The following is a 133103-nucleotide window of genomic DNA, read 5'->3' as shown; positions in this document are numbered from 1 at the left end:
TGATTCAGTGGAACTTAATGGAAACTACCATTTTTATAACTAATATTACTATATGCTCGAGACTTCGCTCGCGTAGTAATAGAAAAGTAGCCGATGAATAAATCTATCATGAGACTAAATTACATCCTAATCGGTACATCCCATGTTTAAAAATTACAATATTTGGGATTCGAACTTGCAACCACTGTATTTATAACTACAAAAAGTTATTTGCTTGAAAATATGATATTACAAATAATACTTAAATATTATTTCAAGCATCGTGCTAGGATAATCAAAAGACATGCTACTAAGACTGGCAACATTACTTCTAAAATTGCCAGAATAAAAAATGTTGTAAATGGTAGTTTCTTTAAAGTTGCCATTGATAAATAATATATTGGATAAGCAAAGTTTAACATCCAAGTTGGATAGGTAAGGTCTATCTGTCACGAGGTGACGCTTTCGCGATTTTACGCATGCGATTTGCGATTTTATATGTACGATTATTAATCGCAAGGAACTGTTTTTTGGAGAAAATACGATGTTTTACGCAGTATTAGTTGATAGAGTCGTAAATTTTGCGTGATTGAGTCATGTCTTTTACTAAATTGAGTCATGATTTGTAATAAGTGATGGCTCGATCTAGTAAAATTTGTCAACACTGATCGACGACTTGGTTTCGATGAATTTTTCCTCGATCGAGTCGTGACTTTTGCTAAGTGATGGCTTAATCGAGAATAATTTGCTGACACAGGTCGATGACTAACCAAAAGTCAAAATATAATCTTTTCAAGCAAGCGGTCACACTTATAACACATTCATTTTTCGCCTGAAGTCTAAAATAACTTTAATAATAGCCAAATAAATAACAATTTTCACCAAATAAAACAATATTTCTTGCGTTTTATAATCATATCATGTAAAGTCGCCTACTCGCACTGCAATAACGCTCACACATCGTAAGATACTAAGCCCATGTTTCACAGAAGTACCAGTTAGCCTAACCGCCAGGTCCTATCTCCCAGGTAGCTTATCCATGAGATCTATCTCAAAGTTAGGTTATCCATGAGATCTATCTCCTAGATAGCTTACCCGTGAGACCTATCTTAGTTAGGTTATCCATGAGATCTAACTCAAAGTTAGCTTATCCATGAGATCTATCTCAAAGTTAGCTTATCCATGAGATCTATCTCAAAGTTAGCTTATCCATGAGATCTATCTCAAAGTTAGCGTATCCATGAGATCTATCTCAAAGTTAGGTTATCCATGAAAGCTATCTGCTAGTTAGGTTATCCATGAGATCTATCTCAAAGTTAGCTTATCCATGAGATCTATCTCAAAGTTAGCTTATCCATGAGATCTATCTCAGTTAGGTTATCCATGAAATCTTTTTCAAAGTTAGCTTATCTATGAGATATATCTCGCAGTAACTTATCCGTGAAAACTATCTGCTAGTTAGGTTAACCGGCACTAATCTGGAACTGGTTAAGCGTAAGACATAAGTGGGATGTCTGATTTTTGAAAAACAATTATTGTACCTGTGTAGTTAGTGACAATTTCTCCTTTTAACATATGTTCCTTAATTTGTTAAGACTTGGTATCGAATTGACACTTGCTTGCGCGTTAAATAGACTATATTTTAATATACTAATATAAACTAAGAAACAGACTAACCCTCGGATTCTGAGGTACATTTAACGGTAGTTTATCTATTCAATAGCGATTAGACTCAAACGCTATTGAATAGATAAACTATTGCTAAATGTACCTCAGAAACCGGGGGTAAGACTGCCTCCGTGGCGCAGTGGTTTAGGTCGCCACGGCGCTACCATTGCGTCGGGAGTTCGATTCCCACACGGAACAATTTGTAAGATCCACAATTTTGGGTCTGGTTTGTACTTTGTGTCCGTTGTTTGTATGTTTGTAAAAGTCCCCGCGACACAAGAGCAGTTCTTAGTGCGGGAGTTGCCTTTAAAAAAAATTAAGACACTCATAGCTCATTGGTAAACGAACGGTTAAGCAACTCTGGACACTAAATAGAAAAAGACCCATTTTTCATACAAAAAGGTTTTTAAAACTGTGTTTTTTAGTCAATATTAGTATATTAATATAAAGTTTAGAGCAGTGGTTCAGATGCAAGTTCCATATGCCCTCCGATCATTCCCTGTTTGTTCTCCTGTTAAATGTATATCTATATGGAACTTGTTGATGCGTTGCGGACGTAGCCGAGGCTTGGAATGGGATGGGTGACCGAAAACATCTTAAAAAATTGAGTACATCTTAGAGAAAAAGTGTCGTAAGATACTAAGTCCATGTTTCAACACAAAAAGTATTGGTTAGTCTATTCGTCAAACATTGACAGCATTATTAATCTACTAGATAGGTTAACCGAGACTTATCTGAAAGGTTTTTAAGTAATAAAACGTGAATTTCACCACCGGTTAGATGTCAGGTGAAATTTAGACAGCTGTTTTCATATATTTGCTGTCTATCTATAAGATACGGTATCAGGCACTTAACTGTGAGCCGTAAAACTGGCCCTAGACCTGACTTATATCAATAATCTACAACTTTTGAAGTATTAAACTATAAAAAAGCTACTTTTTCAGTAGTCTCTAATTCCCACCTCGGCTAGGTCCGTCAGACCGCTGCTGAAACGTGCACAGCAAGACGGGCTCGTAATAATTTCGACAAGGGAGGCGGTAGGGTACGGCGTTAGTACAAAATAAAAAACGGTTACCAATTTGGCTGTAGTCTTGCAAGTGGGGATGTTAGTAGCGACCGAACGGTGGTTTAAAATAACCCGAAAGTAAGAAAAATTCGCGGTCTGATAGACTCTTTCGACTACAGTTTGGGTCTTGTAGACAAATGGTAGAAATAAATTGAAGAAAATGTCGAAAAAATCTGCGGAATGACAGACCCGTATGACTAAAGTTTCAGTCTAGTAGACAAACGGTAGAAATGACTAAGAAAATGTCGAAAAAATCTGGGGTCTGATAGATCCGTTTGACTAAAGTTTCGGTCTAGTAGACAAACGTTAGAAATAACTTGAAGAAATTGTCGAAAAAACGGTCTGACAGACCAGTTGCACTAAAGTTTCGGTCTCGTAGACCATACTTTAGTTATGCAATTTTGGGATGAGACCGGTCACATAGACCTATTACATTAGCGTTGGTGTGACATCGTTTTTGTATAGTCCAGTTTGGGTCTCGTGAACCATACTTTGGGTGTACAGATTTGTAGACCGACAGTCTCGTAGACCTCTTAAATTAGCGTTGCTGTGAGATCCTTTTTGTATAGTCAAGTTTGGGTCTAGTAGACCATACTTTGGTTATACAGATTTGGCATGGAACGGTCTCACAGACTTCTTACATTATTTTGGTGTGTTGTTGAGTCTATTAGATCCGTGAATTGAGATCTTTTTTTGTAAAATGGTGGTATGTATTCACAATTGAGATAGTCAGGTGTCTATAAATATAAAAAGATAATTGCTGTAACGATCTTCAAAGCGGTAAAGTTACTATAGTCTGAAAAACTTTGTAGAGTGCCTTTGGGTGCATACACTAGGTGGACTATACGAACGAATAACCCCCGGTTTCTGAGTACATTTAGCGGTAGTTTATCTATTCAATAGCGTTTTTTCTGTATGAGTTTTAACGCTATTAAATAGATAAACTACCGCTAAATGTACTCAGAAACCGGGGGTAAATTTCATATTTATAGATGCCAAAATGGCAGCTTTTGCATACCACTACACGAAACCACCGTTTGGTTAAAGCGAAGCGTCCCCACACGATTTATTTTTAGCGTTAAAAAAGTAATATATTAAAAAAAACTATTTTTTTGAATTTGCCGGGGTAGTGCAATAGAAGGTAGAATAGTATCTAACTTTAGGGACCCACTGGAGGTGGACATTTTGAAAATTGGCGTCGAAACGTGCTTTTTGAGGGCACGTGAAGTCCTCGCACTTTGGAGGGTACGTAAAACCTTCGTACTTTAAGTGTCGAGTCGGTTTCGCTAGTTCGTTTTCAAAAATGGTCGTATAGTCGTCCAATTTCGTAAATGGTCGTTTAGTCGTTCACTTTTGAAAATAGGGTCGTTTGTCGTTTAAAAACCTGAGTGTACCATTCTTGGAATTTGAAGGTCGTTTCGTGTACAAAAAGCGTTTTAGTCGTAGTTTTTGAAAATGTGACCGTTAGCGGGTCCCAAACTATTTAAGATATATTAACCTTATTAAACATAGTGTGTACATAGGGAAGGTTTCACAAGCGCTCGCGCTCTTTCACTTGGGATAATACTAAATTATAGCGAGAAATTAACACTATTGGTTTGTTGCGGAAGGGTAGGATTTGAGGCTATTTCGAAGGTAATATCATGTCTCTTTTATAAAGGAGGACTTTACATAAGCCTACGAAAGACGATTTTAACCTTCAAGAGACTACCATAATACAAATTAATTGATTTTCTTACACGACGCGTCGCCGTCCCACGACCTGATTTGTACCTCGAATTGTCGCTTGAAAACTAAAATCGTTGAGAATAGACTTGCGTAGGTCTTAGAGCCCTGCCTCACTAAGACGCCATGGCGGCGTCGCTTGCTACGTATACAAGCAGTTATTGAAATGTCACGTTGCCACACCGTCGCCACGCGAGTTAGGTGGCTTACATTTCAATATTAACTGCTTGGATACGCAGCCAGCGACGTCGCCATGGCGTCTTAGTGAGGCAGGGCTCTTAGTTGACCACAAAGCAATATTTAACCAAAGAACCTAATCGTCGTTTTAGTTTTATCATCACGTAAGTTATTTTTAACAACTTTTCAGGACGCAAATTTCAATTTCGTCTTTTAATTCTTTAGCCAATGACATCAGAATGTCAAAACTGCCAAAGAATTACTTACCCCCGGTTTCTGAGTCCATTCAGCGGTAGTTTAACTATTCAATAGCGTTTTTTTATATGAATTTAAACGCTATAGAATAGATAAACAACCGCTAAATATACGATAGAACTAAGATGACGAAATTTACCTTTACGAAAAGATATGATATTATAACAAATTTTATTCACTTTTGTGTACAAACCAATAGTTTTGACTTCAAAAGAACACCGATGTTTTAATTTGTAACGTTCGTCCGCGTTTGGACCAGTCGCGCGTCTTTGATGCCTTTAAAATAATTGGTGAGAGGAGACGCGTTGAAAATCGCTTAGCTTTGATATTGAATAGGTGTAAAAGGGTCCGACAGATCTGTTGTTACTTTACCACACCCTTAATATCTTAATATGAAAAGTGGATATAAATGTTGGGGTCTATTAGACCTCTAGTCACTTGCTAGTAGCACACTTAATATTATGGGAAGTGAATGAAAATGTTGGGGTCTAATAGACCTCTACTCGCTTTTACCATACTTTAAAATCTTGACATAGCAAATTAATATAAAGTTTGGGGTTGAACAGACCCCTTGACACATCTACCATTGATAAAATCTCGATATGGCACTTGAATATGAAAGTTAGGGTCTGACAGACCCCATTTATGGGCTCATGTCTAATAACCAATGTATTCAAATACAAAGCTTGCGATAATCAGCGCGTCAAATCAATTTGAGATTTCATCCATTGGTTTTGGGCTGCATTTCGTAACTATACTCTCAATTACTATATATTATCTTAAAGCCTTAAATGCCAGTTTAAAACCATTAAGAAATCTCAAAACAAAACAAACAATTTGGATGGTTTTTTCATTATATTTAATTGTACTTAAAATCTCGAGTAATGACAGCGGAGTTAGATAGCGTATCCCGAATGACCACGGAATATAATAGAGACTGTAGTAAAGACTTGCGCGGATTTTTTGATATTTTTTTTCATTATTTCGATGCGGTTTTTTCGTGTTGTGTGTAAAACCTTTTTTCGGTAAATTAATATGAGGCTTGATAGTGCCTTGTCGCGGCGTATGAGTTTGGTGTACCCCTCCCCATGTAGCTCGAATATTAGGGGTCCCACAAACCCCCAAGATAATTAGGTCGTTTCTGTTCCTCGTGAGCCAGTTTGGTCATTCCCTTACGGCTCTTAAAAGGTCATATTGAAGTTTTAACTTATCAGTTTTGACAAATACACGAGAATTGATTAGTTTCCATCTTCAAGATGCTCTAGAATCAAATATGGTCCTTTCACCCCATTTGACTCTCATTATAAGGGTCGTTTTTGTCTAAATTCCCCTATTTTTGAATGTTCACAATTGCGGCCGGGGTATAATAGTCCCGCACTAACGGATAAGTAGGTACAATTTGTAATAATAGTAGAAAGCGTTTTAGTAAAATTTGCCATTTTCGCGCCGCGGGACCTTTCCGCGTCGAGTTGTTCAAGTATTAACCAATTAATGTAGACAAAATATTGAAGTGAAATAATTATTATATTATATTTTTCTTAGTATTTAGATATGTATGTATAGTATTTGGCGCGGGGAGGGTCTCGAGGCGCGCTCAAGAGTCTAAGTGAATCTTAAATCGGTCCGATTTCTATTACTACTACTAGGCATTCGTACAAGCGAGCACACGTAATCAGTTTGTAAGATGCAATTTATATTTCTCTGATAATAACATTTAGATCTATTTAAATACGTTTGTCACCAATCTCTAGTAGGCTCGGATCGACTAGTAAATTAAATAGTTTCAGTATAATAGCAAATGCGAATACGATTTCTCTAATAAAATAGAAGTTTCCTAGAAAAATATTTTTAAAAACACACGCCTTGATCGCCCCGAACACCTTATAATAGGAACCATTTCACTTGCACATGTTATCATTGATGAATTCATTTTATTGTCGACTGATTTTCCGTTTTTTTACTGCATTTTCAAATTTGGTAGTTTTTTGGAATATTTAATATGGCTACACTTAGAAATTAGTTTGTAGCGTTTTGTTTCTGCGTCGGTGCAACGAGTTGTTTTAATATGAAATTTATTTTTACGTTTTATTATTAGTTTGTGAATTTCGTACACTCGTTCGTGTTTTTTGGTGGTTCTTTTTCATGAAATTGCTCAATGGGTTTTTGTAAATTGTTTAGTATTCCCTACCCCCCTAGTTGAAATTAGTATGGCGGGCGATAGTTGAATGTATGGTCGCACTGTCCCATTTTGTATTTTTGTATTTTTATAATAAAAAAAACGTAAATAATGTGAATTCGGATGTGATTTTTTTACTTTACGCGCAACGTTGTAGTGAAACGCTTGGGTGTTTTTATAAAATTGAAAAACGGATCTTCAAGTGACCTTTTTTAAATTGATTAACTTTTGAACGCTAAATATGAAGAAAAACGATCAGTATTATAAATATAAATGGGTGTGTTTGTAGTTTAAACTTAAGAAATCAGCAATACATTTTTGAGAAAGAAAATCTGCTGAATTGACTACAAGAATTGCGTTCAAAATTCTATTCTTGAAGATCTGTTAGCCCAGCGATTAAAAAAGTTAAATAAATTGGTGTTAGAGATTAAATGCCGAGGTGTGTTTGGGATATGTGGTCTGATGCGAGCGGTAGGCTAGACTTGCACTATGCCTAGCTTTGAGTGACGTTAGTACCGTCATGTGATGCTGGTCACGAGGAGAAGACGCTTGTAGGCGCGTACATACTAAATATCACACTAAAAAAAGCTTTATAGCAGATCTACTCTAGGTATCTCGGTACTTTTAGGGCAGAAATGCACCGATGTGTCTCGTGTTTTGTTAATTTTATGCTCTAAATATCGCACGCTCATAAACTGACCGATTACGGTTTAACTCCAAAATGAGTTAAAAAGGAACTCGTTTCAACGCCATCTATCTTTGTATCTCGGATATTTTCCGATATCTCGTTCCTAGACCGAGTTACTACTATATCGGTCTCTTTCACTCTCATGCGGTTTCCTACAAATCTAGATTTTTGAATTACGCCAGTGTCTTATTAAGCGTGCGATATGAGCGGACAAAGTTCAAGCAACATAAGCCACATAGGTGCATTTCTGCTCAAAAGCTCTGAGAAACCCGGAGCAGATTTGTTCTAAATCATACCAAAGGTTTAAATACCTATAGCAACATTTAGGCCAAGCCTAAAGCCTATTATTTCAATTCGTGCGATACAATTGTTTGGATCCAGTGTGGCCAGCGTAACGCTTTTCTACCGAAATGGTAGTTCGTGAAAGGATTTTTAGTAATTTTGCTATTTAGTTGTTTATTGTCGCACGGGGGAAAGTTTCAATTCGTCCTCCTACTGAAGGTTTTTTCGCGCTCTGTAGCAGACTACTAACACGGCAAACTGAAGTTTTGCTCTACGAGTTAAAATCTAGGACGAAATATCGAGTATTTTACTTGTAGTTCACAAATTATTACATTTCTTTGTGAAAAAGTGTTGAGTAGTCTCTCGCAGGGCTTGAGTTGATACCTTTATTCTTTATATTATTTTCTCTTGAGGTTTTTGTGACCTGTTTTCGCTTGTCTGTTGTAATTCTTGATGTCGCCTCGCATTATTTTAGTTTTGACTATCGTTTAGTTTCTTATTCCGTGGCGGCGCGGCGCAGTGACGCGGCTCGGTCGCCATTGTGCCGACCTCGCCACTGCGCCGCACCGCCACGCTGATCGTCTACGTTTTGATGGCATGTAGCGTTTGAAAATGAAAATATTTTGTTGTTGATTTAGAGCGCGGTTTAGTTTGTTGAGGCGGGGCGGCCGTATTCTCTCGCACGTACGATTAGTCGCTAGTTTGTAGGTTGTTTTGTCGGCGCCGTCGTTCAGCGGCCCTCGTTCACGTTTGTACGTTGTCTGTTTTTTCTATGGACGGGTGTGCTGTTCTCATTAATTTTAGATCGTAATTTTGTCGTCGTTTGCATATCACTGCGTGCGGTCACAGGCGGGGGGCGTCGCGGTGTCGTTCTTATACATTTTTTGACGTGAAATTTGTATCTTTATAAATGAATTGTTGTTGTTGATCGGTGTATCGTCCCCCACGTTGCTCCCGAGTGAGTTTCGCACTTCACATGCATGTACATAGGAGTTAGGAAAACAAAATTTTTAAAAAATCCGCAAAAAAAGAAAGGTTTTTTACGATTATGTCGGTGGCGGAACGGAGTTAGTAAAAATTTTTTCGTCTTAGCGTCGCCCGTGTCGCCCGGGCGGGTTTTGTAAATTCTTGTGCTAGAGTTTTTAGTGAAATTAAAAATAGCAAAGAGTAGCGCAATTTAACTAACCTAGTTGAGTCTAAATAATGTACCTAATACCTTGTACCGTTGCTAGGACAATATTATTGTGTTTTTTAATATAAACAAAATGATTGCACCGTTTTATCTTCAGGTGTTTTTTCACTGTTTGTATCATTTGAACTATATAGAAAGTTGCGGTGAATCTAAATTTATTTTTTTAAAATAGTATTTCGAAGTTCAGTGGACTCTGGCGAGATGTAATTTAAAATATTGAAACAATCGAGTTGAGCAAACGATTAGAAGCTTTATCTAAACAAATATTTATTAATATTGATAAATAACACGACTTGCGGTCGTTAAATTGTCATATTAAGTCTTAGGAAATAATTATACCTTACATACTCGTTTGAGCTCCTTGGTTGTTTCAGCATTCCGTGTGCACGCTTCAAAAAAGCCTAAACATAGCAGAATTACCACACTAAAAAAATAAACTACCATTTAGTAGAATTTATTTCGCGGCCATTTTGAATCGCGCACACGTTTAAAAGAGTCCACATTATAGTTTAAATTGATTTGAAATAAGATTTATATATTTTTATATGCAGTTGATTCATTCATTGTTATATGAGATCAATTTTGTTAACTGTCTCTAATGAAATTGTATCTGAATTAGTTTGAAGCGTGTCGGCTCGCTCGTTGCGGCTAACCTTTCTGTAAGAGTTCTTTCAAACTAGTGACAGCTTTAGTGAGAAATAATTAAGGTTAATTTGTAAGCTTTCTTTTAGTGTTAAGTACATTTGAATTTTGAGTACAGTTGACGTTTTATGGGAATATGGGCAATATGTAGTCACAAAACTTATAGGTAACTGCTCCCTATTGTAAAATTAAATGGCGAAATGTAGGTGTTTTATACATCTGTCTACACCTTCAGTTACAGGTGTGATGATTTAAATAATAAAAAATTGTGTACTTTTCAAAAATAAATGATATTTAAGTATCTATAAGACAAAATGAGATGCTAAACTTAAAAACCTAGACTGGCGGATCTATATGATATGATGTAAGTTCAAATGTTTAAAACCTTTATTCACGAATTAATACTATTTAACATCAAATGACTAATTCATTGCCAGCACTTTTAAAAGTGATAGGATAAAACTGTATTCAACTTATATCTATGTGAAAACTTGTAATTGTCTGTAATTGTGAGGAAAATAGATCTTTTTTAATAGGCCTCTAGGATCCGCTAGTCTTTTAATAATGTAATAGTTGCGCGTCTATTGCGTCGGAGTATAGATTTATTCCTCTGTATTAATTTCTATGGTACTGCGTCCAACTGGACATTTCATCACCATAGAAATGAATACAAAGTGATCCTTACGGGTCCGTATTTCGACGCAGTGGACGCAAGGTTTAAAGCACCGTATTTACAATTGTTTAGCAACAGTTGATCAACGTTGTTGATGAGGGTTCCATTATGGAACTACTGGGATACACCCATTGATGAAGGGCTAGAATGTCGCTGGAAACTTTGTTTGCACATGCAGTTTTCAACTCTGCAACACGTTGATTCATCTTGTTAAACAAATGTTTACTAATTGAATACGGGACTTAAGCTTAACAGACGGAAATTTGACAGTTGTTTTCAATACATCTGTCGCTATCTATCGAATTTTGTTCCGCGGTGTATTGCGTTAGCGACGAATACGACGCGACGCGACGCTATACGCGACAAGTGTCCTACGTGATTTTGGTCATTATTTCTCGAATCTTCGAGAGGTATAGGACAATTGTCGATGCAAGTCGGCGTTACGTCGCGTCCCGTCGCAGAGTGTCACATAGGCCCTCAAATAGGGTATGCCGTTGAATTGAGCGTGTTCGTCGCTTTCGCAGCATCGCGTCGTATCCGTCGCTCACGCAGAAAACGCGTTATCCATAAGCCAAACTATCGCATAGGTATGTTACCTTTTGTGAGATTGCCCATATTTCCATGTATCGCAACTGAATGTCAGCCGCAACGCGTCGAGCCGCCGCCCAGCCGCAGTCGGCCACGACTAGCTTAGTCTTGGTTCACGCCCGTGACTTACTTTACTATTGTGAGATATTAAAATGAATTTGAAACTTTCTCTTTGTGTTTGTATTGTAGATTGCTTTCGGGGTAGTGCAATGTAGCCTTTGTTGGTGGGCTCGCGGTGTGGTTTGCAGGCGAATGGAGACTTGAACCTGCTAGGACCTTCTAGAGCCTTCTAGGCGTTTCTAGAGATGATTTCTCTTTCAGTACCAATAGAAATATGGTGCTGTAACCTGAGAAATTGGTGCTGAAAGAAGAATATTTCGATATTAAAAGCTTTCATGTATATTTTTTTTATTAAGAATGGGGGGGGGGGAGGGTGGTTAAATTTTGGAGTTGTTTTTAATCAAAATTAGTTTAACAGTGCTTAATTATGTTTTTTTTTGTTTACGAATGTTATAACGTTGATCTGCAAACCACATTTCCGCTGTTAGCTCTATTGTGTCACAGTTTACTTTAGTAAGTACATAATTTAGCTATTTCCTTTCTAGTTTCGACCAAAGACATGTCATGCGGCCCAAAGTTACCTACCAAAAGACATATTTGATTCCTATTTTTTACTTAATTCCCAGATGAAGGAAAACCCACACGAGTTTTTTTGTATACATTTTTTTTTCATCACCCGCTTGTTTTGATGTATTTTTGATGTTATTTCCTATTTATTTTTTACCAATTTTTGTATAACTTTTTTATCGATTAGTAGTTTTATTCACTAGTAGTTTAGTGTTAAATTTTTTCAGTATTTTTTTCGAGTTTTTTTTTTCTATTATTATTATTATAGGTAATTTTACACAGATTAGTATAAGCTTTCAGCGAATATAAAGTTTTTGCACGTTGGCCGTAAAATAAGGTATATTTATGTATATTTAAAACTTGAAAATAAATAGAAAAAATGTAAAAAAATCTGTTTGAATATTGCAAATTAGATTCAAATTTCTAAAGAACGGAGCTTTATTGGTTATATTTTCTTTTTATTATAAAAGTAAAAATGTATTACGATTTTTTATATATTTGTATTTATGTAAAAACTAAATAATTATTGTAGATAAGTAGTTTTGGATTTACCTGCGTTTTTCCTTATTTTAAGAGTGATTTTTTTTATTTTATTTTGACGTTTGAATAGTATTACTTAGTGTTACGCTTATTGGGGGTTTAAAAGGGGGTAAAACCTTTTTTATACCTGTCTGCAGTTCACATAACACGACTGTAATGTTCCTAAAACATGTATTTATTTAATTATATTTATAAGTATAGAAATATAATATATTTTGTTTGAAAAATCGAAAAGTTTGTTAATATATAAGTATTATATTAATTATATTAGTATAGTAGGTACTTAATATTTTTGTTTGTATGTAAAATCTGTAATTTCGTGTGTCAATTGCAGACAGATACAGGAATATATTTAAATGTATCGCAATACGCCTCTTATCCCCAATGAGTTTGTAGGTATTGTTTAAAAACTGAAATACTTGAATTTTTATATGAATTTTATTAATATAATATGGTATTTTACTAAATATTAGTCCAATATTAAATCTTTATATGTTGGTTTTATTTTGAAACCCACCTATTACACAAAAAGGATCACCGATCGGTTGATCGTCAATCGCAGATCCCCCGGTTTCTGAGATACATTTAGCGGTAATTTATCTATTCAATAGTGTTGAAACTCATATAAAAAACGCTAAATGGCTGACCCCCGGTTTCTGAGGTACATTTAGCGGTAGTTTATCTATTCAATAGTGTTTAAACTCATATAAAAAAACGCTAAATGCCTGACCCCCGGTTTCTGGGGTACATTTAGCGGTAGTTTATCTATTCAATAGCGTTTTAACTCATATAGAACGCTATTGAAGAGATAAACTACCGCTAAATGTACCTCAGAAACCGAGCATTAATACAATTATCACTAACGTAGATTTGAAGACCAACTCTTTCGTTGAGTGACGATCAATCGATTGGAAATATATAATCACCTTATAATTATCACAAAATGTAAAAAGCTTAGGAGTCTTAGGAACTACTGAAGCTGAAAAACCAAAAGGATTATAGGTAAGGTCTGGGTTAAAAGACAGTATGATAGGAGATACCCAATTAATTCATTTGAAGTAGAGTACGTTCATAGCAGTGTTGGGCAAAATTTAGTTTGATTGATGATTGATGATTAAGATTAAATTATTTATTCATGACTAATGAAGACAACCCGCACTTGGCCAGCGTGGTGGACTCAAGGCCTAACCCCTCCCTCATTACGGGAGGAGACCCTTGCCCAGCAGTGGGATCACAGTAATGGGTTACATGTAATTTTTTTTTTAATTTTAATAATAAAAAAATTCAATCATGAGTCGTGATGATTAATTAGTGTTAGTGTTAGTTATTCAATCATCACTAAAATATTTACTGACTGACTAAATTAGTCATGAATAATTAATTGATTGAAAAAAATAGTTGATTGACCCAACACTGCTTCATAGTTATGTAGTAGTAAGAACTCAAGTTTTTATAGTTAACTATTGTGTCCGTCAAAATGGCGGGTGGAAAGTCATGAAATCGAATGAAACGTGCTCTATTATTTTGTAGTGTTTTGGTAGTATTTAGTAGCTAAGCAAAAATATTTAGTAGTATTACCAATACGATATGAAACGAAAAACAAAATCCGCCGCCAAGCTGATGTCTGGTTGGCGGGTGGTAATTGAACGGCGTGAAATGCTTTACATTTTTATATGTCAGATTTTAGTAGTCTATTGGTAGGTAAATAAAATAACATTAATCTTATCTACGTGCTAATAGTTTACAAATTAAAGGCATCACACACACTACATCGAGTACGCCTACGCATATTATCACAGCAATGTTACTTACGAGTGTCATTGTTATTAGTCTGGAGGAGTATTTTTTATAATTTATGTTACCGTTGTTTTACACTAATAAAAAACGAATATATTAAATTATATAATAATGTTAAATAAAAAAAATAGTACCTACATTGAATGAACGAGCTTTAAATTTGAAATCTCTTATAAACCTGTTAAGTAAACATTGCTGTGATAATATGCGTAGGCGTACTCGATGTAGTGTGTGTGATGCCTTTAATTTGTAAACTATTAGCACGTAGATAAGATTAATGTTATTTTATTTACCTACCAATAGACTACTAAAATCTGACATATAAAAATGTAAAGCATTTCACGCCGTTCAATTACCACCCGCCAACCAGACATCAGCTTGGCGGCGGATTTTGTTTTTCGTTTCATATCGTATTGGTAATACTACTAAATATTTTTGCTTAGCTACTAAATACTACCAAAACACTACAAAATAATAGAGCACGTTTCATTCGATTTCATGACTTTCCACCCGCCATTTTGACGGACACTTAACTATTTAGTAGACAGAGAGCCTTGCATGCAAGTTTCGCGGCTGATGGAGGTATAAATTAATAATTCAGTAGGTACCTACCTACATCAGTGACCCACAAAATTATACAGCTGACCATGGATTGCCGAATACAGCTAGGTGCACCTATAAATAAATACAAAATAATTTGATCGTATTTATGCAAAACAGTAGCTCTACCATGAGTTGGCATAGTTAAATAATCTATTTAACTAGAGTAGTTAACGTGAGAACGCAACTACAACTGTGGGCTTGAAGCACAAGATAATTGTTAAATTTTCACTTTTTATCGGGATTCTAATTTAACAGTGGTTGAAAACTTTATACAAAAAAGAGCCACAAGATTTTCGTCTCAGGAATAGGGTGTACAAAATGTAGAACCAACTGCAACTGATAGAATTGCACATGCTTTTGTAAAACCTTTGATACCGTATCTCAAAAGTACGTATTTGCTGTGTGATTCCTATTTGCATAAATACGAACAATAATAGTGTATGACAAGGCTCTCTACTGAGTTGTCCGACTACAGGTTGAGTCAATAAGTGAAAGGAATACCTTCGAACGACTATTTCAAATCTGTTGTCTGATTAGAACATGCCTAAGAGGGTTGGTTGGATAAATGACTTGTTAAATAAGTATTTATATTGGAACCTGTCGATAGGACGTACAGACCTATCTAGGTTCCTACGTGTAAGTAAATAAGCGTAGTACCTAGCCTATGTTCTTGATTGTTTACTATCATCCTTCCAGATTTTATCAAAATTGGTACAGTCGTTTTGACTCGAAAAAAAAAACAAATATTTCCGTCTATGATATTCCTATTGATGACACCTACTGAAATAAAAGTGTAGGGTTATTTGGATGGGCGTTTGTTTCGATAGAGATACAGGCAGTAACTACTAAATTGATTCTCATGGAACTTATCACAGTAAGTCGCTAACTGACATGACTGGAGGCAAGACCCCGACGGTTTAACGTGTTTTGAATGGCCTACTTGTATTCTTTCTTCGTCCACGGGGAAAAAAATGTTCCGCTGGGATGACGTAGTCCCAGCGGAAACCGTTTTCATTGAATAGCTCTGCAGTGGGTGGATACAAAAAGGGTGTACTATAGATACACATTTACACGATATCACACACTAATTCCCTGTTAAACTCAAATTACGATTTTCCACATTTTTCCGCTGGGCATACGCACACGGGCAATCGCTGCAATTTTCAACAAAAATATTTTTTTGGTCCGGGTTAAGATTTTAGGTATTTTTTAATTGTCAACACTAGCTTTAGTCATTTTCGAAATTATTTCGTAGCAACACAACTCGTAGCTGTCAATGTCAGATGCATTGATTGTTTACGCGTTCCGTGCCTGGCTCTACTTTACTTTTATACATTAGAAAAAGACAACCAAATACAATTTCATTAAGAGCGAAGAGCACCGCCTGCAATGAATTGTCAAAATAAAAACATTTTTGTAGTGTAACTGTGAAACGCGCCTTCTGAGTGTTTATTGCGAGGGCGTTCATTTTAGTAACAAAATACTGCAAAAACAAACAATTATAAACAATGGTGGACAATAACAAACCGGATTACTTTCAAACACCAATATTCGAAGGGACGAACGGCACAAAATACGCTCTAAACCCTTTCGCAACGATGGACAACAAACTACAAGGCAACACAACAAAAGATACAGAAAACGAAGAAATACAATTATTTTGCGAACATTGCGACTTAACATTCGTAGATACAGTCGAATATGAGCATCACAACGTGGAATTACATGGAAAAAAGAAACTATACACGTGCAATCTGTGTAATGCGACGTTTCGGCGCCTCGACCACTTGAAACGACATGTACGGAGTTTGCACAACAATCAGAAGTTTTGCATGTGCCCTGTATGCGAGAAAGACTGTAAACGTCAGGATATTCTTCTAAAACACATTAAAAAGAAACATTCGACCACGGCTGAGGTATTTCGATGTCGGGAGTGCGATTTTCAATGCGATAGTTTGCAGTTGCTAGAAAAACATGAATTTACTCATTTAAATCAAGATAGACATGTCTGTCCTCATTGTAAAACTACTTTTAAGCGTCGCGATCATATGTTAAGACATGTGAAATCGCAACATTTGAATCATTTTGTTGTATGTCCGTTGTGCGGCCAGTCTTATAAGCGAAAAGATCATGTTGTCAGACATGTCAGAGAGAAACATAGAATGGGCTTGCTTAACGGAAAATTGGTTACTTCTAATGATATGTTGTAGAATAAGTATATGTATTATTGCTAGTGTATGATAGGGTATGCCAAACAATTCAATTTTGCAGATTTTATACATATATAAAGACTTAAAAGGGTGTTTTATAAAGCTGCAACTGTAACAGACTGGACAGTAATTATCATCAGTTTTCTTCTTATCGTATGGTTAGTGGTCAGCCTAGTGTCAAAGTTGTTCAAGCTGCCCGAAGGCCTTTGACATGGCTTAACGACTGTTACCTTAGTGGATAACAGCCGGGACCGACTTTTTACGTGCCCTCCGAAGCACGGAGACGCCCAGCTCAAATACCACTATGTGGTCACCCATCTATGGAATGACCGCGCCAACGGTTGCTTAACCCACAGATCGTTTACCGACCGGTGAGCACAACTAGCTATGGGCGTTATATATATAATAATATATGAGTTATCATCAGTCTAGCCTTTCTTCTGACTATGTTGGAGTCAGCTTCCAGTCTCACCGTGTGCAGCTGAATACCAGTATTTTAAATGGAGCTAAAACTGCTTTCAAGACTTTCAAATTTCTGACTACTGGTAATGGCTGTCCATGTGTTGATGAATTGGAAATTTATTTATATTTAAAGTTAGTTAAAAATTTGTAATGGAGATTGCCTGATAAATATGTGTAACAAGTAAATAATTTTGTTGGCATACCCTATTATAAACTAACACACCAGTGGTTGTTTATATAATGTAAAATTGCAATATAATTGGTCCAATAACACAAAATGTTTTTAAAATGCACATAATAATCTACAAAGTATGAATATTTGTCATTTTGCTATTAAAATACCCGTTTTCACAACACTAAACAAACTACACCACAGTTGACTGGTTTCAATGAAATTGACAGCTGTAGCAGATATAGCATAGAAGAACATTATACAGGGTGTAAACGACAGCCTACCGAAAACGAAAAAAAATGACTTTAGACACGATTCTGGTGCTTATGGCGTTGAAAATTTTCATCGGTTTTTTCTTGATTTTTCCGATTTTTTATGCGTTTTTTTTTATTTTTTCTGGTATTATTTCGTTAATACTACACAATGCAACATGAATATGAAAAAAAAAACCGTCATATTACTGTTTTTCACAAAAAACAGCAATGGATTAAAACAACGTATAAATTCGCTATCAGCTGTTCGGCCAACGACACCGCCCCGGCGGCGGCCGGCCGCGACGGTCGACGTCACGCCGCTTACCTACGCACGCCACACAGACACGATTACGCACACAGCTGTCAACCTCACACTCACTAGTATGCAGCGTTACTTAGTATTTGTTCTATGTTAAAAATGAAAATTACATAATTATCCCGCTCTCCGATAAAAGGTAAATTCATAAGATTTAAAATGTGTGATATCTTATTATTACACGTACAAATACATACAAAACAACTAAAAATCCTATTGATATTCTTTAGCGCTATAAAAATCTCTAATAAACAATTTAACATGTATTGTCGCTTTGTTCCATTTGTTCTTGCAAAATTCTATTCGATATTTACACGCTCATTCATACTTCATACAAGCGCGGTGCGACTCGAAAAGTGATGGCCGTAGTGACGCGTGACGCCGCGACCGCGCGTGGATGTTACATAGATGGGATGCGACAAAATGGATGCTAAGTAATTCTCCGGAGATTATGAATTATGATAAGTTAGTTTCTCTGATAAGAATATTAATGGATATTGATTGTTATCATTGTTATGTACCTACATTTTTTATGGTTTAATTAAATAAACGTTTCGTGTTTATTTTATTTACTTTAAGCTGATTTTATGTTATAAATATCAAAGTTTTTTAAACTTACATCAATAATGTTTGTAATGTTATTTGGTATTTGAATAAAACTACAATGCAACCAGTAACAACTGTGACAAGTAAAAATAGTAATGCCACATCAATATTTTATTGAATCTAATCTCTCGCTGGGATCCTAACTCGTCGCTCGTCACCAAATCGGCGGCGCGCGCGCGGCGGCGGCGCGGAGGGAGCGGGTGGCGCGGGCGAGGGGCGGCGCGAGTGAGCGGAGAGGCGCCCGCGCCGGCGGCTCTCTTTGATCGATAGTTCGAGCAATTCGCTCGCGGAAGACGGAAGCTCTTCACCTGTGTCGTTCGTTATGTCCTATTTGTCGTGTCGTGTGTGAACTGCTGTTTATTATTACTTGTTATTGTTCCGGTTTTGAGTTGTTAGTGTTTTTATTGTTATTATTTTTGTTGTTATTGTTTTCAAAGTGCAGTTGTGTTCGTAAATAGGAAGAAATGTTGATGTGTTATGTATGGTGAAGCACGTGGAAGTGCACGGCGTGCTCTGCACCTGTACGTCCGGATCCAAAGGTACTCAAACTCTCGCCATACACCAGGTATTTGCGTGTTGATAGACATTGATAACAATTTGTTTTAGCACTTCGTTATTATTGGTTACGTTTTGCTATTATTGTTTGATTTCACGTAAGCCAAGTAGGTACCTACCTACTTACAATTTTACTATGAGCTATTGTAACATACGGGCCTACTTACGATACCATAAACGATACATAAGATTGTTATCTAATGATAGCGTTGCATACTAGTGAGCGCATAGACGTGGTGGTACGCGTATGTACCTACGACGCGTCGCGACATGTCGTCGATCAGCGCGCCGCCGCCGCGCCGCCAGAAATCTCGTAGGCATGCGCGGAGATACATCGCGTTGTTCACTATACATTGAACGCTCAAAAATGACTAACTCGGGAACCAATCATTTCCGAGAAATATCGTTGGAGTAAATTTCGCGCATACAGTGTCACAAACTTACCAGTAAAGTTTTCGGTTAGCTGTCATTTACACCCTGTATAAAGTAATTAGTCTGCCTTAAAGTCAGTCTTGATTTCAGTCTAGGCTAAACTTCTAACCCCTGATTTCTGAGTACATTTAGCAGTAATTTATCTATTCAAAAGTGTTTTTTAAACGCTATTGAATAGATAAACTACCACTAAATGTACCTCAGAAACCAGGGGTTAGTGTCATGTCAAATGACACTTTTATACATCAAGGCTTGGCTAAATCTAACAATTTTTTTAATTCAAAGTTCTGTCACTAATATGACTTCAGGAAGGCACTGAAACTGCCTTTTCAGACCAGCTAATGTTATGTAACACAAAAATATATATTAGTACTGGTTTACCTATAAAGGGATACTAATCTTTGACTGAAAAAGTTGTTTAAAAATTATTTTATTATTTGCTAGTAAAGTATGTGTTTCTTACTTATTTGTACCGCCTATTACAAAAGTATTGATGAGTCTCATATATTATAAAATTTTAGTTTATTTTCGAACTTATAAAATATTATTTTAGTAATATATAATTTTATACAGCGTATATGGAGAGGGGTTCAAATATCATGAAATTCGTATGACGTAATTTGAATGGAATGGATGACCCCTTATTTATGGGATAGCTTATCTCACACTTATCCGTCGTGAAAGTGGTTGTTAATATTAGGTCGGGGAAAAAGTCTTTTCGCATTATAGTATGTATGAACTTGTAATGAAATCTTTTCTCAACACAAAAAAGCTCGATATTTGGGTACCTCACGAGCTCACTGAAAGAAACTTAATGAACCGTGTACTCATTTGTGATTCTTGAAGCCAAAGAGATTTTATTACAAGTTCTTACATACTATAATGCGAAAAGACTTTTTCCCCGACCTAATATTATTTGCGATATAAAAATTTGTATGAATCTCATTCCATTGATTTGTGTTATAAATGAATGAAAGACAATTTTATATGTAAGAACCAAAATTGTATTATTTGAGAATTATATGGTTTTCAGCACTGAATGACTTCTTTTTTTACTCCTGTTACGCCTGAAGGGGTATGAAAAACACCTAGGTACATTTCGATATTTACAATGTCAGTCCTATGTAATAAGGGGCGAACTTATTGTCATATACCATACACGTTATCTAACTTTGGGCTACTATATTTCTTGGGATAAAAGTACTCCTTGTGCTAATCCAGGTACCTAATAAATAATGCATGTGTCTGTGTAGGTACTATATTTCGTCACAAACTGTTCAGTAGTTTTGGCGCAAAAAGTAATAAACTCACATGGATCTTTATTTTCGCATTCGAAAAAGTAGAATTAATAAATATCATTCACATCCAAACTATGAGAGCTTGTACCTACTGTAACCAGATAAGTGTTAAACATACTTATATACTTCTAAATACATACTTATATAGATACATTAACAACAGTAAAATAAAATACCAGTTAAATATATCTAAACCATATTTATTAATAAATTATTTTACAATATTACAAATCTCATGTAAGGGTTTTTATTCTTATAAATAATGGACAACCTAGCAGTTTGTAAATAATAGAAAATAACAATATTTTTTTACTTTTGTTGTGGCTATATACAAACAAGTTAATTATATTTAGACAAAACATTCGTAATACAGTCAGCTCCAAAAGTAGCTGATCATACTCAATCTTTTGAAACCCTATATACTGAAGTGTGCACATTTTTCCATGGAAAAAATATTTGCCATTGATTGAAATGTTTAATTCTAACTCATTCTACCTGATTTTGATCAGTTATATTATTAAAGTTACGTAACACAGAGGTTTTGAAAATATGAAGTTGTTAAACTACTTTCGGAGCTGACATTTTGAACTGCAAAAAAAATATTAGTGATCCATAACTTGTCATTTCATGACTTTGTTAGTACTGTTCTTTAGCGCTAGATGGAGCTACAATCACTAAATTTTTTTTATATTTCAACAAGTTGTGTTAGAATTTGATGAATTAAGTTCAAAAATAAAGTATTTGTGTGTTAAGTTAAACAAATAATTTTTATTTACATAAAATAATACATAATTAAGTTTCTAGGCGCTGCCTAATAATAATACATTACATTACTGTCTTACTAATGCCCGGTTTCTGAGGTACATTTAGCGGTAGTTTATCTATTCAATAACGTTTTTTATATGAGTTTAAACGCTATTGAATATATAAACTACCGCTAAATGTACCTCAGAAAGCGGGGGTGGTAAAAGTCGTGTAATCTCTGATTAGTTATAGTGTTTTGTCTTCACTCATAAATAGTTTTAAAATTGTAAGAGACAAAACACTAAATAACTATCAGAGCTTAAACAACGTTTATTTATAAGACCAGTAATAAACAAGTAACAGAAATTATATAAACAAATTAAGTATTTAAGAAAGTTACAATAATAACTCTCCTGCCCCCGGTTTCTGAGGCACATTTAGCGGTAGTTTATCTATTCAATAATGTCAAATGAATGTATAAACTACCGTTAAAACTCAGTAACCTGGGCTAGCTTATCTACAGCGGCTATTTATTCGAAGTCTTCATAAAAAAACCAGTCGAAATGAGAACCTCCTCCTTTTTTGAAGTCGGTTAAATAAAAGTACAATTTGAACTAAATACTAGTTTAATACAGATCTGCCTAATCGAGGAAGAATGCTTGTTTCAGTCAAAAATATTGGAGTAAGGTATATATTTTCAGCCAATTTCAGTACAAATTTTGATTCTTACTTAAAAACAGGACAAAATATAGGTATAGAAAATAATTTAAAGTTTCTGTATATAGCAACTATTTGCTGTATACAAAATATAAATAAAAACGACGTATAAAAGGAGTGCGTGTGACGGAGACGTAACAACATCATCAGTCTAGTCTTTCTTCCAACTATGTTAGAGTCGGCTTCCAGTCTCACCGGATGCAGCTGAATACCAGTGTTTTACATAGAACGACTATCAGACCTCCACAACACAGTTACCTGGGTTATAACACGATAGACCTCAGTAAGACTGGTTGTCAGACTTTCAAGCCTCTGACTACCGTGAAAATCTTTGAAAATGGCAGCCGGGAGCCTCAAACAGGTCTCTTGTATTTATATACTCCTTGATTTTTTCTAAAGAAACGCTGGTTGCTATATACAAACAGAATTATTCAGCGCGCTTTATATACTCGCAGTGCAAAGCGCGGTGCGGGATTATCAAGTTAGAATCGCTGCCACAAGATGGCATTACTATCTTCGCATTTTAACTGATATTGCAAAACATAGTCTATTTCACGACTTACAAATAAGTCTTGGATAATCTATCTAGGAGATAAAGCGACAGATTGTGAAACAGTCTGTCAATCATTTACCATTGAAAGATTTTCATAAGTGAAATCATTGTTTTTCTAAAAATAAATTAAAGTACGTATAAATTTACAAATAACAAAGATATTGTATAGATACATTTAAATATTATTTCATATGATACAAAATAGTTAATAATTAACTACAACTTTTTATTTATTGGCATTGAAACCCAACCCGCACTTGGTCAGCGTGGTGGACTCAAGGTCTAACCCCTCCCTCATTACGGGAGGAGACCCTTGGCCAGCAGTGGGACATTAATGGGTTAATTTCATTTATTTATTTATTTTTTATTGAAAATACTTTTTACTGCCATACATACATAAAATCTCGCCTTTTTTTCGAAGACGTAATTTCGATTCATTCATCCATACATCTTGTCATACAGGACCGCCGGTTACGAGTAGAACATGACGTTTTTAATGCCAATAAATAAAAAATCTTTAACAATAACTTATCTACAATATTTACATTAAATAATGTACTATTGGTAAACTGTGATAAAGTAAACTTTAATTCATAATTAATAATAATTTAAGTACAAAAAAATATATAATAAAGTACACACAGTCAACTTGGGTAACTTTGAATCATTTGGGTAACATTGACAGTGGGAATTTGAACTAGTTTCGATTTTTTTTTCATATGAAACCAACACAATTGATAAAAGTTTGTATAACTAAAATGAATCTTTATCAATTGTGTTGGTTTCATATGAAAAAATAATCGAAACTTATTCAAATTCCTATGTTCAATGTTACCCAAATGATTCAAAGTTACCCAAGTTGACTGTACTTATCCTACTAATAAACATTGTGTAAGCAGTTATACAGTGTTTTGTCTTCACTCATATATAGTTTCAAAATAGATTTTGTGTGATAAATTATTGTATAACTAATCATAGCTTACACAACATCTATTAGTTAGATAGTTAAAATATACAAGAAAATTACAATAGCTTTTAAATGAAATATTTGACTGAGATTTTCTTAATTCATCTTTTATAAAAATCATTAAGAAATGATTTCTATTAATTTTATATAATTGAGAAGTAATTCTGAAGATTTTAACAAATTATTCAAGACAAGACAAGACTTCCGAAAATTCGGCCATAGCATTCAATACTAATCAAATTCAAAAACAGAATTAACAAGTTTACCACTAAATTAAAAAAAATACAAGCTCATAGTCTGTGGGTCTCTGTTCTTATAAAAAAAAAATACATTATGGACATTATATACAGAAAAAACAAGAGGTTTTTAAATGATATCCTATTTGCCTAAGAATTTAAAGAAAAGGTCTAAATCTCATAAAGCTGAATACTGAAATATCACTCAAACTTAAGAAGCACTTTAAACACAGCAATTTGCTTAACCTGGGATACAAACTCAGCACCTCAGTTGCAGACACTAGCTCCCAATTTTTAAATATTATATGCAAGAAAATCAAACTTTTTCAAGGAAAATATGTAGTAAACAATAAGTCAGAAGCATTTTGAAAATCCCTATTAGTCATAATATTATGCTATGATTTTACATGTAGTAGAGTATGTGTTTGCCACACACATATCTCAGGTTTAAACCCATGGTTGTTAAAGTCATTCCTGTGTCTTTTTATAGAGAATTCTCAACTATGACACAGGGGTCTAGGGTTTGAATCCCAGCTTGTGTTATTTTCTGAGCTTTTGTACAGAAAACTGCCTTAAGTCGCCAGTGCTTACTTAAAAATGGAAGTATCAATAAAAAAAATGAGTTCTATTTCAGTTTTCAGCTATTAAATACACAATTAAGATGCTAAGAAAATCGTAAACAATGTTTAGCAGTCAAATATAACAGAAAACAACCGACATTTATCAAAAATACATTCATAACTCGTAAAACATTTAAATCTAAGTCGAACAAAAATTTACTAAAAAATCATAACTTTTTATGTATACGAGCGAGATGACTTCTCAAAGACTCCTCAGCTTTGAACTTTAACGAGCATAAATCGCATTGAAACGTCGTATTTTTAAATGTATGTTTATTTTTCACATGCTTAGCTAAACCCTCTTTGTTAACAAACTTTTTTTGGCATTTAAAACATGAATTCTCTTGCAAAAGCTGCTTCAACTTCAGATGACGGCGTAAACAATACCTGGATTTAAAAGTTATCGCGCAAGACTCGCATTTAGACTTGCTTTTCAGTTGATGATGAGTTTGACAATGGATGTCTAAATTACTCTTCTTGTTAAACACTATTTGGCAGTCATTACACTCGAATGTAGCTGCTTTCTGCTGCAATTCGTGATTCGAAGTCATGTGGCGGAAATACTGGCTGTTTTGTGTAAATTTCAAACGACAATACTGACAAGAGTAGATATATTTTCTATCGTCAATAATTCCCGTTGGGTCGTCCGGTTTCTTGATTTTTAACGCTGGTCGTGTTATTCTGATCCTGGGACCGGTCCTCACTGGCTTTTTATTCATAACTGAGCCGATTATTAAGCTTTCATAATAAATTTTCGACGCTTATTCACAATTTTTTCGATCAACACGTAGGCAACTACTTGTTGTTGTAAATCCACTTATTGCACTTTTCACACAGTTTTTGTTAAATAATACTCAAGTAGAACAAACTAGAGTTACTTTTGTTTGTTAATTTGTCTAAAACAATTGAATATTTGCGTTAAAAATATATTATTTCTTGAATTTCGTTGTAACCACAATTTTGGACGTCAAAGCCGAAGTTTGGTTTGCGTTTTGAAACTCCATGTTGGTAAACTTTCACTTTGTTAATCAAACAAAATGTCATGACATCTTTGACAACGATCGTGTTATTTACTTAAAATAATCATTCAATTGTTTCCTTACGTTAATATATTATTGTTTTTATTTAATTCAATGTATTAAATACGATACTATTAATATTTATCTCCAAAATTAATTTCTCATGTTTTTCGAAAACTATTTTATTAATACTCGTGTTAGTTTCAGAACGCCTTTTCGTACGGTATATTTTCGCGTAAAATTCTCAGTTTTATAATTTAAGTGGCTTTTAATTGTATTATTCTCACAATTTAAACTAAATGAATTACAGAAAGACACTCTGAAACAGATAGTTAATTATTGCTCCAAACTTGTTCTAAAGAAATTTCTAACGAGTGATAAAAATTGTAAAAAAATGTATAGTGATTAAATAATTTTTGCTAAAAAATGATTTATTAAGTAATTTGTCTCAATAGTTCTTGATTGTATATCGATAACATAGCAGTTTCATTTATAATTTGCAATTTTGCAAAAATAATCTAAATGTATCCTTAAACTTTTAACTTTACTCAATAGATGGTAGCACTATCGCACGAATAAAATCTCTAGGCATGTTTTTTTTTACTTTTTTATGATTTTTCTGTCTAAAAGCAGAAAAATACGCGTTTAAAGCTTTTTCATTTTAGGAATTCATTAAAAACGGTTAAAGTTTCTTGACGAAATTGTCGGTAGCAGTCCAAAGCAGGTACCCACCTGTTTCGTTTCGACAACCGTCAGCACAAACAATATAAAAGATAATTAAATAATGAATTCATTCACGATAATAATTACATAACTATGAAATAATTAATTATCAAGATGATCTCAGATAATATAATTTGTATGATGACACGTTCGGTTTAGAGATCCCTAAGAAATTGTAAATGCTTATTCTCGTTCAATTTCAAATACTTAAACTTAACTGAGGCCTTAATAAAATCACGAAAATGACAGTATTCTCCTTAAAATGATGTACATTGTTTTCTCTAATACTTAGCAAAATTAATGTTTTGTCATCTTATAGATACGATTAGGAAATAAAGATATAAAACTTACCCATTTGTCGGCAATTATAATGAGCAGGATTTGCGACAATTCCTTTACTGTAATTAAACTTTCACTGAGAAGAAATAATACAATCATTAGTTTTACAAATAACGTTATAACTATAAATTTGGAGGTAGAAATTATTTTTATGATCTTAGAAATGTTGACGGGCTAGTTCGATAGATGGCAGTAGTCTCTTAAAATTTCGCAACAATAAATTATACGAAACCGCAACAATTCTTTATAATTTCTCACTTGACGATAAGCTATCGAAAATTTCATACGAATTAACGTGAAATTGTCGCAATATAACAAATTACGTAAATAATGACTATAAAACCCGCCATTTTAAAATTACAGACAATTAATTTTAAGTTTTAATTTCGGAGCAAAGGAAATGGGTGTGAACAGCCTAGTCTTGTGTAGCCTTGTTATATTATTATTTGTTTTTAACGAAATTTACTGTAACGATAAGAGTAAAATTGTTGAAACTAAACAGGGAAAAGTGGAAGGATTTTTGGCTACAAACGGCTATTATTACGAATTTTGCGGAATTAGATATGGCGTCGTAAAAGACAGATATCGGGTAAGTTTCTTTTTTTATATCCATGACGTTTAGATAATAATTTGAGATAAAATATCTTTTACGTGATCTTTGACAAATGAAGATCGTTCTTTGATAATTTTATTTTATAAATTGATTGTTATGATATGAATAAAGTCTATTATCGCGAATTATATAAATATGTGCATAATATCACACCTGTTATACCTGAAGGTGTAACCAGAGGTGTATAAAATACAACCACATTTAGTCCTTAACAATGTTAGTCCCATGTAATAGAGAGCGAGCCTATTGCCTACCGGGCACGTTACCAAACTCCGGACAAATATTGAGGAATATTCTATTATTAATCAGAAAAGACCAGTACCACTTTGCTAGACCCGAGAATTATCCCTCATAACCAGATACACTGCCGATTGCGCCAAAGAGGCACCATAACAACTTTTTTTTTATTTCAGGCTCCAGAACCACCCCCATCTTTCGATGGGGTCTACACAGCTGACAATAGAGCAGTCCTTTGCCCACAATTCCCTGCAAACGATCCTTTAGGAGCTCCCAGCGAGAACGAAGACTGCCTTATTTTAAACGTATACGTTCCAAATTTCCTTAACACTACTCTGCCTGTTATAACCTTTATTCACGGAGGAGATTTCGGCATTGGCAGCAGTTCCCCCCACTTTTATGGACCCCATTTCTTACTGTCACAAGGGGTCATAGTCGTTTCAGTCAATTACAGATTAAATGCTCTAGGATTCTTAAATTTAGGTGTTAAAGAAGCACCTGGGAATGCTGGCTTGAAAGACATTAGAGCAGCGTTGAGATGGATTAAAGAAAATATAGATAAATTCGGTGGAGATGCAGAAAATGTGACAGTTTTCGGCCATGGCAGTGGCGGGACGGCGGCCATATTGTTAACAATGTCGGAATCGTGTCAAGGACTTTTCAAAAGGATAATTTGTGATAGTGGAACTCTGTTTTCGTCGAAATCTTTTGACGCTAATCCTATAGCTACAGCATCCCAAGTTGCTAAATCTCTTGGCGTCAATACCTTAGATACGGAAGAATTATTAAACATATATACAGACGTGCCTATAGACAAACTAGAGCAAGCTATAGGCAATCAAATGCACGCGAAATCGGTCTTTTTACCTTCCGTCGAAGAATATTTAGACGATGATCCGTTTTTGACAGATACTCCTTTTAATATCCTTGAATCTCAGTCTTTTGATCCCGTTCCCGCCATTTTTGGACTCAACACCGTAGAAGGGCTAGCGAGTACATTAGATTATTACTCAATAACAAGCCAAATGGATCGAATTAAGAATGAAGATTTTACTGTATTAGATCAGAGAGGTTTTAACGTAACTAAAGAAGAAAAAGAAGAAATTAGGACGATTTTAAAAGATACTTATTTTACTAATATTACTAATGACGAAACTGTGATAGGTGGTTTGATCAATTTAAATACGGATTTCGATTTTGTGGGACCAATGTCGCTTTTTGTTGAAATGTATGCAAACAGCACAGATGCTGATGTTTTTCAGTATATATTCAATCATATAGGGAACAGGAATTTAGGAAGAATTTTGACTAATACAAGCTTACCAGCCACTACTTATATGGATGAATTATTTTATATATTTGAATTGGAGAGACTGCCGCTGCCGATGAACGAAGACGATGCGAGAATAGTCACTTTCATGACAATGATGTGGACTAATTTCGCTAAATATGGGTAAGTTTCATACATGGATATTATCACGTCTGATATAATCGATGGTGTAGGCTGTGGTGTATGAAATACACCCAGGTTTCGACAATAGCAATGCCTCCGTGGCGCAGTAGTTTAGGTCACCACGCCGCTACTACCATTGCGTTAGGAGGTCGTAGGCTCGATTCCCATACAGAACAATTATTTGTGCGATTCACAAATAATTGTAGGGTCTGGTTGTACTTTGTGTCCGTTGTTTGTATGTGTGTAAAAGTCTTCGCGACGCAAGAGCAATAATCTCAGTGCGGTACTTAGTTGTATTTATTATAAGAAAAGATAGAAAAATAAGTCTAACGTAATAGGAGGCGAGCCTACTGCCATATTATTATACCGGGCACGTTACCAAATCGGCTACCACTGAGAATATTTTGATAAATTATATTAGAAAAGACTAATAACACAAATTAACGACCCGGGAATCGAACCTAAGGCATCGTGACCACATATTTTTCTTTTCTTCGCAAAGATATTTAATAAAAATTTGTTAGTATGTTATACAAATGCACATCGTCGTATTTGTTCTATCACCACATAAGTAAGTTTTAGAAGCTTTTCAGGAGAGGCTTTCAATATCGTCATTCGATTCTGCCCAAAAATGACTTTTGCGAAATTATAAGTGAAAATTTTTTTTTTATAAATCTCTTTCCAGAACTCCTACTCCTGATGCTGACAATGGAGAATGGCTGCCATATCCTCACCAGTTAGCCATAACATTAGAACCTCAATACGTAGCGCCATTAACACCAGAGAGAGCTTACTTCTGGAGGACATTGTACAGCAAATATGGCGCCGAAATTGCGCGGGAAAATAATGACATTGATGACACTAATGACAGTTGAGAGTTTGTAGTCTATGGTTTGTTTAAAAAGTATTTATTGGTGGGTAATTTATTTGGAGAATAAAATGTTGGTAACTTTTAAAGTTTTCTTTTTCTTTCATAATATTATTCTAGAAGGACGTTTCATACAAATAATACTAAACGGCTCGAGTTTATACGGTAAAGATTCCCTTCCGATACAATACGTCTGCTATGAGCCTAAGAGCGGAATTCCAGCATATTTTTAGGTTTACCAATTTAAAGAAGAATACTTAGGTACATTTCATCAAACATTTTTATTAAAAAAGCTACGAAATTGTAATTAAAGTTACATATTTGTTTCGTTGTGCGATTCTTAATACATAATTGTCTACAAATTTAGAAAAAATAACATTACATTTTATAATAACAATTTTCAAAATGGCCGCCTCTTCGCATAGGTAACTTTTCGACCTTATAACAACACATATAGATACATACATACATAATATGAAACCTGTTATACTTGAAGATGTAGGCAGAAGTATATGAAACACCCACGTTTCGCCATTAACAATGTTAGTCTCATGTACCTAATAGGGGGCGAGCCTATTGCCATATACCGGGCACGTTACCAAACTCCGGGCTACTATGGAGAAGCATTTAAAAAGACAAATTTAAAACCTCAAAGCACTTTGCCTGTCTCGAGAATCGAACCCATTGACAGTGGCATGCACAACCAGACAATAGAAGCAGTTAAAAGAAAAAGTATCATCGTAAATACATACATACATAAAATCATGTTTTTTTCCTATAGCAGTAGACAGAGATCAAAAAACGTCACTTGGTACGATCCTTACAAACTTCCCTTGCTTCATTCACATACATACATGTTGTCATATACGATTATAATTTTAAAAGGCACTTGTAATAGGCACATAACAATTATATTACTGCAAATACATATTATTATATACCATCACGCCTATTATACGTTAAAGTGTAGGCAGAGTTAAAAAGAACACTCACGTTTCGCCTCTAACAATGTACTTTTAAGGCACTTTTTACGATCATACATAATATAAAGCCTGTAATACACGCAACTGCAGGAAGTCACCTTTGAGTTCACAAGTGTCTGAAATACATCCACGTTTCGCCGTCGACAATGTAAGTCCCATGTAATTTGAAACGGGCAGGTTACTAAACTGCGGGAAATATTCTAAACTCTAGTTATGAAGGTTTAAAAATACGACGAACCGCTTCGAGAAAAGGTAGGTAGTGCCCTTGCGCTTGCGCTTCGCTTGGCTCGTCTTGGCGGGGGCACTACCGTGCCCCCAGATAGATACATTAACTAAAAGAAAAGACCAATAGTACCTACATTACCCGACACGGGAACCCCTCCCTCATTACGGGAGGAGACCCTTGCCCAACAGTGAGACATTATTGGGTTAAAATTATTATTTATTATATTTTATTTTACTTTACCCGAACCGGGAATTGAACCCGGGACATTACGATCAGCAGTCGGACATAATAGCAACCGCACAAAAGTATACTCGTATAATTATATAGGTACTACAAAAATTTACATGAAATAAAGAATAATTCTCTCGAAGGAATCGAACCCACGCCAAAGGGCTCACATCCCATCATACATATTATAGACTAAAAGTCAAGACAATATTCTAAAAAGCCATTAACTTTACATTAGCAAAAACGTTTTTTTATAAAATTCTCTACAATTTTTAAACAATATCTATTATCGATATAAAATCTTATATTTAACATGATTTCTATAAATTTTTATTTCAATTTTTTACAATAATTTCGAAACTTTCGAATTGCTTATTAATAATATTATATAGATTTAAACGCAATCAGACAACACCAACCACAGGCCAAAACGTCCAGAAACCTAGGCTTAAAAGGCACCATTTAACATTGTCCCTCTTATTCATAAACACACTATAAGCCTATTTCAGTTAAAAAACTACTATAGTATGTTTCCTCTTTTTCATTTCGCTAAGGAGTGAAAGTAACAAAACTCTTTATAAGCCTTTCATAACTTCATATATTTTTATGAATAAGAGGGTGTGTTTAAATATAGCAACAAGAATACGAAATTCAGTACTTCAAAACATATTTAAGTAATGTTTAATAACAATTAACTCCATATAATATTATCAAAAAAAATCCACACCATTTTTACAAAATTTAGAAGAGTTTACCCAACAGGCTTAAGTAGCCAACAACTTCTCAAAAGCCCGAGACTCCATTTCAAACCATAGACAATTTAACGCAAAGACAATATATTTTTTCTTTCAACTCGAGCTGTCAGTGTCACTGTCACTAGTGTCATGTTTTTTCTTCTTTTTCTTTTCTTTATGTCTGTCGTCTTTCTTCTCTCTTCTAGGGCTCCGCTTAGGGCTCTCCCTACGGACCCGGTGATGTCAAATACCCGAGTCGTCTGTAGTATGGTGCACGTTGTTCAAAGATTCTTCGGAGCTTTCAGATTTCTGTTTTTTCTTACTGCGGGTAGAAAGATATTGTTTGAAATAAGTTAAATTTTTAATCTTAAAATTAATCGTTTTGCTATTCAACGTGGCAATGCTGCCAGCCTTGCTGCTGGGCACGTTACCCGAGGACGGCGATGCGGAGATATTTTATGATGCTTAAATTTATTTTAATTATATTTATTTTTTCGTTTGTACATAAATAGTATTCATGTAATAATAAATTATAAAAAGTAATCAATAAATAGATCGCTAGTAAAAATTTTATAGCGCGCGCTACATTACTTTAACACTATTAAATACATATTTTCGTGGACCCCATATATTACTCAGTGACCCCTGGGGTCTACAAACTACAGATTAAGAAACACTGGTTTAGAACTCTAGATACTAATGAATTTACCTTTCAACATATAAATATAATATTTATTATATGTTATTTATTTTTCTTTATATAAATGTAAATTAATCATCAAAATGTATGTACATACGGGCATAACTTTAGGTCACATACACAAAATTAAGTATTTTTTTAACATGTCTTAGAACGACATTTGTTTGGGATCGCCGGGATCAAAATTCCCACGGGAATGGGATCAATGGGATATAACTGTACTATCTGTTACCTGGACAAAGTTGGTAAGAGCTGCTAGTAGTAATAAAATAATACTTACCCTTTCTTCTTTTCATTTTCAACGGAAATCTGATCTTTAAATATTTTATTCAGCTCCAATTCTTTAATTTCATCCGAATTCGTCAATATTATTGCTCTGAAACAAAATAATTAACTTTAACAACAACCGTGCGATCTCTGAGGTTAAGCTACGCTTGCCGAGGTTGGTCTGTGGATGGGTGACCATCTTATACATATCGAGTTCCTCCGTGTTTCGGATGGCACGTTAAATTGTGGGTTCATGAAATTTTGTGTGCATATTGAGTAGATCTGGCCCACCCATAATATTTTAAATATTACAAAAATAAATAACGTTTGCCAGGTCTGTTAGTACTTATATCACAATCATCCATGCTAAAGTTCTTCTAAGTTATAAGACTTTTTTTTTGTCGTATAGTTAGTGGTCAACCTAGTGTCAAAGTTGTTCAAGCCCGAAGGCCTTTGACATGGCTTAACGACTGTTATCTTATTGATAACAACCGGGACCGACTTTTTACGTGCCCTCCGAAGCACGGAGACGCTCAGTTCAAATACTACTATGCGGCCACCCATCTATGGTATGTCCGCGCCAAGGTTGCTTAACCCACTGATCGTTTACCGACCGGTGAGTGCAACTATCCACGAGCGCCTCGTTGTAAGATGTTATAAGACTAAAGACCGACCACTAACCATACGATTTAGATTTGTATAAACCACTAACCTGAGTAGAAATACTGGTGGAATCAAAGGGTAGTACGAACTATATACAAATATGTATACAAAAGATCATTTGCCGCGCCCTCGAGGGATGGGGTTGTAACATCGATATATTAAACTAACAGCCCGTCGCGTCTTAGCTCGTATAAACACTTATTTTTCGAAAAAACCTTTACCAAGTTTACTTTTTATGAAAAAAAAAAGACAACTCCCGCACTTACCCCCGGTTACTGAGTAAATTTAACGGTAGTTTATCTATTCAATAGCGTTTTTTTATGAGTTTTTGCACTATTGAATAGATAAACTACCGCTTACGGCTCAATGTACCTCAGAAACCGGGGGTTAGAATTGCTCTTGTGTCGCGGGGACTTTTACTAACATACAAACAACGGACACAAAGTACAACCAGACCCGAAACAATTATTTGTGGATTGCACAAATATTTTTTCCGTGTGGGAATCGAACCTACTCCCGACGCAATGGTAGCTGCGTGATGATCTTAACCACTGCGCCACAGAGGCAGTCAAAATTGTTTGTACTATCCACAAATATTAGGGTCTCGTTATATTTTGTGTCCGTTGTTTGTATGTTTGTAAAAGTCCCTGCGACACAAGAGGAAATCTTAGTGCGGGAGTTGTATATTTAACAACAAAAATATTTGATTAAAAATATTTTTTTTTATTTACTTCATATCGGGCTATGGGCTGGTACGAACTTTGTATGAGATTATTATTCATTAATTAATAAGTTGATATTAATTAATAGTTTTAAGGTAAGGTCTAATAGGACTGACATGTTCTTATAGAACAAAAAAAAAGAAAACAAGAAAATTCAAGAACCCTTTTATCGACACAACCCCGTCTCTAAAACCCGGCGGTGTCAAGGTTCAAACCTTACGATATATATACGGGTTATAGCGAGGCTATCTAAAGGGTCAAGCCTTTGTTACAGGCTTGAAGCTTTAGTTTCAAAGCGTAATGAAAGAATAGTGTTAGTTAGTAGCTGTTGTTATAAGTTTTGTAGGTATAAAAATTAGTTGATCTATACTAATATTATAAAGCTGAAGAGTTTGTTTGTTTGAACGCGCTAATCACAGGAACTACTGGTTCGAATTGAAAAAATATTTTTGTGTTGAATAGACCATTTCTCGAGGAAGGGTTTAGGCTATATAACATCACGCTACGGCCATTAGGAGCGGAGTAGCAACGAAAAATGTTACAAAAAACGTGGAAAATTGGCGTTGGCGCGGTCATTCCATAGATGGGTGACCGCATATTTGAACTGGGCGTCTCCGTGCTTCGGAGGGCACGTAAAAAGTCGGTCCCGGTTGTTGTCGATTAAGATAACAGTCGTTAAGCCACGTCAAAGACCTTCGGGCTTGAACAACTTTGACACTAGGTTGACCACTAACCATACGATAAGAAGAAAATTTATTTATTCACATACCTTATTCTTCCACCATCAGCTCGATCATGTCTTCTGTCACTAATCACTGATATGGAAGTCTCGCCGATGCCGTGCTTTTTCTTGTGGCGCTTTGATTTATGTTTACTGCAAGTAAATAAAATTAAATGATTATACGTTCGTACGCAAGGCAACACACCAATGACTTTTGAAATTATGTGTGTGTTAGAAAAAATTATCACTTGTTCCAATGGTGAAGGAAAACATCGTGATGAAACCTTGCATTTCTGAGAGTTCTTTAGAACAGTTCTTGAAGGTATGCAAAGTTCCCAACCCGCAATTGGTCGGCGTGGTGGACTCAAGGCCTAATCCTTCCTTCATTACAGGAGGAGACCCTTGCCCACCAATGGGACAGTAATGGGTTAAATTTATTATTTTATTACCATTACCATTTATCGAGGAAGGCTTTAGAGTATATAACATCACGCTACGACCATTAGGAGCGGATTATTAACGAAAAATGTAAAAAAAACTCGAGAAATGTATGGTTCTCTCTTATGTCACGCTAGCGAAGTTGCAGGGTCAGCAACATAACATACATAAAATCATTTGATGATCACTTCTTCCATCTCACTCCCTCTCATACATCTCTCTATATCTATCTCTTTCTCACCTATGTTTCTTCTCCTTCCGTTCGCTGGACTTGTGACTCCTAGTCTTACGTACAAACATTTGATGATCAGTTCTTTCATCTCACTCACTCTCACACATCTCTCTATATCTATCTCTTTCTCACCTATGTTTCTTCTCCTTCCGTTCGCTGGACTTGTGTCAACTAGTCTTACGTACAAACATTTGATGATCAGTTCTTCCATCTCACTCACTCTCACACATCTCTCTATAGCTATCTCTTTCTCACCTATGTTTCTTCTCCTTCCGTTCGCTGGACTTATGTCTCCTAGTCTTCCGGTACACTGAACCTCCGTTCCCTTCGTCTACCGTCTCCAAGTGTAACACGTAGAGACGGTATATTTGTAGTAGAATTACCTGAAAGAGAACAGTAATTAGACTGAAAAATGTTGAACAGTGATAGCCGAGTGGTATAAGTTGGTATGTCCAATGCAAGTAACACTACAATCTATATATATATACTAGCTGACCCGGCAAACGTTGTTTTGCCATAAAAATTAAATAAAAAAACATTGTCCAGTCGTTTAAGAGAAGTTCAGTGACATACACACTTACAGAAGAATTATATATATAAAGAAATGAATTGCTGTTCGTTAGTCTCGCAAAAACTCGTAAACGGCTGGACCGATTTGGCTAATATCGGTCTTGAATTATTTGTGGAAGTCCAGAGAAGGTGTAAAAGGTGAATAAATTTGTAATTGCGCGGTATTAAATAAAAACAAGAAAGCGCGAGCGGAGCTGCGCGGGTCAGCTAGTACTACTATAAATATGAACACTAATTACTAGTTATTTGTTCATATTATACTTATATATGGCTTAGTCAACAACAGCCGCGCGGATCGATCTCTGAGGTTAAGCTACACTTGCCGAGGTTGTTCTATGGATGGGTGACCATCTCATACATATCGAGTTCCTCCGTGTTTCAGAAGGCACGTTAAATTGTGGGTCCCGGCTGTCAATTTCGAAGATCTTTGACAGTCGTTAACAGTAGTCAGAAGCTTGAAAGTCTGACAACCAGTCTTACTAGGTATCGTGTTATAACTCAGGTAACTGTGTTGTGGAGGTCAGATAGACAGTCGCTTCATGTAAAACACTGGTATTCAGCTGCATCCGGTGAGACTGTAAGCCGACTCCAACTTAATTGGAAGAAAGGCTAAGCGATGATGGTACATATTATAAGTACTTACCAATGTATTTTTACAAGTGAAGAAAATATTCATATAATTGATAATCTTGTAGTGACAAATAATTAGCAGTCTGAAGGCTAAGAACGGCGCATCTTGCAGTGCTATGTTCATGATTATAGCGCAAACTTCGATGGTGCAGCAACAAGCACGGCTGTTCCTGTGAACAAAGGTTTATTTAGGGTCTAAGGTCATAATTAGAACATAATATTGCACTAAATTGGAGCTAGAATGTTGTGAAATTCTATTGCTCAATAGAATTTCAGTTCCCAAACGTCTCAACTTCTAATGGCATAATGCCCCTAGAGCTCCAGATTCTATAATATAATTGGCAAAATATAAACAACTAGAGGCCGCCCGTGACTTCGTCCGCGTGGAAACCCTTCCCGTGTAAATCCCGATCCCTCGAGAACTTCGGGATAAAAAGTAGTAACTCTTTCACGCAAATACTGCCAAACCGATTACGATGAAATTTGCTATGTAGGTGGCTGAAGACCCAGAATAACACATAGGCTACTTTTTATCCCGGAGTTCCCGAGGGTTTGAGATTAACACGGGAAGGGTTTCCACGCGGACGAAGTCGCGGGCGGCCTTTAGTTTCAAATAAACATGCACAAAATTACGTTTATTTTTATGTAGGCTAAGAGAGACCAAAGAACAACACTTGCTGTGAATCCTACAAACTTCTGTTTTATACACATCCATACATTTTACCCAGTTTATCCTTTTTGAGGACGGCTGTAGAGCATTTTTTATCTCCGTGTGTTTGAATACAACAGCACGCCGCTGCCCAGAAGACGAAACATAAAAGGACATATTACCGATATTCGGCGGCCAGTTTCATTGAGACCAGCCAATTGTGGTGTAGTTAGTTTATAGTGTCGTGTGTACAATACACAGGTACACTCTCTATTACATCACTCTCATAGCGCGGTGGGACGACCACACGACCTGTGAGAGGTGACTTTTTACCTCCGGGAAATTCAAAAAAAAATTTAACTGAAAAAATCAAAAACGACTTTTTCCCCGACCTATTTGAACCCGAGACCACTTCTTGGTAGTCGCATGCACTTCTGAATGCGCCAAGAGGCAGTGTCAGCAATACATAAAAAAAATATCAAAAATTTAAGTTTTTAAAATTATTGATTACCCCCGACCAAAACTTAATTTCCATTTAAAAAGTAAAAAATAATCAAAGAAGCTTCATCTTGCAAAATGTATGTAGGTTAGTTATTTTAAGATATGTGTTGCTGATCTGCCTCTTGGCACATTTAGAAGTGTATTTTTTTGTAATGTTTTATTTCATACTTTTTATAGGTAGTTTAGGATAGGTGAAGCCATTCAAATTGTCCCACCACCAACTTTCTCATCATACGTAGCTATTTGAGACCCCATCCGAGTATATTTGCAGACATTCCGTTAATCTCCCCACTCTCACCTTTAATGCCAAAAAAACTAAATTGAAATCGCCGCATCCGTTCGGGAGTTATTACAGACAGACAGACACACACACAGACACAGAGAGACAGAGAGACAAACAGACAGACAAACACGACAAACTTATAACACCCCTCTTTTTGCATCGAGGGTTAAAAAGACGTATTTAAGGAGAACGAGTGACGGAGACGGAACGACGATGATTGGTTCTTTCATTCGCTCTATTGTATTTATGTTTCGTCTATTGCGCAGCGGTTTGTTGCTATATTCAGACACATAAAGTTATATGGCGTGTTATATACCTGAAAGAAATACACAGAAAAGCCACAAAGCATGTTTTCATGAGCTTGTGTTATATTCAATATTGGATTAAATATATGAAAATATATTTTATGACAGAAATATATTTATATAATAAATTATTTATAGATTATGTATACAAGTATTAGCCGTTAGTTGAGAAAAGGGAATTTATTTAGTGTTTTTTGGTTTGCGGTTTTTTGAACAACCTGTATATGATTGAATGTGGCGTAGTAACATTATTTGATGAAAAAATTTAAATTAAGAGCAATTATTGCAAAATAATTAAAATAAATTTAATTAGTTAATACATTTCTAAGAAAAAACAAAATATTATTTAAAAATATTATTTCTAAATGATAAGGGTGTGTTGATTTCTAGGTTTGAATTAGAAATATTGTATTAAAATTGAAATCAAAGCAAAAGGGTTTCGTACAAAACAACAATGTCAAAGGTGTTTTGAAAACAATAAAAACAGAATGTCCCAAAAAACTAATATACATGATGTCCCAGAAAACCGAAAATATACAGGATGTCCCAAAAAAAACACAAAATATAGGGTGTGTAAAAAAATAAAAATATACAGGTTGACCCAAAAAACAATAACAATACAGGCTGTTCACAAAAAACACAAAATATACAGCATGTTCAAAAAATTTTTTTTTTATTTTTTTAAATTCCCTTTTCCCCCCAAACAATAAGTGCAGTCAGTGTAGATGGGCGGGCGTGCGTCGTGTGTATACCTACATGTCTGACCTATTTGCTGCCCCCCGAGACTTGCGGCTTTTCGTTGCAGTCAGCACGACCGTGAACTGCATGAGGGACCACGACCAGATGGCTAGCGTGAGGAGGACTAGGACTTTTTCTGTAGCCACTTTCTCATCTTTGAACGAGTCGAAGAATTCTATTATGTCTGCTGCTGTACCTGATAGAAGAATAATCATAATTTTATTTAGATAAATAAATAAATATTATTGGACAACTCACACACGGTCATTTGATTCCAAACTAAGTAGAGCTTGTACTGTAACCAAATAACTGATAAACATACTTATATACTTCTAAATACATACTTATATAGATAAATTGACAACCAGGCTCAGAACAAATACTCGTGCTCATCACACAAAGATTTGTCCCTACACTAGGCTTTGACACTAGGTTGACCACTAACCATACGATAATAAAATTCATTTGATTTTTTTTAACAGAAAAATCCCGCGTTAACATTTGCTCTTGTGTCGCGGGGACTTTTACAAACATACAAATAACCGACACAAAGTACAACCAGACCCGAAACATTTGTTCGTGGTTCGTACAAATAATTGTTCCGTGTGGGAATCGAACCTACGACCTTCCGACGCAATGATAGCAACATGGTGACCTAAACCATTGCGCCACGGAGGCAGCATTACGCCGAGTGGTTCGATTCCCACACAGAACAATTAATTGTGCTCTGCAAACAATTGTTTCGGGTTTGTTTGTATGTTTGCAAAGTCCCCGCGACACAAGAGCAATTCTTAGCGCGGGAGTTGTCTTTTTAAGGGAAAACTAGAAAAAATATATTTTCGAAATTCATTTACCAATATAAACCAGCAACAACTGGCTGAGCTGGTCCCTCGTCAGGTCTCCTTTAGGCAGCAACCACCTTCCTACTATGAGGGTCAGCATGAGGAACTGTTCTATAAGAGTCACCCACATGTCTGTGGGGATTTTCGTCGCTCCAGGGATCGGGATCTCCGTCTGTGGACAAATAAAATTTGATAATAATAATTGGTCGGCGAAAAAGTCTTTTCGTATTATAGTTTTAAGAACTTGTAATAAAATCTTTTCTCTACACAATAAAGCTCGATATATGGGTACCTCACGAGCTCACTGAAAGAAACCTAATGAACCGTGTACTCATTTGTGATTCTTGAAGCCAAAGAGATTTTATTACAAGTTCATACATAATATAATGCGAAAAGACTTTTTCCCGGACTAAATATGATTCTAACGGCCTCTGGGTTAAAGTGGTCACCTCGTCAATCGTCAATACCAGTGCGTTGGTGGTTCGATTCCCATAGGAACCATAGGAACAGAATATTTGTTTTGAAAAGTTCCCGCGACACAAGAGATTTTTGGTGTGGGAGTTGTCAAAAAACCTCTTTTAGAATGATAGCTTTCTCTCTCTGGTCTAAGAGGAATCGAGATGGGAAACTGTAGTGCGAAAAGACATGATTGAGTATGGGGTTTCCTAATTTCTGGAGATAGTTAGAAATTTCAGTGAAAATACTAGTATTTCAGGAATCATCTAGAATTATGAGTAAGTGAGTTAATGATTGAATGAGGGAGTTTTGGGATGGGTGAATGAGTGAATGATTCAATGAGGGTGTTTTGGGATGAGTAAATGAGTGAGTGAGTGAACGAGACGATGAGTTAGTGCATTATTGAAAATTGCAAGCTAAGTGCTAAAAATATTTATTTCATTTTAATGAACTAGTTGTGCTTACCCAACTTATTGTAGTAAAAGGTTAAACAGAGGTCACTTACTTCTACCACGGTATGGTTCATCTTCTTCTGGAGACGGAGGTCCACTTTGTGTAGTTCTAGCAGCCATATCGCTGGTACCACCAGTCCGAGGTACAGGAAGACTGATGGACAGAACCTGGGGACAATATGAGTTTATTAACTTAGAGCTTTTTTATTTTATCTATACTAATATTATAAAGCTGAAGAGTTTGTTTGTTTGTTTGATTGTTTGTTTGTTTGTTTGTTTGAACGCGCTAATCTCGGAAACTACTGGTCCGATTTGAAAAATTATTTCGGTGTTAGATAGCCCATTTATCGAGGAAGGCTATAGGCTATATATCTACGCTACGATCAATAGGACCTGAGTACCAATACAAAATGTTACACAAACGGGGAAAATTATGACTCATTCTCTCTTATGTGACGAAAGCGAAGTTGCTTGGGTCAGCTAGTTTTTCAATAAAGTAGAGAAAAGATTTAATTACAAGTTCATACATACTACTAAGAGCTGTATATACTAATGACTGTTTCAAGTCTATCTATCGTATGGTTAGTGGTCAACCTAGTGTCAAAGTTGTTCAAGCCCGAAAGACATTTGACGTGACTTAACGACTGTTATCTTAATCGACTACAACCGGGACCGACTATTTACGTGCCCTCCGAAGCACGGAGACACCCTGTTCAAATACCATTATGCGGTCACCCATCTATGGAATGACCGCGCCAACGGTTGCTTAAACCGTTTACCGACCGCGCTCGAACACTGCACCTACATCTATGTAATGTCCGCGTTAACACACTGATCGTTTACCGACCGGTGAAAAAAAGAGGTATATCTATAAACAGGTAAGATGCTTAAAGGAGGGTCAAACTCGGTCGATAAGCCTGTATGAATGACAACGGCGTCAGTCGACGGTGAAACTGAAAGGTGGGGCCGGTCAATGAGCCAACATCGTCGCAACATTGGCGACAATGTTGCATATGCTGCAAAGTATCGAAGTGCGTATAGACGTTGCCACGAGGCAACACACCAATCACTGTTCCAAACTTCCAAGGGATGTGTGTATTAACAACAATGATCACTTGTTATAACGGTGAAAGAAAACATGGTGATGAATGACATGTCTGACAGTTGTTTATTACAGTTCTTGAAGAAATGAAGATCATAAGTTGCAATATAAAATCTTTGCCTTTGCATAGGATTTTCATACAAACTATAATCCCCTTTTTTATCCCCTTGGCGGTAGAATTGTCAATGTCAATCAAAATTCTTTCTTAGTGGATGTCTACGTCATAACATCTACCTGCATGTCAAATTTCAGCTCGATCCGTCCAGTGGTTTGGACTGTGCGTTGATAGATCACTATGTCAGTCAGTCACCATTGAGTTTTATAGAATACTAGCTGACCCGCGCAACTTCGCTTGCGTCACCGAAGAGAGAATGGGACATAATTTTCCCCGTTTTTGTAAAATTTTTCGTTGCTACTTCGCTCCTAATGGCCGTAGCGTGATGTTATATAAGTATAAGTATAAGTATAAGTACATAAGTATATAAGTATAAGTATAAGTATAGATGTAAAGTTATAGCGAAATGATATTGATACATACATACAAAATATAAATCTGCAATTGTTATTTTCCTGATGACTTAATACGCAATAGTCCAATACAATGTAAAACCCCGCTTGTTTGGCGATGAGTAAGGAACATTAGCAGACATGACAGCTGCTTCCTGGCTCGCCTTAATGACAGGCCTAATACACTCGTTAACGTTTAACTTTACTTTCATAGAAACTACCTAATTTATTGTACACTAGCTGACCCGGCGAACTTCGTCCGCCAACTGAATATTCCCATTGGAATGCGTCAATTTCCCGGGGTAAAAAGTAGCCTATGTCCTGTCTCGGGTATCTAAATACCTTCATGCCAAATTTCATGCAAATTGGTTCAGTAGTTTAGGCGTGATTGAGTAACAGACAGATAGAGTTACTTTCGCATTTATATAATATTAAAATTATGAAGAATAAGTATGATACAAACAACACGCTTGCCGAGGTTGTTCCGTGGATGGGCTACCATATTAAACATCCCGAATACCTCCGTGTTTCGGTAGTTGACAGTCGTTAACAGTAGTCAGAAGCTTGAAAGTCTGACAACCAGTCTTACCGAAGGGTATCGTGTTATAACCCAGGTAACTGTGTTGTGGAGGTCAGATAGACAGTCGCTGCATGTAAAATACTGGTATTCAGCTGCATCCGGTGAGACTGCAGGAAGCCGACTACAACATAGTTTGAAGAAAGGCTAGACTGATTTAGGTCATTCACATATTAAAATTCTGGGATTTGAGAATTCTATTAGTCCTGCTAATATTATAAAAACGATTTTAAATACTAATATTTATAATGTAAGCAGATGCTCCCATCATACTTCCAAGACTATTTGATATTTTATTTATTAGCACCACAATATTTTATGTTATGACCTGTGTGTTCGGTAGTGTTGGTAGCAGCTCCTTACATCATCAACGATTTATACAGAAACTAGCTGACCCGCGCAACTTCGCTTGCGTCCAATAAGAGAGAATGGGTGAAATTTTTTTCCCCGTTTTTGTAACATTAATTACTGGTACTCTGCTCCTTTTAGTCGTAGCGTGATGATATATAGCCTATGTCCTTTCTCGGGTATCAAAATATCTCCATACCTAATTTCATGCAAATTGGTTCAGTAGTTTAGGCGTGATTGAGTAGCAGACCGACAGACAGACAGACTGAGTTACCTTTGCATTTATAATATTAGTATGGATATGGATGAACTATCGATAAATCAATGATTATAAATATTTGTCAATTTCTATTAACTATTATATTGTATTTTATCATTTTCTTCATATATTAAATCTATATTTATTCAATAATACTGATAATCGTTTCCTAAAATTAAAAAATTATTAAAGTAGAAACTTAAATCATATTATAAGTATATTTCTATTTACACATATATTTATAGGGACGCTGCCCCCGCCGCCGCGGCCGGCCCGTACCGTGCCGCAATACTAATATCGTGATATCTCCTAAACTATATGTCTAAATAACACACTGTAAACTGCAAAAATAATCTAAATTAAATGCTCGTGATGATGAACTTACTTATTTTGATAAGGATATATGTATTATTGGTTATATCACCAGTTAAACATCACCCAACGAATTAAATGTTTTTTTAATACAGAAAAGTAGTTTTTGTGACTTAAATAAAAAAGCTGGATATATGTCATCGCGGACTTTTTTGTAGAACTAATAAAGACCAATGTTTTTGCTATACATTGTTCTTACTTGTATCCAACGGTATAAGCGGCGCACGCACAAATGCAATCTTCAATTAGATTTTTTTCCTGACTTCTTGGACATAAATCGCTATAACTCAGCTAATATAGTTTCAATGTATTTCAATTATATATAAAAACCTGTCGGAGAAAATACTCTTTCTATTAGTGAAAACCGCATCAAAATCCGTTGCGTAGTTTTAAAGTTTTATGCATACGAAGGGACTACAGACAAAATGGGCGACTTTGTTTTATACTATGTAGTGATATTGTTAAAACCATTTGCCGATAAAAAAAGAGTGGGCAGGAGTTCGTTGCCAGCTCTTCTCATTGGCCCTACCTTCCGAACTGGCGGTAAATTCACTCTCTGTACAGACTATCATAAGTGTCAGCATTTGACCTGAATGAATAAATGATTTTGAATTGATGAAAAAGATCAACACTAATATATATATATTGGCTTAGCCTTTGTTCCAAACCATGTTAGAGTCGGCTTCCAGTCTCACCGGATGCAGCTGGATACCATTGTTTTACATGGAGCGTCTGTCTATCTGACCTCCACAACCCAATACCTGGGTTATAACACGATATCCTTCGGTAAGACTGGTTGTCAGACTTTGAAGCTTCTGACTACTGTTAACGACCGGTCCACAGAACAACCTCGGCAAGCATAGCTTAACCTCAGAGATCGATCCGCGCGAATATCAACACTAAGATGAAGCGAAATTATTCAAGCTGTTTGCTTATACTGCGAATAACCCTAAACCCGGGTTTGACCCGAGTGATAACAACCCCATTCCGCCGTGATATCGATCGCGCCCTCACAGAGGGACCGGGTTAGGTGTTGACATTTAGCAGGTATTGTGAAAGACTAATCAAGCGTGGTTTACATGTATTTGTAGAGTTAAGTAACTTAGCTATGTTATATTCTATACTAATATTATAAAGCTGAAGAGTTTGTTTTTTTGAACGAGCTAATCTCAGGATTCGGTCCGATTATGAAAAAAACTTTCAGTGTTAGATAGGCTATATATCATCACGCTATGACCAATAGGAGCAGAGTACCGGTAAAAAATGTTACAAAAACGGGGAAAATTATGATTCCATTCTCTCTTATGTGACAGCTAGTTAAACAATAAGGTATTTTGCCTGTTACAGGGGCCGAAACAGGTCAGTAAAGTCAGTAAAAGTCAGTATTTTTGGACCTGGTCAGTAAAAGTCAGTATTTTAGAAAATCGGTCAGTATTGTCAGTATTTTTCCAAACTGACACACGTTTTTTTTTTGTTTTCCTTTGCTGTTGGCCAATCTTACATTCTCGATTTGCCCAGTAATCATATCAGAGGGCTGCTTTGGATGCTCGATATTATGTTGATGATCTGCGTAATACATATGTTACTGTAAAAGCCCGAACAGTGGTAAATCCTAAGATTTTAAGGTAAAACCTAAGATTTACCAACTCTCAATGGTAAAAGTTCGAACAAGCCGGAGTTTAAAAACTGTAACATATACAGTATATACAAAACTTCTTCTTCATAACTATGTAACGGTATAATTATATACCGTAACATAGTTATAAAGAAGGAGTTTTGGGCAAAGCGACATGGGTAAGTTAGGTTAGAAGGCTAAGGTGGGAGCGAGCGAAGCAAAGCTATTTGTCGTTATTTTTTTTTCAAACCACTCAGCAGGAATGCAATGCAATGCAGGAAAGCACCCCGCGAAGCGGTGCTCCGGCGACATCTCGACATCATCAAGTGAATAGAGGTAAAAGTTCGAAATAAAAGAATTGTTCGGACTTTCACCATTGAGAGTTGGCAAATCTTAGGTTATACTGGAAAATCTTAGGATTTACCACAGTTCGGGCTTTTACAGTAACATATACATGTATTGAAGCATCACATGACTTCAATAGAACAGCAAATTAAAATTTGCTATTTTTTTGAAATCAATATTTTTGAAGTGAAAATGCTTTAGCGCCATTGCGCACTTTTGCGAAACTTCGTAAGACCTGATTGAAAACTCGTAAGACCTGATTGAAAACTCGTAAGACCTGATTGAAAACTCGTAAGACCTGATTGAAAACTCGTAAGACCTGATTGAAAACTCGTAAGACCTGATTGAAAACTCGTAAGACCTGATTGAAAACTCGTAAGACCTGATTGAAAATTCGTAAGACCTGATTGAAAACTCGTAAGACCTGATTGAAAACTCGTAAGACCTGACTGAAAACTCGTAAGACCTGATTGAAAATTCGTAAGACCTGATTGAAAGTTCGTTATTAACGAAGCTTTTTAACACACTAAAAAGGCGATGCTGGTTGACTACAGGGATGGTGGAGACCAATAACCGAAAATAAGCTTTTTAACAGTCTTAAAAAAAGGATTTTGACTTCTCAATTCGACTGTATTTGTATTTTTGTTATTTCACACCATTCACCTGAAAAACGGTTTAGAAATGGTCTGTATTTGGTCAGTATTTTTGAATTTTTGGTCAGTAAAATCAGTATTTTCGACCTCGGAACTTGTTTCGGCCCCTGCTGTTAAGTAACGTAACATACGTTACTTAACTGGCAAAATCAGCTTAACCTTTCTTCCAACTATGTAGTAGTCGGCTTCCAGTCTCACCGGATGCAGCTGAATTCTAGTATTTAACATGGAGCGACTGTCTATCTGACCTCCACAACAGTTACCTGGGATATAACACGACCCTTCAATAAGACTAGTTGTCACACTTTCAAGCTTCTGACTACAGTTTACAACTATCAAAGATCTTTGAAAATGTCAGCCGGGACAAACAATTTAACGTACTATCCGAAACACAGCGGGACTCGGTATGTAATATGGTCACCCATCCAAAGAACAACCTCGACAAGCATAGCTTAACTTTAAAGATTGATCCGGGTAACTGTTTTTATTTAGCTACATGATGTGAATGACCAATACACCAAATTGTCGATAATCGCTATGCTATTTATCAGAAGCATTGTAGCATGCCAGCGAACAGCGATAAAATATAAGTTACAATGTTTTCAACGCCTCGTGGAATAATATATAGATTACTAGCTGACCCGCGCAACTTCGCTTGCGTCACATAAGAGAGAATGGATCATAATTTTCCCCGTTTTTGTAACATTTTTTTGTTGCTACTCCGCTCCTTATGGCCGTAGCGTGATGGTATATAGCCTAAAGCCTTCCTCGATAAATGGTCTGTCTAACATTGAAAGAATTTTTCAAATCGGACCAGTAGTTCCTGAGATTAGCGCGTTCAAACAAACAAACAAACTCTCCAGCTTTATAATATTAGTATAGATCATGCCTGTTATATCCGAAATAGTGGGCAGATATGTAAAATCATATCATTTATTAAATACTAGCTTTTACCCGCGACTTCGTCCGCCACCTGAATTTTCCCATGGAAATGCGTCATTTTCCCGGGGTAAAAAGTAGCCTATGTCCTTTCTCGGGTATCAAAATATCTCCATAGCGAATCTCATGCAAATTGGTTCAGTAGTTTAGGCGTGATTGAGTAACAGACAGACAGACAGAGTTACTTTTGCATTTATAATATTAGTATGAATATGGATAGATCAAGTACTGACACTTATGATAGTCAATGATACAGAGAGTGAATTTACCGCCGGTTCTGAAGGTAGGGCCAATGAGAAGAGCTGGCAAGAAACTCCTGGACACTCTTTTTCATCGCCAAATTATTTTGTTGGTGTAGAAGTTACTACTAACACTACCGAACACTCTCTAGTCATAGCATAAATAAGATTAAGATAATATTTAGGTACTAGTGTATAATTAGGTACTTCCATACTAATCTTATAAATGCGAAAGTAACTCTGTCTGTCTGTCTGTTACTCAATCACGCCTAAACTACTGAATCATTTTGCATGAAATTTGGTATGGAGATATTTTGATACCCGAAAAAGTAGCCTATGTCCTTTACATAGGCTACTTTTTACCCCGGGAAAATGACGCATTCCCATTGGAAAATTCAGGTGACGGACGAAGTCGCGGGTAAAAGCTAGTAGTGTATAAAATACACCCACGTTTCACCATTAACAATGATAGTCTCATGTTATAAGGGTCGAGCTTGTCATATACCGGGCACGTTACTAAACCCCGGGCCACAGAATAATAAGTACTATAGTACCCGGGCTACTAAAACCAAAATCAAATAAGAACTTCAAGAACTGTGTTAAACAACTGTCAGACATGTCATTCATCACGATGTTTTCCTTCACCGTTATAACAAGTGATCATTAGATATCATTTTATAAACTTTAAAACTTTATAAAGTTATTCTGAAGTTTATTAATGTAAAAGTCTTGTAGTGATAAAAAATTACATAGAATTTTTATTTACTTTTTTATCATAAGTGTATAAAGTATAGTTTTTTATAGTGCCGACAACATAGACTCATCTTGAAAACATAATTGTAATGAATAATTTTTTTAAATAAAGGAGATCGGCAGATTTCGTACAGCTGAAAGTTTGTGTTGTTTCGTAACAGAATTTGTACCACTTATTAAGGGGACCAAGTCACTTATTTTTATTTGGGAGTATTATTTTTAGAAGTCCGGATTAATAAGAAAGTATTTGTTTATTTAAATAATAATTTTTGGTCCATGGCTTATATTTGTTGACAACTAAAGAAAAAGAAAATCTCATGAGACGTCACTTTTCGTCTGACGTCTACGCATCCGCCAATTTGCTGTTGTTTTGAATTGTGGTTTTGACAGCATCTGAGCAATTTAGCGAACTATCGGGGCTTCTTAAAATGGACATAACTTTTACCTCCCAACTTTTAAAAATATAAGAATTTTAAAATAAGCTTGTCTATCATATTAGCTACCAATTAAAACAAAAAGTAAACCTAAACATGACATTTTATAAGCTGTACGAATTCTTCATATAAACCTGCCATTGGCCTTTTATTATACTAACTTTTGAACTTTCGCGTTGCATTTTTATTATATGTATACTAGCAAACTGGCCTGACTTTGTCCAGATATAGTTAGTTTAATACATTTATTGAGGGCATGCAAAGTCCCCAACCCGCACTTGGCTAGCGTGGTGGACTCAAGGCCTAACCCCTCCCTAGTTTGGGAGAAAACCTTTGCCCTGCAGTGGGACAGCAATGGGTAAAACAATTTTAATAAACATTTTAGGGTAATTCGTAGTTTTGCGACTTCTCACCCTCAATGATTGGCCCTTTCAACTGTTTAACAAAATATTATGAACTTACGAAAGCACCATCATAAAAAAATACATCAAAATCCCAATAAAAAGTTATGATTTAACAAACAGCAACAAAAATCTGACTAATTTAAAAACCTCCTCCTTTTGTTTGAAGTCGGTTAGACAGTAGCAACTATTTTGTTCTTACAAACATTAGTATAAAACAATCGCCCGAACAGGGACTTGAACCCTGGACCCTTGGATTAAAAGTCCAATGCTCTACCGACTGAGCTATCCGGGCCGTGAAATACTCGCTCGAAATAATAATGTACTAAGTAGCTTTTGCCTGCAATTTCGATTGCGTGCAAGGACTAGAAGACTTGAGAACCTCCTCCTTCTTTCGATGTCGGTTAATATGGGAAACGGTGGCCACAAACAGTCTCTAGTTGGTCCAAAATCGAAACATCTATACTAATATTATAATCTATATCTATACTAATATTATAAAGCTGAAGAATTTGTTTGTTTGAAGGCGCTAATCTCAGGAACTACTGATCCAATTTGAAAAAATCTTTCAGTGTTAGAAAGCCCATTTATCGAGGAAGGCTATAGGCTATATATCATCACGCTACCTAGCTAGTATTATATAATAATAAATTTAACCCATTACTGCCCCACTGCTGGGCAAGGGTCTCCTCCCGTAATGAGGGAGGGGCTAGGCCTTGAGTCCACCACGCTGGCCAAGTGCGGGTTGGGGACTTTGCATATTTATCACTAATATTTATCTCTCATTTTTATCAATCAATTTTTAAGAAACTCTTCCGTTACTGACTGATGAACAACGCACAGCCGAAACTACTGCGCGTAGAAACTTGACATTTGCTATGAACATTCCTTAGCAAATGTAGAGGAGAGAGATGATTTTTGGAAATTTCCCTTCGAAGGGGGTGAAAATATTATTCATACGAAAGTCTTAACGTATGGATGGATGTTACTCATTTAGTTCAAGAAATGTTGAACTGTTTTGTTTACAATGTCCTATATTATCATATATTATCATACATAACCCCTGAAAATGATTTTCACGCGAACGAAGTCGCGGGCTAGTACATTATTATTTCGAGCAGGTTTGTCACGGCCCGGATAGCTCAGTCGGTAGAGCATTGGACTTTTAATCCAAGGGTCCAGGGTTCAAGTCCCTGTTCGGGCGATTCTTTTATACAAATGTTTGTAAGAACAATCTACTTGCTAGTTAGTTTTAAACTGACTTCAAACAAAAGGAGAATGTTTTTAAATTAGTCTGATTTTTTTTTGCTGTTTGTTAAATCATAACTATTTATTGGATGGACCGATTATGGTGATTTTTTTATGAAAGGTAGTGCTTTCGTAAGTTCATAACATTTTGTTAAACGGTTGAAAGAGCCAATAATTGGAGGGGGGGCAGTAGAAATATATTAATAACTAGTTGACTCGCGCAACTTCGCTTGCGTCACATAAGAGGGAATGGGTCATAATTTTCCCCGTTTTTTTAACATTTTTTACTGGTACTCTGCTCCTATTGGTCGTAGCGTGATGATATATACATACAGCCTTCCTCGATAAATAGGCTATCCAACAGTAAAATATTTTTCAATTCGCACCAGTAGTTCCTAAGATTAGCGCGTTCAAAAAAACTCTTCAGCTTTATAATATTAGTATAGATTTTATAGAATTTTCAATGTTACTTACCATTTCCACTCCTGATTCTCTTTGATCGTTAGCGTGAAAACTCCTTCGAAGATCAGCAGTAATATAGGAGAAGCCAGGAACCAGTATTCATCATCTTTGAACAGAGTCACTTGCCATATCGCGATTATACCATGACAAGCGAACACTAAGCGAGTGATCACTGCTTTTATAGTCGCTAAAACTTTACCTACGTTCGCCATTGCTAAGAAGGAAAACTTTTGAGGTTAGTTTTTTTTATGACAGTCGATTTTTTCAGTTTTTTTTTTAGGTTAGTGCACGCATTTAGCCGCCATTTAGAGCCTATTAAAAAAAAGTGTATCTATTTCTTTAGATTGGCATTAAAGGAATACGAAATATACTTATTTTGTTTTTTTTGCAATTGTTTTTCTTTTAATTTAAAACCCGGTTTGTTTACAAAGTAAAAATACTTTTGGTAACGTTTTTAACGTTAAAACAAATGCTTTTTTAATCTTAATAAATCCCAAAAAGTCACAAAACATTATATTAGATACCTACTTAATCAGTTTTATTTTAGATCCTAAAAGTTTTTGTTTTAGTTGTTAGCATTCGATTTTATTCTGCCTAATTATGTACTGCAATTTAAATAAGAAATAATTATTTGACACAATGGATACCTAATTTCTACCCACTGTGATGACTATCAAGTTTTCCAGTATGTTTTTAATTAATAACGGACATATTTTGAAATATTTTATGGTTTTTGCGCATTGATTTTTTAATTAAACTAAATGGTTTAGGAAAGTACTGCGTGTGACGAAGACGTAACAACGACGGCATACATCTTCAATTTGTTTCACCACATGTACTATCCCTGAAATTCTTGTTTTCAGGTTTTTACTTCCTCGAAACGGATTTCAGTAGTGTGAATCAGACACTCAAAGTTATATTGAAGCTTTTCTTAAGCCTTATTATAGGAAAATGTATTTTTAAGTAGATTAATTTATTATTGTTATAATCTCTAACAAATTTTATGTTGCCTACTTAAACTGTGGTGCACTATTCGTAAAAACCTAATTTAATACACATGTTTTTTGATATTTTCCTTCTGAAAAATGACAAGTTTTTCGAATAGTTATTGTAAGGTTTAAGATATTGAAATTATTAATTAGATAATTTTTTCATCTATTTTTAAGACTAAAATCAGATTTAAATTGCCCGAAATCAAACCTCCGTAAGATCGAAGAAACTTTTACGTTTGTACATGCAACATGATGAAAAATGCACCTGCAGCGTTTTTATTCAATTCAATTATTATAAAAATGCATTTATTTATTCCGTATTTAAAGATTTGATACCCATTTTAATAAATATTTTAGTCAATACCTATTAAAAGCAAAGTTAAGACACCTTTCAGTGGTTAATCGCGCGAAATGTTTAAAAAAAAACTGCAATAGACCAAAAAATATGTTTTTTTTACCAAAGTTACACCACTATTTTTGAAAATACAAAATGGAGTCGAATAAGGCACTTTTTTTTATAAAAAAAAAAACACTTGTAATATTCTCAAGGCACTGTTAACGCGAACATTGTTTTTATTTGTTTTTTACGCCATTATTTATGTATTTAATTTATTTTATAACAAAAAAAGACGCGAAACGTCTTTTTCAAATCTTATTTCAACGGATCGCGAAATACGACTGATAGTTTGCAAGTATTCTCATACAATTTAAGGGATCAGACGATAATATAAACAGTTTTATATACATTGCTGCTTTTATTATCCACACTTATACAGTCTTCGAATAAAACAAGTAATGTATTTCGTTGCAAGCAGAAAAATATGACATTTGACAATAAAATGCGCGCGCATTTGCAATATTAGCCAATCACAGGTTAGTTTTACGTATAAAAGAGATAGACATATACAGACATATGTCTTTCCATCGTAATTTCTTTATAGAGCCTTTTGGCTACTGAAGAAGGGTGAAAATCGCTTGGCAAGGAGTTTTTTGATGAAATTTCACTTGGTTTCTTTGGACAGGTATAATAAATGATGGGTGTGTACAGTGATTGGTTAGAGAAGGGATTGTACGGGAAGGTCGTGGATTCGAATCGAATTTTTGACCGACTTCGCATAAAGAGTAGGTTGTCAATTCGTTTGTAGTTTTGTAGGTTTTTTCAAGATGGACTGATTTTGTTTGAAAAGTGGCGTTTGAAGATTTAACAAGTAGTTTTTTGAGGTATCCTATAATTGTTTCGGGTCTGATTATACTTTGTGTCCGTTTTTAGTATGTTTGTAAAAGTCCCCGCGACACAAGAGCAATTCTTAGTGCGAGATGTTACAAAAAAAGTAAAATTGTTTATACCACCTCTGCCTTCACCTTCGTACTTATAACAGGCGTTATGTTAAAAACACTCATCTTCTGTATCTAATTGTCTCTTATTGTCTACTTATCTATTTAATTTCACACTAAATTATACATTCACAGATAATAAATATGAGACTTTCATCACTTTTTTTCATAATATTACGCTCTTCAAACGTCAAATTAAGTTTACAAAATGAAAAATTTGTTTTTATGTTTAATCGTATTTATTTGTAAGTATATAAAAGCATTTATTTTATATACGTTTAGCAATTTTTACACCTCTACCTAAACCATTTGGTATAACAGACGTGAAATTTTGTGTAGGTTATTTATATTTTTAAAATACCAATAAAAGTGTTATTTTTTTAATAAACGAATATTAATGTTTAAGAAATTGACACTTATGATTAAAACAAAGTTATTATATAGCTGTAGTCATTAATTTGGTAAAAAACAATGTACCTAACACAAAAAATCTTGAACCAAGCAAAAATCTCAAAATCTTTTGTCACATTCTGTGATACACACACCCAAACCTTATCCCGATAGTAAGTTACAAAATATGAAAAAAATAATTATCCTATTTTGTTGTCCGAAAGTTATACGAGTAGGTACCTACATACATTTCGATGATTCATTTATTTAGAAAATTTATTTTGTTAATACATATAGTGTTATTAAGTCCCCAACCCTCACTTGGTCAGCGCGGTGGACTCAAGGACTAACCCCTCTCTAATTACGAGAGGAGACCTTTGCCCAGCAGTGGTACATTATTGAGTTAAATTTATAATACTAAGTTATTGGTTGAATTTAACAAAAAACTGAGATATCAAGCTAAAATGGCAAAAATATTGTGCAATATCTACGCAATATTGTGCAATACTATTGATCATTTCAACCCTATAGCTTCATTTACTCCACCTTAGTACCCTAAAACACTAAAATGGCTATCAAATGTTCTTTACTACAACTAAAAGAAACGCCCGAACAGGGACTTGAACCCTGGACCCTTGGATTAAAAGTCCAATGCTCTACCGACTGAGCTATCCGGGCCATGATGAAATGGCTTAAATATTAATATAGTAGAATCATGGCATAACATGGTTATATAGCGTGCCCTTCTTTGTTACTTACCCGATAAGACGACTTTTTGGCTGCCTCCATGGCGCAGTGGTTTAGGTCGCCACGCCACAACCATTGCGTCGAGAGGTCGTGGTTTCGATTCCCACACGGAACAATTATTTGTCCGATCCACAAACAATTGTTTTAGGTCTGGTTGTGCTTTGTCTCTGTTGATTGTATGTTTGTAAAAGTCCCCGCGACACAAGAGCAATTTTATTCTTAGTGCGGGAGTTGTCTTAAAAAAAAAGACGTCTGTTATACCCGAAGGTACAATAGGTCAGATAGACAGTCGCTCCATGTAAAACACTGGTATTCAGCTGCATCCGGTGAGACTGGAAGCTGACTACAACATAGTTGGAAGAGAAGCTGTTTATTTACAATGAATTAATTATCCTTTTTTACTTTTCAGCAATATATTACACAGAATCGGGTCAATACAGACAGAAAACACGATTCCGTTCCGACTTGGGTTACATACAACCAATCAATGTTGGCGACAAATTGAATTTGACTAAATTAATATTTAAAGTACAGAAACAAAGGATGAAATTGTCTGATTTTATTCCGAAGAAAGGAAAAGGTAATCTGGTATTTTATAAATCTTATTGCAAACTAGCTGACCCGCTCACGCTTTCTTGTTTTTATTTAATACCGCGCATTTTCAAATTTATTCACCTTTTACACCTCTGGACTTCCACAAATAATTCAAGACCAAAATTAGCCAAATCGGTCCCGCCGTTCACGAGTTTTAGCGAGACTAACGAACAGCAATTAATCTTTAATTTGTAGCTACCTACCTATATAGACTAGATGACCAGCGTTCAAGAATTTTATTGCATTATATTTTTCGTATTGTTCTCTCAATAAAAAATATCCCCGTGTGTAAAAGGCAATTTTACAAAAACAATAAGTCGAATTATTTGAGCCGTTCATGACATTTTCTCTTACCCCTAGTTTCTGAGATACATTTAGCGGTAGTTTATCTATTCAATAGCGTTTAAACTCGTATAAAAAAAACGTATTGAATAGATAAACTACCGCTAAATGTACCTCAGACCCCGGGGGTTAGTAGTTGTTGCACTAAAATAGCTTATATCTCATTTTTTGTGTGTATCAGGTAACAACTACATAAAACTGGTTACTTCTACTGAGACTCCAAAACCAATTGTCAAAGAAATTGTGAGAACAGGTACGTATTTTATTTAATTACTTTGCTATCTAAATATATAAAACTCAAAGGTGACTGACTGACATAGTGATCTATCAACGCACAGTCCAAACCACTGAACGGATCGAGCTGAAATTTGACATGCAGGTAGATGTTATGACGTAGGCATCCGCTAAGAAAGGATTTTGATCAATTCTACCCCTAAGGGATTAAAATATGGGATGAAATTTTGTATAGATCTTCTTAGATTTTCGACTGATTAACCTGAAATGAAACTAGATTCACACAAAGGATACTTTTTATTACGGAAAATCTTTTCACGCGGACGAAGTAGCGGGCGGAAGTTAGTTCTGATACAAGTTTAAAAAGCCTATCAGTATTTTCCCGGACTTGAACCAGGAAACAAACCTGAGACCTCATTGTCAGCAGTCGCGTATACAACCGGACACGATAAAATAGGATTATATTATTTCTAGCTATAAATTTGCCAATCAATATGTATTTAAGTATATAAGTAAGTTTGTTTATCAGTTATTTGGTTACAGTACAAGCTCTGCTTAGTTTGTAATCAAATGACCGTGTGTGAATTATCCAATCTATACTTAATATTATAAAGCTGAAGAGTTTGTTTGTTTGAACGCGCTAATCTCAGGAACTCCTGGTCCGATTTGAAAAATTCTTTCAGTGTTAGATAGCCCATTTATCGAGGAAGGCTATAGGCTACGATATATCATCACGCTACGACCCATAGGAGCAGAGTACCAGTGAAAAATGTTACAAAAACGGGGAATATTATGATTGTCTAATGTGACGCAAGCGAAGTTGCGCGGGTCAGCTAGTGATATTTATTTACTTCACAGGTCGTTTATATGATGATGATGACAGCAGCAGCTCCAACGACATTCTACCCGTCATGAGAGGAGGTCTGAACGAGGAGTCCGAAGATGTGGTCTATGATATTGACGATGAAGGACTTAGGATAAGCTTTAAATAAAGAGATTTAATGTATTTTGAGACTTTCAGGCCACTTCTTCTTCTTCTTATCGTATGGTTAGTGGTCAACCTAGTGTCAAAGTTGTTCAAACCGCCCGAAGGCCTTTGACATGGCTTAACGACTGTTACCTTAGTATATAACAGCCGGGACCGACTTTTTACGTGCCCTCCGAAGCACGGAGACGCCCAGCTCGAATACCACTATGCGGTCACCCATCTATAGAATGACCGCGCCAACGGTTGCTTAACCCACAGATCGTTTACCGACCGGTGAGCGCCACTGGCTATGGGCGCCTCAAAAGGCCACTAAACAACATGAACAATTTCGCTGCACGATAATTCCTACTATCCTACTAATATTATAAATGCGAAAGTTTGTGAATATGTATGTACATAATACGTTCTTGTATCAATCAGCCTGTTCAAGGCATACAATATTTTATACTAAAACTAATTCTTAAACATGCTATAGCTTAAAAAATATAGTTGGGGTAAATAAACTACAAAACTTTAATACAATATTATATTTCAATAAAAAAATTTAGCATATTTTTTAACAATACATACACTTATACGTTATAGAACAATACATACAATACGTACTTAGTACTTAGGTATACTTAACAATAATTTACACAATTATTCTTAAAATTAGGTAAAAGTCTACTTTTTTAAGTTAACAATGTTAGTCCTTGGTGATAAGAAAATATATAAGTATTTGTGTTGAATTATCTATTTATTGAGGAACTATGACTAAAAGGAGTGGAGCAGTAATATAAAATGTTGTAAAAAGCCAGGAAAAAAGACGACGCGGGCCGCCTCTTGTAATATATCTGTGTCTCTAGTGAAAAAGGGTACAAGTCCGATTTTTTCGAAAATCATAAAAAAAAATTATAGTTTATACATACTATAATGCGAAAAGACTTTTTCCCCGACCTAATATTTATATAGATTCTGTCTAATACACTGGAAAGTCTTTGTCCACATATTTAGCCCACGCGTGGAGCCCACCCTCCATGTCTTTGACCTTATGTCTGTGGGCTTCGGGCAGTTTGTCCAGTAACATCTTAGCTGCGATCTGAGAATCGTTGCCGCGGCGACATATGAACACCACTGAAACAAAAACAAATAATAACTTTATAATATCACGTTTGTTATACCAGTCTTACCGAAGAGTATCGTGTTATAACCCAGGTAACAGTGTTGTGGAGGTCAGATAGACAGTCGCTGCATGTAAAACACTGGTATTCAGCTGCATCCGGTGAGACTGGAAGCCGACTCCAACATAGTTGGAAGAAAGGCTAAGCCATGATGATCACGTTTGTTATACCCTAAGGTGTAGGCAGATGTGTGAAATACAGTCACATTTTGTCACATTTACAATTTTAGCAGAGGACTAATGGCTTTAGATGATCCTCCAGGCCCGTAGGTCAGAAACCACTGAGAGTTTCTTAACAAAATCAGAAAAGCTTTTGGTCAGAGCAGTGATAGCCGGGTGGTATAAGTTAGCAGGATGTTCGAACCCGAGGCAACACACCAATGACTTTTCCAAGTGATATGTGTATTAGAAATAATGATCACTTGTTATAACGGTGAAGGAAAACAGCGTGATACAACCTAGCATGACTGAGAGTTCTTTAGAACCATTTTTGAAGGTATGCAAAGTCCCCAACCAGCAGTTGGTCAGCGTGGTGGACTCAAGGCCTAACCCCTCCCTCATTACGGGAGGAGACCCTTGCCCAGCAGAGAGACATTAATGGGTTAAATTTATTATTAAACCCACCTGCTCCATCATTCTCTTCAGTCTTCTTCAACAATTCTTCAAGTCTTCTATCAACATAATCAATCGGCCAGTTATCAGCGCCATCTATGTTACACATGTCGAACTCGGCCGCCGACCGCACGTCCAACAGCAACGTGGACTTACTTAACAGTAACGTTTGCAGTTCGACTGCAGTTATACGGTTCATTGGTGGGAGGATTTTCAGGTCTAATTCCTGAAAATAAAAGTATATAAATTACTATAGGCGTTGATACATGGCCAGTTGCACTCACCGGTCGGTAAACGATCTGTAAGGTTAAGCAAACCTTGGCGTGGTCATTCCATAGATTGGTGACCGCATAGTGGTATTTGAACTGAGCGTCTCCGTGCTTCGGAGGGCACGTTAAAAGTCGGTCCCGGTTGTCTACTAAGATAACAGTCGTTAAGCCACGTCAAAGGCCTTCGGGCTTGAACAACTTTGACACTAGGTTGACCACTAACCATACGATAAATAGTAGTACTAGCGTACGTAGACGAAATCGTGGGCGAAAGTTAAAATAAAAAAAATGTTTATCATAGCCTACATTTGGCTACTACGGAGGTCTACAACCTCACCTTCCAAATTCCAAACGCAGGGCAACCTCTTACAAATTCGTAGCGGAAGAACTCTGAAAAGACTTTTTAGCCCGACCCAGGATTTGAACCCAAGATCTGTGTGCGGCAGTTGCACACGCTAACGAATAATAAAAGGTTGATGTATAATAGAATACGGGAATTAACGCAAACACGCATTTTACCTTAAAATGCCGTTAATTCCCGTATTCTATTATACATTAAACATGCAACGCGAGAGTTTAAAAGCTATGAATAAAAGGTTGGTAATGATTAAAATAAAACTACAAATTTGAAATATATATTTTTTATTAACATTTAAACAATCAGTCCATACATTTTTAAAATTCTTTCAGTGTTAGATAGCCCATTTATTGAGGAAGGCTATAGGCTATATATCATCACGCTACGACCAATAGGAGCAGAGTACCAGTAAAAAATGTTACAAAAACGGGGGAAAATTTCACCCATTCTCTCTTATGACGCTAGCGAAGTTGCGCGGGTCAGCTAGTATATTATATGGTACAACACGGTCCAAAACTCTAGTCTTTCACGTCCACTGCTCCAAATTGCTATAATAATAATCTAATTTATCATTTTGATAACTAATATTATGTTGGCTGTTTAAATCGCAAACATCCTTTTCATTCTTAGCCTTAAAAATCCTTAAATTTTTCCTAACTAGTACTTTATCAAAGGTTTTTCTTGAAGCAGGCGGAACCCCATTAGATGTAGAAAATTTGACATATAATTTATACAATTCAAATTGATTTTTGACACTAAAATTGACATATGACAGTTGTATATTATTGTCTAAACAAATTTGACATTTCGACTGCCGTTTGGGTAAACCATCTATGAAATTTATCACTGAAATAGATTTTACAGGGATTTTTGCATTTTTTGTTTTTTCTTTCTCATGCAACCAACTGCGAACCATAGCTTCCTTTATGCCTAGAGTGTTTAAAAAAGTAACTCTGCAAACCTCTACTCTATTCCCGTTTAAATAGAGAAAATATTTTTTCGAGTCGACTTTTCTGGAGTTAATTAAATTAGTATTACGTCTACGTTTTACTGGTACAGTATTTATAAGATTTCTAACATATATTTTCTTTTCGCTCCAATCTAATTTCCAAAAATCTTGAAATATTTTTAACCTATCATTTTCAATAAATTTCGTACAATATCTTTTAGTATTTTTCACACATATATCTGATTTACAAATTGGTCCGATCTTTCTTTCAGCTTTCAGAACGTCTTGTATATATAGGGTCTTTTTTCCTTTCGTTTCAGAACGAAATCCAAAATAACTTTGGCCGGTCATACGCTTGACTTTTTCTTGTTTTCTCTTCTCACTTTTTTGACGATTTTCAGCACGTTTCTGTGGAAAAATTAACAAGTCATTTTTCATTTATTTAAAAATACAACTCCCGCACTAAGAATTGCTCTTGTGTCTTGTGACTTTTACAAACATACAAACAACAGACACAAAGTACAACCAGACCCGAAACAATTATTTGTGTGATCCACAAATAATTGTCCCGTGTGGGCATCGAACCCATGACCTCCCGACGCAATGGCCACGGAGGAAGTCAATTAAGTATTAAAAAACTCTCGCAATAAATAATATTATAAAGTAACGGGTCGTATTCAAGCCTTTGTACTAAGTGGTTCAACTGTTGGGTAAATATTTGAGATTGTAGCGAGAAAAATAATCAAAATTGCGAATATTTGTAACAATAATTATATTCGCTATGATAAAATCTTTAAAATATAATAAATGTGATATAATTTTGACAAAAACTTACCTTATAATATTCGCAGTTTTGATATATCGGCATGCAAGAACACAGGTATAAATATTTTGAAATTATTTTAATTATAGCACTTGGTCAGCGTGGTGGACTCAAGGTCTAACCTCTCCCTCTTTCCGGGAGGAGACTCTTGCCCAGCAGTGGGACAGTCATAGGTAATTTATTTATATTAAAATTTGAGGAAAAAAATACAAAAAGTAGTGTTCTTTTTTGCATTGCGCAAAACAGACTAGATATTATGTTGTAGTCGGCTTCCAGTCTCACCGGATGCAGCTGAATACCAGTGTTTCTATCTGACCTCCACAACACAGTTACCTGGATTATAACACGATACTCGGTAAGACTGGTTGTCAGACTTTCAAGCTTCTGACTACTGTTTACGACTGCCAAAGATCATTTAAATTTAACCGAGACCCACATTTGAACGTGCCGAAATTCGGAGTAACTCGTTATGTATAATATGGTCACCCATCCACTGACAAAACTCGGCAAGCGTAACTTAACCTCAGAGATTGATCCGTGCGGCTGTAGTTACTTAGCCACGAGCTCCTCGAATAAATCCTACTAATATTATAAACTAGCTGACCCGCGCAACTTCGTTTGCGTGTATCCCGCTACTTCGACAAATACAGTCAACGCACCAACACATATTGGATACTAATTTTCAATTCACAATAACTTCTCTTTCCCTTAACCGCGTTTAAAATATTAAAATGTTTTTTGGTTTCTGTGACTCTTCTTTGATCGCCCCCCCCCCCCCTATCAGTTTTTGGAAAAAATATTTAAGTAATGTACAGATTTTTTTTTGTCTTATATGTATAGATCAAAGTCGTAGTACCTACTTTTTAATATTATTTATTTTTTATGTACCGTTTTTTTATATTTTTTGTTTTTTTTCTTATGTACTTACCTACTTTTGTTATATACATCTAACTATTATTTTCTTGCTTACTTTTTAAATTATTTACATTCTACATTTTATTACTTTTACTTATTTTTTATTTACATTTATTTTTAGAAGATTAACTTTGTCTACATTTTTTGAAATATAATATAAGGTATACATACATTTTCATTTTAACGATGAGAAAGGTTTCCCTTTAAAATTAAAGACTATCTACAATTAAAAACTACCTGTAGGTAGATATACATGTTATTTTCCCGCCGCCGCGGCCGGCCCGTACCGTGCCGCAATACTAATATCGTGATATCTCCTAAACTATATGTCTAAATAACACACTGTAAACTGCAAAAATAATCTAAATTAAATGCTCGTGATGATGAACTTACTTATTTTGATAAGGATATATGTATTATTGGTTATATCACCAGTTAAACATCACCCAACGAATTAAATGTTTTTTTAATACAGAAAAGTAGTTTTTGTGACTTAAATAAAAAAGCTGGATATATGTCGTCGCGGACTTTTTTGTAGAACTAATAAAGACCAATGTTTTTGCTATACATTGTTCTTACTTGTATCCAACGGTATAAGCGGCGCACGCACAAATGCAATCTTCAATTAGATTTTTTTTCTGACTTCTTGGACATAAATCGCTATAACTCAGCTAATATAGTTTCAATGTATTTCAATTATATATAAAAACCTGTCGGAGAAAATACTCTTTCTATTAGTGAAAACCGCATCAAAATCCGTTGCGTAGTTTTAAAGTTTTATGCATACGAAGGGACTACAGACAAAATGGGCGACTTTGTTTTATACTATGTAGTGATACGAAAGTTTGTGAGTATGTATGTATGGATGTTTGTTACTCTTTCACGCAAATACTACTGAATCGATTACGATGAAATTTGGTATGTAGGAAGCTGAAGACCCAGAATAACATATAGGCTTTTTATCCCGGAGTTCCCGAGGGATCGGGATTTACACGGGGTTTCCACGCGGACGAAGTCGCGGGGGCCTCTGGTAAAGAATAATACTCACTTTCTCCTTCGCCTGTGTTTTGCAGAAAACTTCATAATCTATCAACTGTGTGATAGTCGGTGTGTCCGAACATATGGCGCACATGGGGTTCCGTGGCCGAAGTTGTACTGAAAACATAACACATTAATTATATTAGGTCGGGGAAAAAGTCTTTTCGCATTATAGTATGTATGTACTTGTAATAAAATCTTTTCTCTACACAAAAAAGCTCGATATTTGGGTACCTCACGAGCTCACTGAAAGAAACCTAATGAACCGTGTACTCATTTGTGATTCTTGAAGCCAAAGAGATTTTATTACAAGTTCATACATACTATAATGCGACAAGACTTTTTCCCCGACCTAATGTTAAATACTGATATATAAAACTTACCCACTTTACACGACATATCATCTACATCCATGATAAGCATCCTTTCCACCAACAGATTTCTGGATGGGTGACCAATTATGAACTTTAATGCTTCCGTAGCTTGGAGAGTGCCTGTAAGATAAATAAAAAGTATTTAAAACATAAACTAATAGTGTAGGCTTAATAGTAATACACCCACGTTTCGTCATTAACAATGTTAGTTCCATGTGATAGGGAGCTTGTCATATACCGGGCACGTTACCAAACTACGGGCTACTATTGAGAAATATTGCATATCACTATAGAATTACTTATTTCAAACCAAATAAAAGCAGTTGTTCGTGTGATTTTCAGGACATATTTGGATCTCATTCAGCTATTATAACGCTAAAGAGTTTGTTTGTTTGAACGCGCTAATCTCAGGAACTACTGGTCCGATTTGAAAAAATCTTCAGTTTTAGTGTTAGATAGTCTATTTATCGAGGAAGGCTATAGGCTATATAACATCACGCTACGACCAATAGGAGCAGAGTAACAGCAAAAAGTGTTATAAAAACGTGGAAAATTCTGACCCATTCTCTCTTATGTGACGCAAGCGAAGTTGCGCGGGTCAGCTAGTAATATATATACTTCACTGATGGGGTCTATGTAGTGTCACTCACCTATGACCCCCGGCACGGGCGGCGCGACCCCGTGCTGCGAGCAAGACCCCAGCGCGTCCGGGGACGGCGGCACCGAGAACACGCAGCGGTAGCACGGACCTCGGTATGTACTCGACTGCGGAATAGATGTATGTTATTATATGGAGAACAAAGGTTAAATGAAGATATGAAGATAAAGTTGGGCCAGTCCACTGGTTATAAATATAAATATCATTGGACAACTCATACACAGTCATGTGATTCTAAACTAAGCAGAGCTTGTATTGTAACCAGATAACTGATAAATATACTTATACATATGCTTGTAAATACATACTAGCTGACCCGGCAAACGTTGTTTTGCCATATAAGTTTAAAAAAGTAAGTGTCATACGTATGAAAAATAAATGTTGGCCGATTGTCAGACCTACTCAATAATTTCATGAGAATCGGTCAAGCCATTCCGGAGGAGTACGGTAACTAACATTGTGACATGGACATTTTATAATAAGATATAGATAATTGACAACCAGGCTCAGAACAAATACTCGTGCTCATCACACAGAGATATCTTTATATATATAATTCTTCTGTAAGTGTGTATGTCACTGAACTTCTCTTAAACGATTTTGATGAAATTGTATGTGTGTGTTCAAGGGGATCTGAGAATGGTTTAGATTCACAATTTTGTCCGCTGGACAATGTTTTAGCTTATTTAAAAAAAGTTTCAAATTTTCAAATTAAAGACGTGTAGACAGGACAACGTCTGTCGGGTCCGCTAGTATAATATATTATCTTACCTTATCTACGGAGTGTAGATCAGCTCTATAACAGTAAACAGTTAGTTGTCCTTCCAGTTTCAGCGCACTGCCTGATATAAGTGGTAACTGAAACAAATAACAATTATAAATAAATAAGGTCAGGTTCTACTCGTACACGGTCCTGTATGACAACATGTATGTATGTGAATGAAGCAAGGGAAGTTTGTAACGATCGTACCAAGTGACGTTCTCTGGTCTCTGCCTACCCTTATAGGAAGAAGGCGTGATTTTATGCATGTGTTGTGGGTAGCTCCTTATAAATTAGATGAATATTGGTTGAAAATTTTGTAAAAATCTATTTGGCGATGAAAAAGAATGGCCTGGAGTTTGTTGGCAGCTCTTCTCAGTGGCCCTACCTTTCAACTAGCGGAAAATACATATCTGTGCTTGATCTAAGACAATAAAATAATTATTTTGACAATAAATATATAAATAACTAGCTGACCCGCGCAACTTCGCTTGCGTCACATAAGAGAGAATGGGTCAAAATTTTCCCCGTTTTTGTAACAATTTTCACTGGTACTCTGCTCCTATTGGTAGCAGCGTGATGCCTATAACCTTCCTCGATAAATGGGCTATCTAACACTGAAAGAATTTTTCAAATCGGACCAGTAGTTCCTGAGATTAGCGCGTTCAAACAAACAAACTCTTCAGCTTTATAATATTAGTATAGATAGATAATAATGAACTTACCTTAGCCAACACACATAGATCACTAAGTAAGTACCTAGTAGGAGCATTATCCGTACAGTCCAACACTACATCATATTTACTTGCAATTTGTATCGCGTTAGTCGAGTCCAATTGTACTTTGTACGGCGTCACTTTTATATGGGAGTTTATACTGAAACATATAATAAATATTGTTAAGTTTTTGATATATAAGGTAAGGATACTTATAATCTATATTATTCTCGTGAACGGCTGGACCGATTTGGCTAATTTTGGTCTTAAATTATTTGTGGAAGTCCAGAGAAGGTGTAAAAGGTGAATAAATTTGAAAATGCGCGGTATTAAATAAAAACAAGAAGGCGTGTGCGGAGCTGCGCGGGTCAGCCAGTAAAATATATAATTTACCTAAATAGTTATAACTAGATGAGAAACTGTTGTGCAAAAAGATATGAGTGAGTGAGAGGTTTCCGAAGACGATGTCCAGAACAGAGCGAAGTTGAGGAGAAATATCAGGAAGGCGAAGAGAGGGAGAGGGAGGGAGAGGGAGAGAGAGGGAGAGAGAGGGAGAGGGAGGGAGAGAGAAGAAGAGAGTGGGAGAGAGAGGGAGAGAGAGGGGGAGAAAGGGAGAGAGAGGGAGAGAAAGGGAGAGAGAGGGAGGGAGAGGGGAGAGAATGAGAGAGAAGGAGTGAGAGAGGGAGAGAGAGGGAGAGAGGGGAGAGAAGGAGAGAGGGGAGAGAAGGAGTGAGCGGGAGAGAGGGAGAAAGAAGAGAGAGGGAGAGAGAAGAGAGCGGGAAAGAGAGGGAGAGAGAAGGAGAGAGAGAGATGGAGAGAGGGAGAGAGTGTCTAGTACGGAGAAAGGCCAGCTTGATATATCGCACTAATAATACACTTAGTCTTGTGTAGTATCTCAAGTTACCTTCGTATAGCTCTCGCAGCTGATTCTGCTTTATTAACATCTGTATCTATTTCTCTATGTAGTAACTGTCTATGTATATTTGATATTTCTACCGTGTCGTAGTCCACTATGCCGATTTCACCTGAAAGATAGTATAAATAAATCATGTGTTAGTTCTAGAAGGTATGCAAAGTCCCCAACCTGCACTTAGTGTGGAGTAAGGCCAAAAATTTAGTGGTTCGCGCAAATAAGTGCCCCGTGTGGGAATCGAACCCACGACTTCCCGACTCAATGGTGGCGGCGTGGTAACCATAACCACTGCGCCACGGAGACAGTCGAAAAGTTAATCCTGTCCCAAAGCACAAACCACGCGAAACCCGTTTTCCTTTGTCACGGCATCACGCGTGAATGTCTGGACCGATTTTACTAATTATTTTTGTGTTGTATTTGTTATTATTAGGAGAAGGTTCTTACGGAAAAAAATATTAAGATAGTCTCTCAGAAATATTGGTAAATAGACATTTAATTTTGCATATTTGAGGCGGTACGAAGTTCGCCGGGTCAGCTAGTTTGCTAGAAAAGCATATATCTACTCACCAACACCGGCTCCAGCTAAGTACATGGCAGCAGGACACCCAAGCCCGCCGGCTCCTACTATCAGCACCTTAGCTGCACATATCCTTGCTTGACCAGCCACACCTATCTCACGGAGCAGGATCTGACGACTGTACCTATAATGAAATACAAACAGCCTTATGAGAAGAGCTAGCAACAAACTCACAGCCACTCTGTTAAATTATGTTGGAGCCAAATACCCTTCGGTAAGACTGTTAACGAGTACCCACAATATAACGTGCCTTTCCTAACACGGAATAACTCGGATGTTTAATGATGGTCACACCTCCACAGAACAACCTCAACAAGCATAATTTACCTCAGAGATCGCCCTGCTGGGTTAATTTAAGCTAATCAAATAAGCTACGAGCCCCTCTGAGCCCCTGAATAAAACCATGCTTAGTAATATAAATTTCATCATCATGCTGTGACTGCATAACAAACAGACATACAAATATTTGTCCCAAGTGGGATTCAAACCCATCATATGCGGCGCTACAGTTATTGTAGGTAGGCGACTGATGTAAACCGGGCGCATACGGGATGAGCCTCTAGTCTAAATATATACAACTGTATCACATATCCCAGTTGACAAAGTGTATGTCAAATTGATGGTCACTATTCAATACATTGCTGCTTTGATGTAATATGCTAATCACTATTTTCTAAGAAAGAAAACAATGTACAGCAAAATGGCTTAACATACAGGTTAGCACTAAACTCGAGTTATTGCAATATTTACCTTTCTATAGCCCATTTAGGTAATGTCCATTGTTTAATAGTGGTTTCTTCAGTTATTTGAGATTCATCTCCATTGTGTGCTTGGGCTGACTGACTCTGAAAACATAATAATATTTATGAATTATAACAAGTCCCCAATATGCACTTGGCTAGTATAGTGGACTTAAGGCCTAACCCCTCCCTCATTAGAGAAGGAAATCCTTGCCCAGCAGTGGAACAGTAATGGGTTTAATTTATTTATTGTAATATGAAACCTTCTGGGAGATATAGGTAAAGAATCACTCCATATTATAATGTATAGTTTTTTCTATAATCCATCTGTCAATTTATAATGAAAATTGCTGACAATTTGTGAATTTTATTCATATAAAAGAGATTTATATAATTTATATCGTTGAAACCTTGCAAAATAGTCAGGTCATAGTCATACTTATTATCAGTGATCCTGTATGACAACATGTATGGATGTGAATGAGGCAAGGGAATTTTTTAAAGGATTGTAGGTACCAAGTGGTGTTCTTTTGCCCACCCCTATGGGAAAAAGGTGTGATTCACGTATGTATGTAGATAGGAGAACTACACAATAGACAATTCAAAGCAACCAGACCCTGAATTTCAGTAAACAAATCATATGTCACTTGAACAATGAAACATTAACTGTTTCTACTGATTCATGCATCTTTTGTGGAAACTGTAAACCTTTTATTCAATAAAATGTTTCATGATTCCATACAAATAATATTATAAGTACGTATATGTGTTTTAATTTAATTCAGTAAAACAAATATCTATGAAACAATTCGAATTGCAAACGCCGGTTTCGAAATCTCGCGCATATAATATCGTCAATTGTCATGTTAATTTATATGATAGAAACACAAAACTGAAGGCCACAGATCCATGAAACGTTTGATCAGCTTTTTAATATTTGTTTTATCACAAAAATGCAAAAATAACTCACCGAATGATAATTTAATTTCAACGCATATAGTTCATCCTCTTTTTCACGCAATTTTTGTCGTAATTCTAATATTTCTTGCTCCACTTTCTGTATTTGATCCATGGCGTTTATTTTATATGATTAAATATAGTATTTTATAACAAAAATAACTTTATTTTTGAGTTTACGCAGCGTGTTACACTCAACAAGTACTTTTTCGTACTACAACTTTTGACATTACGAAATAAACAATATTTTTCAGCGGCTTGAAAGAAAAATGCTAAGGTTAGAACGAGACAAATTATTAAATTTTGCTCTAGTGTGACAGAGAGAGAGAAAATTGAAGAGTAATTTGGATACAGTTAATATGAAACGCGAGTTTGACAGTTCACAGCGTTTGACGTTTTAGTGAAGAGCTTATTTAGTTGCTTATTTTAGCATAGAATTTTTTTTACGGTTCATGATTTTCGGTGACTAATTAAAAAAATTAAAACATTATATATTACTAATAAAAATTATCGGTTAATTTCTGTAAATATAATTTTCTACCAAGAATTTAATTACTTTAGAGATGAGACGAACGGACGAAAAATAAAGTCATACTCTACAAACTGGAATTCCCCTTAATTTATGATGTTTCTTTCACTCTTTTAGGTGATTTCCCCGTTTTCATAGTCACTTTAAATCATCAACATCAGCATCTCTAGGAAGCTGATAACAGTTAAACAGTGGTGTAGTGTTCATTAACATAGTAATTATAGCTATTTAGTGATTTCTAAGAAACGCACAACTTGACACTGTAAAAAATATAGACTTACCTTGCTCTACAATAATGTAAGGATATAAAAAGTGTAAAATTAAAACATAATTGACTAGTAATATGTAAGTATTGTGTACCTATTAAAAGTAATCAGATTCCGAAACGCGTACCTGAACAAGACTTATTTAGTAATTTGTACTGCTATGTCATCATTAATTTAGAGCATATTACCAGGCAAATTGTGCCATCAAATCCAGTCTATTATATTCACCTGAATTTCAATTTTGTGTAGACCAACATTAAACACCGACAAGCAAAAGACAAGCATGTTTCAAATCATCAAAGAATCTTCAGCGTTTAAATTTCAGTTACCAAGCACTAACGCCTGATAAAAATGCATGACTGCTTTTGATAAATACTTACCTATAGATTTGCGACGGCTTTTCCGCATAAAGGTAGGTAGGCCAAAAACAAGCTCCACACCACACCTACCAACTTCATAAGTGATTCATTTGAACGCAGGTTTCTATAAATGTAAAGAAATAACAGAAATAGGGTCCTTAATCTTAACAGGCTTCCCTGTCTTACCCCCGGTTTCTGAGGTACAATTAGCGGTAGTTTATTTATTCAATAGTTAAACGCTATTGAGTAGATAAACTACCGCTAAATGTACATGGCACCGATTGCATTGCAATATTACACTATAGTCCCAATGCTGAACAACGACATCACCTATACATTTCCTTTGCAACCTGTCCCTGAATTGAAAGTTCAATAACATCATTTCTAATTCCAGCGAATTACGAAAATGCAAAAAGGCAGATATAATATGACAAAGAAAGTAGATAATTCAAATGAACACAAGATAAAAACGTTATTAAATAGTACCTAATTAATGTGACGATCGCAATCAAAGATAGTACAAAAGTAGGCCAGTGAAAAGAAAAGGTACCTATGTTCTTATCTAAATATGACTAAGCTACTTTTTATGGAATTAACTCGAGCCGATGAAATGCCATGTCGGTCTATTTGATTTTTAATGAATGTGGGAAAAGCCATAGCCGAACAAAGACCGGCCATTAATAATTTCATATGTAAAAAAATGAATCTTTCTCATTCCAGACCTACAGTAACGACGATTTCATAATGACTGATACAGAACCGGCAACAGATGAACTGTGCTACAGAACTAGAAAAGGAACGGTAGAACGACGGAAAGAAGAATTGTTAACTCCCAGATACAAAGAGAAGAACGACACAAAATACAAGAAGAATTTACAGCAGAATTAATAAAACTAAATTATTATTAATTGGTAAGAGTTATTTTTTATAAGAAACTAGAAGCTGACCTGCGCAACTTCGCTTGCGTCACATAAGAGAGAAAAGGGCAAAATTTTCCCCGTATTTGTAACATTTTTCACCGGTACTCTGCTCGTATTGGTCGTAGCGTGATGATATATAGCCCATAGCCTTCATCAATAAATAGGCTATCTAACACTGAAATAATTTTTCAAATCGGACCAGTAGTTCCTGAGATTAGCACGTTCAAACAAACAAACAAACTCTTCAGCTTTATAATATTAGTATAGAAGTACCATACATAATGATCACTTGTTATAACGTTGAAGAAAAACATCGTGATGAAACCTTTCAGGTAAAAATGTTTTATTATAGTTCTTGAAAGTATTTAAAGTCCCGCTCTTGGACAGCGTGGTGGACTCAAGGCAATCTTTCCTCCAGTAGTGGGACAGTAATGAATTAAATTTATTAACCAAAGTAACTTTTAAAATATACAAATTAAAATTCCATTTAATATATTCTTAAAAATTTATAAAAATTGCACGAAATTACATTCAGACATTGTTATTACACACTTACTATTACTAAATACTCACATACAGTTTTACTCGATCGAGTCGTTAGTTACACCTGATCGAGTCTCGAGTTTTAGTCGGTCGAGTAATCGAGTAAAGTTTGTATTTCTTTTATTTGTTGAATAATACTGTATGTAAGTAATAATTATTGATTGATAACGAGAAAAAAAATATAATCTTACAATTTAAAAAATTGGTATAAATACATTTTTTCTTAAAATATTCAGTATGGCAGATTAAATAAAAATATTTCATACTATAAAATGCTTAACTTAAATTATTATATTTATAGGCGGAATAAGAGCTATTACGCACTGTCGACTCGTTGCTAGACAACCAAAATTTATAGACCTTTCTTAATCGAAACATCATAGTAAAGATAACAGTCGTTAAGCCAAGTCAAAGGCCTTCGGGCGGCTTGAACAACTTTGACACTAGGTTGACCACTAACCATACGACAAGACAAGAAGCTTCGACTAACAACGGTCTTCGTCTTATCGTATGGTTAGTGGTCAACCTAGTGTCAAAGTTGTTCAAGCCGCCCGAAGGCCTTTGACTTTGACTTGGCTTAACGACTGTTATCTTAATCGACAACAACCGGGACCGACTTTTTACATGCCCTCCGAAGCACGGAGACGCCCAGTTCAAATACCACTATGCGGTCACCCATCTATGGAATGACCGCGCCAACGGTTACTTCACCCACAGATCGTTTGCCGACCGGTGAGCGCAACTGGCTATGGGCGCCTCACTACTAACAACTATAATTTGGTATAATGACAGTGAGTAATGGCTCTTTTACCCGTATTTCCAAACAATACTACGAGAGCTAGAGATTTGCACAAACTTCCCTTGCCTCATTCACATCCGTAGGTCTGATATTTTATTCCCTCTAATATTATAAATGCTAACGTTTATTAGGCTTTCAAAGGTAAATTGCTGTACTGATTTCGATTAAAACATGAAAATCCGCGCGATTGGCTATGATTTTCGTCGAAAATCAACGAATGCCAGGTTTCAAAGTACATTTAGTGGTAGCTTATCTATTCTATTGCGTTTTTTATATGAGTTTTAATGCTATTGAATAGATAAACTACCGTTAAATGTACTCCAGAAACCAGTGGTAAAAAGGGGTAAAATCAGTCGATTACACTTTAAATCGCGCATGTTCAATTACCACCGATTTCTGAGGTAAGTACCTATATTTAGCGATAGTTTATCTAGTCAATAGCGTTTAAACTCATATACATAACCGCTATTGAATAGATAAACTACCGCTAAATGTACCTCACAAATCAGGAGTCTAATTCGGGTAAAATAGTTGATTACACTTTTAAAGCGCGCAAGTTCAGTTAGTAGTCTATTTGTTGCCGTTCAAAACAAAATTCTTAAACATTCTACTCTGTGTCCAGGCTCTTAACCTTTCCTTATTACAATCTTCCATTAAGACAATAGGATTTAATTTTCCGAAGGAATCAGCTGAACAATTTTCAGTATTAACTGTAGCATTACGACCTGAAGCGCTTGTAGTCTTTTTATCATCAGAAATAGTAGTTTTTGATCCAATATTAGACTTATTTTCGCATTTTTTACTATCATTAACACTGCATTTGGGAATATTATCATTATTACTACCTGAATCTAAGATTAATCGTCGTTTCAACATACTAAGGTCATGCAAATAATCTTGCCTTGCGAAAATACGTGACATAATTTGAGGTAGAACGATCGATTTCTCATAAAAGTCCGCTCCCTTAGTATAATTTGTCGTTTCTTTCTCCGGTCGAATGACACGTTTTTTCCTATATGCTTTTTCGTCTTTTTTAATAGCGATTACTTGGAAATTAGACGTGTTATAAATTTGTCCGTCGATTTTAGAGTTTTGTGGTACATTTGTAACATTAGATTGGGTGTTTTTAGTCGTATTATTGAGCTTTAGACGCGAAAATTCGTTTGCAAAATCAAATTCTGGTTCTTTTTTCGAAGTACTAGGTTTCACGGTTTCAGATTTCTTTTTCAGCGCGTTTATATCGATGTTAGGTGTGTTCAAAACTTTCAGCCGCGGGAACTGTAATCTGTCTGTATCAATTTTAGTGAGTTTTTCGTTACGATTTAATTCGTCTAAAATTTGTTTTTCTTTACTTTTCATTGTTAGAACTTCGTAGATCAATTCTTCTGGGTCTTCTTCAACTGTCACTTTTGAAACTAAAACTTTAGGTTTTTTAGTAATTTCAGCGGAATCTTGACTAATTTCCTTTTTAGTAATCACATCTTTAGTCCAATCGACTTTTTCACCGTTTTCGCATTTATCAAAAAAATCTTTAAAATCAATATTATTTGGAACAGTATTAGGAGTTTCTTTTCGTTTAACCAATTGAGGGGTTACATACATATTTTCGTATAAATCCAAATAGCTGTATTCGGTTTTTTGATCCAAAAGCGACGCGTTGATTCCCGACTGTGGTGGTAAATCGTCTAAGTCGATTAGTCGATCAACTTTAGGCCCATCACTATTCCCGCCAAATTTCTGCGGTTCCAAAATTTCGTAGGGGTCAAAGTTCTTGAGTAGGTTTGGCGGGATTGTTGTGCTTTGTGCGTTTGAAGACCACATTTTTCATTAATTACCTGTTAAAGAAAGAGGATGATCAATATCTTAAACTTTTTACGAAAAGACATTTTGCCCAGCTTTGCCGCTATTACAACTTATTTTATACTTAAGATCGGCATCAAAATCATTTAATAAGTAGGTATACTGGTATACACAATATAAACAGAATATCACACCTCTTTTACCTGAAGATGTAAGGCAGAGGTGAATGAAATAAACCCACATTTTGATGTTTTATACCATACCAGCTGACCCGCGCAACCTACTCTGCTCCTACTGGTCATATCGTGATGATATAGCCTATAGCCTTCCTCAATAAATGGGCTATCTAACACTGAAATAATTTTTTAAATCGGACCAGTAGTTCCTAAGATTAGCGCATTCAAACAAACAAACAAACAGACAAACTCTTCAGCTTTATAATATTAGTATAGATATTATAGGTATTGTACAATATTATACCAGGCAGGTTACTAAACTTTACACTACTATTGAGAAAATTTCTGATAAAAATGAAAAAGTACGTCTTTGAACAGCCTGGGAATCAAAACCGAGACCTCATGATCAGCAGTTAGATATACTACCAACTTCTATAAACCATTAATGTATAGTATTTCAAACAAGCATGAAAATCATTTTATCAATATTTTTGAAGCGAAATCTTAAGACAACATATAAATGACTTCCAAAGGAAGACTTTTAGTATATTTGTAACTGTCGGGGAAAAGTTTGGTATCAAAATTCTCTCTCTGGAATCAATGAGATAAAATTGTACTATACTGGGACAAATTAGGCTAGTTTAAAATTTAAATCATGACATTTTATCAAAATATTAAAAGCCAAGAAAACATACTATTGACTTTCAAAAGAATGTGTGTATTAGAAATAATTATTATTTATGATCACTTGTTATAATGGTGAAGAGAACTGGTGTATGTTTGATCTTAGAGTGCAAAACTAGTTTTTGGCTAGAATAGTGGGTTTAAAACAGTATTCCTTCTTTATTAAGGAAGGACGCCTTACCCAGCAGTGGGATAGTATAGGTACTACCAAATAACTGGAACAATTCGTCGATTCAGTGGTCAAGTAGCCAATCTGCAAAAACCTTTTTTTCCAGGAGAGCAAAAAGAACATTGAAATTGGTCCTGTAAATCGGAATCTTAACGTATCTTTCTAAAATTTTAAATTTAGTAATAAAAAGTAATGTCTTTAAGTGTATGTTAAATTAAATAATAATTTATTATTTTTTTTGTAATACTCAAACTCTGAACTTTAACTCAAAAGCACCAAAATGGCAGATTGGCTACTTTACCATTGCACCGACGAATTCATCAATCAATCTTTGGCCTGTGACTATTGCAGATGGTTCAGGTGGAGACATACAGAGGAATATTAAAATTTGTAATGAAGAAATATCTTCGTTCACAATTGTGCTTTATCATGATGAATGATTCTAAGGCCTGCTTGAATAATTGCAGGGTGTGACAGCAATGATTATTGCGCTTGGATCACTCAATTGTTAAAACAGTCAACCGAGATTCCTCTGCACTGTGTCTACGTTCAGTTTGATAACATCTACTTGTGTTCAAGTTGTTTGGTAATTTATAATGGGGTAATAATTTTAGTACTGTATGTAAAGACTAATATTACATTATAAACATTTACAGATTACATATTGGTGTGTAAAAACTATTAAATAAGTTTCTATAAATAGATTGAACATCACACCTTATACTTTGTTTCCCTCTTCCAAGAAAGAATGCCATTTTTATTGTCATACCTACTTATTTCACTTATAAAACAACTTTTATCGAAGTTTTCAGTGAATTAGAGACTAAAATAACTCTTGCATTGTCTTATTTATTTTCCGTGACATTTTAAAATTTCTTTACGTGATTCTATAGTAGTGTTTTCTGGTCTTTAACTTACCCAAGGCACTGATATTATCAATCTGCCACCTTTCCCAATGTAATTGCAATCGACATCAAAACTCTATTTTGAATATTCTAGCAATAACACACTTTTTTCTAGACTTTGCGTGCACTTTTTATAATTAATTACGATAAGAAAACATGGAGTAATTAACAATGGTAGATCCCATACTATTTTGGAAACCGGGGATCCACAAGTGCTTAGTTTATCAACATACTAGGATAAAAAGCGTACAAACGATTTAAAACTCTAATTCTTGAAAACAAAGATGGATTTTGGTTAAAATCTGTCAAGATAGCCATTTCGTTTGCAAGTGATGTAACTTTAGTTACAATTTTTTTATTGTCAAAAATTTTATAAAAAAATTGTGGTGATTTATGGACGATATATTCGAACAAATGGCTTCGTATTTTCAATTACTACTTGATTTTTTGTGAATATAGTTTTCCAGCCTTGCAGCTTGCAGAAACCTGGGCACTGGACGATGCTTACAATCTTAAACTTTCATTCTTCTTAGCTTTAGTTAGATCATACAATATCATTATGATCAATATGATTGCTTGGTCAACATCAAAAAGTGATAGTTTTCGTATTATTTCATACTGTCTTCATAATTTTCAGCCAACGTTCGTGTATGAGTGCATTAAATGCACTCGAAAGAATATTGCTAAGTCCTCAACTAAGGCTGAAAAAAGATGTGATAATTACCAAGTGTTTTAAGAATAGATGCCAATACAGGTGCGTGAATATTTTTTGGTTTAATTTAAGTAGGTAGTCATAGTAGGTATTTAAGGAAGACTTTCGGGGATTAACCGCAAAATTTTACCTCAGTGTGTCCATTTTGACAACATATTTTATTGGTACTGGCAACCCATCATATTTTATCTGTGGCTTCGCATGCCATTGACAGAAAAACGCAAAGTTTGCAATTCTGCATTCTGGTACTCGTTGCTATGTCCGCGAATATTGTTTGAAGCGATAAAATTACCGATTATTGTGATAAATATATCGCTTTTTAATCAATATGAGCTATTTTATAGCAATAAGCCGCTTGTGAGAATTGTATTGGTGGTATTTGTGTTGTATAAACGTAAATAACATCAGTGAAAATGAACGAAGTGAACTTGATTCTGTCGGGTCATATTTCAGTGTGATAATGTGTATTTGTGCGTTTATTTCACAAGAAACTTAGTGTTTACGTGTTGTTTTACACATTGTTAGCGACTGGAATCGCTTACCGTGAGTATAACATTCCTTTTTACTGCAAAATCTTATTTTGCGATAACCTCTCATGTTTTTCCGATTTGGTTTTAAATTGTTATGTTTTCGTTGTATTTATGTTGTTAATACATATAAAACAGGTTTTATTAGATAGTACTTTAAATAACAACTATATATAACTAGAAATAATAGCGATTTTCTACGTGAGTTGGTTTCAATCTGCTCTAAAATTCCGAAGCCAATTTTCTTTTGTTTATATATTTATGAATAACATTCATATATTATATATTTAGCTTCTTATCAAAGGGGCGAACCATTTACTTCTATTGAGAATCCTACATTTAAATGAAGTTAGTCAGAATATTCTTACAGAAAATTTTCAGTACTGTGGTTCGAAAAAACTAAACTTCGTAAAATACTGTTTTATTTAGACACGGAATAGGCTGTTTCAGATACATAAGCATACCATATAATCTTATGTGAAATTTTGTTAAATATTTTAATGGAAAGATTTGTTATAAGTAGCAACAAATATTCCTTTTCGTTGATTATAAAAATACCTCTGAATTGGGTAAAAAAACAGCAGACAATATTGAGAAATAATTTGAGGTCCCAGACTCGATTCCCAGGTTGGATAAGGTGCTATTGTATTTTTCTGGTTTTGTGTTAGATCATTCTCATTGGCTTGTGCCCTTATACATGAGACCAACATTGTAAGTGTATGGTAGGAAGCAAATTTCTACATCTTCAAGACAACAGGCATGGTGCCATGTATGTTTTTATTTAATTTCAGACAATGATGGAAGCATGCTGTTCGCGGTTTACCGCAGCAGAAGGTGGTGCTCGCCTGGCCGCAGCTGCTTCCACTAAGAACATCTTGGCTGTGGAGTATGCATCCTTCATACCGGTCCGGTTGCTGTATGAGAAGGCTTATCAGATTAGAGGGTAAGTGGTTACAGCAATGATTGACAAACATAGCCTGATGCGGTCCTTGACCGTGTGACAATTCCCTGTGATTAACCCTGCTGGGTCATTTTTAGACAACGTTTCAAAGAATCTATGTAATCGGAGTTAAGGTTTATATTATACTAGCTTTTCTAACTGCCTCTGTGGCGCGGACATTAGTGTGTGCTACTGCCGCACTAGAGGTCTCGAGTTCGAATCCTGGGTCAAGCTAAAAAGTCCTTTACTGCACGTTTGGCGCAATGGTTTAAGCGGTCATCTCGCCGCAACATCCATAGCGCCGCGTGTGGTGGGTTCGAATCCCACCCGGGACAAATCTTTGTGTGATGAGCACAAGTATTTGTTCTGAGCCTGGTTGTCAATTTATCTATATAAGTATGTATTTAGAAGTATATATGTATGTTTATCAGTTATTTGGTTACCATAGTACAAGCTCTGCTTAGTTTGGAATCAAATGACCGTGTGTGAGTTGTCCAATAATATTTAATATTAATTTATTTATTTATTTCTGAGATTTTCTGGTAAGAATTTTATACGAACTGTCCCGAGTTAGGAAGTTGAGGTCGTAGACCTCCGTGTCTCGGAGAGCACGTAAAGTCGGTCCTGCACCTGACCTCTCACTGGTCGTGTCGGTTATCCGTCCCACCGGGTTATGAGAGTGATAGAATAGAGTGTACCTGTGTATTGTGCACACACTTGGACACTAAACAAAGTCTTGCACCATTGGCCATTTTCAATGAAACTGACCTCTGTAGCCGGATACCGGCTAGGACTCTTATATTATACTAGCTTTTGCCCGTGACTTCGTCCGCATAGTTTGTGACTTGAAAATAACAAACAAATAAATCTAAACAACAATTTCCTTCTACCTACAGTCTCTTATCAACCGGTCGCCGTCGTTCCGTGTACGTGACGCGGGCGACTCGTGTGCCGGTCGTGACGTACGAGCTCAAGATACTGACGGACCTTGCTGTGATATCTGCTTGCGATGATAATGATACTGATTGGGCTACGGAGTTGGAGAGTAATGAGGTATGGACTTTAAATGACCCTACCTTGCGAACTGGTAAATTCACTCTGTATCATTGACTATCATAAGTGTCAGCATTTGAACTAAATGAATTTTGATTCTTTAGGCATAGTAGGGTACTGTCCCTGTGTGTGAGAGGCGTGGCTTAGTTAACAAAAGCCGCGCGTATCGATCTCTGAGGTTAAGCTACTCTTGCCGCGGTTGTCCTGTGGATGGGTGACCATCTTATACTTATAGTGTTTCGAAAAGCACTTTAAATTGTGGCTCCCGGCTGTCATTTTCAAAGATCTTTGACAGTCGTTAACAGTAGTCAGAAGCTTGAAAGTCTGACGACCACTCTTATTGAAGGATATCGTGTTAGAACCCAACTGGGTTGTGGAGGTCAGATAGGCAGTCGCTCCATGTAAAACACTAAATTTTATATCAACATTATTAACGATAAAAATTGACATAGCATTACCACTTCACAGATTAACCTTTTACGACTAAAAGTTTAATTTTGTTTTTGCTGCCTTATTGTGCCTTAAAATAGACAAGCAAGGTAAATCGGGGCGCGTTTGTATGTATGTTTATTTTGTTGTATATTTTTAGGTATTAGTATGTACATCACCAGTGCTACATAAGATCTTGGAAGATGGAGTACTGACCATGAATAATATCAATGTGCTAGTCGTAGACAGCTGCCACCTTATCTACAAAGATGACCATTTGAAATATGTAAGTATACTAGCTGACCCGGCAAACGTTGTTTTGCCATAAAAATTAAATAAAAATACATTGTCCAGCGAACAAAATTGTGAATCTAAACCATTCTCAGATCCCCTTGAACACACACAAAAAATGTCATCAAAATCGGTCGTTTAAGAGAAGTTCAGTGACATACACACTTACAGAAGAAATATATATATAAAGATAAGTTTTATTGTAGAACTAGCGCCGCCCGCGACTTCGTCCGCGGTTTGTGACTTGAGACAGAATTTTAATTCAAACTTTCATCACCTATTTTATCCCCTTGGGGGTAGAATTGATCAAAATCCTTTCTTAGTCAATGAAATAATTAATTTCGGCCGATCCGTCCAGTGGTTTGTGCTGTGCGTTGATAGATCACTATGTCAGTCAGTCACCTTTGAGTTTTATATGCATAGAATATCTTTGAAAGTCGTTAACAGTAGTCAGAAGCTTGAAAGTCTGACAACTAGTCTTACCAAGTATCGTGTCATAACCCAGGTAACTGTATTGTGGAGGTCTGATAGACAGTCGCTACATGTAAAACACTGGTATTCAGCTGCATCCGGTGAGACTGGAAGCCGACTCCAACGTAGTTGGAAGAAAGAATAGTCTAAAATATATTTATAGGGCTAATTACCCGATTTCTCTTTATATGGATCTCTGCTATCATAGAATAGAGACATTTAGGTGTCGGTCCCGGTTGTTGTCAATGAAGATAACAGTCGTTAAGCCACGTCAAAGGCTGCGGCTTGAACAACTTTGACACTAGGTTGACCACTAACCATACGATAAGAAGATGTATGTATTTTTTTATCTTTCAGATCATGCGTCTTTACAAAGAGTGTTCGATACCGGACCGTCCGATAATCTTAGCTCTAACCTACCCGCTTTTCACGTCTCCTAAGAAAGAAAAGAAAGAACTACCGCAGCAGGAGTCGCAGGAAATTATTAGTATCAAACGACAACAAGAAATTATGATGTGCAAGGTTTGTATTATTATGTTATGCTAGCTTATGCTCGCGACTTCGTCCATATGAACAGAATTCCCGGGGTATAAAGTAACCTATATGTTAATCCGGGTTATGAGCTATCATTGTAAGCGCGCAAGTGGTCGACGGTTCGAACCCGAGGCAACACACCAATGACTTTTCCAAGTGATGTGTGTATAGATATAATGATCACTTGTTATAACGGTGAAGGAAAACATCGTGAGGAAACCTTGCATGCCTAGAATTTGTTTAATACATTTATTGAGGGCATGCAAAGTCCCCAACCCGCACTTGGCCAGCGTGGTGGACTCAAGGTGTAACCGCTCTCTCATTACGGGAGGAGACCTTTGCCCAGCAGTAGGACATTAATGGGTTAAATCCATACTAATATTATAAATGCGAAAGTAACTCTGTCTGTCTGTCTGTCTGTCTGTATGTCTGTCTGCTACTGAATCACGCCTAAACTACTGAACCAATTTGCATGAAATTTGGTATGGAGATAGTTTGATACCCGAGAAAGGACATAGGCTACTTTTTACCGCGGGAAAATGACGCATTTCCCGGGAAAATTCAGGTTTCGCCACCGAAGTCGCGAATAATCAATATTATAATGACATTGAATTAACAAAATTCCGTTGTCATGGCAACAGTTTTAATGGCAGATATGCTTTAGCGCGAGTTATATGAGATATAAATAATTTTGAGATTTTTTTTCGTGAAAAAAAGCATATTTTGTTGTAAAGGAATAATTAAGCTTTGTATTAGTAAAAAAAAATCATTCACGCGAGCGGAGCCGCACGGGTCAGCTAGTTAATTATATTTAACTTGTACCGAAACTGTCAAAACATATTGTTTTAGATTATTATCTAAACATTAAGATAAAAATAGTCTAATAGTAATCAATTTTAATGCGAGCTATAGCTATAGCATAGAAATGTATGTACGCGCATAACTGGAGAACAACTACACCAAGTTGGATGTTTTTTTGTACGGGATCGATGGGATCCAAATGACCACCGTCATGGGATTAACGTATTACTGTACCCGGCCGAAGTCGGGCTGAACGGCTAGTAATTAGTATTTGTCTTTCTACCCGGGACAAATCTTTGTGTGATGAGCACGAGTATTTGTTCTGAGCCTGGATGTAAATGTATCTATATAGTATGTATTTACAAGTATATAAGTATGTTTGTCAGTTATCTGGTTACAGTACAAGCTCTGCTTAGTTTGGAATCAAATGACCGTGTGTGAGTTGTCCAATATATTTATTTATCTGTTTCTAGGGCAGTGAAGAAGAGCTAGGCGTCTACGAGAATCTGGATGACTTCGATCTGTATGAGAAACTGGAGTGGAAGATTGAAGAGTTGGAGAACGAGCTGTGCTGCCAGATGGACCTGGCTGAAGATATTGATGGAGGGAAGAGGTCAGTCACTCTTTATATAGACTATTGCAGGCCGCCCGCGACTTAGGCCGCCACCTGAATTTTCCCATGGGAATGCGTCATTTTCCCTGGGTAAAAAGTAGCCTATATCCTTTCTCGGGTATCAAAATATCTCCATACCAAATTTCTGGAAATTGGTTCAGTAGTTTAGGCGTGATTGAGTAACAGACAGATAGACAGAGTTACTTTCGCATTTATAATATTAGTATGGATAGTATGTACTAGAGGCCACCCGCGACTTCGTCCTCGTGGAAACCCTTCCCGTGTAAATCCCGATCCCTCGGGAACTCCGGGATAAAAAGTACTAACTATATACCAAATTTTATCGTAATCGGATCAGTAGTATTTACGTCAAAGAGTAACATACATACATTCTCACAAACTTTCGCATTTATAATATTAGTAGGATTTAGTAGATGTTCCACAAAATATTTTAGTTATATAGGTTATATTATAGTTGCAGATACCGATATTTAGAAATCTGCGAATGTGAGTGCGAATGAATGCTGATGTTTCGCGCAACATCCCTAATTATAGATCACTAGCTTTTTGCTTGCGGCTTTTACTCAATTTCATCTTATTTGTGCAGGATTTTCTAAAAATCCTCTCTTATCTGTGCCCCTACACTCTTCAAGGAACATATATGCGAAATTTCAGCTGTGGCTATGCGTTGTATGTCAGTCAACAAATCCTACGTGAATGATCTGTGGGTTAAGCGACCTTACCAAGGACTATACAAACATAGGCGACCGATTAGTATTTAAGTTGAGCGTCTCCGTTCTTCGGAGGGTACTTGAAAATAGGTACTGGATATTATCAATTGAGACAACAGTCTTGGTGGCTACTGATCACGAGATTCCGGGTTCGATTCTCGTGTCGGGTAAAATAGTGGATATTAAAACGTGATCTAATCCGGTGTTTGGTAACGTGCCCGGTATATGGCAATAGGCTCGCCTTATTATATGTATATTACATGGGACTAACATTGTTAATGGCGAAACGTGGGTGTATTTCATACACCTCTGCCTATACCTTCGAGTATAACGGGCATAGTCGTAGTTATGAAAAACGTATCGTGAAGTCGAAATAAAATAAATTTCTTTTATATTATTTGTGTGGTAGGTTCAAATCCCACCTGTGACAAATGTTTGTGTGATGAGCACGAGTATCTGTTCTGAGCTTGGATGTTAATGTATCTATATTTATGTATTTACAAGTATATAAGTATGTTTATCAGTAACTAGCTGACCCGCGCAACTTCGCTTGCGTCACATACGAGTGAATGGCTCAATATTTTCCCCGTTTTTGTAACATTTTTCACTCCGCTCCTGTTGGTCGTAGAATCGTAGCGTGATGAAATATAGCCTATAGCCTTCCTCGATAAATGGACTATCTAACACTGAAATATTTTTTCAAATCGGACCAGTAGTTCCTGAGATTAGCGCGTGCAAACAAACAAACAATCAAATAAACAAACTCTTCAGCTTTATAATATTAAGTATAGATCTGGTTACAGTTCAAGCTCTGCTTAGTTTGGAATCAAATGACCGTGTGTGACTTGTCCAATGATATTTATTATTATTTATTTATTGTTACAGAATATCCTCATCGCAAACAAAACCGCGCGAAATGATAATAGAGTACGGGTGCAGACCGTCGGAGGACGAGATGAGTGATGAGTACAAACATTTAGAGAAGTTCATGATAGACGCCGTAGATGATGCTGTGAAGTTCATTGATGACCACAGGTGAGTGGGGTCATAGGGGGTCGTCGGGGGTCATGGGGGTCAACAAGAGTCAACATGAATACAGCTGTCTTTTGGGGTTTTAGAGGTACTGTGGGGTCACTGATGTCACCTGGGGTCATACGGCCATTTGGGGGTCACTGGGGTCATTTAACATCTGGGGTCAATACTGGTTACCAGCGTCATTAGAGGTCGCTAAGGACACTGGGGGTCACTAGAGGTCTTGGGGTCAATAAAGGTCACTAGTATAAAGAGGTGATAGAGTACGGGTGCAGGCCGTCGGAGGACGAGATGAGTGATGAGTACAAACATTTAGAGAAGTTCATGATAGACGCCGTCGATGATGCTGTGAAGTTTATTGATGACCCCAGATGAGTGGGGTCATAGGGGGTCACTGTGGGTCACTGGGGTCAACAAGAGATTTGCTGTAATTTAGGGCCATGGAGACAATTTAGGGGTCACTGATGTCACATGGGGTCAAACAGCCATTTGGGGTCTCTGGGGTCATTAAGTATCTGGGGGTCAATACAGGTTACCAGCGTCATTAGAGGTCACTAGAGGTCACTAGGGTCATTAGAAGTCACATGGGTCATGGGGTCAATAAAGTACACTAGTATAAAGAAATGATAATAGAGTACGGGTGCAGACCGTCGGAGTACAAACATTTAGAGAAGTTCATGATAGACGCCGTAGATGATGCTGTGAAGTTCATTGATGACCACAGGTGAGTGGGGTCATAGGGGGTCACGGGGGTCAACTTGTCATTGGCTGTGATTTGGAGTCACTTTGGTACGCTGGGGTCACTGATGTCATTCGGGGTCACTGATGTCATATGGAGTCATTTAGCCATTTGGGGTCAACGGGGTCAATACTTGTCATCAACGTCAATAGAGGTCACGAAGGTCACTGGAGATCAGTAGGGTCATAAGAAGTCATGGGGTCAATAAAGTTCACTAGTATAAAGAGATGATAATAGAGTACGGGTGCAGACCGTCAAAGGACGAGATGAGTGATGAGTACAAACATTTAGAGAAGTTCATGATAGACGCCGTAGATGATGCTGTGAAGTTCATTGATGAAGGTGAGTGGGGTCATAGGCGGTCTTGGGGGTCATGGGGGTCAACACACGTTCTCAAGAGATTTGCTGTAATTTAGGGCCATGGAGACAATTTAGGGGTCAGTGTTGTCATATGGGGTCATATAGCCATTTGGGGTCACTGGGGTCATTAAGTATCTGGGGGTCAATACAGGTTACCAGCGTCATTAGAGGTCACTAAGGTCACTGGAGGTCACTAGGGTCATAAGAAGTCATTGGGTCATTAAAGGTCACTAGTATAAAGAGATGATAATAGAGTACGGGTGCAGACCGTCGGAGGAGGAGATGAGTGATGAGTACAAACATTTAGAGAAGTTCATGATAGACGCCGTAGATGATGCTGTGAAGTTTATTGATGACCACAGGTGAGTGGGGTCATAGGGGGTCACGGGGGTCATGAAGACATTTGCTGTAATTTAGGACCATGGAGACAATATGGGGGTCACTGATGTAATTTGGGGTCGTTTACGCCATTTTGGGGTCAATGGGGTCATTAAGTATCTGGGGGTCAATACAGTTTACCAGGTGTAATAGAGGTCACTAAGGTCACTGGAGGTCACTAGGGTCATTAAAAGTCATGGGGTCAATAAAGGTCACTAGTATAAAGAGATGATAATAGAGTATGACCTGAAACTGACTGAAATTGTTTTGTTACAGACATGACCCTACAGAAATATATGGTGAAGAGTTATATGAGGAGTTTGAAAACATGCCAGACCCCAGGATAGACCCTATGAGAATATTACGACAATTTTTATATGTATTAGAACAGCTAGGTAAGTAACCCGGTAGAAAATCCGGTTTTAATGTTGTTTGTCGTATGGTTAGTGGTCCAACCTAGTGTCAAAGTTATTCAAGCCGCAGCCTTTGACGTGGCTTAACGACTGTTATCTTAACTAACAACAACCGGGACCGACTTTTTACGTGCCGTTTGAAGCACGGAGACGCTCAATACAAATACCACTATGCGGTCACCCATCTACGGAATGACCGCGCCAACGGTTGCTTAACCCACAGATCGTTTACCGACCAGACCGTGAGCGCGACTGGCGTTGGGCGCCTCCCCCGGTTTTAATAACTTAACTATAGTTAGATGTTTAGATGTCCGAGGCGCTCATAGCCAGTTGCGCTCACCGGGCGGTAAACGATCTGTGGGTTAAGCAACCGTTGGCGCGGTCTTACTATAGATGGGTGACCGCATAGTGGTATTTAAGCTGGACGTCTCCGTGCTTCGGAGGGTAAAAAGTCGGTTCCGGCTGTTGTTAGTTAAGATAACAGTCGTTGAGCCACGTCAAAGGCTACGGGCTTGAACAACTTTGACACTAGGTTGACCACTAACCATACGATAAGAGATTATATGATTATTTTGATTATGACGTATGTTACATAGTAAAGCCGTCAGTCCTGCGCCTGATCTCTCACTGGTCGTGTGTACCGTCACACCGCACTATGAGAGTGATGGAATAGAGAGTGTACCTGTGTATTGTACACACACTTGGACACTATAAACAAAGTCCTGCACAGATGGCCAGTTTCAATGAAACTGCGCCGTAGCTGTATATCGGCTAGGAGGACATTATTACATAGTAACGGCTTGAGTAAAGTAGGTTTTTTTCGCTTAAAAACAAACACTTTTGTCATTGACTATCTATTTTCAGGACCCTACGCCGCCGATAAAGCAGCCCTCTGCCTACTAACAAACCTGGAAAAACTGAAAATTAAAGTACCTTTTGAAAGACATTTTCTTCTACTATGCCTATGTACTACAGTGTTTATTAAAATAAGAGGCTACGCCGATTATATATTTAGCCAATATGAGAACGATTGGGAAAAAATAAAACTTTTCAGTGCCCCAAAAGTACTAAGATTTGGTGAAATTCTTGAAAGATTCCAACCTCCAGATTTGAAGAAGAAAGAATCTGATAGTGCTGTATCCGATAGTCAGAGTCAGGATAGTCAGAAGTCGGATAGTGTGAAGAAAATGTTGAACGATATTGATATGTGTGATTTTACGACGCTCGGTAATAAGTTGCAGGATCGGGTTAATATTTATGAATCAAATTTGAAGGATTTGGACGATATTGTTACTGAAATATCTAATATTGATGAGAAAAATAAGGAAAAAATGGATGTTGATGCGGAAAGTAAACAGCAAATAACAAAAAATGAAGACAATTCTGAGAACAAAGACCAAATAACAGAAAAAGTAGAAAACTCAGATACAAATACAACAAAATCATCAAATAACGATACTCAAAATAGTCAAGAACTATCAGAAAACGCAACAAAATCCGATACTAAACAACCAAACATCGAAAATGTGTGCCAAAACGATAGTCAACCGGATAGTCAACACGATAGTCAGCGCGATAGTCAACCCGATAGTCAGCGCGATAGTCAACCCGATAGTCAACGTAATAGTGCCAATCCAGATAGTAAAATTTTGGATATTTTAAATAAAAGTTTATTACCGTTTACAAGGCGCGTTGGGCATAGAGCGAGAGGTCGGAGTAGGTTACAAAGAAACAATGCGGCTAGGATGCTGCAAATGCAACAGAACCCAGATGCTTTGTGTGGTATAGTTTATATGAAAGATGCTTTGATTGCGAAGATCATGTTCATGGTTCTTGTGGTGAGTAAAATTTGTTATTTATCATTATCGATACTAATATTATAAAGTTGAGTTTGTTTGTTTGGACGCGCTAATCTCAGGAACTACGGGTCCGATTTGAAAAATTCTTTCAGTGTTAGAAAGCCCATTTTTCGGGGAAGGCTATATATCATCACGCTAAGACCAATAGGAGCAGAGTACCAGTAAAAAATGTTACAGAAACGGGGTAAATTAAGACCCATTCTCTCTTATGTGACGAAAGCTAAGTTGCGCGGGTTAGCTAGTTATTGATACGTAGCGAAGTGCTCGTCTGGGTATAGTACAATTTTATCTCGTTGATTCCATTCCCGTAGGAATTTTGATCCCACTGATCCCATACAAACCTTGTCTCGGCGGCTACAAAAGAATTAAGTACCCAATTTACTTTAGTTGTAGTTGTTTAAAAGTTATGTGCCTACATACATTTCAGTGATAATTTTTTATTTATTTATATAGATACTAGCTTTTACCCGCGACTTCGTCCGCTACGTCATTTTCCCGGGGTAAAAAGTAGCCTATGTACTTTCTCGAGTATCAAAATATCTCCATACGTGATTAAGTAACAGACAGACAGAGTTACTTTCGCATTTATAATATTAGTATGGATAATATCTAACTTAATTTTTTTTTATTAAATACTTAATACTTTGTTACAGGATATGTCCCGCTGTAATCGCAAGCTATCGTACTTGTGCGCTCAGTACTGCGCTACTGAGAGCCCTGCCGACCCCGGCACTGAGTTGAAGGAGTGCCAGCGACAAGGGAAGAAGCAGGAAGAGGTTTTGAAAAAGTAAGTCTCTTAGTCTTTAGTTCGGTTGAACATGTGACAGTGTATATACATATTAGGTCGGGGAAAAAGTCTTTTCGCATTATAGTATGTATGAACTTGTAATAAAATCTCTTTGGCTTCAAGAATCACAAATGAGTACACGGTTCATTAGGTTTCTTTCAGTGAGCTCGTGAGGTACCCAAATATCGAGCTTTTTTGTGTAGAGAAAAGATTTTATTACAAGTTCATACGTACTGTTTTGCGCGAAGTCCTTAGCGAGTTTTTTAAAAAAAAAACTATTTATTAAAACCCGAAATATATTTATTAAGAGACCCAAAATTACACTACTACACGAACTCAAACCGTTGCACCCGGGAGATGTTAATGGAATTACTGAGTGATGCTAACTGCTAACAACAACTGACTACTGGCCGCGTGGCGGTGATGCTTTTATAATAATTATGTATTGCTTGCACAGCAAAACTTATTAACTAATTTCGGATATAACACGTCCCCCCTTGAAAACGGAGCTTCATCTTAAATAAGAAGAACGCGAAGTTTTAAAAACTAAACAGCGTGCAAGAGCTTGAGTTTTACAATCATATAAACATTAAAGTTATTACTAAGAAATAGAAAACATTAGTTTTATATTAAAATCATAGTGATATATATAAAAGATCACTTTATATAATGAAACTTAAGATAAATCATGAAACAAAATAGAAAAGTAAATTTTACTTCTAGAATATAGATTAGAGATAGTAATTATAAGTAGTTACCTAATAAATGCTTAGGTTGCGATTAGATTTTTCAAAAGGTCTAAATTTTACATTCTTATTCATTTTATTTATTTCAATTTCAGGTAAGCTTTGAATTGACCTTCTGTCAAATCCTTCAGAGTTTTCGGATACATTAGTTAATTCCATAGAGTGATTTATTGAAGTTTCATTACTACTTTTACTATCATTATAACAATGGTTATATATCTGTATACAACAGGATGGGTTAATGCATTTAGCAAAACATTTTTTATATAATTTATATAGTGAGTAAATGACAATTATACCAACTATTACATAAGTTAATGTTGAATAGTAATGACCATATTTAATAATGTGAGATTGATTCTTTACATTATTTATCTGGTTTTCTAAACTGTCTAATTTATGCGAAGCTAATTTAAATGATTCTAAATCTATGTTTGTCAATGAAGTAGGAGAAATTTCGTGTAAACTGTCATTTAGTATATTAAATTTGCAACAATCATCTTCTGTTATGTCATAATTGATTGACAATTGACTCGGTAAAATTCTTTTATAAGTATGTGATGGATAGAATTGCAAGGTTTGGAAATACGCAATACAATCATTTTCCAAAGATAACAGGCCAGTGCCTTGCAGAGAATAATCTTTAATATTATGATTACATTTTAATGTTAACTTATTAGGTTTGGATTGGACAAATATGTATTTTCCATTATTTAGTTTTTGCCAAATATTAATGTTACCATAAATAAGCTTATTGTGACAAATATCAGGAAGTGACAAGGTTACTTCCGTTAACAGTTTTGACTCACAGGAAGGATTATTGATCGTTGACAGAATAGAAGGTAAAGGACATATCATATAATTTGTATTGACACTCTTACAACTAGTTATATCATCTAACATTGCGTAGTTTAATCTATCATCAGTTATTGCTATATAGAGTTTAGATGGGTGAATCAATACATATGTTAAAAAGTTATTACCTTCTTGAGGAGTAGGTAACGGTAGGTTTTTGTACACATTGAACCTCATAGGGTTAATCAGAGGAATTTGGATTACAAACATAATCTTATTATTATAATAATACGCAATTAATTGTGACAGATCTATAATATTATGTATATTTTGTAAAGATAAGGTAACAGGAAATTCAACATTCGATTTAACTACTTAATTTGTTTACTATTTGAAAGTTCGTTATATAATTTTGTAGGAGATAGGACATAGGGGTGTAAAATATTTGCTTTTGCAAATAAAATAGAATTTAAAATTGTATCAAGAATATTAGAGATTGACAATAATGATCCTTCTAAGACATTAAATAGGGAATTAATTTTCTCAATATTCATTAAATTAGTATTTGTTTTATGATTTTCAGTAAATATGTAATTAAGTTTTTGTATTTGCTTATCTAATTTAATTTCATTTTCATTTAATTTGTGTATGGAAATATTAAAGTTATTGATGGTGGATTGAACGACGTGTATGTTGTCCTTCATGAGGGAAAATATTTGATTTTCATTTTCTTGACAAGATGTAATAGCTTCATCGTATTTTCTAGCGTCATCTGCGTCTAGAGTACCGAAAAAGAACTTTAATATTTCGCCACCTAATTCGAGTGACCTTTTAGAACGATCATTGAATCTTTCGGAGATAAGGTGAGATAAAGAGTTATACTTAAGAAAATTAGCATTAATTAATATTTCTAAAGGGTCAATCGCATTTTTACAATCTAACGAAATTATAGCTAAATTCTTTGCTTTTTCACAGAAAGCGGATACACTTAAAATAGATTTTTGGATTTTATCTAAATAAGGTTTGATAGGGGCGACTTCAACGTGAGTAATCACATTCCAGAAGTCGTTGTAAAAATATGCAATTGATGACGGGTCAAAGTATATACCCGGACTATGAGAGATATATTCGATGGGGTCAGCCAAAACCAATCTGTAACAATGGCAAATCACGCTGGTTTAATTTCGTTAACATGATATTTGACATGTTTTCTATTTATGCTTAAAGAAACATTGTTTTTACCATGAATTTTTACTATTTTATAGGGACCTTTCCAAATTGGAGATAAGGCTTTCCTTAACCTATGATGATGTTTTAAATAGACCATATCGCCGACTTTGTAAGTTTTAGATGAGGAATTTGTATCATAATATTTCTTTGATGCTTCTTTACTTTTAGTTATATTTTCTAAGGCCCTTTCGCGAGCAAAACGCATCCTGTATTGTAAGGCGCGAATATAGTCGTGATAGGTAGTGCTATCATTTGATTCATATAAACTACTGGGTATGGAAGGTTTGTGGCCAAATAATAACTCAAAGGGAGTATATTCTGTTGTACAATGAGGCGTTGTATTATAGGACAAGATGGCAGTCGCTAAATAGCAATGCCAGTCGTCGTGATTTTCGTTTACGAACGACTTTAGATACTCCTTGAGAGTGGCGTGGCTCCTTTCTAGAGCGCCATTAGTTTGAGGGTGATACGGGGTTGAAAATAGATTTTTAATTTTAAGAATTTCTGTTAATTGTTTGAAGAGATCGGAGGTAAAACAGGTACCTTGATCAGTAAGAATCATTTTTGGAAAACCGAATAGAGAAAAGAAATGAATTAGATTTCGTGCTACTTCGTCAGTCGAACAGGTTATCATAGGATAAGCGGAAGAAAACTTGGTCAAATCGTCCTGAAGCGTTAGTATATACCTGAATTTTTGAAGGCCAGCTTCGGGCAGAGTACCGACAATGTCGAGAGCTAATCTCTCAAACGGTTTGGTACTGGAGGAGGTAATGACCATTGGTGCTTTGTTTGAAGAGCGCATAGGTTTGTTTATTTGACATAGCCTACAATCTTTTACAAATCGTTCAATATCTGAACGCATAGATTTCCAGTAATAGGATGCTTTTATCCTATTGTACATCCTTTTTACGCCTGGGTGACCAGCAATAGTGGTACCATGATTTTCTTTTAAAATATTCGGGACCTCAGCGGGAGTAGGATATATGATTTTATTTTTATAGATATGCACTTTAATTTGAGTGCCATGGAAAATATACGATATCATATTATAAATTTTAACATACACTAATTTTGTAAAAGGCTCTGAAAAATCGGATATAGCTAATTCTTTTTCATAATTTTCGTTAGAAATAATTTTGTTCCGTAATTCCATAAGTAATTTATATATTATTTTATAACTTGTTTCGTCGTAATGATGTATTTTAGTATAAAGAAAATAAAGCGTTCTATTATTAGAATCTACAGTGTGAACGGTTTCAAGTTCACGTTCACGAGCGCGTAACTCGTCAGCATTTTCTACGAGTGATAACAACTGCTCACAATGTGGCATAGAGTAATCAAGGTCCAGAGACATCGGGCATGCTATACATTTTTGTTTGGCTAAATGAAGGGATTGACTATGCTCTTCTATGACAGTATCGTTGTTTGATGCGGTTTTTAAAAATTGCTTTTTGAAGTATTGTTCATAAGTTGATTTATTTAAATTTGAGTTAGAAGTTAAGGCGTTTACGGGATATCTAGATAAAGTATCGACATTAGAATTTAGTCTACCTTGTTTATAGACGATTTCGTAATTATATTCCTCTAGTTTAAGTCGCCATCGTATAAGACGACTACCTGGATCTTTGACATTGAACAACCAAACTAAAGGTCTGTGATCCGTAACGATTTTGAATTGGTAGCCATATAAATAGGGGCGGAACGTTTTCACACCGAAAAGAATAGCTAGAAGTTCTTTTTCCGTTGTGGAATAGTTTCCTTCTGCTTTGTTCAAGGTCCTTGACGCATAGGCTATTGGTTTATCCTTGCCGATTTCACCTTGGGAAAGAATGGCTCCAATGGCATAATTAGATGCGTCAGTGGTAAGAATGAATGGCTTTGAATAATCAGGATATTGTAACAAAGGTGCTGAGACTAATTTATTTTTTAACGTTTGGAAAGCAAGTTCTTGTTCTTGCGTCCAATGGAAATTAACGTCCTTCTTTAAAAGAGAAGTAAGAGGTTTAGTAATCTTTGAAAAGTTTTCGATAAATCTGCGGTAGTATCCGACTAAGCCTAGAAATGATTTTATATCCTTGGCGTTTTTGGGAGATGGAAGACCTTCGATGGCTTTTATTTTGTCGGGATTAGGCGAGACACCTTTATCAGTGATTACGTGACCGAGATAAGTCACTTCTCGGCGTAAGAACTCGCACTTGTCTGGTTGTAGTTTTAAATTATGTTGCCGAAATCTTTCAAGGACAAATTTTAGCTTATCGAGGTGACTAGGAAGATCTGGAGAGTACAAAATGCAATCATCTAAGTAGACGTAACAGTGTAATCCTTGAAGACCAGATAGTACTGTATTCATAAGACGCTGAAAGGTGCTAGGGGCATTTTTAAGCCCAAAAGGCATTCTGTTGAACTCATAGTGACCAGATGTTTCATTTGTGCCAACAATTGTGAATCCTGTTTTTGCTGCGTCAGCAGGATTTAATAAAATTTGGTGAAATCCACTTACAAGGTCTAAGGTTGTAAAATATTTAGAATGCCCTAATTGGTCAAGAATATCTGTTATCAGAGGTATAGGATAAATTTCGGACACCGTGACATCGTTAAGACGACGATAATCTATGACGATACGCCATTTACGTTTACCTGAGGCATCTGCCTTCTTTGGGACCACCCATACAGGGGCACTCCATGGTGATTGAGAGGGGCGTATGATATTTTGTTTCAGCATTTTAGTTATTTGATTGTCCACTTCTTCCTTGTGGCATTCCGGGAAGCGGTAAGATTTTACGTGAATTGGAGCGGCATTTCCCGTATTTATAGAATGATCGATAGTGCTTGTATAGGTGAGGGGTTCACCTTCGAGATGGAAAATATCTGTGAATTGAGAACAACAGTCTAACAAAGCTGCTTTTTCTTCAGGATTTAAGTGAGAGGTTCGTATTTGATTTAGAACTAGATTTTGTCTATCAGTAAGAGAAGGAGAAGTTTTATTTACAGTTTCGATATTTGAAATTGGCAGACACTCTGTGAGGCTATTATCCACAGGTGTGAGATTAACGGAATAATTATTAACTTCAATTTCAGATTCAGTTGTATTTAGAATTGAAACATTTACTCTACGATTTGGCTTTAAGGTGACAACACAATTCGCGACATATACTCCTTCAGATATTTTATGATCAAGAACTAAGGCTTCTTTAAGAAGAGGTAACTCATCTGCACTGTTTGACACTCCACATTCGATTACAGCTTCGGAACGAGCAGGGATTTTATAAATTGGCAGTTTGAAACGTAAAGGTAAAGTATGATTTTGCATTATTAAACATTGCTTATCATAATCTATGACAGCTTTAAGATAACCTAGACAATCAGTACCGATTATGCCATCATATTCAAGATGAACATTATTAACAACATGAAACTTATAAGAAAACACGTCTGAAGATAAATAGAATTGCATTTGAAAAGTACCTAATGTTTGGCAATATGTACCGCTATCATTGATTCCTTTAAGTCTCACTATTTCTGGAGATAGATTAGGTTTTTGATAAAGACTTTCTTCTTTTACTAAAGAAACGCTAGATCCGGTGTCGATTAGTAGAACGAGTGACCGGTTAGTATGCTTAGTTAATAAGAAAACATGCGGAAGTGTTACCTTTTTATTAAACGAACTCGTTTCGTAAACTGGTATATTATTTTGATAAGATTTGGGACATTTTAAGGACTGGGACAAATCATCCGACGGAAAAGAGGTAAGTTTGCCTGCTGAATTATCATCATTTTCCTTACAAGGTAAGTCGTTTGTGTAGTACTTAAGAGAGTTATTATAAGATTTAGATTTATCATAAGATTTAGTATTATCATAAGATTTAGAATTATCGTAAGATTTAGTATAGGATTTAAGATAATCATAAGATGTAGTATAAGATTTAGTATCATTATAAGATTTAGTATAAGATTTAGGATTATCATATGATTTTGTATAAGATTTAGGATTATCATACGATTTAGTATAAGATTTAGGATTATCATACGATTTAGTATAAGATTTAGGATTATCATACGATTTAGTAAAAGATTTAGGATTATCATATGATTTTGTATAAGATTTAGGATTATCATACGATTTAGTATAAGATTTAGGATTATCATATGATTTTGTATAAGATTTAGGATTATCATACGATTTAGTATAAGATTTAGGATTATCATACGATTTAGTATAAGATTTAGGATTATCATACGATTTAGTAAAAGATTTAGGATTATCATATGATTTTGTATAAGATTTAGAAATAATTGTGTCATTTTTGAATCCTATGGATTCCGATCGACACGCATTCGGAATCCGATTTAGTTTAAAGGTTCGGGAATTAATGTTTCATTAACGCTTGAATGGTTCATGGCCGTATCATTCGTATGGCAAAAATTTACATTTGCGTTGCCTCTATGTACATCACTACTCTGTGCATGAGTATTATTACGGTGTTGATTATTGTACTGCCGCTTGCGACACTCGGTTATCAAATGACCGGGTCTTTTGCAATATGCGCAACTTTTACGTGGGAAATTATTAGGAATTTGTGACGATTGAATTTGCATGGGAAAACGATTTTGATTTGAAAGATTTGAATTAGAAAAATTTGTATTATAAGATTTTACATTTTTGTTCTTATTTCGATAGCATTCTGAAGACAAGTGACCTTGTTTGTTACACGTCGAACATGTCTTCGGTGATTTAGAAGAGAGTTTGGTAGCGTTAAATAATTTTTCTTCTTCAATAGCATGTGTGACCGCCTCGTTTAGCGTTTTAGGGTTACGACATCGAACTATATGCGAAAAACTCGGATTTAGACCCATAAGGAAGGTATTGAGTGCTAAATCTTCAATACCGGCGACTCTACCGACTAATTCGTCCTTTTTATCACATGAGAAATGCACATCTGCTAACAACCGCGTAAGACATGATTCTATTCTCAAGGAAAATTGCGTGACTGTCTCCGACGGCAAGTTTTGTTTGCAATTTTGTAAGTCGGACAAAAGATGTGATGAATGTTTCTTCTCACTAAAGTTCTGTTTTAAGAAATCCTTGAGTTCTGACCACTTACTAAAAGTTTTTAAAGAACATGCTACTTGTGCCTTACCTTCCAATTGGGAAATAATAAATTTACATAAGATAGTTTGTTGTTCAACGGAGGCAAGTGAAATGGCATTGTCACAGTTTGTAAGAAAAGCGGGGAGCGTTCCCCTTTTACCATCATATGGTTTAATAAATTTGGTAAGGAAATTAAGAGTTATAGCATTGGACATTTTTGTAGGATTTTTATTTTCCTTTTCAGATTTTACTGAAAGTTCGGAATCCGTCATTGATAATCAACAATAATAATAATAGGTATATGTTTAGATAACCTTGAGATTTAGTAGATATAAATTTCTAATATAATAATTAGATTATAAGATTTAGATATACAGATTATTTGTTGTTACACGGCTAATTTAAAATAAAGTCTTATAATAAGATTTTCTTTTCAGAGTTGCAGAACGATGCACAAATTATTTCGAATACTTTTATCACAAAATTTCACTGCACACACAACACAGAAAGTTAAGACTTACGTTGATGATGATTTCGTGTTCCAGATGAAGGCGAAGAGGATCAGGTGAGTTAGCTGCATCATGGGAACTGGCAACAGTTGAAGACGTTGACAACACGGAGCTGCTCTACACCCAGAGGGTTTTATAGGCTCAGTAGAATTTGAGTATAAAAAAATTCAGATTGAAGACGTAGGTAATTGGTCTCGATTGCTGCGGCGCCGGCTCACGCTTACTAGCGGAGGCTGAAGGTCGGCTGCAGTCTAGTCAAGGTCAAGACTAGAATTTGGTTGACGGGCTAGCGCTGGCTCACGCTACAAAGCGGAGGCTGACAGTCGGCTAAGGGGTGTACTTGCGTGTCTGATGCGGGCTCACGCTGCGTGGGGCGGAGACTTATCGTCGATCTGACGTGATGCGGGCTCACGCTGCAAGAGCTGAGGCTTACCGTCGACCTTGCGCTGCTAGTACACACTCACTAAGAACTGTCCGAATGCTGTGGTCTGAACACGGGTCCAGAAAGCCAACAGCATCCCACTTCTGACACCAAATGTTTTGCGCGAAGTCCTTAGCGAGTTTTTTAAAAAAAAAACTATTTATTAAAACCCGAAATATATTTATTAAGAGACCCAAAATTACACTACTACACGAACTCAAACCGTTGCACCCGGGAGATGTTAATGGAATTACTGAGTGATGCTAACTGCTAACAACAACTGACTACTGGCCGCGTGGCGGTGATGCTTTTATAATAATTATGTATTGCTTGCACAGCAAAACTTATTAACTAATTTCGGATATAACAGTACTATAATGCGAAAATACTTTTTCCCCGACCTATTATTTCTGACGCTGACTGTATTGAAAGCAGCGCTCGTGCTTATGAGGCTAAAGAGTTGTTTAGCAAAGTTCTTGAAAAAGGTCAGATAAAAGCTCAAGGGCTAACTCTCCCTTATTCTGTTATAAGACCTTTACCCAGTCGTGGGATTTATCCAGCAGTGGGACGGTGAAAAAAATTATAAATTTAACCCATTAATGTCCCACTGCTGGGCAAGGGTCTCCTTCCGTAATGTGGGAAGGGTTAGGCCTTGAGTCCACCACGCTGGCCAATAGCGGGTTGGGGGGCTTTGCATACCTTCAAGAACTGTTCTAAAGAACTCTCAGGCATGCAAGGTTGCATCACGATGTTTTCCTTCACTGTTATAACAAGTGATCATTATTTATAATACACACCTTGAGTTGAAACTCTCGACCACTTGTGTTGGTGCATGCTTAGACCGTTAGAAACGTTAGGCATTTTAAGGAAAATGCGTGTTCGCGTTAATTCCCGTATTCTATTATACATAAGACCAATAAAATTACTACTTTTAAATAATTTAGATATATATTTTGTTACAGGTTTCGCATGCACGAATGTAACTTGCTGCTCGCCACGTCAGCGCTAGAAGAAGGAATTGATCTACCGCGATGTAATCTAGTACTACGATGGGACGTGCCGCCTTCGTAAGTATAATATAACTATATTAATTAGATTATTTGAGGCGCCCATAGCCAGTTGCGCGCACCGGTCGGTAAACGATCTGTGGGTTAAGCAACCATTGGCGCGGTCATGCCATAGATGGGTGACCGCATAGTGGTATTTGAACTGGGCGTCTCCGTGCTTCGGAGTGCACGTTAAAAGTCGGTTCCGGCTGTTGTCTACTAAGATAACAGTCGTTAAGCCACGTCAAAGGCCTCTCGGGCGGCTTGAACAACTTTGACACTAGTGGTCAACTAACCATACGACAAACAAACAATTAGAATTAACTGTCTTTGTGGTGCGGTCAGTAATATACGGTACTGCCGTGGAGAGGGATGGGGTTCGAGACCCAGGTCTGTCCGAAAAGATATTTTGACGTTTTAAAAAATTCTCAATGATGGCCTAAAGTTATAGGCCTCCGTGCCTTGAAAAGAAGGTGAAGACGTCAGCCCTGCGCCTGACCTTTCACTATGAGAGTGATCTAATAGAAAGTGTACCTGTGTATTGTACACACGACACTATAAACTAACTATGACACAGTTGACTATACTCCAATAACTTAGTAGAGAGTCTTGTATACAAGGTTCGCGGCTGGAGGTATACAACATACAGAATGTATAACATCAGTGACACGTCTTATACAGCTGACGGTGACCTGTTTGATACAGATACTTATATTTTGTAAATATAAATTACTAGCTGACCCGCGCAACTTCGCTTGCGTCACATAAGAGAGAATGGGTCAAAATTTTCCCCGTTTTCGTAGCATTTTTTACTGATACTCTGCTCCTATTTGTCGTAGCGTAATGATATATAGCCTATAGCCTTCCTCGATAAATGTGCTATCTAACACTGAAAAAATTTTTCAAATCGGACCAGTAGTTCCTGAGATTAGCAGACAAACTCTTCAGCTTTATAATATTAGTATAGATTCTATAAATTTGCCCTATATGTATTGTTTTGTTCACAGTTATCGTTCATACGGCTTATGCCGCGGGCGGGCTCGAGCCGCTCGCGCGACGTCAGCCCTTCTATGCAGTTATTCTACTCAATCTACAGATGAAATACTACACAATGTTGCCACTTATAGAGAATTGGATCAGGTATGTTTTTAATAAACTAATGTAGAACCTCGACTACCTTTATTTTTGTTTCTTTAAAAGACAACACCGCACTAAGAATTGTCCTTGTGTCGCGGGGACTTTCACAAACATACAAACAACGGGCACAAAGTACAACCAGGACACGAAACAAATATTTGTGGATCGCGAAAATAATTTCTGTCTGTATTACGAATTCACATTTCACTTCTGAATATTTTTTATTGAAATTTACCACACTTATAGTTGTATACTCAAGATCAGTCATAGCCTACTTACTCTTTACTTACTCAAATAAGAGGCATGGAACGTTGAACTATGCAAGTTACAATACAATAGCCTACGCCCAGACTACTAAAATATTTTTTTCCTTCAAACACTCGCATCTTCAATTTTAAAATTTGCAACAAAATTAAAGGTTGCGACGTTTCGATTGAAATATATCGATAGTCAGCCCGTGACCGCGGTTGATGTAATTAGATCGAAACGTCGGGAAAACAAATCGACGATGAAGTGCCAATACCTCCTAACTGACATTTTGCCGATTTTTTGATTTTGAATGCGTTGGACATAAAATTGCATTTTGCGTGTACTCGTCAAGACACCTAACTAAATATGTTGATAGTTTTGAGAGAAAATGCTAATAGAAATAGCTGCTAAGTCAATGTATGCATTCATTTAGCAAGACCTGCTGACATTACATCCTAACTTCAAGTGTAAAATGCTTCTAAATTACATACAGAGCATCTCATCCATGTTCCCATTACTACAATATTTTCATATTTAGATCTCTGAATTTTCAAAAAATAAAAATGTGACGCGTTTTTTTCTCCTCCTGTAAAATGGTGATTTTGTAGTTAAGAGGTATTGGTACTTCATCGTCGAAATAAGATATTCTAACCTTTAATTTTCTATCGCGTTTAAGACCCGTTGCCTTATAATATTATATATTTTTCTTCCCACAGCTTATTAGTCGTAAATGCGGCTGTGGCATACAAGACGAGCCCCCACAATCGGAAGAAGACCACGCCGACCAACTGACTATCTATATCAAACCTTACACACCGGTCGATAGTACACCTACTGATAGTGGCAATAAAACGGCCGATAGTACTACTGTAGTTGATAGTGGTAATAAATGTGAGAAACTTGATAGTCAGGGACTATCTGATAGTGTGACTATCGAGAAAAGTGATGATGTTAAAGACAGTTATGATGACAGTGTCGCTGTTTTTGATAGTATCAAGAGAATGGATGAGAAGGATAATGTTGATAATAATAGTCTTGCTATTGCTGATACTACTATTACTATGGCGAGCGATGAAAATAAAATTGACGAAGTTAATAGTCAAGTTGTCTCTGTATCTGATAGTACAACTATCAAGAATGTAAATTCTGACGATTTGAAATCTGTTGATAGTGATGCTATGGCTAGTATTAATGAAGGTGAAAACATCAAAGTTGATACTGCAAAAGAAGAAATTAAGCAAAGTGATAGTATGATAAATACTGCTACTATTGACAGTAATATTAATATTGATATTGTTAAAGATACAAATAAAATTGATGAAATTGATACAAATATTACTACAATAACTACTAATAACAATAAACCAGAAGATGCTAAAGTGAAAAATACAGAAAATGAGGCTAAAATTAAGATTAAAGATAAGAAAAAGATCTGTAACGTTTTAGAGGCTAGTATCAAAGAGAAAGTTGAGAAAGAACAACTTGATAGTAATAAGAGTTTTGATAGTCATGATAGTCATGATAGTCAGACTATCGAGATAAGTGATATTGTCAAAGATAGTGATGAACAAAGCACTGAAAAAGAACACATCGATAGTAATAAGAGTATTGATAGTCATGATAGTCAGACTATCGCGATAAGCGATATTGCTAAAGATAGCGATGATAAAGTAATAAAAAGTGATATAATCGATGATTTAATTAACAAAACAGCTGAATTAAAAATCAATAATGAAGAAAAAGATACTGAAACATGTATTTCTGATGAGAAAGCCGATAAAATTAACGAAAATTCTGCTAAAATTGATACTAATACACTTTCTAGTGACATACAGAAAGAAATACAAGACAATAATACTAAAAATATACAAGAAAATGCAAATTTGAAAGAAGATATACCGATTTCTGATAGTCAAGTGTGTGATAGTATAGCTAATGTGAAGTGTTCAGTGAGTTTCGCGAAACACGATAGTAAAGTTGATAGTCGGAATATCGGAGATTGCGATACGGCTAGTGTGGACTTGAGTTCGGCAATTGCACTTATAAATAGGTAAGTTTTTAAATTAAAATTATTATGTGCGGTCCTGTATGACAACATGTATGTATGTGAATGAAGCAAGGGAAGTTTGTAAGGATCGTACCAAGTGACGTTCTTTGCTCAGTTTTTCGCATAATAGTATGTATGAACTTGTAATAAAATCTTTTCTCTACACAAAAAAGCTCGATATTTGAGTACCTCACGAGCTCACTGAAAGAAACCTAATGAACCGTGTACTCATTTGTGATTCTTGAAGCCAAAGAGATTTTATTACAAGTTCATACATACTATAATGCGAAAAGACTTTTTCCCCGACGTAATATTATGTATGTACTATAATATATTTTTCTCTTTAGGTACTGTGGTAAACTACCATCAGACACTTTCACCCGTCTCGCACCGCAATGGTGGATGGAGCAGGTTCAACTCCCGGTTGGTGACGGTGCTGAAACTAAAACTGCTTACATCTGTACCCTGAGACTACCTTTGAATTGTCCAGTCAAATATAATATTGTGGTGAGTTTTTAAATCTATATATCTAAATATATATAACTCAAAGGTGACTGACCGACATATGCCCGGTTTCTGAGTCCTTTTAGCGGTCTTTTTGACATCGTATGGTTAGTGGTCAACCTAGTGTCAAAGTTGTTCAAGCCCGAAGGCCTTTAACGTGGCTTAACGACTGTTATCTTAATTGACAACAACCGGGACCGACGTTATATGTACAGAGACGCCCAGTTCAAATACCACTATACGATCACCCATCTATAGAATGACCGCGCCAAGTGTTGCTTAACCCACAGATCGTTTACCGACCGGTGAGCGCAACTGGCTGGTCATTTATTATACACTAGCTGACCCGCGCAACTTCGCTTGCATCCAATAAGAGAGAATCGGTGAAATTTTTCCCTGTTTTTGTAACATCTTTTACTGCTACTCTGCTCCTATTGGGCATAGCGTGATGTTATATAGCCTATAACCTTCCTCGATAAATGGTCTATCTAACACCGAAATATTTTTTCAAATCGGACCAGTAGTTCCTGAGATTAGCGCGTTCAAACAAACAAACTTTTCAGCTTTATTTCATTAGCATAGATATATGTTAGTCCCCGTTTCAAGTGAAAACAGATACAGCAATTTTGATGACATTTATTACAGTAATATATAAATAGACTTTATAAACGTATCATTAATATATATTTTTGTTTCACAGGGACATCCAATGCCTACTAAAGTGTTAGCCAGACGTATGGTAGCATTACAAGCTTGTAGAATATTACACAAATCTGGTGAATTAGATAACCAGCTGATGCCTATCGGTAAGTTATCTTTAAGTTAACTATCCCTTAAATAATGTCCTCCTAGCCGATATACGACTACGGCGGTCAGTTTCATTGAAACTGACCATCTGTGCAGGACTTCGTTTATAGTGTCCAAGTGTGTGCACAATACACAGGTACACTCTCTATTCCATCACTCTCATAGTTTGGTGGGACAGATAACCGACACGACCAGTGAGAGGTCAGGCGCAGGACCGACGGCTTTACGTGCTCTCCGAGGCACGGAGGTCTTCGACCTCAACTTCCCAACTCCGGGCAATCTCTAAAAAATTCTTAACAGTAAATCTCAGAAAAGACTTTTTGGCCCGACCCAGGATTCGAACCCGAGACCTCTCGCACGGCAGGCGCATATACTACCGACCGCGCCATAGAGGCAGTTAACACCTCCCTTCCCCTTCAGTTCCCTTAGTTGCTATTTATGTGATACTGAGGTTCACATCTCACGGAAGATGCGTTGGGCGTAGCTTAGTACCGTAGTTGACTGGGTTAACGAAAAATTATTAGTCTTGTACTCGTAAAAGGTTCATATAAAATGCTCAGACTATGTAATTTTTATGGTTTCGACCCTATTACTAAGCCTTCGCTGTCTGTCTGTCTCCAGGCTGTATCTCATAAACCGTGATAGCTAGAAAGCTGAAATTTTCACAAATGATGAATTTCCGTTGCCGCTATAACAACAAATACTAATAATTAAAATTATATTAAGGGGGTCCCCGTACAATAAACTAATGTCGTTTCACATTTGGTACGGACTTTGTCCGCGAGTCCGACTCGCACCTGGCCGGTTTTTCTTTATTTTTGTAAATAATTTTAAATTGTTATATTACACATAGAAACATTTTATTAGGCACTCATTTGATACCAACGAAATACGGTAGTTATTTTTTTTTAAAGAAAAAAAATTAAGAGTTTTGTTTTTCTTTAAAGGTAAGGAAAACTTCAAAGCGGTGGAACTGGAGGCTTCAAACACAATTGCCTGTAACAATAACGATGTGACTGACAATAGTGATAGCGCAAGACCCGGGACTACTAAACGGAGACAGTATTATTATAAACGGGTAAGTAAGTGGTATAAGTTGGCACCTCCCACTAAAGTGATCGCAGGTTCGAACCCGAGGCAACACACCAATGACTTGTCCAAGTGATGTGTGTATTAGAAATAATGATCACTTGTTATAACGGTGAAGGAAAACATCGTGATGAAAACTTGCATGCCTAAAATTGGTTTAAAACATTTATTGAGGGCATGCAAAATCCTCAACCCGCACTTGGTCAGCGTGGTGGACCCAAGGCCTAACCCCTCCCTCGTTTGGGAGACCATTGCCCAGCAGTGGGACATTAATGAGTTAAATTCATTTAGTGTAAGTACAGTCAACTTGGGTAACTTTGAATCATTTGGGCCATGAAACCAACACAATTGATAAAAGTTTGCAAAACTAAAATGAATCTTTATCAATTGTGTTGGTTTCATATAAAAAAATAACTAGTTCATATTCCCACTGTCAATGTTACCCAAATGATTCAAAGTTACCCAAGTTGACTGTAGTGTAACTTTTAGCAATATATCTTGTTTCAGACCGCCTGGGCGTTTACCGACTGTCAACCGGTAGTCGATACAAGTGATTCAGAAATAGACCCTCCGGATAACAAAGAAACACAGAATAAACCGCCCAAGGAAAAGAAAACCACCGGTAAGAATGTAATTTGTATTGACCTGCGCCGCTAATAGTGTTTAAGTGGCGTTTGCATGACAATGACATGAGACCGCTACCGGAGGAGGGAGAGGTTAGACGTTAAGTCCACAGCACTAAGTAACTTGAAAAAAGTAACTAAACAAAAGTTGTTTTTCTGTCGTATGGTTAGGGGTCAACCTAGTGTCAAAGTTGTTCAATCCCGAAAGATCTTTGACGTGGCTTAACGACTGTTATCTTATTAGCAACAACCGGTACCGCGATTCTGTACAACTATCGAGTATCGACTACCGAGTAGCTATCGAAAAATTTTGTATGAAAAATTGATCAGCGCCCCTAGCGGATTTTTGCAACAACTATGTTCTTCAATGGCGCCATTTTCCACCAAACATTAAAATAAAATAAAATTAAATAAATTATTTTTTTTAGCTGGAGCGCACTTAGGGGCAATTCGAAATTCGAATTTCGAAATAATATGTTCTTTCCATTTTTAATTTTAATAAATTATTTAAATATTCTTTAGTAGATAATTTTAGGAAGACGAGGCCAACGAGGCTGAAAAAAGACGCTGATTCTTTTTTTGTGTTGATAATGTTTCGTTGAACAACATTAATTATGATATTTATGTTATTGATTTATTTTTACTAATACCGTTTAAAGTAGACTATAATTATTATTTATGAGAATAATACCTTTTATGATTATTTTTTATCCACTATATAATATATTTAAAATTAGTTTATACACAATTATTACCCATAAAATTTTATTTAAAGAACAAATTTTCAGAACGAATCTTTTTCTCACTTTAAATGTCAAGTTTTCGATACTCGATAGGTCGCGATTCTCTGCCGGATTGCTGCCGGTTTCCTAACGAGTAGCTCGATAGTAATGTATGGTATTCGTTAGCGTGACGTTAGTATCGAATGTACAGAATCGAGGTACGGGACCACCTTTTTACCTGCCCTCCGAAGCACGGAGACACGCTGTTCAAATACCACTATGCGGTCACCCATCTATGGAATGACCGCCCAGATTATATACCGACCAGTGAACGCAATTTACTATCTAATAGACCTTTTTCCCGCTATTCTAGATTATGTGAATGTTTTTTTGTTTTCTAGGTAAAAAACGCAACATGTTATACGCAATAGTGTCGTGCCTGTGGTGTGCTCTGCCTGAGAGGTACAACACTAGGGGCCGGCGACTCCACGCGCCGCAGAACGCTACTCAAGCTATTGGCGTACTAATGGCTAGAGATGAGCCTTGCAAGTTAGTATATATGTATATTATATAACTGTATAGCCAACTAATCAATAAAGCAATTGTCCAATCAACTAACCAACCAATCGTCCAACCAAGCGACCAGCTAAACAACCAACGATCCAACCTTCCAACCCGCCAACCAACCAACTAATATAATTTAAAACCTCTCATCCAATCAACAAACAAATCAGGTTTGTTAACCGATTGCATGGCTAAATTGCTTTACAGACCTACCGACCAACCCACAACTAATTAACCAAACGACCAACTCATAAGTAACCAATCAATTGACTAACCAAGCAAACAACCATCCAACCAACCATCCAACCAACCATCCAACCAACCAACCATCCAACCAACCAACCAACCATCCAACCAACCAACCATCCAACCAACCATCCAACCAACCAACCAACCATCCAACCAACCATCCAAGCAACCATCCATCCAACCAACCAATATTTTTAATATTCTTTTATCTTTCAGTCTACAGATCCCAGCGTTCCCGGTGTACACGCGGTCGGGTGAGGTGCGAGTGTCAGTGGAGCATGTGCCCGACGCTGATGTGAGACTGTCGCCGAGGAGAGGGAGGCTTGTGAGACGGTGAGTTTTGAATCCATCCATACTAATATTATAAATGCGAAAGTAACTCTGTCTGTCTGTCTGTCTGCTACTCAATCACGCCTAAACTACTGAACCAATTCGCATGAAATTTGGTATGGAGATAATATAATACCCGAGAAAGGACATAGCCTATATATCATCACGCTACGACCAAAAGAAGGAAAATTTCACCCATTCCTTCTTATTGGACGCAAGCGAAGTTGCGCGGGTCAGCTAATTTGCTTATAATAGACAACTCCCGTACTAAGAATTGCTCTTGTGTCGCGGGAACTTTTACAAATGTACTAGCAACGGTCACAAAGTACAACCAGACCCGAAACAACTATTTGTGGATCGCACAAATAATTGTTCCGTGTGGGAATCCAAGACCTCCCGACGCAATGGTAAGTCCAAGTAGATACGATAAAAAGGTTGACGTTAGGCAAGCGGCCGGTTTTAAAAACATTAGCCAAATCCTTTCATAATATGTCTCTCAACTCACACACGGTCATCTGACTACAAACTAAGCAGAGCTTGTACTGTAACCAACTGATAAACATACTTATATACTTGTAAATACATACTTATATATACTGAAGGGTATCGTGTTATAACTCAGGTAACTGTGTTGTGGAGGTCAGATAGACAGTCGCTCCATGTAAAATACTGGTATTCAGCTGCATCCGGTGAGACTGGAAGCCGACTCCAACATAGTTGGAAGAAAGGCTAAGCTGATATAATACCCTTTAAAGCCCCTAATGGGACATAGTGTCTCCTCCCATAATGATGCAGGGGCTGTGCCTTGAGTCCATGTTTGTTATAATATTGTTTTGTTACAGGTTCATGCGCTTCGTGTTCGCTGAAGTATTGAGAGTACGTCGCCGCGGTATGAAACTACAGAGCGACGGATCTACACATAATAACTATTATATTGTGCCTACGGTTAAAAGTGAGTTCTTTTAATGTATAATAGAATACGGGAATTAACGCGAACACACATTTTACTTTAAAATGCTAGTAAGCCTGCGGCCACGGCGAGTGCAACCTGCGCCGAAACGTTAAGCATTTTAAGGTAAAATGCGTGTTCGCGTTAATTCCCGTATTCTATTATACATTAAACATACAACGCGAGAGTTTAAAAGTTATAAGTTATTTTAATCTTATATATAAAATTCTCGTGTCACAATGTAAGTTACCGTACTCCTCCGAAACGGCTTGACTGATTCTCATGAAATTTTGTGAGCATATTGAGTAGGTCTGAGAATCGGCCAACATCTATTTTCATACTCTTTAGTGATAATGGTTGTCCACCCTTAACATTTTTTAATTTATAGACATTTTTGGATTATTTATTATGTCGCATTAAAAATATATATGACCCTAAATTTTTACCCTTTGTTTTAAAATTGATTGAAAGAGCTATTTTACTAATAGAAGTTATGATTGTTCTAGCGACCAGACCGGACGGTACGGCTAAAATCGACATTGACTGGGCTTTCTTGGAGCTGATATACCAACATACAGAAGATAAGAAGATCTTGGAGATAGATAGCAGCGTGCTGTGGGAGACGCAGGAGGAGGAGGAGGGCAAGGTATGTTGCATACTAACATACATACATACATACATCAACCAGTCAACTTATACCATTCGGCTATTACTACTCTATCTTACTCACTCTTTCACTCACTCGTTCACTCAGTTGTTCACGTACTCACTCTATAATCACTCTAATCACTCAGTCACTCATTCACTCATTCCCTCCATCATTCGCATTTTTACTCGCACATTCGCTCATTCATTCACTCACTCATTCACTACAAAATAATCTGCGCCGAATTAAGAACCTTCTCCTTTTCGTAGTCGGTTAGTTAATAACATTTTCCCCCCCACAGTCAAAACTCCCAGCCCGGGAGCGTCGCAACCGCGTCAAGAAGATGGACAATCCGCTCCTGAAGCCCGGGGAGACCTTCGAGTTTGATGCTGAGAAGTACAGGGAGGCTGTCGTCACTCCGTGGTACAGGAACCAGGATCAACCACAGGTAAATAAATATCATTGGACAACTCACACGCGGTCATTTGATTACAAACTAAGCAGAGCTTGTACTGTAACCAGATAACTGATAAACATACTTATGCATACTAATATTATAAATGCGAAAGTAACTCTGTCTGTCTGTTACTCAATCACGCCTAAACTACTAAACCAATTTGCGTGCGTTTGGTATGGAGATATTTTGATACCCGAGAAAGGACATAGGCTACTTTTTACCCCGGGAAAATGACGCATTTACTTTTTACCCCGGAAAAATGACGCATCCCCATGGGAAAATTTCGGTGGCGGACGAAATCGCGGGTAAAAGCTAGTACATTATATTAAACACGCAACGCGATAGTTTAAAAGTTATAGTTTATTTTAGCTAATAAGTAATATTTTTTGTCCCCAGTTCTTCCTAGTAGCAGAAATCTGCTGGAATCTAACTCCCGACTCCTCATTCCCTTCATCTCGCAACACCAGCTTCCGGGAGTACTACAGCAGTAAATACGGCGTGGCGCTCACCCAGAGCCAGCAGCCGCTGCTGGACGTGGACCACACCAGCGCGCGGCTCAACCTGCTCACTCCCAGGTGACGTGGCGTTATAGTACTCACACATACTGTACGGGTACCTAGTGTGTTAAATACAGGTCATAAGTGTGTTAAATGTAGGTCCTATTTTAGATTGAAGGTCTCATATAACAGCAGTGCAGCATCCTATGTTAGATGGAGCGGGTCTTATATGGGTCTAATGCGGGTCCCATGTGTGTTAAATACAGGTCATAAGTGTGTAAAATGTTGGTCCCATGTTAGAATGAAGCGGGTCTTAGATAGCAGTGGGTCTATATAGGTATAGTGCGGGTCCTAAGTGTGTTAAATGCGAGTCCCATATTAGACAGATGCGGGGGTCCAGTGTGGGTCCTATTTTAGACTGTAGCGGGTCCATTAAGAGACCTATGTTAGTCAGAAGCGGGTCTATGTCAGTCTAGTGTAGGTCGCGTATGTACACAGCGCGCGCCGGGTGTAAGTGTATAGCTAGCGGGTCATGTTGCAACAGCATCATCTCGCCAGCTTCAGGGAGTACTACAGCAGTAAATACGGCGTGGCGCTCACCCAGAGCCAGCAGCCGCTGCTGGACGTGGACCACACCAGCGCGCGGCTCAACCTGCTCACTCCCAGGTGACGTGGCGTTATAGTACTCACACATACTGTGCGGGTACCAAGTGTGCTAAATACAGGTTATAAGTGTGTTAAATGTAGGTCCTATTTTAGATTGAAGGTCTCATATAACAGCAGTGCAGCATCCTATGTTAGATGGAGCGGGTCTTATATGGGTCTAATGCGGGTCCCAAGTGTGTTAAATGTGGGTCTCACCTTAGATTGAAGCGGGTCTTAGATAGCAGTGGGTCTATATAGGTATAGTGCGGGTCCAAAGTGTGTTAAATGCGGGTCCCAAGTGTGTTAAATGCGGGTCTCAGGTGTGTAAATTGCGGGTCCCAAGTGTGTTAAATCTTGGTCCCAATTGTGTTAAATGTACGTCCCGAGTGTCTAAAATTTATCGGTTCCTATTTTAGATAGATGCGGGTCCAGTGTGGGTCTTATTTTAGATTGTAGCGGGTCCATTAAGAGTCCTATGTTAGTCAGGAGCGGGTCTATGTCAGTCTAGTGTAGGTCGCGTATGTATACAACGCGCGCCGGGTGTAAGTGTATAGCTAGCGGGTCATGTTACAACAGCATCATCTCGTAACACCAGCTTCAGGGAGTACTACAGCAGTAAATACGGCGTGGCGCTCACCCAGAGCCAGCAGCCGCTGCTGGACGTGGACCACACCAGCGCGCGGCTCAACCTGCTCACTCCCAGGTGACGTAGCGTTATAGTACTCACACATACTGTGCGGGTACCAAGTGTGTTCATTGTAGATTCCTTTTTGATCCATATATGAGTCTAGTGCGGGTCCCAAGTGTGTTAAATGCAGGTCCCAAATGTGTAAATACGAGTCTCATACTAGATGGCAGTAGGTTCGATGCGGGTCCTATGTTAAACGGAATACATTTATACAAAACAAAATCTCCGGTGCGTATCCCTTGCGGATCTCGTTTAGATAGAAGCGAGTCCATATCGGGTCTGACTGGATGCAGGTCTTGTATCGGTCTAGTGGGGGTCTCGAGTGTGTACGATGTGGGTTTTTTATAAGACAGGTCCCTGTCTATCAAATACGGGTTAAATACGGTTCTCTAGCTTGTCTGGGTACGTGTGAGTCCTATGATGGCTCGATGCGGGTCTTATATAGGTCAAGTGGGGGTCCCAAATGTGTAAAATGTGGGTTTCACATTGGACTGATGCTGGTAACCTAGAATCTAGGTAGGTTTTGACGGTGACATGCGTCTCTAAAGTGTGTTCTTTGTAGGTTTATACATAATAACTTATAATTATTTTATATTTTATTTCACAGATACGTAAATCGAAAAGGCGTAGCGCTGCCAGTATCATCGGAGAGAACGCGCCGAGCAAAACGCGACCGTCTAGATCAGAAGCAGATCTTAGTGCCAGAACTATGCCGAGTCCATCCCTTCGCGGCGCCGCTGTGGTTCGCTACCGTGGCGCTACCCTGTGTGTTATACAGGTAACTCATCATTGGCCTGTGTCCATCTATTGCAGTAATTCAGGTGGCGTCAGACAGAGGAATATTTACAAGGTAACATCTTCTTTCCTGGCTTAAAAGACCTATGCGGGAGTGACAGACGCGACCGCAGTTTTGGCAGATGAATGAGCCTGGGGTCGATAGTTGATTTGAAGGGCGTAAATGTAACAGGTAACTAATTATGGGGTAGTTTAGCTTGATATAGGTGAAAGCATTTTCAAAATCGGTCTAGTAAATTTGGAGATATTGGCCTATTTTTAAAATCATAAACCGGTACTAGATCCTAGAGCCGGAACTATGTCGAGTTCATCCCTTCGCGGCGCCGCTGTGGTTCGCTACCGTGGCGCTACCTTGCGTGTTATACAGGTAACTAATTAGGAGATTATTTTGGTTCTTATAGGTGAAAGAATTTTCAAAATCGGCTAAGTAGTTTTGGAGATATCAGTCTATTATGAAAATTAAACGTTTTGTTTGTGACTGTGGCGCTACCTTCTGTTTTATAAAGGTAACTAAAAAAAGAGATATTTTAGCTTCCTATAGGTGAAAGAATTTTCAATATCGGTTCATAGTTACGAAGATAAATGGCTTTTTAAAAATCTGTAAATTTATTCAATAAGGTAGTTGACTATCAGTTAAATCAGCTACTGTCTAAAAAAATACCCGGTGGTCATTTTCGAGACTTTTGACAGTCGTTACTAGTAGTCAGAAGCTTGAAAGTCTGACAACCAGTCTTACCGAGGGGTATCGTGTTACAACCCAGGTAACTGTGTTGTGGAGGTCAGATAGACAGTCGCTCCATGTATAATACTGGTATTTAGCTGCATCCGGTGAGACTGGAAGCCGACTACAACATAGTTGTAAGAAAGGCTAGACTTATAACATAAGTTACTTAACTGGTCAAATATCCTATTGTTTCATTTGCGAGTTCGAATCCCACCCGGGACAAATATTTGTGTGACGAGCACGACGTTCTGAGCCTAGTTTTTAATCTATCTATATAAGTATGTATTTACAAGTATATAAGTATGTTTATCAGTTATTTGGTTACAGTACAAGCTCTGCTTAGTTTGGAATCAAATGACCGTGTGTGAGTTGTCCGATGATATTTATTTATATATTTAAGTTGTCTACCATTTGTTATTCTTTTACAGAATCAACGCGCTACTCATAGCGGATGAGATTCGCCGCGCGGTCGCCATTGACGTGGGGCTGGGTATACCCAAGATCAATGACACCACCATGCCTGGCTTCCAGTGGCCCGCGCTTGACTTCGGATGGAGTCTTGCTGAGGTCAGTAAATTATATAGTCTTACTAAACGTGGTTTAAGCTCTGATGTTTATTTTTTTAACCTTTTACCGTCCCACTGACTGTAGAGTCTCCTCCCGAATTGAGGGGGGAGGGGGGGTTAAGCCGTAAGTCGATCAATATGCCAAGTGCGGGTTGGGACCTTGCATGACCCCAATAAATGTATTTAACAACAGCTATACAGTTGCCATTTGAAACTGTTCCTGAGTGAAATATCAAGACGTTTATTAAGTGTATAGTCTTATGAGATAGGGATTTGGGATAGCAGGATACTTACGGCCATATTGAAATTGAATTTACAATTATTTTTACAGGTATTGAGTGCAGACTCAGAGAAAAATGAAAAGAAGAAAGAAGAAGAGGAATTAAAGAAAGAACAGAAAGAGAAGGAAATAAAGTAAGTTATTTAACTTTTCTAAGTGATGTACTAGAAATAATTATCTCTTAATGTTAAACTAATTAATCATTATTTCTAACTAGAAGCCGCCCGCGATTAATATTCTTTAACTCTAATTTTCAATTGCAGAGAAAAAGAAGAGAAGGAACGAGAAGAGAACGACAAAAAGAAAGAAGCAGAAGGTAAAGAAGAAGCAGAAGAGCCTAAAGAGAAGACTATCAATGATATACTACAAGAAAAAGAAGATGCCGAGGTATAAACCCTTTACTTCCTACTAATATTATAAAAATGAATTGCTGTTCGTTAGTCACGCTAAAACTCGAGAACGGCTGGACCGATTTGGCTAATTTTGGTCTTGCATTATTTGTGGTAGTCCAGAGAAGGTGTAAAAGGTGAAAGAAATTGAAAATGATGAATCAAAAATATATAGGCAATGTTAAATTTCATAGCAATCTAAACAAAATACTGAGTCATTGTCTGTTGCAATATTATTGATATTATGTAATCAGCAGTTACATATTTACGATGTGGCAGAAAGTAAACATTTTATTATAGGCAAAGCTGTTTAGATTTTTATGAAACTTAACATTGCCTATATATTTTTGATTCATCAACACGGTCACATATTATAGAACTCGACTGTACCCTTCGAGTCCGACTCGTACTTGGGCGGGTTTAAAACAGTTTAATTTCGTTCCCAGGGTTTCGAGATAGGTACGTGGAGTAACGACATGGCGTCCGCACTGCCTGAGGATACAGAATTCGACGAGTTTCTAGAACCACTACCTCCTAACCTTACGTTCTGCACATCAGCGTCCGGTAAGTACTTTACATATTTACCTATTTCATCTCTGACTTCTTGGGCTATGAAACACATTATCCTTCGTCTCTATTTTTGAAGAAATTTGCGTTAAATTGACTTTTGAAAAAAAAAACATCATCATCATCGTCAATATAACCATCAATATCGATGTCATTATCAATGTAATTATCTTCATCATTATCATCATCATCATCACCTATCATCATCATCATCACCTATCATCATCATCATCACCTATCATCATCATCACCTATCATCATCATCACCTATCATCATCATCACCTATCATCATCATCATCACATATCATCATCATCACCTATCATCATCATCACCTATCATCATCATCACCTATCATCATCATCACCTATCACCATCATCACCTATCACCATCATCACCTATCATCATCATCACTTATCATAATCATCTTCATCAATCATCATCATCATCATCAATCATCATAATCCATTATCATCATCATCCATCATCATCATAATCAATCATCACCCATCATCATCACCCATCATCATCATCACCCATCATCATCATCATCCACCACCATCATCATCATCACCTGTCATCTTCATCATCACCTATCATCATCATCACCTATCACCATCATCACCTATCACCATCATCACCTATCATCATCATCACTTATCATAATCATCTTCATCAATCATCATCATCGCCCATCATCATCATCGCCCATCATCATCATCACCATTTTCCATCATCATTATCACCACCCGTCATCATCATTATCATCATCATCACCCATAATCACCCATCATCATCATCACCCATCATCATCAACCATCATCATCACATATCATTATCATCATCATGTTATTTGTAATATATTATCTTGTTCACAGGTGGTACAAACTGGTGTGATCCGATAACAAAGCCTAAATACAATCAATACAATCCTTCTAGAATGTACTCTATGGTCGATAGCGATTGTTCCTATATGTCTAGGTAAGTTGGTTAATTTATTTAAAACGAGAGGCCCCCGCGACTTCGTCCGCGTGGAAACCCTTCCCATGTAAATCCCGATCCCTCGGGAACTCCGAGATAAAAAGCCTATGTGTTATTCTGGATTTTCAGCGGTTTAGTAGAATTGCGTGAAAGAGTAACAAACTTCCATACATACTCACAAACTTTCGCATTTATAATACTAGTAGGATTTAAAATACAGCCACTGTGCGTAGTCGGTTTGCATCAGACTGCTAATCATGAGGTTTCGGGTTTGATTCCCGATTTGGACAAAGTCCAATTGGCCTATTTCTAAATTAGATTATTCTCAACTGTCTCTCCGTTTGTGGCGCAGTAGTTAAGGACGCCACGCTGCTACCATTGCAAATTATTGTTTCAGGTCTGGTTGTACTTTGTGTCCGTTGTTTGTATGTTTGTAAAAGTCCCCGCGACACAAGAGCAATTCCTTAGTGCGGGAGTTGTCTTTTTCTATAATGATTATAAAGTACATGCGGACGAAATCGCGGTCGAAAGAGCTATTACAATATAAATATAATGTTTTTTTGTTTGTTTCACAGTGATTTAGATTCTGATGATACGGATTTGGACTATGAAGGCAGCGAAGATGACACGGAGAATGGATTTTGTTGTCACAGAAATACTAATAGTAAGTATAAATACATACTTATTATATCAGCTTAGCCTTTCTTCCAACTATGTTGGAGTCGGCTTCCAGTCTCACCGGATGCAGCTGAATACCAGTGTTTTACATGCAGCGACTGTCTATCTGACCTCCACAACACTGGGTTATAACACGTCCGGCAAGACTGGTTGCCTTTCAAACTTTATGACTAGAAAAATTCAGACATTACGACTTCTTCCCACTGGGGTAGGCAGCAACCAAACTCCGCCTCTTGATACGATCTTTACAAACCCACCTTGTTTTCGTACCCAGGGTTCGTACCCAAGGCATCACACTAATGACTTTTCCAAGTGATGTGTGATAATTATTTCTAATACACACATAACTTCTAAAAGACATTGATGTGTTGCCTCGGATTCGAACCTGCGACCACTTGCGTGGGAGGTACTAACTTAAACCACTCGGCTATCACTGCTAAAAGCTAGTGGGTTATATTTTTTATTTATTCTTCTTCCTCTTATCGTATGGTTAGTGGTCAACCTAGTGTCAAAGTTTTTCAAGCCGCCCGAAGGCCTTTGACATGGCTTAACGACTGTCACCTTAGTAGATAACAGCCGGGACCAACTTTTACGTGCCCTCCGAAGCACGGAGACGCCCAGTTCAAATACCACTATGCGGTCACCCATCTATGGAATGACCGCGCCAACGGTTGCTTAACCCACAGATCGTATACCGACTGGTGAGCGCAACTGGCTATGGGCGCCTCTTTTTTTTTTATTTATTTAATAAGTATTTTTTCTTACAACAGTGGCTATGGGAGTCCGTATAGAATACAAAACGGCTCACGAGGCCGAAGCAGTGGATGTGGAAGGGAGAAAGAAGGTGAATCCAGCTCCGGCGCCGAATGAGACAGACGATGTGATAGACAGAGACACACATGTACAGCTCATGAGCGACGGAGTAGCGCCCGAACAGGTATGGTAGTTTGATTATCGGCTGAGTCAATAAAATCTGTTGCATTTTTGAGACAATCTATACTAATATTATAAAGCTGAAGAGTTTGTTTGTTTATTTGTTTGTTTGAACGCGCTAATCTCAGCAACTACTGGTGCGAAACCAAGATTTCTTATACTGTTGAATAGTCTATTTATTGAGGAAGGCTATAGGCTATATATCATCACACTACGACCAATAGGAGCAGAGTAACAGTGAAAAATGTTACAAAAACGGGAAAATTATGACCCATTCTCTCTTATGTGACGCAAGCGAAGTTACGGGGGTCACCTAGTATTAGTATACTCATAGACAAATGTCTAATTGTTGGTTTGGTTGATCATTATAACACTTAGAAACTTCAGGCAATATGTTTTCCTTAGGTAATTCAAAATAACTCTGTCTGTCTGTTACTCAATCACGCCTAAACTACTGAACCAATTTGCATGAAATTTGGTATAGAGATATTTTGATACCCGAGAAAGGACAAAGACTACTTTTTACCCCGGGAAAATGAGGCATTCCCATGGGAAAATTCAGGTGACGGACGAAGTCGCGGGTAAAAGCTAGTATAATATCACACTAATATAATATCCTTGTTTCAGTATATACAAAAATTCCGCGCGTCAGTTGACAGCCACAAAAAAGAAATAATCGCTAATGGACACTTAATACCACAAACTGACCCTTTAAACCACATTTTACCAGAAAACAAAGACTCAAAACCTCACTCAGATTCTACACTCAATACTGAGAGAGCACTTAAAGAACTATTCCCTTATAGTACCCAAGAAATTAAAATAAAAAACGGCCAAATAGACATAGCCAGCATAGAAAAAAATAAACGTGTTTTGCTGAATAAACTAAAAAGCGAATTGCCAGATGAAAAAATTAAAGAATTGAGCTGCTTTTCTATGAAAGATATTAATATAGATTCCGAAAATTATGTTAATGAGAAAATTGTGAATGTCGGTTTTGACAAAAGCGAGTGTTATGAAGATATTTGTAAAAATGCAAAGGAATTTGGACCTTATTATGCTGAGAAGAAGGGTGGGGAGTTCGATTTTGATTTTCAACCGAAGTTGGAAGGACATCCGGGGCCCAGTCCTAGTGTTATTTTACAGGTAAATTTCTATACTATATTTATTTAACTGCACGTTTGGCACAGTGGTTAAAGTGGTCACCGCGATAACCGTAGCGCCGCGTGTGGTTCCAATCCCACCCGGGACTAATATTTGTGTGATGAGTACGAGTATCTGTTCTAAGCCTGGATGTTAATGTATCTATATAAGTATGTATTTACAAGTATATAAGTATGTTTATCAGTTATTCGATTACAGTACAAGATTTACCATTGATGACTTCGACCAGTGATGACTCACTATTAATCACTTTGACCAGTGATGACTATTAATCACTTTGACCAGTGATGACTATTAATTACTTTGATCAGTGATGACTCACTATTAATTACTTTGATCAGTGATGACTCACTATTAATTACTTTGACCAGTGATGACTCACTATTAATCACTTTGACCAGTGATGACTCACTATTAATTACTTTGACCAGTGATGACTCACTATTAACCACTTTGATCAGTGATGACTCACTATTAATTACTTTGACCAGTGATGACTCACTATTAATTACTTTGACCAGTGATGACTCACTATTAATCACTTTGACCAGTATGACTCACTATTAATTACTTTGACCAGTGATGACTCACTATTAATTACTTTGACCAGTGATGACTCACTGTTAATTACTTTGACTATTGATGACTATTAATTACTTTGACCAGTGATGACTCACTATTAATTACTTTGACCAGTGACGACTCACCATTAATTACTTTGACCTGTGATGACTATTAATTATTTTGACCAGTGATGACTCACTATTAATTACCTAGACCAGTGATGACTCACTATTAATTACTTTGACCAGTGACGACTCACCATTAATTACTTTGACCTGTGATGACTATTAATTATTTTGACCAGTGATGACTCACTATTAATTACCTAGACCAGTGATGACTCACTATTAATTACTTTGACCAATGATGACTCACTATTAATTACTTTGACCAGTGATGACTCACTATTAATCACTTTGACCAGTGATGACTCACTATTTATCACTTTGACCAGTGATGACTCACTATTAATTACTTTGACCAGTGATGACTCACTATTAATTACTTTGACCATTGATGACTCACTATTAATTACTTTGACCAGTGATGACTCACTATTAATTACTTTGACCAGTGATGACTATTAATTACTTTGACCAGTGATGACTATTAATTACTTTGACCAGTGACGACTCACTATTAATTACTTTGACCAGTGATAACTCACTATTAATTACTTTGACCATTGATGACTATTAATTACTTTGACCAGTGATGACTATTCATTACTTTGACCAGTGATGACTCACTATTAATTACTTTGACCAGTGATGACTATTCATTACTTTGACCAGTGATGACTCACTATTAATTACTTTGACCAGTGATGAGTATTAATTACTTTGACCATTGATGACTATTAATCACTTTGACCGTTAATGACTTACTATTAATCACTTTGACCAGTGATGTCTCACTATTAATCTCTTTGACCGTTAATGACTTACTATTAATCACTTTGACCGTTAATGACTGACTATTTAATACTCTGACCGTTAATGACTTATTGCTCATGTCTGACCATTCTCCACTTTGACCATTTATGACTTACGATTCATTAGTTTGACCGTTCAAAACTTTGACTTTTCATAAACTTCACACTTTATGACCTTTAGTAACTTTGATCTCTCGTAAAATAACTATTTATTCCCCGGTTTCTGAGGTACATTTGGCGGTAGTTTATCTATTCAATAGCGTTTTTACATGAGTTTAAACGCTATTAAATAGATAAACTGAGCCGCTCATAGCCAGTTGCGCTCACCGGTCGGTAAACGATCTGTGGGTTAATCAACCATTGGCGCGGTCATTCCAGAGATGGGTGACCGCATAGTGGTATTTGAACTGGGCGTCTCCGTGCTTCGGAGGGCACATTAAAAGTCGGTCCCGGTTGTTGTCTACTAAGATAACAGTCGTTAAGCCACGTCAAAGGCCTCTCGGGCGGCTTGAACAACTGTGACACTAGGTTGACCACTAGCCATACGACAAACAAAACAAACAATAGATAAACTACCGCTAAATGTACCTCAGAAACCGGTTAGTTATTTAAATATACAATTTCATATAATATTTCAGGCATTAACAATGTCCAATGCTAACGACGGTATAAACCTGGAACGATTGGAGACGATCGGCGACAGTTTCTTAAAATTCGCTATAACTGCTTATTTGTACTGCGCACATCCTACTGTGCATGAGGGGAAACTAAGTCATATGCGGAGTAAACAGGTAAATATATACTTATTATATATTAAATATTATCATCAGTCTAGCCTTTCTTCCAACTATGTTGTAGTCGGCTTCCAGTCTCACCGGATGCAGCTGAATACCAGTGTTTTACAAGCCGCGACTGTCTATCTGACCTCCACAACACAGTTACTTGGGTTATAACACGATACTCCTCAGCAAGACTGTCTAACTAAATTGTCGTCTAATGGTAATCTCCAGGAAAAATTACAGCGATTCTTTAGTGACGCGTTCATAGTTATACGACTATATCGATTTAGATATCATTTTTCATAGTAATAGATTATATTACGAAAATATACATACATAGGTTACTGGTAGACTAACAGAATTCAGTTTTTAGTAAGTAGTTAGATGTTGGTGGAGGGTAAATTAAATGACAGTAGTTTTGTAGATAAGGGTGGTTTGTGGAGGTCCGATAGACAGTCGCTGCGTGTAAAACACTGTTATTCAGCTGCATCCGGTGAGACTGGAAGCCGACTCCAACATAGTTTGGAAGAAAGGCTCGGCTGATGATGACCATATTTTACAGTTTATTATTATTAATATAAAACTATTTTGTCCTCCCCCAGGTATCGAACCTCAACCTGTACCGTCTGGGTCGCAACAAACGTCTCGGCGCGCGCATGATAGCATCGAAGTTTGAACCTCACGATAACTGGCTACCTCCCTGCCACAAACCGCCCCCTACGTTACACCCCAGTGCTCATGTAAGTACCTGTTATATGCATATTGCACTAATAACACAATAGTGCTGTAAGGACGCGTTTCCACTATGTCGTAACGATTAATTCATCGTTGGACGACTGTCGTCTCCAGCTGTTTCCATTATAATTAGCCACGACACTTAAAACTACACGCGCCCTAACGATTGTTGTTCGTCAAAAAAATTTATCGTTTAGTGACTGTCGTATCTAGCAGTCCCCACTGTCACGATAATCTGCCGTCACTGCAAAAAATGTCGTAGACGACAGTAAGTTGTGTCGTTCTATATGTGAACACTTCCATTTAAACATATAAGCCACGACACTTAAAACTACACGATTATCTGTCGTCACGACATAGTGGGAACGCGCCCTAATTCTAAATACAATTTCTCTCAGAATCGACGAATAACTTGTTTTTACCCTATTATGGCTATGGTAAATGCTCCATGTGCTTTTTTAAATGGAATAGAAGATATTATTTTATTTCTAACTAGCTGACCCGCGCAACTTCGCTTGCGTCACATAAGAGAGAATGGCTCATAATTTTCCCCGTTTGTGTAATTTTTATTTACTGGTACTCTGCTTCTTTTGGTCGTAACAATGTTATATAGCCTCCAGCCTTCTTCAATAAATAGTCTACCCAACACTCAAATATGTTTTCAATTCACGCCAGTAGTTCCTGAGATTAGTGCGGTCAACCAAACAAACTCTACACTCTCTCTTATATAGATACATTAACAACCAGGTTCAGAACGGATACTCATGCTCATCACACAAATATTTGTCCCGGGTGGGATTGGAAGCCACAATACGCGGTACTACGGTCATTGCTGCGAGGTGACCACTTTAACCACTGCGCCAAACGTGCAGTTATATAAATGGTACTTACTTAATATTTTTTTTGTTTACAGGGTGATCCACAATTAGACGCGTTGAATCCAGACATGCCGTTAGACGCTACAGGGTGTTTCATTCCGTACAATTTGATCACACAACACAGTATACCGGGTGAGTATTATTACGACTGTTATACCCGAAGGTGTAGGCACTGGTGTATGTATGTAACCTAGCTATATTCATTTTCCTTAACTGCCTCTGTGGCGCGGTCGGTAGTATATGCGGCTGCCGTGCGAGAGGTCTCGGGTTCGAATTCTGGGTCGGGCCAAAAAAAGTCTTTTCTGAGATTTTCTGTTAAGAATTTCTTTGAGATTGCCCGGAGTTGGGAAGTTGAGGTCGAAGACCTTCGTCCCTCGGAGAGCACGTAAAGCCGTGAGTCCTGAGCGAGTAGCCGTGAGATTCTAGCTAGCTCTTCTCATAAGGCTCTACCCCCTTTCCGAGCTAGTGGTAGATTCAGTAATTGTAACGACTATCATAAGTGGCAATATTTGACCTAAATTAATAAATGATTTGATTTTGATTATGAAATACACCCACGTTTCACCATTAACAATGTTAGTCCCATGTAATAGGGAGTCTATTGTCATATACCGGGCACGTTACCAAACTCCGGACTACTATTGAAAATATTTTATAATACTGTAGTGTGGTCAGTATTGTATCCGGCTGTTGATCAATAGGCCTCAGGTTCAATTCTCTGGTCAGCAAAGTACTCCTATTTATAATAGAAAATTTCTTACCCCCGATTTCTGAGGTACATTTAGCGGTAGTTTACCTATAGCGTTTAAACTCATATAAAAATAAGTTTTGAATAGATAAACTACCGTTAAATGAACCTCAGAAACCGGGGGTTCATCGTATAGGCCAGAGCTTATAAAAAAAATCAAGCTGTTACCTTGCTAGTTCAACTAAACTCGGCTAGATGGCGTTGTTCTCAATTATGAACGTTTATTGTTTAGTACTAAAAATATACACTTTTATTGCCAACATGTATGTATGTGAATGAAGCAAGGGAAGTTTGTAAGGATCGTACCAAGTGACGTTCTTTGATCTCTGCCTACCTATATGAGAAAAAAAGCGTGATTTTATATATGTATGTTTTAAAAATATTTTCTTCTTTTCACAGATAAGTCTATAGCGGACTGCGTGGAAGCCCTCATAGGGGCATATCTCTTGGAGTGTGGTCCCCGAGGGGCACTGCTGTTCATGTCGTGGCTGGGGATCAAAGTGTTGCCGTGCCACCGCGTGCCCCTGGACTCTGACCATCCTTATGTGAAGCATGTGGCTGCGCATAAGACTGATAGTGTGGTGAGTGACCCCTTATTTGACCCCATTAAATATTTTGTTTGTACTAGTGACCCCTTTTGGTCCATAAGTGACCCCAATGTCCCCTAAAGTGACCCCAATGACAGCCTCAAGTGACCCTAATGCTCCCTTAAGTGACCCCTATGCCACTTCAAGTAACTATGTAAGACTAATAGTATGTGTAACCTAAAGTGACCTTAAGACATTTGGGGGTTCCTATAGATTTGTGACCCCAGTAATCATACGCTATCCACTATATCCTTGGTATGATCTCATTGACCCATAAAGTGACCCCCGAATAAGCAAGATAACTCCCGTGACCCCATAAGGTGACTCTCATGACCATATCACCAAACAATATTTACGACTACTTTAAACATAATTTAATTTAGTTCAAGGTCATTGTCAGAGGTCAATCACGATCACATTCTAAAAGGTCAAGGTCATTGACCTTAGAACGTCGAAGACCACATTAATATAGAATCATTAACATTTATATATTATCTTACACCCCCCAGCCGCCCCCAGCCCCCGAGTCCCCTAAACGCCAGCGCACCAGCTCATCATCATCGGAATGTTCTTCCGAAGACGAAGACCCTCAGCCACAGCAGGAGGTGTTCCCTGATGATGACTGGTCCTGGCCGGGACGAGCGGTCGGCTCGCTACAACCTTATCAAGATGAAAACGGAGTTTGGATGCAGGTATTATTATTACTTACTAGCTGACCCGCGCAACTTCGCTTGCAACATAAAAGAGAATGCGTATTTTCCCCGTTTTTGTAACATTTTTTGCTCGTACTCAGCTCCTATTGGTCGTAGCGTGATGATATATAGCCTATAGCATTCCTCGATAAATGGGCTATCTAACACTGAAATAATTTTTCAAATCGGACCAGTAGTTCCTGAGATTAGCGCGTTAAAACTAACAAATATTAGCATAGATACAGTCAACCTGGGTAACTTTGAATCATTTGGGTAACATTGACAGTGGGAATTTGAACTAGTTTCGATTATTTTTTCATATGAAACCAACACAATTAATAAAAGTTTGCAAAAGTTCATACATACTATAATGCGTAAAGACTTTTTCTCCGACCTAATATTGTTTTCACACTATTTTTTATGACATAGAGATAGATAATTTGTTGTATGTTTGCAGCCAATCTTCGGTGAGTTGAAGGCCCCTCCATCACCGCTACTCCGATATATAGAAGACCCTGAAGGGGAATTGGAACAAATGCTCTCTGGTAAGTCGTACACTTAATACATAAGTAACAATCCATACTATCCATACTAATATTATAAATGCGAAAGTAACTCTGTCTGTCTGCTACTCAATCACGCCAAAACTACTGAACCAATTTGCATGAAATTTGGTATGGAGATACTTTCATACTCGAGAAAGGACATAGGCTATATATCATCACGCTATGACCAAAAGGAGCGGAGTAACAGTAATTAATGTTACAAAAACGGGGAAAAATTTCACCCATCCTCTCTTATTGGACGCAAGCGAAGTTGCGCGGGTCAGCTAGTATCTATATAAGTATGTTTATCAGTTATTTGGTTACCGTAGTACAAGCTCTACTTAGTTTGGAATCAGATGACCGTGTGTGAGTTGTCCAATGATATTTATTTAATGCTAGAGACCGCCCGCGACTTCGTCCGCGTGGAAACCTATCCCGTGTAAATCCCGATCCCTCCGGGATAAAAAGTAGCCTATATGTTATTCTAGGTCTTCAGCTACCTACATACCAAATTTAATCATAATCGGTTCAGTGGTATTTCCGTGAAAGAGTAACAAACATACATACATACTCTCAAACTTTTACATTCATAATATTAGTAGGATAATATATTGCGTTCTTTGTTCCCAGGTTACGATGGTCTGGAGCGCACCCTGCAGTACAGGTTCAAGGACCGGTCGCTGCTGCTGCAGGCGCTGACCCACGCCTCTCATCACAGCAACCGCCTCACTGACTGCTACCAGCGCCTCGAGTTCCTCGGCGACGCCATACTAGGTATGTGTGTTATATGACCCCACCGCCGTGACACAAGTGACCCCATGACTAAGAGTGACCCCATAACTGAGAGTGACCCCATAACTGAGAGTGACCCCATGACTGAAGTGACCCCATGACAGAGTGTAGGTCAGCCAGGTTACGACGGTCTGGAGCGCACTCTGCAGTACAGGTTCAAGGACCGGTCGCTGCTGCTGCAGGCGCTGACCCACGCCTCTCATCACAGCAACCGCCTCACTGACTGCTACCAGCGCCTCGAGTTCCTCGGCGACGCCATACTGGGTATGTGTGATATATGACCCCACCGCCGTGACACAAGTGACCCCATGACCAAGAGTGACCCCATGACGGAGAGTGACCCCATGACTGAAGTGACCCCGTGACTAAGAGTGACCCCACGACTACGAGTGACCCCATGACTGAGAGTGACCCCATGACTGAAAGTGACCCCATGACCAAGAGTGACCCCATGACTGAGAGTGACCCCATGACTGAAGTGACCCCACCACAATGAGTGACCCCATGACTGAAGTGACCCCATGACTAAGAGTGTAGGTCAGTCTGGTCACGATGGGCTGGAGCGCACTCTGCAGTACAGGTTCAAGGACCGGTCGCTGCTGCTGCAGGCGCTGACCCACGCCTCTCATCACAGCAACCGCCTCACTGACTGCTACCAGCGCCTCGAGTTCCTCGGCGACGCCATACTAGGTATGTGTGTTATATGACCCCACCGCCGTGACACAACTGACCCCATGACTTAGTGTGACCCCATGATACAAGTGACCCCTTAACTAAGACTGACCCCATGACTGAAAGTGACCCCATGACCATGAGTGACCCCATGATACAAGTGACCCCTTAACTAAGACTGACCCCATGACCATGAGTGACCCCATGACTAAGAGTGACCCCACGACTGAGAGTGTAGGTCAGTCAGGTTACGATGGTCTGGAGCGCACTCTGCAGTACAGGTTCAAGGACCGGTCGCTGCTGCTGCAGGCGCTGACCCACGCCTCTCATCACAGCAACCGCCTCACTGACTGCTACCAGCGCCTCGAGTTCCTCGGCGACGCCATACTAGGTATGTGTGTTATATGACCCCACCGCCGTGACACAACTGACCCCATGACTTAGTGTGACCCCATGATACAAGTGACCCCTTAACTAAGACTGACCCCATGACTGAAAGTGACCCCATGACCATGAGTGACCCCATGATACAAGTGACCCCTTAACTAAGACTGACCCCATGACTGAGAGTGACCCCATGACTAAGAGTGACCCCATGACCATGAGTGACCCCATGACTAAGAGTGACCCCATGACTAAGAGTGACCCCATGACGATGAGTGACCCCATGACTAAGAGTGACCCCACGACTGAGAGTGTAGGTCAGTCAGGTTACGATGGTCTGGAGCGCACTCTGCAGTACAGGTTCAAGGACCGGTCGCTGCTGCTGCAGGCGCTGACCCACGCCTCTCATCACAGCAACCGGCTCACTGACTGCTACCAGCGCCTCGAGTTCCTCGGCGACGCCATACTATGTATGTGTGTTATATGACCCCACCGCCGTGACACAAGCGACCCCATGACACAAGTGACCCCACGACTGAGAGTGACCCCATGACTAAAAGCGACCCCATGACTGAGAGTGACCCCATGACTGAAGTGACACCATAGCTGTAGTGACCCCATGACACGTGACCCCATGAATGAGAGTGACCCGTGACTTAGAGTGACCCCATGACTAAGAGTGACCCCATGACTGAGAGTGTAGGTCAGTCAGGTTACGACGGTCTGGAGCGCACTCTGCAGTACAGGTTCAAGGACCGGTCGCTGCTGCTGCAGGCGCTGACCCACGCCTCTCATCACAGCAACCGCCTCACTGACTGCTACCAGCGCCTCGAGTTCCTCGGCGACGCCATACTGGGTATGTGTGTTATATGACCCCACCGCCGTGACACAAGTGACCCCATGACACATGTGACCCCATGACACATGTGACCCCATGACACATGTGACCCCATGACACATGTGACCCCATGAGGAAGAGTGACCCCATGACTAAGAGTGACACCATAATGAAGTGACCCCATGACTGAGAGTGATCCCATGACTAAGAGTGACTCCATGACTAAGAGTGACCCCATGACTGAGAGTGACCCCATGACTGAAGTGACACCATAGCTGTAGTGACCCCATGACACGTGACCCCATGAATGAGAGTGACCCGTGACTTAGAGTGACCCCATGACTAAGAGTGACCCCATGACTGAGAGTGTAGGTCAGTCAGGTTACGACGGTCTGGAGCGCACTCTGCAGTACAGGTTCAAGGACCGGTCGCTGCTGCTGCAGGCGCTGACCCACGCCTCTCATCACAGCAACCGGCTCACTGACTGCTACCAGCGCCTCGAGTTCCTCGGCGACGCCATACTAGGTATGTGTGTTATATGACCCCACCGCCGTGACACGAGTGACCCCATGACTAGGAGTGGCCCCATGACTGAAGTGACCCCACGACTAAGAGTGAACCCATGACTGGGAGTGACCCCATGACTTGCCGACACCACGATCCCATCATTTAAGCGATCCCATGACTTAAGCGATCCCCTGGCAACACGAACCCGTGCTCAAAACGATCCCATGACTAGAACGATCCTATGACTAGCCGCTCCCATGACTAGAACGATCCTATGACTAGCCGCTCCCATGACTTGCCGATCCCATGTCAATACAATCCCATGACAAGACGATCCCATGGCTAGACCGATCCCATGACAAGACGATCCCATGGCTTGACCGATCCCATGACTTGACCGATCCCATGACTTGACCGATCCCATGACTTGACCGATCCCATGGCTTGACCGATCCCATGACTAATGATCCCATGACTAATGATCCCATGTCAACGCGATCCCATGGCTTGACAATCCCATGACAAGACGATCCCATGACTTGATCGATCTCATGACTTGATCGATCCCTTGACAAGACGATCCCATGACTAACGATCCCATGGCTAGACGATCCCATGGCTACACGATCCTCCGACTTGACTATCCCATTACTAGACGATCCCATGACTATCGGTCCCATGAATAACGATCACATGACTAAAGATCCCATGACTAACGATCCCATGACTAACGATCCCATGACTAACGATCCCATGACTAACGATCCCATGACTATCGAACCCATGACTAAGGAATCGAACTCGAGACCTGAAATTCAGCAGCCGTTATTATTACTAATTAAATATATTTGTTTCAGATTACCTAATTACCCGTCACTTATACGAAGACCCGCGGCGTCACTCGCCCGGCGCGCTCACAGACCTTCGCTCAGCTTTAGTCAATAACACTATATTCGCTACCTTAGCTGCCAGGCATGGATTCCATAAGTAAGTGTTCTTATCGTATGGTTAGTGGTCAACCTAGTGTCAAAGTTGTTCAAGCCGCAGCCTTTGACGTGGCGTAACGACTGTTATCTTTGTAGACAACAACCGGGACCGACTTTTTACGTGCCCTGCGAGGCAGTCCTAAGTCACAAACTACGGGAAAAGCTAGTTGTAGTATATGTTTGTTTGTCGTATGGTTAGTGGTCAACCTAGTGTCAAAGTTGTTCAAGCCGCAGCCTTTGACGTGGCTTAACGACTGTTATCTTATTTGACGACAACCGGGACTGACTTTTTACGTGTCCTCCGAAGCACGAAGACGCTCAGTTCAAATATCACTATGCGGTCACCCATCTATGGAATGACCGCGTCAAAGTTTGCTTGACCCACAGATCGTTTACTGGCCCATGCTTCTTTTTCACTTAAAAACTTTTTATTTTCAGGTACTTTAGACACATGTCGCCCGGTTTGAACGAGGTTTTAACTAAATACGTCAAAATACAGGAGGAGAATGGACATTCTATTAGTGAAGAAGTAAGTATGAACAACTAGATTACTCATTTTAAACTAAGTTTTTAACAACTCTCAGACATGCAAGGTTTCAGCACGATGTCAAACAACTGTCAGACATGCCATTCATCACGATGTTTTCCTTCACCGTTATAACAAGTGATCATTATTTATATAAATAATGCATTATTATACAAACACACCAATGACTTGTCCAAGTGATGTGTGTGTAGCGACATCTACTGGGACCAGCGCACAACCAACCACCACGCGCAGTGTGACTGACGTCACAAGTCCTGAATCGCGCTATCGAAGTTTGCCCTGCAACTGACTATATATACAAGTTCCCGACTACAACAGTCGGGCAGCCTAGGCCCACCAGGCACGATCACCTCGCCTGGTCGGAGGATCCTCCCTTTGTGTTGGAGGAACATGATCACCTCGTTCCTCCACATGTGTATTATAAATAACTAGCTGACCCGCGCAACTTCGCTTGCGTCACATAAGAGAACATTTTTCACTTGTACTCTGCTCCTATTGGTCGTAGCGTGATGATATATAGCCTATAGCCTTCCTCGATAAATGGGCTACCTAACACTGAAAGAATTTTTCAAATCGGACCAGTAGTTCCCGAGATATTATTGATAGATAGTATAGATGATCACTTGTTACAACGGTGAAGGAAAACATCGTGATGAATGACATGTCTGACAGTTGTTTGACACAGTTCTTGAAGGAATGTAAAATATTGTAGTGGTTAAGATCGCCACACCGCTATAATGGAGTTGTGAGGTCATGGGTTCGATTCCCACACGGAACATTTATTTGTGCGATCCACAAATAATTATTTCGGGTCTGGTTGGACTTTGTGTCCGTTGTTTGTATGTTTGTAAAAGTCCCCGCGACACAAGAGCAATTCTTTGTGCGGGAGTTGTTTAAAAACAATAAAATAGACCTTTGCCCAGCAGTGGGACTGTATTATAAATATGTATGTATTACAGCATTACTTGATACAAGAAGATGAAATGGAGCAAGCAGAAGACGTCGAGGTGCCCAAAGCGCTGGGTGACCTGTTCGAGTCTGTTGCTGGAGCTATATTCTTAGATTCTGGTGAGAAATATTATTACGCAAGCTTCTATACTAATATTATAAAGCTGAAGAGTTTGTTTGTTTGTTTGAACGCGCTAATCTCAGGAACTACTGGTCCGATTTGAAAAATTATTTCAGTGTTAGATAGCCCATTTATCGAGGAAGGCTATTAGGCTATATCATCACGCTACGACCAATAGGAGCAGAGTACCAGTAAAAAATGTTACAAAGACGGGGAAAAATTTGACCCATTCTCTCTTATGTGACGCAAGCGAAGTTGCGCGGGTCAGCTAGTGAGCTATAAAACTGAAAATTAAATTTACTTTATCTACAATATACTCTATTAGACACTTATCAATAACCTATGACTCATCTTTGTCTTACTTATTTATTATTTTCTCTACAGGTATGTCCCTCGGCGCCGTCTGGAAATCGTACGTGAATCTAATGGGCGCTGAGTTGGAAGCATTCAGTGCGGCCGCGCCTAAGTCACCTGTTCGAGAACTACTCGAAGCTGAACCCGATACAGCTAAGTTTGGGTGAGTTTTATCACTTTAGTAGAAGACTTTTGGCTAACAATTTTGGGACTTTTGGGACTCTTATAAATCTTAGTAGAGGGACTTTTTTTTATTCTTCTAAACGAAGTGCTGTTATTGCTTTTTAAGCTGAGTATTTTATTATAAAAGAGTGAAATATACAATTTTTGGTGGTCCGTTTGACTGCCTCCGAGGCGCAGTGGTATTGGTCACCACGTCGCTACCATTGCGTCGGGAGGTCGTGGGTTCGATTCCCAGACGGAACAATTATTTGTGCGATCCACAAATAATTGTTTCGGTTCTGGTTATACTTTGTGTCCGTTGTTTGTATGTTTGTAAAAGTCCCCGCGACGCAAGATCAATTCTTAGTCCGGGAGTTGTCTTTATAAAAATAGTATTTATCGCTTAAAAGTACAAAAAAATTTTTGTTTGCTACATAAATTCTAATATTCTTTCTCTCTTTCTAGTAAACCTGAGCGTCTAGCGGACGGCCGTCGCGTCCGCGTTTGTGTCGAAGTATTCGGGCGCGGGACTTTCAAGGGTGTCGGACGCAACTATCGCATCGCTAAGGGTACAGCCGCCAGATGCGCTCTACGCCACTTGAGGGGACATCGCGGACATTAGACACTTAAAACTCTAAGAAAATAAAAAAGTATGTTTTTTTCATGTTTATAGTAATCATCTTCCTAAGGAAGGGAGCTACAAAAATAGCCATAAAGAAGGTTTAAGTGAATTTTCCAATCGTCCTCTAACTAGCATCTAAATAATTAAAAGTATGATTTTCGATGTTATAATAACCATCTCTTAAGTTAAAACCGTATGAAAAAAATTGCAATAAATCTACCTAAAAGGAAGATTTTAGTGACTATTCCAATTTATAGTACCCTAACTGTCACCTAAACAATTAAAAAGTATGATTTTCGATGTTATTGTAATCATCCCTTAAGTAACCCTAAGACACTTGACATTACACAATTTAAGTAACTCTAAGAAAATGAAAACGTATGTCTTTTTCATGTTATTGAAATCATCCTCTTAAGAAAGAAAGAGCGACTAAGAAGGTTTAAGTGATTATATCAACCGACCCCTGACTATCACCAAAATAATTAAAAAATATGATTTTCAATGTCAAAGTAAACATCTTCTAAGTAAACCTTAAAAAAGTAAGAGCTAAAATTATTGTTCTAAGCAGAAAAATGGCATAAATATGTAGAAAACTGGCATAAATTTGTAGAAAATGGCATAAATTTGTAGAAACCTGGCATAAATATGACGAAATACGGCATAAATTTGTAGCGAACTGGCATAAATTTGTCCTAAAACGGCATAAATTTGTAAAAACATGGCATAAATTTGTCAAAAATTGTCGAAAATTGCCATAAATTTGTATAGAACTGGCATAAATATGTAGAAACGTGGCATAAAATCGTTTATAATCTAAGTATACTTAAGACCTTTTAAAACTGTGTCTAATACAATGTGATATATTAAAAGATCACTAGTTTTAAGATAAAAAAAAGCATTTTTGTTTAGAAACTTATATTATTTTTTGTATATTTTTCATGTTTTCAGGCTATAAGATATTCAAGTTTCATTTGAACTTAAAACATCGAATATACTTTGTATAGCAATCTTTTATATAATTTTATATTAATATTTATATATAAATCAAAATTACATATTACTACCAGAGCTTGGAATTTAAGTGTAATTAAATTATTTTAGTATTCACTTAAGGTCAACTTGGGTAACTTTGAATCATTTGGGTAACATTGACAGTGGGAATTTGAACTAGTTTCGATAATTTTTTCATATGAAACCAACACAATTGATAAAGGTTTATTTTAGTTTTGCAAACTTTTATCAATTGTGTTGGTTTCATATGAAAAATATAATCGAAATTAGTTCAAATTCCCACGTTCAATGTTACCCAAATGATTCAAAGTTACCCAAGTTGACTGTACATGTCTTATTATTATAGCAATGTATACTATACTATAATACGCCACAAAATAATAGCCACGTAGTTTCGGCAAGTTTGTTGTCGAAAACGAAACTAAACCGAAATTTTCGTTTCGGTAAAAAACCGGACACTCGGTCGGACACTATTTATGTACCTCAAGCAGCTTATATATACCGTATACTTATATAATACTTATTTACCTGTAATTTAAAGCCAAATATAATATGACAGCAAGTAAGTGCTTTTGTGAATAACTTCGTGACATATGTACAGACACTGTGTAAATAAGACACATAGTACAGTCAGCTCCAAAAGTAGCTGATC

The 133103-nt window shown here is 37.2% G+C and overlaps 6 protein-coding genes and 3 non-coding genes across 11 annotated transcripts; 3 read left to right on the top strand and 6 right to left on the bottom strand.

Annotated features, from left to right (window-relative positions):
• Nucleotides 1-21162: 21162 nt before the first annotated feature.
• Nucleotides 21163-25804, bottom strand: LOC142985511 (uncharacterized). Its single transcript, XM_076133725.1, has one exon. It carries the CDS (start codon nucleotides 25537-25539, stop codon nucleotides 24988-24990), a length of 552 nt encoding a protein of 183 aa, XP_075989840.1. The 5' UTR covers nucleotides 25540-25804; the 3' UTR covers nucleotides 21163-24987.
• A 1456-nt stretch (nucleotides 25805-27260) lies between these two features.
• Nucleotides 27261-30155, top strand: LOC142985509 (neuroligin-4, X-linked-like). Its single transcript, XM_076133722.1, has 3 exons — nucleotides 27261-27490; nucleotides 27928-29204; nucleotides 29890-30155. Exons 1-3 carry the CDS (start codon nucleotides 27302-27304, stop codon nucleotides 30077-30079), a joined length of 1656 nt encoding a protein of 551 aa, XP_075989837.1. The 5' UTR covers nucleotides 27261-27301; the 3' UTR covers nucleotides 30080-30155.
• A 5772-nt stretch (nucleotides 30156-35927) lies between these two features.
• On the bottom strand, nucleotides 35928-51878 carry LOC142985383 (transmembrane protein 26). Its single transcript, XM_076133511.1, has 7 exons — nucleotides 51679-51878; nucleotides 41453-41580; nucleotides 40517-40723; nucleotides 39681-39858; nucleotides 37200-37356; nucleotides 36242-36369; nucleotides 35928-36162 (listed from the first exon to the last, which is right to left on the bottom strand). Exons 1-7 carry the CDS (start codon nucleotides 51876-51878, stop codon nucleotides 35928-35930), a joined length of 1233 nt encoding a protein of 410 aa, XP_075989626.1.
• Nucleotides 50179-50251, bottom strand: TRNAK-UUU (transfer RNA lysine (anticodon UUU)). Its single transcript has one exon. It is a non-coding gene; the product is annotated as a tRNA-Lys (tRNA).
• Nucleotides 51088-51160, top strand: TRNAK-UUU (transfer RNA lysine (anticodon UUU)). The gene has a single exon. It is a non-coding gene; the product is annotated as a tRNA-Lys (tRNA).
• Nucleotides 51879-54988: 3110 nt separating the features above from the next.
• On the bottom strand, nucleotides 54989-55061 carry TRNAK-UUU (transfer RNA lysine (anticodon UUU)). The gene has a single exon. It is a non-coding gene; the product is annotated as a tRNA-Lys (tRNA).
• A 2745-nt stretch (nucleotides 55062-57806) lies between these two features.
• On the bottom strand, nucleotides 57807-69436 carry Uba4 (Ubiquitin-like activating enzyme 4). Of its 2 annotated transcripts, XM_076133832.1 has the most exons (11): nucleotides 69123-69402; nucleotides 68163-68257; nucleotides 67403-67536; nucleotides 66827-66947; nucleotides 65932-66082; nucleotides 65218-65304; nucleotides 64439-64553; nucleotides 63798-63908; nucleotides 63425-63531; nucleotides 59075-59288; nucleotides 57807-58404 (listed from the first exon to the last, which is right to left on the bottom strand). In XM_076133832.1, exons 1-11 carry the CDS (start codon nucleotides 69222-69224, stop codon nucleotides 58250-58252), a joined length of 1392 nt encoding a protein of 463 aa, XP_075989947.1. In that variant the 5' UTR covers nucleotides 69225-69402; the 3' UTR covers nucleotides 57807-58249. The 2 variants fall into 2 exon arrangements, with proteins under 2 accessions (XP_075989947.1, XP_075989946.1); XM_076133831.1 differs by lacking the exons at nucleotides 57807-58404; nucleotides 59075-59288 and adding an exon at nucleotides 59954-61046 and having other exon boundaries at nucleotides 69123-69436.
• Nucleotides 69437-71652: 2216 nt separating this feature from the next.
• Nucleotides 71653-76565, bottom strand: LOC142985593 (uncharacterized). 2 transcript variants are annotated; one of them, XM_076133865.1, is made up of 2 exons: nucleotides 76273-76565; nucleotides 71653-74360 (listed from the first exon to the last, which is right to left on the bottom strand). In XM_076133865.1, exon 2 carries the CDS (start codon nucleotides 74344-74346, stop codon nucleotides 73096-73098), a length of 1251 nt encoding a protein of 416 aa, XP_075989980.1. In that variant the 5' UTR covers nucleotides 74347-74360; nucleotides 76273-76565; the 3' UTR covers nucleotides 71653-73095. The 2 variants fall into 2 exon arrangements, with proteins under 2 accessions (XP_075989980.1, XP_075989981.1); XM_076133866.1 differs by lacking the exon at nucleotides 76273-76565 and adding an exon at nucleotides 76072-76251.
• Nucleotides 76566-77178: 613 nt separating this feature from the next.
• Nucleotides 77179-132665, top strand: Dcr-1 (Endoribonuclease Dcr-1). The gene is made up of 44 exons (XM_076133971.1): nucleotides 77179-77514; nucleotides 78290-78441; nucleotides 79335-79491; nucleotides 80081-80206; nucleotides 81040-81204; nucleotides 82491-82630; nucleotides 84247-84396; nucleotides 86147-86265; nucleotides 87148-88121; nucleotides 88796-88929; nucleotides 98682-98786; nucleotides 99773-99905; nucleotides 100868-102201; nucleotides 102546-102705; nucleotides 103403-103508; nucleotides 104457-104587; nucleotides 105106-105220; nucleotides 106345-106492; nucleotides 106973-107089; nucleotides 107929-108038; nucleotides 108542-108681; nucleotides 108983-109129; nucleotides 109535-109713; nucleotides 111576-111746; nucleotides 112916-113054; nucleotides 113385-113467; nucleotides 113597-113720; nucleotides 114169-114286; nucleotides 115168-115270; nucleotides 115846-115934; nucleotides 116719-116885; nucleotides 117509-118027; nucleotides 120182-120334; nucleotides 120925-121062; nucleotides 121971-122067; nucleotides 123083-123264; nucleotides 123780-123962; nucleotides 124420-124507; nucleotides 125138-125281; nucleotides 128558-128687; nucleotides 129125-129215; nucleotides 130193-130301; nucleotides 130687-130819; nucleotides 131284-132665. The coding sequence occupies exons 2-44, from the start codon at nucleotides 78293-78295 to the stop codon at nucleotides 131438-131440; spliced, it is 8157 nt and encodes a 2718-aa protein (XP_075990086.1). The 5' UTR covers nucleotides 77179-77514; nucleotides 78290-78292; the 3' UTR covers nucleotides 131441-132665.
• Nucleotides 132666-133103: the final 438 nt, after the last annotated feature.

This window comes from Anticarsia gemmatalis, chromosome 30 (assembly GCF_050436995.1).
Source record: "Anticarsia gemmatalis isolate Benzon Research Colony breed Stoneville strain chromosome 30, ilAntGemm2 primary, whole genome shotgun sequence".
NCBI lineage: Eukaryota > Metazoa > Arthropoda > Insecta > Lepidoptera > Erebidae > Anticarsia > Anticarsia gemmatalis.
The sequence above is the reverse complement of the archived record's forward strand: the minus strand, read 5'-3'. Positions and strand labels throughout refer to the sequence as shown.

Coding starts and splice junctions, on each gene's coding strand:
- LOC142985509 (XM_076133722.1), top strand. CDS start 27,302: ATGGGTGTGAACAGCCTAGTCTTGTGTAGCCTTGTTATATTATTATTT. Junction 27,491..27,927: donor TCGTAAAAGACAGATATCGG/GTAAGTTTCTTT, acceptor TTTTTATTTCAG/GCTCCAGAACCACCCCCATC. Junction 29,205..29,889: donor ACTAATTTCGCTAAATATGG/GTAAGTTTCATA, acceptor ATCTCTTTCCAG/AACTCCTACTCCTGATGCTG.
- LOC142985383 (XM_076133511.1), bottom strand. CDS start 51,878: ATGGCGAACGTAGGTAAAGTTTTAGCGACTATAAAAGCAGTGATCACT. Junction 41,581..51,678: donor GAGAATCAGGAGTGGAAATG/GTAAGTAACATT, acceptor TATTGTCCCCAG/GTTCTGTCCATCAGTCTTCC. Junction 36,370..37,199: donor TCACTTGTAAAAATACATTG/GTAAGTACTTAT, acceptor GTTCTCTTTCAG/GTAATTCTACTACAAATATA.
- Uba4 (XM_076133831.1), bottom strand. CDS start 69,224: ATGGATCAAATACAGAAAGTGGAGCAAGAAATATTAGAATTACGACAA. Junction 66,948..67,402: donor CTTAGCTGGAGCCGGTGTTG/GTGAGTAGATAT, acceptor ACTATCTTTCAG/GTGAAATCGGCATAGTGGAC. Junction 65,305..65,931: donor ATCTATGTGTGTTGGCTAAG/GTAAGTTCATTA, acceptor TATTTGTTTCAG/TTACCACTTATATCAGGCAG.
- LOC142985593 (XM_076133865.1), bottom strand. CDS start 74,346: ATGTGGTCTTCAAACGCACAAAGCACAACAATCCCGCCAAACCTACTC.
- Dcr-1 (XM_076133971.1), top strand. CDS start 78,293: ATGATGGAAGCATGCTGTTCGCGGTTTACCGCAGCAGAAGGTGGTGCT. Junction 113,468..113,596: donor CAGAAAGAGAAGGAAATAAA/GTAAGTTATTTA, acceptor TTTCAATTGCAG/AGAAAAAGAAGAGAAGGAAC. Junction 130,820..131,283: donor CCCGATACAGCTAAGTTTGG/GTGAGTTTTATC, acceptor CTCTCTTTCTAG/TAAACCTGAGCGTCTAGCGG.
- LOC142985511 (XM_076133725.1), bottom strand. CDS start 25,539: ATGAATAAAAAGCCAGTGAGGACCGGTCCCAGGATCAGAATAACACGA.